General features: G+C 38.2%; 8 protein-coding genes across 9 annotated transcripts; 7 read left to right on the top strand and 1 right to left on the bottom strand.

The window, feature by feature from the left end:
- Nucleotides 1–7,769: 7,769 nt before the first annotated feature.
- On the top strand, nucleotides 7,770–15,097 carry tmem244 (transmembrane protein 244). The gene is made up of 6 exons (XM_042502925.1): nucleotides 7,770–7,880; nucleotides 12,528–12,613; nucleotides 12,746–12,822; nucleotides 14,175–14,300; nucleotides 14,611–14,655; nucleotides 14,774–15,097. The coding sequence occupies exons 1-6, from the start codon at nucleotides 7,788–7,790 to the stop codon at nucleotides 14,869–14,871; spliced, it is 525 nt and encodes a 174-aa protein (XP_042358859.1). The 5' UTR covers nucleotides 7,770–7,787; the 3' UTR covers nucleotides 14,872–15,097.
- Nucleotides 15,098–16,573: 1,476 nt separating this feature from the next.
- On the top strand, nucleotides 16,574–22,266 carry fkbp6 (FKBP prolyl isomerase 6). Its single transcript, XM_042503875.1, has 9 exons — nucleotides 16,574–16,767; nucleotides 18,179–18,296; nucleotides 18,394–18,483; nucleotides 18,551–18,753; nucleotides 19,444–19,563; nucleotides 19,662–19,859; nucleotides 20,843–20,952; nucleotides 21,345–21,430; nucleotides 21,874–22,266. The coding sequence occupies exons 1-8, from the start codon at nucleotides 16,693–16,695 to the stop codon at nucleotides 21,415–21,417; spliced, it is 987 nt and encodes a 328-aa protein (XP_042359809.1). The 5' UTR covers nucleotides 16,574–16,692; the 3' UTR covers nucleotides 21,418–21,430; nucleotides 21,874–22,266.
- Nucleotides 22,267–23,852: 1,586 nt separating this feature from the next.
- On the top strand, nucleotides 23,853–54,553 carry arhgap18 (Rho GTPase activating protein 18). 2 transcript variants are annotated; one of them, XM_042503888.1, is made up of 18 exons: nucleotides 23,853–24,013; nucleotides 38,508–38,754; nucleotides 40,200–40,338; nucleotides 42,247–42,329; nucleotides 42,805–42,957; nucleotides 44,268–44,331; nucleotides 45,752–45,870; nucleotides 47,782–47,853; nucleotides 48,002–48,095; nucleotides 48,875–48,966; nucleotides 49,667–49,744; nucleotides 49,896–50,055; nucleotides 50,148–50,230; nucleotides 50,788–50,994; nucleotides 51,820–51,954; nucleotides 53,713–53,834; nucleotides 53,925–53,980; nucleotides 54,188–54,553. In XM_042503888.1, the coding sequence occupies exons 1-18, from the start codon at nucleotides 23,979–23,981 to the stop codon at nucleotides 54,277–54,279; spliced, it is 2,031 nt and encodes a 676-aa protein (XP_042359822.1). In that variant the 5' UTR covers nucleotides 23,853–23,978; the 3' UTR covers nucleotides 54,280–54,553. The 2 variants fall into 2 exon arrangements, with proteins under 2 accessions (XP_042359822.1, XP_042359821.1); XM_042503887.1 differs by lacking the exon at nucleotides 23,853–24,013 and adding an exon at nucleotides 25,074–25,398.
- A 4,076-nt stretch (nucleotides 54,554–58,629) lies between these two features.
- Nucleotides 58,630–74,436, top strand: sel1l (SEL1L adaptor subunit of ERAD E3 ubiquitin ligase). The gene is made up of 21 exons (XM_042503506.1): nucleotides 58,630–59,172; nucleotides 59,311–59,348; nucleotides 61,103–61,298; nucleotides 63,325–63,492; nucleotides 64,615–64,720; nucleotides 65,513–65,675; nucleotides 65,790–65,843; nucleotides 66,224–66,283; nucleotides 66,375–66,456; nucleotides 67,657–67,811; nucleotides 68,915–68,971; nucleotides 69,066–69,134; nucleotides 69,522–69,599; nucleotides 69,853–69,915; nucleotides 71,070–71,157; nucleotides 71,422–71,570; nucleotides 71,689–71,854; nucleotides 72,078–72,152; nucleotides 72,313–72,485; nucleotides 73,319–73,447; nucleotides 73,612–74,436. The coding sequence occupies exons 1-21, from the start codon at nucleotides 59,088–59,090 to the stop codon at nucleotides 73,882–73,884; spliced, it is 2,427 nt and encodes an 808-aa protein (XP_042359440.1). The 5' UTR covers nucleotides 58,630–59,087; the 3' UTR covers nucleotides 73,885–74,436.
- A 3,356-nt stretch (nucleotides 74,437–77,792) lies between these two features.
- On the top strand, nucleotides 77,793–80,250 carry LOC121955407 (phospholipase B1, membrane-associated-like). Its single transcript, XM_042503351.1, has 4 exons — nucleotides 77,793–78,135; nucleotides 78,423–78,487; nucleotides 79,813–79,903; nucleotides 80,019–80,250. Exons 1-4 carry the CDS (start codon nucleotides 78,078–78,080, stop codon nucleotides 80,114–80,116), a joined length of 312 nt encoding a protein of 103 aa, XP_042359285.1. The 5' UTR covers nucleotides 77,793–78,077; the 3' UTR covers nucleotides 80,117–80,250.
- A 2,560-nt stretch (nucleotides 80,251–82,810) lies between these two features.
- On the top strand, nucleotides 82,811–88,553 carry LOC121955825 (phospholipase B1, membrane-associated-like). The gene is made up of 10 exons (XM_042503914.1): nucleotides 82,811–82,944; nucleotides 83,069–83,120; nucleotides 83,224–83,304; nucleotides 83,408–83,473; nucleotides 83,566–83,657; nucleotides 85,074–85,155; nucleotides 85,384–85,485; nucleotides 85,717–85,812; nucleotides 86,112–86,183; nucleotides 87,634–88,553. Exons 1-10 carry the CDS (start codon nucleotides 82,811–82,813, stop codon nucleotides 87,769–87,771), a joined length of 915 nt encoding a protein of 304 aa, XP_042359848.1. The 3' UTR covers nucleotides 87,772–88,553.
- A 3,974-nt stretch (nucleotides 88,554–92,527) lies between these two features.
- Nucleotides 92,528–103,407, top strand: chga (chromogranin A). Its single transcript, XM_042503349.1, has 8 exons — nucleotides 92,528–92,803; nucleotides 93,085–93,134; nucleotides 94,175–94,268; nucleotides 96,600–96,668; nucleotides 96,739–96,828; nucleotides 98,855–99,166; nucleotides 101,325–101,731; nucleotides 102,568–103,407. Exons 1-8 carry the CDS (start codon nucleotides 92,758–92,760, stop codon nucleotides 102,649–102,651), a joined length of 1,152 nt encoding a protein of 383 aa, XP_042359283.1. The 5' UTR covers nucleotides 92,528–92,757; the 3' UTR covers nucleotides 102,652–103,407.
- A 2,798-nt stretch (nucleotides 103,408–106,205) lies between these two features.
- ccn2a (cellular communication network factor 2a) lies at nucleotides 106,206–108,833 on the bottom strand. The gene is made up of 5 exons (XM_042503350.1): nucleotides 108,560–108,833; nucleotides 108,173–108,389; nucleotides 107,830–108,081; nucleotides 107,522–107,733; nucleotides 106,206–107,407 (listed from the first exon to the last, which is right to left on the bottom strand). The coding sequence occupies exons 1-5, from the start codon at nucleotides 108,620–108,622 to the stop codon at nucleotides 107,111–107,113; spliced, it is 1,041 nt and encodes a 346-aa protein (XP_042359284.1). The 5' UTR covers nucleotides 108,623–108,833; the 3' UTR covers nucleotides 106,206–107,110.
- Nucleotides 108,834–121,896: the final 13,063 nt, after the last annotated feature.

Raw genomic sequence — 121,896 nt, 5'->3', positions numbered from 1 at the left:
GTTTAAGTGTCTCGCAGCAGTGATATCGGCGCGAGTGACTCATTGTGTGTTTATGTGAGATATACATGAAATGCCAGAGGGGTAGGAGTTATCAACACACACGCAGTGCTGTTTTTGTTCAACTTTTTAGCGTTTCTGTCTCAACACACACAGAATTTAGAGGGAGGGCGGGCAAAAACGTTGCAGATGTTGGCATGTGTGTCATTTCCTGTGTTTACACGCTGGAGCTGATTCAATGAAAATACACTAGCTGGGGTGAGGTGAAGGGAATGTAAGACAGACGTTTGGGCAGTTATTTTGAACAATAAGCTATAAGCGTGTGTGCATTTCAGACAAAGTGACACCATTATTTGTTCAGATGATTGAGATTATGTTGGGGAGAAATAAAACAGCCTGAGGCCAGAGCGGTGCAGCTGAACATGTTGGCACTCATTAGGACATTGTGTTGGTCCTTTGTTGCCATCCTTGACCTTAAAGGGGCAGTTCACCCCAAAATGAAAAAAAACATATTTTTCCTTGTACCAAAAGTGCTATTTATCAATCCAGATTGTTTTGTTGTGAGTTGCAAAGTGTTGGAGATATTGGCCGTAGAAATGTCTGCGTTCTCTCCAGTATAGTGGAACTAGATGGCACTCGGCTTGTGGTGCTCAAAGCACCAAAAAAATACTTTTGAAAAACTCAACCGCAAAGTCTCTTTTGAGAAATCATGACCAGGTTACCCAAGATAATTAGACCTTGTTGTGAGCAGTTTCACAGAGGGACTATTTTCGTTCTACTAAATTACACCCACCAACCGAAGGAAGCATGCATCTGTAGCTACTATTGAGCTCGCTAACGTTACATCTCAGCTGATGAGGACAGCATTGATTTTTACAGCCTCTCGTACAGTGGTGCTGTTAAATTATGCAAGTTGCTGCTTGATTTTTGTCACTCACTGGCCAAAAAAACAATGGCAATCTATTGAGTGGCTTGTAGGTTTTGATATCCACCAGCTGTAGTGGCAGGTAGACAAAAAAGTTAATTTCCAGCCCTGAGGGGGTGGTCAGATGGGAAATCCTTGAAAATCTTGGAGTGGCACACCAAAACCAAAAGCCATAACTGAATTTCAGGAAGTCAATTATGCTGTTAAAGTATATAAACTAGTTGAAACCTATAACAACATGGAGAGTTAAGGAAGTGTATGCATATTCCTATACTATGATTTCACAGTTTACAGTTAATATTGTTATCTGATGTGCGAGTTCTTCCCAAAAGGTTTCCTAAATTTAAATCGTTATTTAGCTGCCTTCCAACATTGTTCCTTTATATTATATATAAGGCAGACATCTCTACGGCTGATATCTCCAACACTCTGCAGCTCACACCAAAACAGTCTAGACTGATACAGGTAAGAGGAAACATATGTAATTTTGTGGGGAACTGTCCCTTTAAACCATGACATTAACCACAACTTCAGCCCAAATTACATGTATAGAGTGCACCAGGAATGAACCCTAAAACCTGGAAATGAGTTTGCATTTCAGTACCTTCGTCTGAAAGTCAGTGTTTTTTTTGAATGGGGCCTTAGAGGCCTGAAATAAGGTGTGTGGTTAACACAAGTTAAAGAGACTTTAATCATTTTGTTCTGTGACATTAACTATGTCAGTAAATACGCTGCTCATTAACTGTGAACCTTTAATGTGTCTTAAAAAGGCAGTTGCTATCAAGTGGCTCAATGAGAAACTGAACTGCGTTGAACACGCTTTTACAGCCTTGTTGTGGTGGTGAAGTTCGTTTATAGCCTAAAATGAGCTTTTTGCTCCTGGTGATTACTTTTAGGACTAAAAATCCTGAAAGTGGTGTATATCTGTGGAGATTATCTTGCTAAACAAAACGTGTAAGTATCATCACCATATTTTTTCCATTATCTGCAATGATCCAATATCCAATGGAAAAATCCCATAGCCTTTTTGACGAGGGTGACGTTAGCTTTCCGGGTTGCCTTACAGAGAAATGTCATCCCCGGAGCACTCTATAACACACCGCACACTACAAATAACCCTTTGGTGTCCTCAAATATGCAAATATCTTTTGCACTCATGGAGACTTCTGGAGCCTGTAACATCATATAAACCTGCCCTCAGCCTCTTATGACTCATGAGCTAGTTGAGATTCATGTTGAGGTCGTATCCTCGGTGCAGTGGTCAGTCAGCTGCTGTATTTACATTCCATCATAGATGGAAATGAAAACACGCTGCAAAGGGACAGAGAGAAACGGAGCAGGAGGGAGACAGAGACGTGAAGAGAGTGTGGGAGAGAAAGGAGAGGAAAAACAAAGCCGTACATTGTTGACTGGTGCATTTATTGTTTACAAGCCCACTTGGGATTAAGGGATTTACAAAATGTGTTGACTTTTTTGAGTTATTGTAAGCAGCTGTGGACCAGAGTCTGAGGCTAAATAATTAAAGGGAAAATGTAATGGAGAGGACAGAGGATTTTTGGAAAGAAGTGGGTTGTGCAGACAGGGTTAGAGGAAATGGGGGGGCAAGAGGAGGTGAGAGGAGGAAGCAGAGTACAAGAGGTGACATGATGAAATAAAAAGGGTGGAGGAGAGGAGACAGGAGAGCATTTTCATCATCTTAAATGAGAATCTCTCATAGGGTCGATGTGGGGGGACCGGTGGCTGTCAGCAGGAGACATGTAAGGGTTGTTTCAGGCTCAGTGATTGAGTAATTGGTTGGAAAAGGAAGGGAAACGTAGACAAATAGAGCAGCAACAAGCGATTATTTTTCACTGAATAATCTTTTATTTTTGGAAAATGTCACTAAATAGGAAAAAAAATGGTATCACAGCACCCAAAAAATGATATATCAACTGTAATTTTCTTTTCCTGTCTTTCTTTCTTTCTTTCTTTCTTTCTTTCTTTCTTTCTTTCTTCAGAAAAATGTTGGCGTTGAACATTTCTGCAAATATTTGCACTTGTTTTTTTTTTCTTGGTTTTTTTTTTTGCATTTGTTATTATGTAGCCGCTAACATAGTTAACGTGTGGTCAGGTTAAGGCACAAAAAACAACCCAATCTTTGCTATGGTAATGAAGAGATCATGCTTCCACTTAAAGTACCCTGTTTGGAGGGGCACAGTCCCTGCAGGAAAAGCAGCGATGTTGCAGTAAAAAAAAAAAAAAAAAAGCTTATCAGGGCCACAGCAGGGTTCAACGTAATTTTTTTTCCTTTTTACAAAAATATTTAGTATAGCATGAAATAAATCTAAAGAAATCAACTTGCCCGAAGTCAATTTTTACTTGCCCCTATACAAATGTATTTCTATATGAAATAACAACAAACACTGAAGTTATCTGTCACATTTAATCTTTATTTTGCCCACATCCCCTAACATCACCCAACCATCCAACTAAACTTCTCTTTTTTAATTGAAATGCTCATTAAAGCTTCAGCTCATAAACTTTGTCTGTAGCCTCTGTAATTTTATCACGAGTGCCTGATCAATATGTGTGCCACTTAACAGAGATGAGAGGGACGCATGATGGTTCACTCTTTAGCTACTTCAAAACTATTTTTTAAATTATTTTCTACCACTTACTCTAGTTTCATATATTCAAAGTTTTTAACAAGCTTGTAGAGGCAGAGCAAGGCGCTCAGCCATCCTGCACTGTTTTCTGACTGCAGGTAGAAGCCAGTTTTGTTTGTGATAGTCAGCCGAACGGAAAACTGAATCTCTAGCTTGACAAACCGATGGCAAGTGGGCAGTCCTTAATGTTGAGCCCTGCACAGTCCCGGCTGGAAAAGTAGTGATGTCTCCATAAAAAAACACTCAAAAGCTGCTGGAAAAACAGGCACAGGTTGCTACAAAACACCCACATTTGGTGCCAAAAAGCTGCTGGAAACAGTGATGACTTGCTAAATCACAGCTGTTTTTTTTTTTTTTGTTGTTGTCGTTGGTCTCAAACAGTGGTTTCCAGCTTGGCGTCTCACCTAGGTCCATCCACTATCCCCGCCACCTCGCGATGACAGTCATCTTAAATATTATGCTACTTTGCAAACATTCATATGTTACGTATTGAAAAAACAAAACAAATGTAATGTATTCATGGTTTGCAGAAATGCATGCCAACATGAATGAATTTTGATGTGTCAAACTGCGTCTGTCCCACTGACACACACAGACACACACACAATGATAATTACAGCCTCTGTGCTTCTACATCACACATGTTGACATGTAGGTCAACGAGCCTCAGTGTTCTCATGAGCATCGCTCCCCCTCTCTGTGTGATGAATTGATTTCCAAAGAGTTTAAAAACAGATCAGGAGAAACGGTGTGTTCATTTCTCAGCCGCTGTGGATACGACAGATTGTTTAAGTTCACTCGTGTGGTGTAAACACTCCCTCTGATATCGAAATGTACTGCAACTGTCGCAATAGATATGAAAAAAAAGGCCACCAGCGTTTTATCGTCACTCTGCTCCTTGAAAAAAAGGCCTGTTGTTTGTCGTTTGAGGTTTAGTACGAGTTCAATAATTCATAAGTGCCTTGAAATCTGTGTACAATGCTTTTAAGCTTCAAACGCTCCACTGTTCTCGTTATTTCACTGCAGCTGAGCTTCAGCTGTGTTGGACTGAAACAAGGATTTAGCATCACCTTGGTGATAATGTGTTTTGAATTGTTAAATTTAGTTCACTGACCTGATACAGAGGCTTTGTTAATACCATCACAGACATATTTTGACAGGTCGCACTGATACCTGGGTAATTTCATGTTCACTCACTTACAGTACGTGCAGTTAAGGGCAAACGCCTACTGTTAAAGGAGTCGTTCAGCATTTTTGGGGGAAAATCACTTTGTTGCAGAGAGTCAGAGCCATTTCTCACCAGTGCCACATGAAAATTGGGCACTGGTGAGAAAAGGTGAGGGACTGTTTGCACATAATCTGCATTTGAATTTTCTGCATGACTATTATGCACACCTGGTCTGTGTTTCTGTGCGCCATTTTTGTAAAAAAAAAAAAAAAAAGAAGAAAAAGAAAACATGAACGAGGCCCAACGAGTTTCCTCCTGAATAGTCCTCTTTACTCAACAAAAACCTATCCTGACAGAGTGTAAGGGGTAAACTACATGATAACTAACTAATCAAACCCCAAATTTGATGCTTATGATAGCCCATGTGGTTAGTGACCGACATGTAACTAATGTTAACTAGCTGCCGTGTGATCTGGAGCCACATATTGTCCTTAATTTGGTTGTTGAGGTAGTCGTTTCAGTGTTTGTCATTCAATATTTGAGGTTGAGAAACCAAATTCATAAGACGTTCCCTGTTTTTGGTGGCAAGCTAGCCATGACCTCATGGTAAGCCATCAGTTTAAACAGAGGGTTTTATTAGTCTGTGAAAAAATAGGTTTATTTCCACAGGCGGAAATCCACCAAAATCCCCTGCACAAATGTTCTGTAGCTTCATATTTAGCATATATACACTGGAGTGTGATGCAGCTCCTCATTTAACTCAGCAAGAGAGCGAATGTCAAAAATAAAATCCAGTCTGATGAAGCTTATTTGTGATTGTCTTCATAACAGCAGTCATACGGAGCGATGAAAGACACTGTGATCCTAAATGTGGAAAATAATGGGGGATAATCAAAAGACTTTAGCATAAAAAAGAACCATACATGTAGTTTATAGTGTTCCTATTTATGAGTCAGAAGAAACATGCAGAGATATAAAAAGACAGATCTGCATGATTAGTTTTGTGTGAACTTAATAGTAATAGTTATGACGCCTACCTTGCTCTACATCCCCCCTCCCACTCCCCTGCTCTCTATCACTATGGTTACGATGATGCAGGTTACCGTGGCAGCCAAGTCAACCCCACTCTCACACAAAGGCGCACGTGCATGTGCTTCACCACACACACCGACATACGCAGGCGGTGACGCTGGAGAGTTGAATATAGAGTTTCTTCTGCTATTTTTGGAGGGAGACGGGGATTTGTTCCTGCATCACCTCTGTCTCCGTCGCTGTCTCCATTACACCATCACGTCCACTTTTCTTATCTGTCTTCATCAGCACGTGATGGATGAACAGCTTTCCCTCTCTGATCTGTTTTCAGTCAAAGTTAAATGAAATGATTTATGACGCCATTATTAGAAATCCATACATAAAAATGGTGCATCGGGAAGCATCTTATTTGTTGCTGTCAGTGCTGAGCATGTGGCTCTTTATCACCTCATGTTCTTGTGTTGGTTCTTCACTGGTGGATTAAATTCTCTCTGTGCGTGTGAGGCAACGCTGCCACCTACTGTTAATATTAAAAACTGCCAAACAAGATTTTAATTGAGTCTCTCTTTATGTTTTGTTGCAGATTTATCAGTTTCCAGGAAGAATCACAGATCAATAGAAAACAAAACGAAGAGTCACCCAGTCACAACATGTAAAGGTAATATTTAGTTGTATGTTTATTTATTGTCTGTAGCAATTAATTTGGCAACTTTTTACTGTACTTTTTTTTGGTCTACAACATGTTTGCAAATACTTTTTTTAAATTCAGATCACAATGTCCCACAGCCCAGGTTGGCACATTTAAATCATTCATTTTTTTCTGACAAATAATTCAAAACTCAAAGGTATGCATTTTACTATCATCTATGACAAAAAAGCAGAAAATTCTCATAGGAGAAGCTTAAAAAAAAGAAAAAATGATTATTCAAATAGTTGCTGATAAAATTCCCCGCTGTATACAGGCAGATTCCTCTGCCTTACACCGTCAGTTCTGTAATGTTTTCTGTTTTTTTTAAATTTTTGCACAGTTTAAAATACACAAAATAACAAAACGTATACAGTGCAGCTAGAGGCAGGAAAATGAGCAGGCTTATATGAAGCCTCCCCTTGAAAAACACCAAAATGAACACACAGAAAATAAGATTTCCATAATATGTACAGTGTAAAGTGTAAAGTCAGTGAAAAGTAAATGATTAGCAGCTGAATACTAACTATATGAATATTAGTTGTTTAAGTGAATAAAATAATCATAAACATAATCAACAACAAAAGGACTTAAGGGAAAAATATCAAAATAGCAGTGACAGAGAAACGCATATCCTCTGTAATTTTACATCAACTCGCAGTCTTAAAGAAAAGGCGATTTTCTCCATTCAGTGAATTTCATTAACAATTGCAATCCAGCCGTCCTTAAAGTGGGGGGCTTGTTTGTAGCCACTTCCCTGTGATGGCTTTCTTGCTCGCAGCCAAAATAACTTTTGTAAAAGGTTTTGGTCCTGGGTCATGAGATTGTCAGTGAATTCGCTAAAGTATAATTTGACAAAAGAAGAATCGGCTTTATTTCCAAAAATGTGTGATCTGCCATTGGCTTACCAGCCTCCAGCATTTATCAGGCCTCTGAGGACATTGTATAAATTTCAATTCTGGAGTCAAGAAAAAAAATGTTTTACTCCTGTCAGGAGAGTTGGTGGTCCTAGCCTGACCTTCCCAAATATCCCTCCAGCACCCCAAGGTTTTTTTTTGTCACTTTGGTGTTTCTGTGCCTTAAATAAGATAAAAGAAAAGTCTAAATCTGTGTCTGTAACACTTCCTAAAGTATTTAGCCTCAAAACCGACTTCCCTCTTTCAGCTCATGTGTACACACACAAACTTGAGTGTGCTAACCTTTATCCCTTTTAGGATTTACTCAGACTTCTTAGTAATCCCATTTCTTCTAATCCAACTGTCCCTCCTCCTCATGCTCTCGCACATACACAAACACATGTAGCCTGCACTCTCTCATTTAGACCAGCAGCCATTCATGTTGTTGGACTACTGCTGTCGTTGTTTTGGATTCACGCTCATAAAACGCCATGGACCCTTCTCCCTCAAGACTACACCCAGTGATACCTTGGTAAGGACGCTGTACGCTGTAGCAAAGTGTGCTGGAGTAGAGAGGATTAAGAGTGACTGTTAGGCGGCAGAGAATCAGTGCACAGCGAGATGTTTACGGGCTAATAGAGCTAATTGGCACTTGTAATCAAGTTAACTGAATGTTTTCCTAAATTTGATTTTTATTACAGCTTTAAGGACTGTCATTACAGTCATAATCAGCTCAATAATCAGCATTTAACTAAGGGGTTGATGCTCTAATGTCCCCATCAAAGCCTTGTTTGCTCGTTTCAAGCATGCTTTTCTCAACTCAATTTAAAGTCTCAAAGCTGGTTTCTGGAGCAGTTCCTGTTTTAAAGCACAGTCCTCTCTGTAGATGAAAAACAAACTGAACCAAGGTGTTTAGCTGTCTCTGAGAGTATTAGCATGAGCTCAGCTACTTTCCTGCCTCCAGACAAAACCCACCTCCTCATGGCCGTCTCAACAGGGAGAGAATAGAGTCCACGTGGATTAGGTGGGACGCTATGCGGTGAAATGTAGGCCAGTTGAAAAGAAAAAAAAACTTTATCTTTACAGCCTCGAGACAGAGTGGAATTTTCTCAATTCTTTAAAATTATGTTTTTTCCTCCTCCACTTCACCGTTGATTTTCAATATTAAAGTAAACTGGAGAAAAAGCAATAAGGAAGTACAAGAGAATGAAGCTAAGACAGCTGATGGACATTAACACCAGTAATGTCCACTGACAGAAAGACAGATACTTTAAACTAAACGGTTCAAACAGTAGAGCAAAAACAGACACAAGTGCTAACTAAAAAGTAAAAAAGTAAGCATGTGCATGCATGTAAGCGTCCGCTCATTGCAGTGAGGTGTGCAAAATGTATGTAATCATAAGTTATATGTTAAAGGATGTATTGCACTGTGCTAAACGTTATGGAGAATGTATTTATTAAAGGAACAGAGTTTAAGATTCAGGAAGATTCAGTGGCATCCAGTGGTGAAGATTGCAAATTGCAACCAGCTGAAACTTTTCCTGGTTAGAATTCTTTCAATATTCATTGTTCAGGAGGTTTTTAAAGCTCTTTTCATCTCCAGAACAAATGGAGTAGATGACTAAAACTGGTACAAAACACTGAGTAAAGCAGTTTTCATTCACAAATCAGTGTTTCTCCAGTTCTGTTTGGCATTAGCGTGCTGCTAACGTGCTCACTTTTTTCCTCTGATAGCTTCAGATCCAGACGTTAAGGGGGGGTTTTACTGGGAGACAAATAATCCACAGAGGTCTCCTCCCCAAAACAAACTAAACAAACACTAACAAGGCAGTTTTATATTGAAAAATCAGTATTTTTCCAATGCCCTTGCTGTTTAGGGGCCCCTTAATGTGGTGGCTGACACAAAAATGAGAATGGTCCTGTCAAGAGTCAGTGTTTGGTTTGTCCGTTCTGGGTTACTGTAGAAATATGGCGGTGCAACATAGCATTCTTCATAGAAGAGGACCCACTCCCTGTGTAGAAATAAATGGCTCATTCTAAAGTAACGAAAACACAACTGTACTTAATTTCAGGTAATTATAAATGAGAAAAAAAGTTTCTTATATTATATTCCATTTCTGCAGGAATGATTTCCTGTATCCAGTGCTTGCTGGGTTTGTTGAACTGACCCCACGGCATCAAAACCAACACAGACTGTTTGAACATCTGCAGCAGCTTGTTGCAGATGTTTAAGCCTCTGCAGGAGGTAGAGGCGGCTCTGGCCTTTCATTCAGAGGGCCTCTGTGTTTACAGCCTATTCCAGTCTCAACATCCTCACCCTGGTTGGGTACAGGGGTCAGAGGTTTAGTCCTGCAGAAGTCCACCAGCAGCTCCTTCGTCTTGCTTATGTTCAGCTGCAGATGATTGGAGGGATGAAAGCAGAGAGGGCCGTGCACTGCGGGGCCCTTGTGTCGGTTACTTTCATGTAGCTCTTCAGTCTTGTACCAGGACTTGGCTGGAGTTAACTGGAGAAATTACAAAACATGATCCTCACTGTGGCACGTGCCTGGTGGGAATAAGCCCAATGTAAGTAAGTAAAACTTTATTGATAGAGCACCTTTGAAACGTGGGTTACAAAAAGAAACAACAATACAGCAATAACATCACCACGGGAGAAAAATGGTGCAAAGAAAAGCAGTAATCAGCATCACAACCTAATGTAGAGTACATGAATCACACATCAAAACACTGAAAAAAGACAGGTCTTCAGCTGTGACTCAAAGGCCTCAGTAGAGTTGGGGACCTGACCCCTGGGGGGACACTGTTCCACAGCCTGGGACCCAGGACAGCAAACACACAGTCAAAGTGTGGCAGGTAAAGGACTGTAAATAAATACGTCCTGATGGCCTATGCAAACTGCAGGGGTCCAGTGCTGGTCTAATGATGATGGATGTCTTCTAATTTATATGTCCAATGCTTATCTAACGACATGCACATTTGTGCTGCTAACATTCTCTCTAAAACGATGTTAACATGCTGATATTTAGCAGGTGTTTCTACCAGGTTAGCATCTGAATTTAGCATGCAAACATCTGATATGTAACGCTAAACGCAGAGGCTGTGGGGAATTTCATTAGCGTTGCAGATGTTTAGTCATGAACCAAAGTATCAGGGGATCAGCAAAGTCGAAGTCAAGTCTTGAAGGTCTGCACAAAATCTGATGGCAGTCCAATCCACTATGCTCATCCATTCAGTGGTAGTTGAGATATTTCAGTCTGAGTCAACATGGTGTACAGATCAACCACCAAAACATGGTGAATGTGTCCTGAATTGCATACTAATTCTTTTTTGTTTTAGTTGGTATTATAGCTGCTCTTACGTAGTATGTACTGTTGTGTGCTGTATGCACACAATCAGGACCACTGCACCTTAAACTTTGACCCTTTTGCTCATATATCCGTTACCATGGCGATCAGGGAAAACATTTGCAGGGGTTGTCAGAGATGTAGATCAACCCACCGACCTCTGCTGCTGTTACTTGGGAAAACATGTAGTTTAACCCTTAAGTTTTAACTGCATACAATGTGGATTTAAACACTAAAATTTACTTAAATTAGTCTAGATATGCATTTCTTTATTACTGGTTTGTTTCTCTGTTGGTAATCTCTATGATTAGTTCATTCACTTAAACAATTAGGTGTAATATATAATACAATTAGATAACTATTCGACTCCTCCTCGTCAGCAGTCTCTGTAATGCGCTCTCATCCGTCACTGTGGCTTCTGTCAGCTGTCAATAGTCAGTGTGACGTATCTGCCGCTGAGCAGAGGATTGTGGGTCAGAGGAGCCTGCATGGCCTGCATACTGCAAAATCTGACCAGATGCAGAAGAACATCCTGGTGTGTTGTTACAGGACATAACGTCCCGGGTAAAACACAGTCCCCTGATGGCAGCACAACATTGTTGTCCATGGAGCCAATGCTGCAAGCATTTGAACGTATGCTGCATTTCTCAGAAATTAAATATCTTTGACTTCTGGGCTTTGTTCAGACAATACAAACCAAAGGACGACAGTGCCTTGGGCTTTTTTATTTTTTATAGAGTGAAAGATTAATCAGTAATTAAATAAAAATAATGGAGAGATCAGTCATTGAAGAAAATGCTTGTTAGTCGCAGCCTTTACAGTCACCGTGTATCAAAATGAACATGTAACAAAATAATTCCACATTCAGGCAAACATAGATTCCTTTGAACAGACAGGGTGGTGAAAGTCGTTTTTATCACAGCAAACGTTTGAATTGGCGCAGCAGTAAAAGCACAAGCGAAGCTAATAAAATTAACAATGACTCCATTTCATTAACGCGTACCAGTGAGCCGACATGCAGGGCCCTGGCACCAGCACACCTGACTGGAACGCAGCCCATTATTAATATAATTAGTTACACCTGTGTTTGACAAGCCGAAATGTCAGCTGTGAGGAAGAGGTCTTTTAACTCTCCTCCGACGGTGTCGTGTAACCCATTTCCTGTAAAGGCTGCAGTTAATCATCTATGAAAGGAGACTTTAGCAGGCGAGAATCTGCTGCTTTCAACTGTCATCAGCGTTAGTTTTCTGGGTCACGAGAGAGACGAGAGAGTGGAGGAGAGGATTTTTTTTGTTAGCTTTGGGAGACGCACAGTGCATAAAATAACAATGACGTTTCTCGTAAATATCTCCAAATGCAGAGCTTTCTAGTCATATTGAAATCATGACATCTCTTACTACTCAACTACTTATTTATATTCTTGTTTTCTCTGTTTTTATGTTGATTTGAGGCAAATATCCACAGATGGTCGATGAAGGACGTTTCAAAAGGCGTAGAATTTCATCCACTCATTGATTAATGGCTCTTATATACGTGATTGATTTTGGTGTTAAGCCTCGGTTGTAATTTCAGCTTTTTTTTAGCAGTCAAATGAAATAATAAAGTAAACACGGTGGAAGAAAAATACAGTCTTAGAGTGTAGATCAAATATCATTCAATATCAGTTCCTGGAATTACAGATAAGACAGTCTGGTCCTCATTCTTCCTTCAGAAAGAAAATCTTTGAACTACAAAGCAGCAGCTGCTTTCAGACACACGGCAGGTTTCATGTAAAATTAACATCCACAGGGCATTATTAATGATTATGTCTTTTTTTTCTCTCTGCGTCTCCTCAGGTTGTCCTGCAGAATCTGTTGATATGCATGGTGTCCTTCTACTCTCTCTACTACATCGTGGTCAGTGTCTGCATCGGACTGCTGAGGTACAATAACATAAGAGCAAAGTCAGCAATTTCCTCCTACAATAAAGTTCATTTTAAACACAATACATAAGAGTGAAATTAGGCTTTTGCTGTTTATAGTTTGTACTTTATCATCCTCTCGTGTGTCTTTAGGGTTCATGAGATCAACAGCTTGTTGGCTCCATTTGACTACACAACACAACCGTCATGGCAGAACCCCAAATACCTCGGTGAGAACATAACTAAGTACATTTACTCAATTTTAAGGTACTTTAACCCTTTGAAACCTGAACAAATTAGCTTGATTTCTTTCAAAAACATGGAGAGAAAATTGTGGTGCACATATTTGGCCTCATGAAAGAAACGGTGTATGGGCAAATTTTCTTTTACTTAACCAGGGGTCCAGAGTGTTTGTACCAGGATGAGAGAAAAATTATTTGCTTTAACAGTCCACAAAAATAAGCTTTATATTTGAGTAGCACTGAAAAAATGCCTGAATATCATTTGATCAAATTTAGATGAGGTTTTAGAGTAATTATAATGACTGGGTTATTCAGTTTCATATATATATATATATATATATATATATATATATATATATATATTACCTGAAAATTAGCAAGAAAAAACAAGGGAAGGAAAAAAACACAATGACCTGTGAAAAGTTCTCCAAAATTATAATAATTCTGTAACATAATTTTACATATGTAATCACGATGATTGTAACGTTTTCTGGACATTTAAAAATAATTTTCTAAATCTACTAATTTCATGCAATTTTTGGGATGTTTCTTGTTATGTTGCTCAGTTTCTCTTTTCCCCGTGTTTTCAAAAGAAATCAAAAAAATTTGGGCTCCAAAGTTTTTATACTTGCGAAAGGTGTTTGAACGAAGCACAAGAAAACTGATGTTTCAAAGGGTTAATGCATTAACTTGCGCTTTTCCTACTTTAACAAGTCAACATGTTCGATGTGATATTCTCTGAAAATCGAATGAGTGATTGTAAAGCATATTAGAAAATAAAACAATGACCCAGCTGGCAGTTTTTGGTTCTAAAAATGTTCTGAGAATAATACAGTGCAACTAATGCAAAGTTTTAGTGACGTTTTCTGCTGCAAGTTTTCTTTTAGTTCCCAGAAGGTTCTTTTTAAAATTAGGGTGGCATTCCCTATAAACATCAAATGATGCTAAAAATGTTTTTTTATTATTAACATATCACATTACATTACATTTTAATTTTAAAGAAAAGGTTTGTTTGAATGTTACTTGAAAACGTTCTCATGTAACATTGTGGGAACGTTTTATAAAAGAACATTCAATGATCTGTCTCCTCTCAACATCACCAAAACATCCTCACAATGTTGCAGTTAAAACGTTACGTCTTAGTCAGTATTTAATCGTGAAGGATAATTTTTTTGAAATGATAAACATCCTTAAAACGTTCTTTGAACATTAATTTGTTTTCTTTAAAACATTATTACAACTTGTAGGGAATACGCCAATGTTGTGGGAACGTTCCCTGCTAGCTGGGGGAGACTTTGGCCGAGTGCTGAGTGCGCTGTTTTCTGTCTTCCTCCCTCCAGTTGGTGTAATTTCCACAGAAGTGACCTATGTTTTGGGAGGGCTGGTGTTCGCCTGGATTGTAGAGGAGTGGGTTTGGGATTACGCCATAACTGTCACACTGCTGCACGTCGCCATGACTGTAGCAGGTACACACACACACACACACACACACACACACACACACACACACACACACACAAAGTGGATCTATAGAGCGGAACAGCTTATAGGATTGGAGGCCTGGTTATGTAATTGGATATGGCTGAGATGTATGGGCTCACACACACATTTCTGACAGCTGTTTGACTTAAATAAAAAGAAAAAAAAAAAAAATTAAAAAGAATGCCCAGACATCCTAAATCTGCATCTTTTTTTTAACTTCTTTCACTTGCAAATAAAGTAAATATGTGCTTGGCATACTGGTGTTTTTTTAATTTTAATTTCTATATTCTGCAGTGATGTCAGACTTCCCTTCAGCTGAGCACTGGTGGATCGCTCTGGGTGAGACTTCTCCTCCGACATCCCCTCAGATTCATGGCTTTTTAAGGACAGCTGCTTCGCCGCCAAACTGGCTCTGATTGATCTCATTGTCTTATTTATTTAATCCTTCTCTGTGCAGGTTCAGGCCTGGTAATGATGATATTCGGAGGACAGCTCATGGCCTATAAACTCTTCAGAAGCAATTTCGTGTATCCAGCTGAGCTGCAGAACTTCTAATGAAGACAATGAGGAAAGCTTTTAACTGGCTTACTGGTAAATCTCAGGTCTGGATGCGTCGCAGTGGATTCACTTTTCACAGATTGTAGAGCTACAGTAGGTTCATGTTGACATCGATATGAGTAACTACAGTATTTATATACTGTATATTCTATAAAGCAACCACGAGAAACACTTCATCTAACAGATAACTTTATTCATCAGTAATCAGATCCCTCCTTGTACAAATGGCCCAACTTTGTCTATTTTCTAAGATTTATTCTGTACAGTTTAAGTATTTTTTGTATCGTTTATTTACAAACTTCATAGTAAAATAAAAAGGTAATTAGAAGAGATACAATAATTTGTAAAAGACTGGATTTATAGCTTTAAATATAACCACGTTAAACATAATTGATGTTGTGTTAAGTCATCAAATTTTTAAATGTAATATTAGTGAACATATTTATGTTTTATATATTAGATTCGAGTGTTAAGTGTCGCAGTCTGATAAATACAGTTACCTATATTTTAATACTGGTTGTTTATATTAGTTAAAACTGGATTTACATTAAATATTTCAAGCAAAATTTTGTTGTGTGTTTGTTTTTTTATTTTTAAAAAATTTTATTGAATTTTTATGTGTATGATGGTCTTTTAACTATTATTTTGTTTGTGGATCACTTTCTAACTCTGGTTTAGAAAAACACTATAGTATAAAATGTATTATTATTATTTTACTACTACTACTACAATTAATAATAATAATAATTTTTATTATTTACGTTACTGGGTTTTAATTAGTGGTGCATTAATTAGAAATAAAAAAACTTAAATGATGTTGATAGTGAAGGTGGAGATAGCCTACTTTATATTCTGCTGGGGAGCTTAATTTTATTATATCGATTCATTAGTAAATCTGTATTTTGTACTAATTATCTAAATTTGCAAACTAGTTACAATAGTACTTAAATAAATGTAGTAGAGTGAAAAGTACAGTACTTGCGTTAATGTACTTAGTTACTTTTCACCAATAAATTGTCACACTAAGGGGGATAGCAGCAGCAATAGGATTAGGATTAGTCGTCATAAGTGGTAAAGTATTTGTACTTTGTTACAGTACTTAAGTATTTATTAGAGTATCTGTGCTTAACTTGATTTTTATTATTTCTGTCGACTTTTGCTTTTACTCCATGACATTTACACTTAGCATTTAATTCGCTTTCTATAAAATAGGGAGGGAACTGAGGAAGGATAGAGGGAATGGACAGACTAATGAAGGAATAGGAAGGAAGGAAAAACTGGATTGTGTTTATTAAATACTTTAAGTTATCAAAATACCTCATTTTTGTCGAGTAATAGATGCTACATTTTTAGGGTGCTGTATGTTACAAAGCAATAAACCTCACAACCCTCAGAATACTGACCGATTACTTTTTTTTTACAGCATTTAGTTGTACTTTTACTTTCTATTTTTAGTGCATTTAATATAGTAAAATGACCTTAGATACTAAATATAAGATTTTTTAGAAAATTAAACTTTTGCTAAAAGTAATACTCAAATAGGTGACTTTAACTTCTACCTAAGTCATTTTCTGGTAACAAATCTTTACTTTTACTCGAGTATGGCCTTCAGCTGGCCTACTTTATCCACCACTGCAAGTTTTTGGACCTGTGTTGTGACCTTTGACCCCACAGTTGAGTCTCATTTGTCATCAAGGTCACCTGACTGACTCAACTGAATGACCCAAAACCTGAGCCCCAAACAAAAGTAGACTAAATTAAGCTACTTGTTAAACTTAAATAAACCTGTGTAACTGTAGCGGTAATTGAACCGACTGAATGTCAGGAAACGGGTTAATATCGAGTATCCGGCGGATAATAAGCGCGGAGGAGCGGCTGAGGACCGTCACTCCGGTAAGTTAGCATGCTGTTAGCATGCACAGCTAACTAGCTAAGAGCTAACGTTAGCTAGCCGATATTTAGTCTCGTGACCTGTGCTCGTGACTCCATAAACAATACACGTGGTTTAAAAAACACGTGGCTGCAGCTCGGGATTTTCGGCTGAGATCATAACTCATAAGATGGTCGCCATATATTTTAAACTGGAGCTAAATTGTCATAATAGCAGTTACTTTAACTCGCTTTAATATTAGACACACTGGTATCACTCTAAATGCACTTTTCAAACTCAAGATCTAAAAAAATTATTAATTCATATTATTTTATTATTTTGATGAGTTATTTTTTTAAACCAATATCAGCTTTAATCAAAATGATCAAATATTAAGTATTTTCCTGAATTTTAATGCTTTGAATACCTTTTTTGTCATGATGTCACTTTGTTTTTAGATGGAAAAACACAAAAATTGAATTATTTTAGTTAAATTGTATTTAGATTATCACAGCCTGGGGTATGACAATGACATTTATCCATTTTTTGTGCAGTGTCAAATACACACACTTATACCACTCTGCACACAAAATGCGCTTTTAAAAATCAGGCTGTAAAAATAATATACATTAATATAATTTTCTACTTTCATTGAGTTTATTTATTTAACCAACATAAGTCCTCATCATGAATATTAAATATTCATTAATTTTCAGAATTTTAAACCCTTTAAATGTCAGGTTTTGGTCATGATGCCACTATGTTTTTTGGTAAAAACAAAAAAAAACCAAATGAATTATTTTCAATATACTACATGCCAAGTAGATTTGTTTTGATTATCACAGTCACAATTTTTATACATCTTTTGTACATTGACAAATACTCACAGTCATACCTGTCTGCACACAAAATGCTTCTCAAAATCAGGCTAAAAAAATATTTCACGTTAGTATGATTCTCTGCTGTCATTGAGTTTATTTTTGCCTAACATCAGTCCAAGTCATAAATATCAAATATTCATTAATTTTCATAATTTAACCCTAAATGCCAAGTTTTTAGTAGATTTTTGTTTATTATCGCAGCGTTGGATAGATCATTGATTTGCAGCAACATTGTTTTTGATGGTGCATCATGTGTTATCTTCAAATGTCAAATATGGTAAAGATGATGTCATTAGGTGGAAAATTGACAAATTCCAAGGCAAAAGTCCAAAATGACTTCCAGAAATAAATATTATTATTTCTTAGAAGTGATTTTACACATAGATGTTAAGTTGATTATTTATTATTGTGAATATATTTTTTGTTAATATTATTTTGTTTTATTGTCTGTGGACCTCCGTATGAGCTGAGTCCTTTAATAACATTTAACTGAAGTGAATTGATAGTGAAAACGGTTTTTGGAGTTATTTTGAGGCTTTTCTTTTCTTTGTAGAGTCCGTTTGATCATCTTCGCCAGCAGATGGATGATGTGCTGGGAGACGGAGGGATCCTGAAAGAGGTGGTTCAACCAGGAGAGGGCCCGCCTGTACCCGAAAATGCCTCCATATTGAGTATTTACAAGTTGAATTTTGTTCTAAAAACGCAGTTTTCAAAATTATTGTTATTCTGCTGTAACCTCCTCTTCTTCTTCTTCTCCTTCTCCAACAGTCCATTACTCTGGTTTCCTGGAGTATTCTGACCGGCCTTTTGAAACCACCACAAACCTGAAGTACCCCTGCATGATGAAGTTAGGGAGAGGTCAGTGACGCTTCGCACAGCTTCAAAAGAAGTTTTCTCTTCCACTGATTGATTGTCTTTGGTGCAGATGTGACGCTGGCCGGACTGGAGCTGGGTCTGCTGACTATGCAGAAAGGAGAGTTCTCTCGCTTCCTCTTCCAGCCGCAGTACGCGTACGGAGACATGGGCTGTCCTCCGCTCATTCCTGCTGCTGCCGTCGTCCTGTACGAAGTTCATATCCTGGACTTCCTCGACTCGGGACAAGTGGACAACTTCGTAGCTCTGTGTCCGGTAGGGAGGCTTCACGTGTTCTGTTGTTGTCACAGTGTGAGAAAACTGAGAGATTAGAAATAACAGAAGTCCTGTCACGCTGCTAACAGCAGGCTTTTTTTTTAAAGTATCTTTATGTCCATTATTGTTGCTTTCTTACTTTTATCCAGTGTCTAATCCAATGTCATCGCTTTGTTGACTTTATTTTTGGGTATATGTTTGAGCTAAATGGTGAATAATGTATTTTTAAAAAATAAACAGTAAAAAAAAATAAATTTTCATCCACATTAAATGCATTTTAGCTCTGGAGAATTGAGGCATTTTACTATTTTTGCTCCCAGAGGCCACATCCTTTTCTGCAGATGTGTTTTAGCTTAAAATCTATTGCACTTCTTAAAACACAGTTTTTTAATTGCCAAAAAAAGACAGCAGGATGTGAGAAAAATTCCCTTTGGAGGGTTTCTGTGTGTATTGTTGGCAGGGATGAAACTGTTAATCAGTTAACCATCGAGCGTAATTTTGAGCGGTCACATTTGTAGGTTAACTGTTCAGTTCCTGGTTAGGTGTTGAGTCAATAGAGCTCCGGACTAAAACTTTTCTTAGAAATGAATAGTTTAGTAACCAGCTGATGTGTCCGGCTGAAATAAACCCAAACAAACATCCCTAATTGTTGGCTGCTTTTGCGTTGCTTTTCACCCTCTCCGTCTTCAGGAGGAGCAGAACACGGTTCCTCTGTCTACGCTTCTTGAAGTTGTCAACACGCTCCGCAGCTTTGGCAACCGTTGCTTCAACCAGAGCCGCTACGACAACGCCAAAGATCGCTATAAACAGGTAAATCTTTGAGAGGAAGGAGAAGAGGAAACAGAGCTCCTGGTGTTCGGCTGAAGGTGAAAATGTGTTTTTTGACGGATTCTGTGTTTGGCCTTTAGGCGACGGTGCTGCTGGGAAACAGGGAGACGCTGAGCGATGCAGAGACGGAGAGGATCAAGACTGCGCTGCTTCCTCTCTATCTGAACCTGTCGCTCACTGAGCTCCGTCTCGACAGCCCCAACAAAGCCCTGAAATACGGCAACAAAGCCCTGCGGATCGACTCTGCCAACACAAAGGCTCTTTTCCGCTGCGGACAGGTCAGACGGAGCTTTTTATTGTTCGTTTTCCAAACCGTCAGATAAAAATCCTCACAGGCTCTTAGTTCAAGTGTCTGATATTGAATTTTTCGGGTCACAAGGGAGATAAAAAAAAATAGGGATGATGACAGCGCAGATGCAGTCAGACGCAATAGATGCTCAGTCGCTGGAGAATTGTATTAAGAACGAATGAATGAAGGGTTCCTCAAAAAGTCATCAATATTTTATTCATTGATCTACACTAAGGCCTTAATTTGTATTAAAATGTCTTACATTAATATTTCAAAAGTCTTAAAAATGCTCAAAAAAGGGAAGCAGGATTTTATCTAATGGTTGTTTTCTGACATTACGTTGTAAAATCTCCAGATTTCTTCATTTATTTTGTTTATAAGGACAAAATGTAAATGTGCCTGTGTTTGTTTTTTTGTTAAGTAATTTACAAAATTCCTCCTCTGACACTCGTCATGATGGGAATCTCACGCAGAGTTAAAAAAACACAAAATCGGCAAGAAAATTGGCCAACAGCTGCCAGATATTTCCCCCTTCTGTAGGTAAACCACGTAGATAATTATAATATATTTGTTTATTAATTTCCATGTGTTCCACTTTAAAAAGATTTTTTTAAATGACGTAGATAAACTTACATTTTCTTACTGGACAAAAAATATGTGATATGTTAAAACAAACATTTGGACAATTTTTCATTCAATTTTTTTGTCTGTAAAATTGGTCTTCAGTTTAATTCTGAGTCTCATTTAAAAAAAGTCTTTAATCTAAAGAAGAGCTGCCGATGATAAGGAAATAGTTGTATCACGGTCGTACATTTTTGGTTTAAAATTGTACCTTTAGACACTTTGTGAGACACAAATGCCACCGGGATCCCTGCGCCGCTCGTCGTTCGCTCCCAGGTTCCCTGTGTTGATATTTTTTCACACTCCAGACAGCAATCAGTCCATTATTCAGCCTGATGTCATCTCTGTCAGGCGTATCTGGAGCTGCACGAGTACGAGAGCGCGCAGGATTGCCTCATAGCTGCTCAAGCAAGGAAGCCGTTTGACAGCGACATCAACAACCTGCTGAGGAAAGTGGCGACGTAAGCCCAACTTTTTCTGACACATTTAGGAAGTTTAGAATAAATGCTTCAGTTGAGACACTGAGGTGCAGTCAGCACACACAGTGCATCAGTTTCAAGGTAACAGAATTGTCAGGCTTGTATTTTTATTATTATTTTTGGCCTTAAAATACATCTTCAGATATAATATAAAAACAACCAGACCGGTGTTTTTTTGTTTTGAGTTGTGTACTTTAGACTTGGGCTTTTTTTTTCATACTTTTGTACCTTCCTGAAATTTTAGCGTGACAGACGAGATATGACAATATCAGTGTGCGGCGCTAGTCTACTCAATACACACTACGCTCACGAGATGTCCCTGAGCCACAAATCCCTGAAGATATTCATGTAAATAAATGGTTTCTGTGTTTCAGATGCTATAAAGAGAGTTTGGACAAACAGAAAGACTTATACTCCAAGATGTTCAGAGGCATGAGAGGAAAGTGAAGACTTTAAAAAGGTAAGACATCCTGTCAGCAGGTCATTAATACTTATCCAATTATTTTATTTTATTTTATTTTTATTTTTTAATTTAATTTAATTTTATTGAATTTAAATGTTTTTTTTACTTCTCTTATTTTATTTTTAATTTAATTTAATGTAATTTTTATTTTATTTTATTTTTTTTAATCATTTTAACCAAACAACATTTATTTTGTTTGCAATCCACAACTACAGCTCCCATGATTCTTAGCAACACACTTGAAGTATTACTGAACCAGCAGTTTTTTGGGTGCTAAAACCACATTTGTTTTATGATGAAAACAATCAGGCTCCCAAATTTGACTTGCCCAGTACAAAAGTAGATTTTATTTGAACTGAATTTTACATGGCAGAAAAACATGGCATCACATTGAAGGTTACAGAGAAACTGACCTCATTGATAAAATGTTTGTGTTGCAGATGATGGTGTGAAGAGCAAATTTAAAGGCTCATTTTCTCTCCAGTTCTGCAAATTCTGACAGTAAAACCTTTTTGTGTTTCTGTGTATGTTACAAAAGTAATAATGTTGCACAAATTTATCATTCATTTCCATTAAAATTAATTAGAAGTTCTTTAAAATTCTTAAGGTGTTTGTTAAAAACGTTAACTCAACACTTGCGTTTTTCTGTTTGAAAATATGTTTTGCACAATCGGCTCAAATGACTAAATATTAATCTTATAATGGTTATTATGGTTCATGAATACTGTGTTCGCGGGGTGTTAAAGATTCACACGGGGTTTGATGTCTGTTGAGGTGGAATGATGAAAAAACAAAATTCAATAAAATCTTTTTCACATCTATAATATTTTGTTTTTGTTTTGGATTAATATAAAAAAAACACATTGGAAATATTTCTCATGACTTGTTCTTAAAATCAGTTCTTAATATTTATTTATGTATTTATTTTTTACATTAACTTTTATTTAAAAGATTCCCACTTTTTTTTTTGAATGACCTCAGTGGTGTAAATCGTAATCTTTACTTTTGCAAAGTTCATCTGGTGACAAAGGAATGTATAGATTGAGTATAAATGTAAAATCACTGATTTTGGCAGAGGACATTTGTTAAGACGTACTTGGAGATCATTTGTGTTTTGATTCAAGAGAGACCTAAAAAAACTAAATTTAAAGAGCTACCTGTTGTGTGTACAAAGAGCCACTAGGGGGCGTACTTGAACAATCTCTGCCTCCAGAGCAGCAACCTGCTGACCAAAATAGTTGACATATAAAACAAAGAAAGGCATGAATTGTCTAAAAAAAAGGCAGACTTCTCCCGTCTGCAGGCTCTGTTTATTTGTTGATGATGCTGTTTTTATTTTAACTTTTCCACTTCTTTGAATCCAGTTCATCAAGACTTCTTTGTTTTTCTTCTCTTTTATATCTATTCATATGAGTCAACAATATCAGAGAAGTGAATTGCACGTAATTAAACTTGGAGTTGAACAGTTTCAACTGCATTAATGTTGCATAATTTAAATTTTTGTATAGTCACAGCTGAAACTGCAAACAAGTATGGGCCATTAAGGAAAAGGAATTTTATTAATAATTTTATTAATTATGTCAGCACTTCATTATTTTATCCTTGCAGACTTTTCTGTGAAATTGTGTCTTAATTAGTGCACGAATTCTTGAGTTTTGGCCAAAAAACATGTTTTGTAAGGTCACAGTAACTTTTGACCTTTGACCCCCAAACTCTCATCAGTTCATTTTGTGCCAAATTTGAGGAAACTTTTTCTTTTCAGATATTCATAAGAATTAGACGGACGCAGGACTACAGTGACTTTTAACCTTCGACCAGTAAATTCGAATCAATTCATTGTTGAGTCCAAAAGAACATTTTTGCCAAATTTGAAAAAAATTCACAAGAACGACATGGATGCAGGGTCACAGTGATTTTGACCTTTGACCACCAAAATCTAATCAGTTCATCCTTGACTCAAAGTGAATGTTTGTGCCAAATTTGAGTGCCTCCGTCAGGGTGTTTGCAAGATTTTTCTTTCACATGTGTAAGACAGATGAGGTCACAGTGATCTTGAACTTTGACCTATGACTACCAACATAAATCAGTTCATTGTTAAGTCCAAGTGGACGTTTGTGCCAAATTTGCAGAAATTCCCTCAATACCTTCTTGAGATTTTCTGTTTATGAGAAAAGGACGGACAGACATACAACTGAAATCATTACGCCTCTGGCTATAAGATTGTTGATTTTGTATTATTTAAACACAACCGTCATAACACGCACCAAAACAGGCCACCAGACGATATTTGTCCCATCGCAGCCGAGTCAGAGGGAGAACTGGACTGGGCAGAGTAGTGGGAGGAAGAGGAGGTGGGGGAGGAGAGATGACAGGAGGATCAGAAGTGTTGAGGGGCCAGATGGAGGAGCAGAAAAATCTGATTGACCTCTCTGGTTAATCCACTTGTCACAGCGTGTGAGCGTTGTTCGCTCGTCTCCCAGCGTATGGCCAGCCGGTCGTTCTCCATTAGAGACTGTGTGAGTGGACAAGGACACAGACGGACACAATGGTCTCCAGACTTGCCGACTACCTTCATCTCAGGTAAAGAACGTGAGAGTGAGACAGCGTGTGTGTCAGCATAATCTCTTCACCATTGTTTCCGTGTGTATGTGTGTGTGGGGGGGGGTGGGTGTATGATACAAAAACTGCCATTTGTTCCACATTCGAGTATTTTACCGTTCTAAACGCTTACATTTTTAACATCTGGAAATTTGTAGAGTCACATATTAAAACTCGTATTCGCTCGTATCGCTCTGCGCACAAAATGCACTTTTCGAAATCAAGCTTTAAAAAATATTCTACATTAATATCATTTAACCAGCATCAGTCCTAATCATAAATATCAAATAATTAATTTTCAGAATTTTAACCCTTTAAATGCCAGGTTTTTGTCACAATACCATTATGTTTTTAGATGACAGAAATATATATTTTCAATATGCTTACCACAGCCTGGGCTATGTCAGTGATTTGGATTGACATTGATTTTTATACATTATTTTTTTTGCAGTGTCAAATACTCGCACACATACCACTCTGCACACAAGATGCGCTTTTCAAAATCAGACTATAAAAAATATACTAATAAAAATATATTAATATGATTTTCTACTTTAATTGAATTTTTTTTAACCAAAATCAGTCCTTGTCATATATATAAAATATTAATTATTTTTCCAGAATTTTAACCCTTTAAATACCAGGTTTTTGTCATTATGTCCCCTTGTTTTTAGATGAAATAAGAATTTTTTTCAACAAACTACATGCAAAGTTGTTTTTTGTTATTATCTCAGGCTAGGATACAGCAGTGATTTGCAGCAATATTGATTGTGACAGTGCACATAGGGGAAAGAACATGTATTTTCTATGTCAAATATGTTTTTAAAAAACAAACTGGTGGAAAATGGTAAGAAAGAGGTCAACACAATGTGCTCAGGGTTCAAAGAGTTAAGCAATGTCCCAGGAAGTAGTCAGTGCCCTCTTGGAGCAGGAGGGGGCGCCACCAGCTGTTAAACGTTGCCGTGCGGTTTCAGCCAATCCCTGAGCTGTGTGGTATCTGAGATCCAGCCCCTGTCCTGCCTCACAAACACGCACACACAAGTTTGAAGAGAAAAGAAGACGAGAGGAGTGGAGGGAGACGGAGGGAAAGAAGATGTCAGAGTTTGCAGCGCAACAGAGCAGCCATGGAGAGCACTGACAGATAGACAGACAGGGGCATAAAGAGTTAACCCTCTCAGTCAGTGAGTGGATGCGAGCTGCGTGTGGAGCAGAAGAAGGAAGAAAAGGAGGAGAAACATGAGTCGGCAGCAGCAGCAGTCCCAGGGAGTGGTTTTAACGGGTTACCACAGCAACACGGAACTGTTGCCGAAAACTGGACCGGGTGTCTCGAGCAGCTGTCCGTCAGGCCACGAGCCCACCGTGCCCAGGTGCGACACATGAGTGTGTGTGTAGCTTAAATAAAGCGCTTTGAAATGAGGGAAGCTAAAGGTGTGTGTGTGTGTGAGAGGGCAAAGGTCAAAGTGACCGTGTTGTTTTCCTCTCAGCAGGTTTGCTGAATAAAAACTCCCATTTTTTTAGTTTATTAGCTGCATGCTGTTAGAGAGATCAGCTGTAAGTTCACAACAAACCCTGTCTAGGGACTGTTCTGTATTTATCAGAGGAGGGCGGTGGCTGGGGTGTGACTGCGTCCTTTGTTTGTTTGCTTTTTAGCTCCCTGAAGGTACATACATTTTTCCCTGAGTGACTTGGGGAAAATGAATGACCCTTTCTTTATTTTTGGTGAAAAATTTAAATGAGACATGTAGAATAAAGTTATTTAAAAATAATAATAATAATTTAAAAAATAAATATCACTATTTCAAGCTCAGGTTTTGTAGTTTTTTTCTGATAAAAACATTTGTCTCACATAATTTTTTCAAGGACTGTCAGAAATTTGAAAATCCAGCTATAATTTCAGTTTTTACTGTTAATAAATACGAAATACAACCATTTCAAGTTGTATGCCCCTTTTTTAAGTCAGTTCTTAAAAATATATACTGTATCTTGACATGACTCTCTTTTTGCATGACCCCTCCCCTCTCATAAATAATGAACAGTCCCTTAACTGCAGCTTTATTATTTCCATGATGGGGCCTGCGCCTCCCTAGCTGGGCCATGGGTAATGTTTTTCCTTCACCACATTCCTAATCAGCAGGTTAACCTTGACTTTGTTATACTGGCCCAGATTTTGCAGGGCTGCCTATCAGACTTTTGTGCACCACTGTAGGTCTGATTATGATCTTTTTCCAAGAATGTTTAACGTAAAAACATTGCTCTGCCTTTAAAATCAATATTTAGTGTTGCAATGAATGAATGAATGAATGAATGTGAAGTACCTGCCGGCCTACCAGGCACAGGCCCAGGGGCCCAACAAGTCACTCAAACTGACCGAACTGCACAAACCAGGAAAACTCTCAAAGTGACCACACAAAAAAAGACTACAAGGAGACACAAAACAGCTACAAAGAGACACAAAATAATTACAAAGATATGCAAAACAGCAGTAAAGAGATGCAAAGAGACATCTATGAAAAGTGTCAAAAGAACCACAATGAGACACAAAATGACGACAAAAAGACAGAAAACAACTACAATGAGATTCACAATGACAACAAAGAGACACAAAATGACTACCACGAGATGCGGCTGCAAAGAGATTTACTGTGACTACAAAAAGAGGCACAACAACAACAACAAAAATACACAAAATGACAACAAAGAGATGCAAAGCAAGTGCTTAAAGATGAAAAAGACGACACAAAATGACCTAAGAGAGACGCAGAGCGACTACGAAGAGATTCAAAAAGACTACAAAGAGACAAAAGGCTTCACAGCAACTACAAAAAGACTCAAAAAGACTACAAAGAGACACAAAACTGTTTCAAAAACCAGCAAAACAGCCACAGACACAAAAATAATCACTGATGCTATTCTGTGTCTTTTTGAGATGATTTTGTATCTTTTTTAGATTATTTTGTGTCTTTTTTTGATAGATTTTTGTTTCTTTGTAGTCACTTTATGTCTCTCTGTGGATGAATTTTGTCTCTCTGTAGTCGTGTTGTGTCTCTTTTTGGTTGTTTTGCCTGTTTTTGTTGTTATTTTGTGTTTCTTTGCAGTTCATCATTCCTTTGTGGGCATTTTGAGTCTCTTCCTGGTCATTTAGTGTTAATTTGACATTTTGCAAGGGAAGGCCACTAACAACTCCTGGACTAAAATCTTCCATAGGTGTTTATTTATGTGGAAATGTGGTGTTTTTCATATTTACCAAAACTTTTGGCGAGCCATGAACAGCATAGAAGCTGCACTTGTTTGGTTTCTCCATTTTTTTTTTTTTTTACGACAGTCGCATCATCTGTTTGCACGATAATCTTCTTGTCAGCTTCTTACATTGAGGAAAAAAGATATTTTGAGTTGCGCTGTCACAGAGGAAACACTGAATGGGAAGTAAGCTCACATGGAAACAACTGTACAGTTACAGTGTTTTATTTATAACGGCACACACTTGTTTACTCGTGCGGGCCGAGCCGGCTGTGTGTGTCCAGTTCATGTTTAGATCGGCAAACAACTGCTGTCAACAACCGTGGTGTGGTGAAAGTAAACAAGTCAGAGCACCAAAGTCCAGCTGGTATTCAGACGTACACACCTGCCTCTGTGTGTGTGTGTGTGTGTGTGTGTGTACAGTAGATGTATGCGTGTGTGTTCCAGATGGCTCATCCAGCTAACTAGAAAAAAAAACAGCATCACGTTACAGCCTGCCTTTGTCTCACCTCCCACAGCAGAGCGTGTGTGTCCTGTCTAGGTTGACGTGAAGGCTGCGTTTTGTGGTCATTGTTTCCCCTCAGGAAATGAGAGACAGAAAGCTACCAGCCTTTTACCAGCCGTGGACATCCGACCTCGGGAGCCTTAGGTTACGTCGTGTCCTCTGGGAGTCATGCGCGTGAACGTTTAGGTGCTTTGGGAAGGAGAAGTTAAGCTTTTAGCTAAAGGGCAGCGTGGTCCTGTTGTGTTTTCCATTGTCGTTTAGGAACCAGCGCTTCCTCAAGCATCTCTGCAGTGTGACTCAGTCAGTGGGACACACATGGTTTAGATTAATTCACTGTGTGATGCAGCAGACAGCCTGACCCTGCAGAAATACAACCCTGCAGAGGAAATGGCATCTGCAGAAAGGAAGACGAGCTGTGAAGGGTTACAAGATGTCAGACAAGCATGGCCTCAGCAAAAACAGTCATCAGTTAACAAAAATTACCACTAAAGACTTTTAAACAGGAGATAACGAGTAATCTAATCGAGATGGCACGAGAGACAGAGGAAATATGGTTAAATGGAAAAAATAACAAAAACAAACTGGCAGATTCTTCAGAACTGAACGCAGATGATTTATTGAACCAGTGGGTCTTTGCTGAGACCAGCTACTGCGACAGAGGGGGAACAGAGACAGCCTCTGTTTTCCACAGAGGGCAGCTGGCACCTGTTGATCTGAATGGGAATACCACACACACACACACACACACACACACATTTCTCATCATCTTTCACCCTCTGGTGTTGGCTGCAGAACATCCTCAGCTGCCCGTTGTTAGGGCCTGGAAAAATATATTATATCACATCAGGATATGAATGTTTATATCGTCTTAGATATCGGATATTTTTTTATATCGTGACATGGAATAAATGTTGTTTTTTCCTTATTTTAAAGGTTGCATTACAGTAAAGTGATGTACTATTCTCAACTCGTGTGACCGTTTTAACTCTTGCCTTTGCCCACTTAGTCATTATATTGACATTGCTAGTGATTAATGATCAAAAATGGAATTGTGTTATTTCTACAATACTCCTACAATATTGTCACATCAAAGAGGGAATATAATATAAATGCACACTAGTTTTTTTTAGGCATTTCATTGTGGACATATTACAAATTGTCTCTGAGTAAAAATTAACATGAATAATATCTGTTAACGTAATTAACTTTTAACTGTATGGCAGTTTAGTACGGAGCGTTGTCCCTGCGTGTTGCTCTATAATGGAATCAGGTCAGAGGTAGTCGTCTGAGTTCACTTCCTCAGATCTTGACTCACATTTTACTCATCGGTGCTGAACTTGCTCTTTGTTGGGCGACACAGTTTCCTTCTATTCCTGTTTGCACCTCGCAGTGGAGGGATTTACTTTTACAAGCTGTTACACACACACACACACACACACACACACACACAGGCTTCTGTGTGTCGAAAGCTCTGAGCAGGTGATAAAAAGGTGTGCAGATAAAGGTACAAAGAGTAGAACAAACACACAGGCTGCAGCACTGTTTTCCTCTGAAGGTCGTTTTGTGCACGTATGTATGAAAGTGTGCCAGAGTGAGAATGTGTTTGTTTTGCTCACAAGGGCAGCCCGCCTGACCGCTGCGAGTGTGTGTAAAAGAAGTCATGTGTGTTAAGCTTTGAACAATTTGTTTGCATTATTGTGGGTGTTTTTCTACACTTTTAAGCTCACTCCCCAAACACAAACACATATCTCATCGCCATGACCACTTCCCTCACAGGAAGCATGCCTGTCATGCTTTTAAAGTTGATAAGTTGCTGCGTGGTCAAAAATTAGTAATAGCTGTGGAGCTTAACTTTTAACTTGGTTGTAAATATGTTTTCTACTACAGAGTCGTAGTTAAATGGAGAGCAAGGTGTGTGAGCCAATCAGATTGCTCAGAGTGATTGCTTAGGGTTGCATCTCAATCTTATGTATTCAATTAATAGCTGCACATATTTCATATTGGCTTTGGATTTTTGTGATGTAGCTGATCAGATGAACTTGAACTAATAACAAAAAAATATATTCAGTGAAAGCTAGTGTGGTGATGCTAGCAGGCATTTGTCATAAACCATTATATTTTTAACCTGATAATGGTGCTAGAGGAAAATTCAGGAGATCCCTGTCAGTCACATTTATCCTCTGGGGAACATGAATTAGGAAGTGCGCAGGACTTTGAAACCAGTTTTCATACACCCCTTTCCCACCAAAATTTCAAACACGGGCAAACCCGCTGAATATAGTCGATTGACTTTATTCCCACTGCCAAAGAATACACTGCTGCACCACAGACACTGCTTGTGCCTGTGTGTGTGGGGGGGTTGTTTTGTTGGTGTGTCCGTGCAACGTCACAGATACACAGGAGAACAGGTGAACAGTAGGCAGCAGCAGGAACAGAGGTCTTTGAAAACGTTTCAGTGGTTTCTTCTCTTTATATACCTTGTATTTATTCAGTCTGTCTTTGAAACTTGGTGCAGATGTATTTGGATCTGTGTTTGCGCTACTTAGGAGGAGACGGAGAGTAATTAGTGATGGCTTGTTATTGCATTTCACTGGTTAAGGAGCTGAAATTACCGTGTTCACCCGAATGCTGTAATCCCATCAATGCTAATTGGAGCTGGAGGGAAAAAAACAAACAAAAAAAAAAAACTCGTGCCTACCGCAGAGTCATTTGACCTCGGTGTGAATGCTGATTGGACGCATTCTCATTGCATTAAAAAGCCAGATGTTAGCGGGTGTTTTCTGTGCTGTGAGGCATAAGCTATAGAGGATAAATTGTGTAATTACAACTTCTGAGTCTATCACATGATGCCATTGGTCCCAAAAAGACTTGTTCTCATAGACTACATTGTGAAAGAGATGTCTATAAATCTAATGATGGCTGGAGGCATTCTTTTTCTGGGTTGTCCATCTGTCCATCCGTCCCGTTCATGTGAATGAGATATCTTAAGAACGCCTTGAGGGAATTTCCTCAAGTTTAGCACAAATGGGCTGTATTTAGGGCACAGAGAAAGAAGTCCTCTTAAAGGACTCTTTTCATATGTGGCAAGGTTTATAACCCTTTTAGCACGTAGATTAATTTTATTGAACTGGAAACTGGCTCAACCTCTCACCTACATTATGTTGTTAAGAGATGTTAAGCAGCACTTCAAACTAGAAAAGGTCAGTCTTATTTTACGAGGCTCTGTTGATAAATTTAATAAGACTTGGCAACTCTTTACTGATTATGTAAAAGCAAGTCAGTAAAAATCCTCCAAACTTTATGCTGCTGCTTCTAAGTGTGGTGTCAGTAATTAACATTTAAAGCAACCCTGTGTTTTTAAATCAACATTAATACTGCATATTGCATATTACATTGTTTTTGTTGAGTGGTGTATTTGAACTCCTCACATTTATGTGGCTTTTCTATAATCTATTTTCAATCTGTCCTGTTTTATAATAGAAAAAACAATAAACATATGTTTAAAAAAATGGCACAAACATTCGAGTGGATGAACTGAATAGAATTTGATGGTCAAAGGTCAAGGTCACTTTGCACTTGCATCTGTCTCATTCTTGTGGACGTGATATTTCCAGAACCTTTTGAGGAAATTTCTTTAAATTTGGCACAGATGTTAACTTGGAGTCAAGGATAAAGTGATTAGATTTTGGTGATCGAAGGTCAAAGGTCATGATCACCAAGATCTAAAAAGGGTGTCTAATTTTATTTGTGGGAGAAGACACGTTTATATAAATGGAGTGAATATTAAAAAAGTAATATTGTTTTTTAAATTTGGTTTAAAAAATGACCAATAAATCAACCTTCAAAAACTTAAATAAGATGTCAAAATTAGCCCAGTCACTGGAAAATGTGTGCAAAAGAAATGATTTTCGCAATATTATTGTGACCGAATTTGGTAGTTCTTGATTAACACTACTATTATTATGAAAGCAGCAAATCTAACTTTGATTTAAGAAAATAAATGACCCCGTGAGGCTAAACAGGCTGAACAGCATCAAGTTGATGTTCTATATTAATTAAAATGGAATTATAAGTGGAGTATTACGCGGAGGGTTCACGCTGAGCCGAGGCCACATACCACAGCAGACTTCCTGCCACACACACTGTGTGCACACCACTAAAGCCATAAAACACTGGTACATACAGACACACACACACTTTGATCTGGTTTTAACAAAGAACATAAGGTATTTTAAATACGACCTCCTCCGCTCCTTCCTTCCGCTGATCTCGCTCCAGCTCCCCTCTCCTCCTCCACATCTATTTCCTGTCCTCCTCCACCTCGACTGGGACGTGTCTTTCCTTTTTCCTTTCTTGGTACTTTGTATTTCACCACTGCTTGCTTCTCTTTTTTCCTATTTCTCTCTTTCCTTACAATGCCATCTCCTCTCCTCTCTCCACTCCTCCCAGTATGATCTAATTCCAGCTCTGGGTGACAACAAAATGTAGAAACATGCGCAGTGGTGTAAGGTCCTTACGACAGGCTCCAGAGCACGCTATTATGACAGGCCCTTGTGCACGGTAGTGACCGGTTTTGTGCTTAAACTAGCTACAATATTATTTTATTGTATCATTGGATTACCCCAAAATACATATTACCCAGAAATCCTCATTGAATTATTTTAAATTACAAAAATACCAAAAGGAAATAAGAAATAATTATTCATTTAATTGGATCATTTTGCATAGCTGGTGTATTTTCTAACATGTTTGATACATACTGACTCCTGCAAACAAAAATTATTGAGATGAGTTTGCCTTTTAACCCTTTGAAACCTGAACACATTGGCTTTGTTTCTTTCAAAAACATGGTAAGAAGGCAATGAGTAACATAACAATCATTGGCTTAAAGTTAGCAAAAAATTAGAAAAGAAGTTAGAAGAAAATTACCTGAAAAAAACCCCAAAAAGAAACAAGAAAATTAACTTAAGAAAGTGCTAAAAATATATATATATATATTAAAATATAAATATATATATAGTTTTTTTTTGCAACATAACTTTTAATACATAAAAATAAAAAATGTAAAAAATGTTTAGTCTTATCTCCCCAAAGCTAACTCTCAGGTTTTTGTTTGCAGTTTGCAGGGCAATTCTTCCTAGGTTTTCAAAAGAAATCAAATGTAGGTCCCAGAGATTTAAAGGGTTGTGAAAGGCCCTGAATGCAGCTCAGCAAAACTAATGTCGATCCAGACTCTAAAGGGTTAAATTGCATATATAGAAAATAGTACTATTTTTAAATTAATTTGAGTTTTTCTTAGATCACAAGCATATTTCTAAGTTGGGAATCTTAATTACTTACTTTGCCCAACATATTGTTGGAGGGCCTAATCTATGGGGCCCCTCACCCCAGGGGGCCCCAGTGTAACCGCCCTGCCGCACTGTCTATATTTACAGCCCTGAACATGCAGTCTGGCTCCTTTCTGTTCTTCTTTGTTTTAAAAAACAGCAAACTTACCAGCTCACTCCCCTGACCAATGTTCATTGCGTCTCTAAAGCTTCACCAGTTGGCAGATGTTTTCATTTGAGAGGAATGGCAAAAATGTTCTTGTTTTCTCATCAACTCGAGAGGATTTGTTTAACTTCGAAGCAGATTAAAACCTGGCAGACACGCACATGAACTCCCAGGATGAGTTAATCATTTACCTCCATCGAGACCCGCAGTATGAAGAACGCTTTGATAGAACCATAAATCAGAGATTGGCAGCAAACACACACACACAACACACACACAAACATATCAGCACACACAAATACTTTATCTATGTGATCACACTGATCTTAGCAGCTCTATGGCTCTTGAGTCAGTCGGTTAACAACTATGGTGAAAACATCTAAACAGCTATTAGATGGATTGCCATGCAATTTTAAACCAACATTCAGGCTCCCTAGAGAATGAATCTTAAAGGCTTTAATGTTAAAATATGGTATATGACAGTATGAGTGTCTGCGCTAACATCCCCCACCTCTCGATGACAGAGCACTACCTACTTTTGGCTTCTCAGACTAATAAACACACAATGAAAACCCCTAAAAAGGTTTACAAAAATAACATTTTCACACATATTTTCCTTATTAAACAAAAAAATACAACTGTACACCTTTGGAAATATACTTTCTCTCAGCCATGGAAGACTGACGAGGCTTAATTGCCTCATTAACTTTTCATAAAACACACTTCATTCCAATTGGACAGAAAAAAATAAAACTCATCCAAACCGTCCTGGTTACTCTTGTTAGTTATCTACTTGGTAAGTCCACTGTTCCAACAATCACCAGCTTCGGTTTGGTCAAAATAAATCCTAATTCACTAAATTAAGGAATTAAGGAAATTCACCGTTATTCTCTATGGCCTGTCTTTACTGACCACCGGCCGTTTTACAGCCCTGTAACTTCTCCCTTCGCCACTAGGTGTCGCAGTGTCTTTCATCAGCTGCCTGTTACACCCGTAGAGACCAGAGACTGAGCTCTGATGGTGCGTGCTGTGCACTACATAAAATGAGTTTAATTGAAAATAGAGAGCCTGTTTTCATGACACTATTAAAAAAAACAATAATATACCTTCCAGATTTGTAGATACCATACTATAATATAGTAATACCATCCAAGCCTAATCTCCTGAGCTTTCTTGTCAAAAATGTTTAATAATTTAATTTCATGACAAATATTTGCCAAACAATGACATCCTCTGTGTTTTATTAGCTAGTGTTAGCATGCTAACCTGTAAACTATGATAGTGCACATAGTAAACATTACACCTGCTAAACTTCAACATGCTACCATTGTCACTGCGAGGATGTTGTCATGTTAGCATAGCTGTAGAAACTGTTAAAAACATGGATGTATAAAGAGTGCAGGATACAGCATTGGAGTCGGGTCCCTGTTTATTCCTATGAAAGTTGCTCAGTGGTGCATGAAGCCAAAAACATTCAACAGTTGTGTATAAAATTACAGATAATCAGTGCTGGGCCTGTTATGTAATATGATTTTAGTTAGACGGGGACAGCGCACAATAAACATTAACATTATATAAAACGAGGAAAGATGCATTGTGGGTTTTAGCAAAGCTGCTTTTTGTAGTAGTCTTTTTGCCTGTAGTCTCTGGGCATGTAGATGGAAAAAATACATTATGATAGAATTTGGTTAAATGAAGTACAAAACATCAGTTCATAAAATTTTACAAGCACACTAGAGACTTAAGCGGTAAAGTCAGCTACTGCAGGTTTAGGGCTCCGTCAACTTGAATGGGGATAAAATTATTTACTTGTGCGGCTCTTCCCAACTTTCCAAAATGTACATTCAGTGTGATAATCAATCCTCGCAGGACTTGAAACGTGCTTTATCCTCTCATTAACAGCTGACACATCCATTGTCAGTTATTACTGTGGTAGGGCTCAACTTTTTAACATCCCGCTGACACATTTACAGCTGTGTTTGGATAAGTGAGACTAACTGGTGATGATAGTCGAGTAGATGATGATGAGTGACAGCAGTGTTGACAGCAGCCGTTTGGCTCGACTGTGATGGGACGCAGAAGCTGTAGCTGCTCGCTCCATGATCACTGCGAAACAGAGAGAGAGAGAATGTGCTGCGTCAGATGAAACTTCCTGTCACAACAAAGGGGACTTTCAGTCAGACAGCAGCAAAGAAAATAAAAAAGACACCCCAAATTAAAACAGATTTACCAGCAGCTTCACTTCATATATAAGTGGCACTTCTATTGTTATTCATATCGTGTACAACTGAAGCACAGAGGCGCTGCATTTTGACCCATTTCTTTGTTGTTACTCTTTCAGATCAGTGCTGAGCTTTGTAAATTACTTTTAGGTTTTTGCACCGAATACATGGAACAAGTTAGAAGAGGTACTGAAATTAGGCAGGGATATGTCGGTAGGTCATTTGCAGTGTATGCTAGATAATATGGTTATTGCACAGTGCTCTTTCTTTGGTTAAATCACAGACATGATAGTTTTTATTGCTTTTATTTTCAGCATTTTATTGTTTTGTGTGTCCTCCACTAACGGCAGATTCGTTTGCTATTGAACATTTGCATCTTTTTTACTGCTTCCATTGCTCTTTATAACTTTTGACAGACATCGCTGCTAGATATTTGTTTTTGTGGAATTAACCATTATTGAGATTACTATAATATGCTCTATATCTTTTTAATACAGTAATGTGAATTCAGGGCATTGCTGTAAAAGAGCTTAATGCTCAGTCAATTTTCCTTTAATAAGCAGTGGTTTGATGATGATGACGATGAAGTAGCAGCAGTACTTCTAATAGGATTAACAGCAGAAGCGATGATCTGTTTTGGAGCTCTGTGGCCACGTGTTTGTGTTGTGACACCGTTCAGAATGAGAGAATTTGATAACATTTTAAAGGGCTGTTTTAAGGCCTCACGTGCAACAATAAAGTTATGTTTTTTCACTTTGAAGTTTAAAAGTTAAAAGTAACACAAAATATAATAAATAAATCCTGGAGTTGAAAATGACCGTGGTTTTCCACCATCGTCATGTGTGCTGGAGTGTAGAATTTAATGGGGTTTTTTTTATAGCATATGATGCAAACTGTTTAGTTTAGCATTTCTTTTTAGATGGACATGCTTAAGTGATTTTTATTAAATTGAATTTCATAACAATATGAATAAAATGATATTCCTGAGAGAAGCGTTCATCGCACATGTGCTCGGAAATGTAAAAAAAAAAACTGTTTCTACAGTTCTGGCCATGATAAATGTCTTTCAATTTGCAGGATGTCTTTCAATCTGCTGGCGGGTTTTGGGGTTCAGGTGGTATTTCATATAAATATACAATACAACCAGTTGAAGTTATGTCACTTCCCAAAGCCAAAAAAACAAAACACAAAGTCCCTCCCTAGTGCTTTGACATGCCTCCCCTGTTTTACAACACTCCCTCCTCCCTCATAAATAACAAATAGCTCCTAAAGAAGCCCCGTCTGTAATTTTAATTTTGTAAATTGCAGGTTCACAATATTCATTAGGGCTGTAGCAGTAGGTAGGAAGTAGGTAGGAAGGTAAACTGCAGTTTAAAAATTGAAGGTTATCATACCATTTACATTGCTTATCAACGTTTTAGAACAACTTGCAGCAGCTGGGCTCCTTTTTTTCTGGACAGCGTGTCGGGACATTTTGCATGTATTTCTCTTAAAAAAAAAATGGTGTCAAGGCTCAGTTATAATAAAGCATGTGTTCAGCCCCCCCCCCCCCCCCCCAAAAAAAAAAAATATCCAAAGTTTACAGTCCTTTAGGGGTCATTACTATTAAAAATAATAACAATATTTGTGTAATATTGTATATCGTTATACAGTAAAACTATGGTAGTTTCTGAGACGGTAACCCCACTGTGAAAATCTCACTCAACCCTAACTCACATATATCAGAGTTAGTGAGTTGTAAAATAAAAATGAGGATTTGATCACAATTAAAAATACTGGACAATAAAAGCACCAGGAAAACATTTATAAATGACATTTAGTTGGTGTTTAGTTGGAGTCCGTCACACACAACATGACATCAGTGTGCTGCATTAGGCCGACTCAGGCGTGTCTGAGTGTAATAAATAAGACTGTAAACAATCACTATTATCACAGTGACACCTGTATGAGGTTATTCTAACCATAATTAGCACTAACAGGTTCACACTGTCTCTGCTGAACAGCGCTAGTAGACTGTAGACTGAGATGAGCTGTCTGTTTCAGAGCTGCTATTCTTAGTCCCTGCTGATGTTGTTCTCATTAACTGGCTGGTCGGGAATTCGACACACTGCTGGCTCGTCTGACTCACTGACCGTCTTGTGTCTAAAGCAATCTCTCTCTTCACACCTCTGCAAAGTAAACCTAAATCAATGAAATACTGTCTCTTGAAATAATCCTGCAATGCTGATTGATCTCAGACAATCAAACATTTTATAATCGAGGGATATTTTTATGATAGTTGCTGGTATGAGACGTATATCATAGCGTCATAGTTGAACCTTTGAAACCTGGAGGGTCATTACTCTTCTTATGCTGCTTTCAGACGCCTGTCACAAGAGTTGAAAACCTTTGAACCGTGTGCATATTGGTGCGATTTCTTTTATAAACATGGGAAGAAAAAAAAAACAAATGAACAGGAATGTTCCTCAAATTGCAAAAAATTAGTAGATTTACAGAATTACATTTTAAAATGTAGGGAAACATGTCTAGAGGGAAAAAAGTAAAAAGCTTGGGAAAAACTGTTCTTAAAATTATCAAAATGACAAAAATAAATGAAAAAAGTATATATTTTGTCATCTTTTGGAAAAAAAACAATGTCAGGCCATTTTTTTTCTTTTTTTTAACTTTTTAAAAATTTTTTAAAATTATTTATTTTTTTTACAATTTTTAGAAAACTTTTACTATTAATTTCTATTTCTTTTTTTTTTTTTTTTTTTACTAATTTCTTGCTATTTTTGGGGGGGATCATTTCTTCTTAAGTTGCTCAATGCCTTCTCATTTAAGCCAATTTGTTCAGGTTTCAAAGAGTTAACTGAGGTCTAAAGTGCATAGCTTTAAGAGAAACCGTCCGGGAGCAACAAATTCTTCTAAATCAAAATGAATATTTTTGATGGGGCACGTTGGTCGGCTTTGACGTGTTGTCAAAGATTGTGCAAACTGATTTTGTGTCTGTCTCTGTCCCCGACTGTCTCTCTCGTAGCCGCAGAACAGGCCACTACACAGTCCAGCAGAACCAGAACGCACATCATGGAGACAGATCTGGATCCTCCACCACCATCAGCAGCACAAAAACCTCCAGCACTGACCCCCCGCCGCTACTCAACCCAAGTGTTGGCGTGTGCCCTAAACCTCAGCCCCCCTCTAGCCCGAAGTCCGGCTCCAGCCCCAAACACAGTCCCAACTCCAGGTCCAGAGCGCGGCCACCGTGTCAGCGCTGCAACTCACAGGTAGGATTTGACGGCCAAACTCACCAGACTCCATTTAAATTCACAATAATTTAAGCGTGTGTAGAGCCTGCATATTTCTACATCTTATTGCGTGAATTTGACGTTTATTTTAACCAAACCAGAGTTGGTGATTGTTTGAACAATGGAAAGAGGAACAAAGCTGTTTTTTCTTAGTTTTATTTTGTTTTTGTCGACTTTGAATGAAGTGTGTTTTACTATGATAAAATTACTGTTTTTTTAATGGAGTCTGGTGACTTTGGTGACAGCGATTTTGGGGTTTGTTCTTGTTAAACAGGAGGGATTTTAGTCATTCTGTCTTTGTAGGGATCCTTTCCACAATGTTGTCAAACAGTAACAGTACAAATCTGAGCCTGTCAGTGGCAAAAACAAGCAGTATAAATGGATGTAAACTGACGGTGCACAAATGCTCGGAGTGGTTACATTGCAGCCTGTTTTTCTGCTGCAGTCTCGCTCCAAAATGGGCTTATTTCAAACACTATTGTCACGTCCATCAGAGAGACAAAAAACATGGGAAAATAGATTCCAGGTTTAAAAAAGGAAAAGTTACCCTTTAATTTTCAGCTGTAGGGTTCTTATTTTTAGGGAAATCTTGAGCCCAAATGAGGTAATTAAGTGTTTCTGCTCTGTGTTTTTCAAAGCTGTTATTAATGAAATCGCATAAACTAAACTGTGCACTGTAAATGTTCTGCTGCCTTCAGCCTCTCAATGTTTGGATTTTTGCAAGTTGCACTGCTGCTGTATATCATTTTAAATGACAGAAAAAAATCACAAAATAAAGTTACCATTCAGAGAATACAAAAGTCATTAAAGTCATTACACCTTTAAAAATAACCCAGTTTTTCATTATTAAACTATTTTATGACTCGTTGTTTTTGCCTTCCTTAAAAAATCATCCTCATATGTTGGTTATCGGCTGTTAGTGGTGGTTGGATTCACAGGCAACGACCTTTTTTTTACTGTCGCACAAGCTCAGGGTAAGAATGTCTGCTGTAAACGTCTAAATCGTAACTTAAAATTTTACAGGGGGTTTGGTTGGCAGACATTCAGATGTTGTCCCTCATATGTTTGGAATAATTTACAGCTCTGAGGGACGGCTGTACTTTCAGCGTCACAGATGATTGCTCTGAGCTCAACAACATATCGACATAATCCTACAAATTAACTCAAATGAAATGCCTTTTTAGGAAAAGCGGAGGGAGCTGGAGAAACATGCACCAATGTGTGTTTAAATTCCAGGTGTTTTATGGCCACTTTTGAGACTGACTATAAATATTGTGCTGTGATTCAATCTTTTTTTCTGTGCGTCATTTCTGAGAGATTTCCTTTTAATTCAGTACAGGAACAAGATATGAAACCCAAACGGGAACTTGAAACTAAATAGCAAAATCCTCATTTGTATATATGTGTCTTTACATGTCTCGCAGGACTCTCTGGACGAGCTGGAGATGGACGACTATTGGAAGGAGGTGGAGAATATCACTCGCTCTGGAGGAGGAGCAGGGAGGGGAGAAGGTGGTGGAGAAGGGGAAGCGCAGGAGGAGGAGCAGCAGAAAATTCCTGAGGGTAGGATACTCCGTGTCCATGGACAGACCTGCAAGAGACATAAATCTCCTCCTTTTCTTTCATCTGCTGGTGTACAGTTCTTGATTTACAGCAGGGACACGTAACCTGCTTTTATAAAATGACAAGTCTCAGCAGCACCATGCAAGTTTGAGGATTTTAGGATATTTGTAGGATTTTAGGACATTTTTTGATTTCAGGACATTTTTAGGATTTTTAGGACGTTTCTTGGACTTAAACACAGTAGGTGCTTAGCTAGGACCTCTGTCGGGGGTGCGGGGATCCTCCACTGGCATTTTTGTTTTATAAATATAGCTCTATTTTGATCCTGTTTTATTCCCTCTGGCACCTTATGTAAACTATAAGTACAAAAACAATTCCCAGTGTGAATCACTTTATTTCATCTTGAATTACAAAATGGTTTGGGGGCACCTGGCACCCGATCGGGGGCCAGATTTAAGTATAGGATTTGAATATCTATTCAGTTTCACTGCCATGGACTCATATGTTAAGATGCCCAACTTTCTTTACAGCAGAAATAAGCATGTTTACAGCTGGTACAGCTTCACCCGCTTGTCCACGTATAGTCACTTTTGGCTCCAAAACAACCAAGGTGGCAACAGCCGAAATGCCAAACTCAAAATGACGGAGGTCATAGTAGCTACATTCATTATTTTATTCAGTTTATGCACTGTGCAGCCAACACTGTGCCAACACTGTGCACACCTGGTCACCTGCAGGGAGCCGATGAGTCACCTGCAGGGCAAAGTCTAAAAAATAACTGGCGGCGTCTCAGCCGTCACTAGCATCTCTTTGGTCAAATCAGTCATCGCTACAACTGCAGTGCCACCATATACTGACAATTATGCAGTTAAATATGGAAATAAGATTAAGTGGATGATACTCACAGGAAATATAAAACACGTTACTTGTGTCTCTCATAAATTAAAGAGGAAATACTATTAAATTGTGAAGGAAATGTTTTCATTTTTTAAATTTTTGGTCCTGCTGGAAAAAGATTTGATAATAATTCCTGACAATGAGTGATACATTTGTGTTGAGGACATCTTACACAACATACAGACAAAAAAAAGCATTTTTCCTGAATCAGTTTAGAAAAGTCCCATGTTTGAACCTTGAAAAAGCTAAATTTCCGGTTTTCTTTTAAAACATCAAAAACAAGAAGTCAAACAACTAAAAACAAAACAAAAAACCCTCTAACATCTAAAAAAAGTGGCAAATCTGATATAGTTTGGCTTTGAAATGTTGATACAGATTAATTGATGAGATTAAAAGGTAAATCATTCAATTTGATGTTTAAATATATAAATATATTCCTGTGATCACTTGAAAAATGATGAGGAATCCTTAACATTAATCAGTGGATATAAACAGACAGTCTCTTTGTATATGTTGACTATTGAATGCATAATATTTAGTTTTAAAGGTAAATTAAGCAAATTTTATAGTATTCGGGGAGATCATATAAAACATCCCTCCTCAGCTCTCAGTCTCAGGCGGGCAGGTGACCCCTGCTCAGGTGAGGCTGTTACGAAACGTAAATACGAGCTGTTTATCAGAATCGCTCTGCCCGCTCAGACTTGTGCAGACACACTCTGCGTCGCCTTGCACACGAGACACGCAGCTCTTGTGTGTGTTTGTCATATTTAGTCCGTTTATGAAAAACTATTGTTCTCTAGAGCAAACACACACTTCCTGTGAAGTATTTGTGTCCAGCTCTGTGTGTGGCTCCACCTTTCCCTTTCCTGCACCTGTAGAAATGTGTCTTAAATGGAGATAAAAAGAAACTTCTGTCCTCATTTTAAAATGATTCTCCCTCAGTGTGAGTCACAGCATTGTGATAGGAAAAAAATTAAAGTCCTGTTATCTTCCTCTCATTTTCTCTTTCAGAGGGCGAGCAGGAGGAGGCGTGGCTCACAGAGGCGGGGCTTGCACGGCTGTTTGATGATTCAATAGCAGCCGACCAAGATCAGGTGTTGAATTTTTTCTTATTTTAATACTTAGACCAGGTTGAGTCACAATTATCAGATTCATATTTGCAGTCCAAATCTCTCAGTGAGCGTAAAGTCTACTGTTTAATTCTGCCATGATAGATAGATAGATAGTTAGATGATAGATAGAAAATGGCAATAACAAAAATGGATGATTACTCAGTGAATAGATTCAAACAAGCAACAAGAAATTGCATCTCACGTTTGAAAAGGAGTCGGAGGACGTATATAAACGTATTATTTCCTTCCCCTTTTCGGCTAATAAGTTAATAATAATATTAATAATAAATCTGTGAACTTCATCACTAACAAATATACATACACACAGACTCACATACATACACACACACATCCAAATACTTACATGCTGTATATACATATACATATATACACAAAACTGTATAGATATATTATATACCTATTCACTGACGCTTGAGTCTGATTGATTGACTGACAGGAAGAAGACAGCGCGGTGTTTCTGTCCACACTGACCAGATCTCAGGCGGCGGCGGTAGAACGACGGGTGACATCGCTACAGCAGACGTTGCTACGACGACGCAACAGGCAGCATGTTCCTGATGTTAGGGATATATTCAGACCTCCTGAAAAGGTTCGGAGACGCACACATACACGACACACATTTACATATTCTTTCATGTCATGTACAATATAAACTAGAAATGACAGAGTTATTACATTTACAGCTGTAAATTGTAAATTGCGTTCCATCATCAAACATTTTTCTGTGTAGCTTTAAATTTAAGACCCTTTTAGGAAATGTGCTTCATTGCTTTCTTGCTGAGACTTAATATCTCAAAGAAGAAAAGACAGAACCCCCCAACAACACAGGAGTGGGTAGATATACGTAATGATATTTATGTTATGGAAAAGATAATTCGGCCAAGTGGGTGAAATATGTAAGACGTTTACGCTCAGATTTTGTAGGAGTATTGGATAAATGACCTTAATATGTTCTTTTATTCTCACTGCTATATTTTTCTTTCAAGTCTCCTCTTGAAATATTATAGAGAACCTTTACATGTACACTTGTCACTCCCAAAGTTTAGAAAGTCTTAACAGTAGGGGACATTTCAGTCTGTCTTGTTTTTTGTTATGAACCATAAAACTGCTGTCCAGAAAAGAAGATAAGACGAAATGCAGTAATTGAATTTAAAACCCTCCTGCAGGTCATGTTTCTGTCTTAAGCCCCTCCACCAGGTGACGCAGGCAAATGCACGTGCTTCATACATTATCCCAGTGTTTGCCATGCATTGACTCATTTCATCATTTTATTGCAGAGCTCTCTCTCTGTTTAGCAGAACACAAGAAAGACAAGACTTAGCTGGCTACTCTACGGTCTGAGTGTTATATTCTTTTAAGAACTGTGTTAATTGAGATGAAAATCTGTCATAGTGAGCAGTGAAATCATGACAGATAACTGACATTAGAAAGAACTTTATACTGTTTCTCCGTCATGATCTTTTCCCTCTTTGATAGCATGAATTTACATCTCACCACAACACAACGGCATTTCCTCTTTTTTTTTTTACCACAAAGGAAGTGGTCACAACTTTGCTAAATTTGCATTTGTTGTTACTTCTCCAGTCTGGTATTCAGTAACCAGTTATTAAGTGATTTTAATCCCCCTATTATCGCTGCAAAAGTTGATTCATGTACAATATATGAGAAACATAGATTATTCACTGATTTGGGAAGAAGTGCTACTGCTACTCCGAACTGCTTTAGTCAGCAGAATAAACTGAAAGAGTCTTGCACATTTTCTCACTGAGACACAGTTTGTTGACTAATTAACAGACAAGATAATATGTAACATGAAAAATGCAGTGAGGAGGGGCGCTCTGTGTCAATGTGGTGAACATTAGACTGTCTGCTGTACATTTTCATGTCTCTGTGCTGCAGGATGAGGAGCCGAGTAAACTCAAAGGGGGAAGTGAGAATGGACAAAAAGATGTCACTTCAGCTGGTGCGTGTAACACACTCCTGACAGACTCACACACACACACACACATGTGTGTGTGTGAGTCACCATGGTGAATTATAAACTGACGCCAAAATAAACTTCTGCATAGCAACTCACACACACATCCTGGAAATAATACAATAGAAAAGATTACAATCTGACACAATTCGAAGTTGTGGAAAAGTCATAGAATTTCCCAATCACATTTTCCAGGCCTGGAAAAGTCATGGAATCGGTAAAAAGCATTGAATGTTTTGGAAAAATCATTTAATTTTGTTGTATGCAATGAAATTCTTACAGTAATCTTCCTTGGATAACCTTCCAGGTAACGCAACGCAACGCAACGCAACGCAACGCAACGCAACGCAACGCAACGCAACGCAACGCAATGCAACATTTATTTTCTGTAGCTGTCAATGTAACGTAGCTTTATTTTGCGTGTTGATGTGTGACAGCGTTTTCTTTACCATCACACGTTTTTTCATCCTCTCTCCTTTTTTTGTCGCTTTATTCATTTATGCCAGCTAGCTCAATTTATGTTTAACGCTTAGCAAGAAATTAGTAAAAAAAAAGTTAGAGAAAGGTACCTGAAAACTGGTTAAAATAAGAAAATAAAATAGAAATAAAATAATAATAATAATAATAATAAATGACCTTTGAAAAATCCATCAAAATTTCAGTTAATTTGTGACATACTTTATAATATGCAATTATGATAATTAGAAATATAGATTTCCCCTACCTTTCATTGTTTTTTCCTCAAGACATTTTTCCCCTGTCCATTTGAAAATCATTTTCTAAATCTATTAATTTCTTGCAATTTGTGCAACATTTCTTGCCAAGTTGGTCATTACCTTTTTTTACTCATGCCTTTTAAAGAAGTCACACTAATTTGCTCAGAGTTCAAAGGGTTAAATACTTGTGAAAGGCATCTGGAAGCAGAAGTGATGTCACTGAAGGGTTAAACAGAGTTCAAATCAGATATGTTTAAAAAATGCTTGGCAATTGGAGCGAAAAAAAAAATGGTTTTATTTTTCCTTGAAAAGTCCTGGAAAAGTTTTTAAATTTTCTCCATGGAGGTCTGTGGGAATGCTGAATACAACACAGCAGAATTAACTGATTTATTACAAACCTTTCAATATTGTAGACCACTTTTAATTGCAGATCACTTTTAAATAAGTGGAAAAGTCAGACTATTATTAAACATTTATTTATTCACCTACAGAGAAGTTACAGGTACAGAAAAAGGCTTCAGACTTCTCTTTCTTCCTCCTTCTGCAGCAGTGATTTCAAAACCGTAGCTACAACACATTTAATTGTCTATCTCTGCGTAAGAACCATACTTTACTTACATAAACACATCTGTACTTCATCACTTGTGTGGTCGTGTCTTTGACTTCCTTTTGTGTGTGTGTTTAAACAGAGACAGAGACAGAACTTAACGTTGAAGTGGCGTTTTCAGAGCAGGCGCTCACGTACAGGGACAACCACCAAAAGTTTAAGGTCCCCAACAGCTCTAACTCACCTGACGACAAACTACCGGTGAGTCACATACCTGCACGCACACGAGTACACAAACGCTTTGTGCACATTCACTTCCTCAGCAGTGTGTTTTTTCACAGACACCCTGAGTTGAATCTGTAGCTACAGTCAATAAACAGATTTAAACTAAATCGGCATGCAAACATATGCAAGTCCACTTTGAGTTGCTCTCTTATATTTAGCACTCTATACTGCAGGGTTATATTAGAGCTGTATTGATAACTTATTAATGCTTATGGGTCAATGATTACCAGAGATAGGAGAAGCGGAGATATGTCATCCGAAACTTAAAGGAGCAGCTCACCCTAAAATCAAAAACATATATTTTTCCTCTTACCTGCAGTTTTATTTATCAGTCTAGATTGTTTTGGTGTGAGTTGCAGAGTGATGGAGATATCGGTCGTGGAGATGTCTGCTTTCTGTCCTGTATAATAAAATTAGATGGCTACATACATACGTTTGAAAAACTCAAGAGCAATGTGTTGTTCCAGAAATCATGACCCGCTCTCAGGATAATCGCCAAATAAGGAGAGGAAACGAGGATTGGTTCCAAATTGAAATTGAAATTGGACGCCTCCGAGCTTATCAATTCCTTATATCAATGCCAGCATGTTTTTTCTAACAGTTGCAAAACCATAACTTCAAACTTCAAGTGTCTCCGCTGTTTAAAACTTGCAACAAAAAGGTCCAACGCATGGCTTCATTTTGTGAATATTGTTGACCACCACAGTGCTGCTTGTAATGTCTGTAAAATTATCATTTAAAGTACCAGTGAAAACACCAGAAGTAGGCTAAAACATCTATCTTTGCAACAGGAACCTTAATTCTCAGAAAGACATGTATTTGTCACACTGCTCACCAATGCCAGTGCTTCCCGACCAAGCAGCTTTTCCGTTCCCGAGGGTAAATATCCCATAATAGTGTAAGTGCCATGCAGGCAGTCTTAGCAGGTTTTTCTTTGACTAAGAAAACAGTAAAACAAATAAGCTTTTGCACACCTGAGTCACATGCGTACCTCTTTTCTACTCTATTTCTACAATAAATTCAGACTAAGAGATAATCCACAGTTGCATTGACACTAAAAATCTGTGTGGGTCTACTTTTTCTCCACCCATAAATTCGGTCAAGAATCAAGAAGTGAATAGATTAAGAATCGGACCGCTAAGCAGAATCTATAATGGCATTGGTGTCAATAAAATCAATCCCAGTCCCTATCCACCGCACAGAAGGAAGCGTGCATCTACTCATGGACGAGAGGATATTTTAGGGTTTGTCCCGTTTATAAGGATATTTCAAGGATTTTATGATGTTTCTAAGATTTTAGGATGTTTCTAAGATCTTAGGATGTTTCGAGGATTTTAGGATGCTTCTAGGATTTCAGAGCATTTCTAGAATTTTAGGACGTTTTGAGGATTTTGGGACATCAGGTCTTATCTCGGACCTCTGTCCAAGGGTGCGGGTGATCTTCCACTGGCACTTCTTTTGATAAACAAGCTTTATTTTGATGCTGTTTTAGGCTCACTGGCACCTGATGTACACTAAAAGTACAAAAACAATTCCCAGTGTGAATCACTTTATTTTTATTCTGAATTAGAAAATGATTCGGGGGAATCCTGTCAGGGGCCACATTTGGGCTGCGGGCCGTGAAGTTGAGTATTACTGCAGTCTGGCGTACAGGTTGTATGAGTAGTTTGAATGCTGGTCTTTAGTGCCATCTGCTGGTTGAAGCTGGGACGTGCTACGATAATAATCCCCTCTCATAAAGTTAAAGACAATTCAGGATGACACAGCCCACATTCAGCATTCAATGTTAACGTCAGAAAATAATTTGGCAGAGTGTTTACTTTTAATATTTTGTCCCACAGTCACTGACGCCACTCTGTCTCCTGTCTTTTTGTTTATCCTCCCCAGAACTTCAAGCTGCTCCGAGATAAAACAGGTCAGACCAGAATAGGAGATCTGTCTCCTCTGGATATGAAAAAGGTACATGTCAATTTTTGTTTTATGACTTGTGGTGTCGGGGTGCTGTAATGATGGAAATTTCCCCAATAAGAGATTCGAGTTGTTCCTGACACCAGTTAATATTTAATAGTATTGACTTATATGCAGTCTGTTTTTAATGATCTGTCAGGTGCGTAGACTGGTGCTTGTGGAGTCGACCGCTCTGTTTGACACTGCTGGGATAGACCTGAAGGCACACAAAGCTGTCAAAGTCAAAACTAAAGGTACACAAACACACAATCACACACACTCACTATATTAAGACAGACTTGCAGCTGTCCAGAGGAAAGAAAAAATCAAAATGAGATCTCTTCTTTGTCCGGCCCATTCCTCCTAGGCATAACTGTGCTCAGTTTAACATCATTATGAGATGTACTGATTAAATTCAACTTCTGAGAAATAGCCTCAGCCTGATCCTATTTTAAGATCCTAGAATTACCCTTTTTCTCTGTCACTTAAATAATCTTTATTTGTCTAACATAATACGCTCCCGAGATAACAATAAATATCCAAAAGAAAACTTGAACAAGTCACAACTCTGTGTATTTTATCTGTACACAGAGTTCGGAAACCTCTGAGGAGATTGATTTTTTCTTTTGCTCCTTATTTCTCCTAAGGAGGGGTTTAAGAAAAACAGATCAGAATTTAGTAACTTTAAACTAAGAAGCTGATTTATTTCTTAGAGACAGAGGAAAGACTATCATGAGCAACATTTTCCTCTGGATAGAATAACCCTGAAACAGACTTTCACCTCACACACTAAAATGGCACAAACAGACGTGCAGAGAGACACAAACTAAGACATAACAACAACAAACAAACAACAAAAAAAGAGCATTTACCTGCACACAAACTGGTAAATGTGTAAACACTGACTCACACAGAATCATTAGAATTAGCTCAAAAATAGCTCCAAGTTAACATGTGTAGTTACTGTATGATGATATTTCAGTTTCACTAAATATTTGTGTGTCTTTGTGTCTTTGTGTCTGTGTGTGTGCAGAAAGTGGTCTATTTGGTGTTCCTCTGGCCACTTTATTGGAGCAGGACCAGAAGCGGGCTTCTGGGACCAAAGTGCCATTCATACTGCAGAGGGTGAGTGCCAGCCAGTCACACTGTCCGTCTGAGACGTGCATGATTCATCAGTACAGCCATAATGAGAGGAAATATTACTGTAGTGTTTGATCAGTCAACACACAGTGCAGCCCGAATCCAAAGTAGAAAGTATATAAAGTTATGTAAATGTGTATTTGTAACCAAAGTGCTTGGTGCAATAATAATAAAATATTTATATCATTTGAATGTAGAAAAATATACCAATACATAAAACAATATATAAAACAGTGCAATACACACCTTTAGACCTACATAAACAACACAAAACAAAGTGCAGCTAGAGAATACATTTTAAAAAAAAGAAAAGAAAAACAAACCACAAAAAACAAACCACAAAATAAAATAAAATAAAATTTAAGAAAGATTGCATTGTTAAGGTGCAAAAGGTCTCCCAACATATAGTAGAAATGGCTGCCAGATTTCCTATAACCTCTCAAATGCTTGTATATATTTATTTTTTGTGATCCAATTTTTATTTAGTTTCTTTGCAGAGTATGATAATAAATTATATATACATATATATATATACATAGATATACATACATATGCGCAATGTCACTTGTCATTTGTTATAGGTATATGTGACCATTTTGAGCCCAATTTCTCTTTATGATTTAGGGACTGACTTTTCATTTTCTACTTGTGATGTTTTAGCTTTGTTTCTCTCTCTTATTCTTAGCTCATTAGTCATATTGAGGAGGAGGGATTAGACACGGAGGGGCTGCTACGGATCCCTGGAGCGGCCACAAGAGTTAAGGTGTGTGAAAGCATTTGACTGCCACCTTTGCAGACACATTGTAAAATATTTAAATTGTTTTGTTTGTAGCATAAACAGAGTCAAGAACGGCTGTTAAAGTTTAGTAGTAGTGAAACAAACTTCCTTTTGTGTGTGTCCGTCCCAAATCCAGTCACTGTGCCAGGAGCTCGAGTCCTCCTTCTATGACGGAGTGTTCCCATGGCAACAGCTGAAGCAGCACGATGCTGCGAGCCTTTTGAAGCTGTTCATCAGGGAGTTACCGCATCCACTGCTGACTGTGGAGTACCTCAACGCTTTTATTGCAGTCAACAGTATGTACAGCATCTGTTCATGAAATATTCTGCTTCATCACGACAGACTTTTTTTTGCATTTAGCATTTCTGTGTGTGTGTTTGTTTTTTAGAGCTCCCTACAAAGAAGCAGCAGTTGCAGGCTTTGAACCTGCTGGTCCTTTTGTTACCGGAGCCCAACCGGGATACTCTGAAGGTAAATGCACGCTCAGTTTGAAATGTGCTGCATGTTTGGCTTCAGTAATGGGCTGTTTGTTATTTGTAAGAGGGGAATGTGTGGTGCAAAAAGGGGGAGGCATGTCATATATTTTTTTAAGGACTGGGGAAAGTCTTTTTTTTTTTAATTGGCTTAGGGGAGGGGCATACAACTCTAAATGTTTGCACTTTGTATTTATTTTACCATCAGTTTTTAACGAAAACATTTCCTCCAAACCTGCCAAAATTATGCCACACTGTGAAATAAACTAATTCTTTTCACCTGCCTTAAAGTTTTAAGTTGCCTTTATTTGCCCACGCACTCAGTTTCACTTTAGATTATATTTCAACTACAACTTTTTACTTTCAAACATCAATGGGTTCGTTTTTAAAAATGGGTTCAAGGCTCAAGGAAGCATGGTTGTAGCTCCAGGCAAGGTTAAAAAATTTAATTAATAAAGTCACAACTCAGCCACCAAGTAAAGAACAGTCCCCAAATAAGAAACCTTTGACTACTTCTATTATAAATGTTACTTTTTTTTTTTTTTGCTCGCTCAGGCACTGGTGGAGTTTTTCCAGCGTGTGATCGACCACCAGGCCAAAAATAAAATGACCCTCAACAATGTCTCTGTCGTCATGGCGCCCAACATTTTCATGTTCAAAGGCTTCCGCTCCAAGGTTACTGAACAACAGGAGTTCTCCATGGCAACCAGCACAGCCAACATCGTCCGACTGCTGATTCGATACCAAAATCTTCTCTGGACAGTAAGAATAAAAAAACAGCCCTCTGGTTTTACTGTGTATATATATATATATATATATATATAGTGTGTATATATATATATATATATATATATATATATATATATATAATATATATATATATATATATATATATATATATACATATATATATACATCTATACTGCCATTGAAATCACCACTCTAACCCTTTGAAACCTGAACTAATTATTTTGATTTCCTGCAAAAACACAGAGAGAAGACGATGAGCAACTTAACAAGACATGGCCCCAAAAATTAGCAAGAAATTAGTAAACAATTACAAGAAAATTACCTGAAAATGGGCTAAAAAAAGAAGAAAAGACAAAAAAAGATAAAAAAAAATAAAGACATAAAAACACTGTTATACAGTCATACAGTCACAGTCATGATGAAAAAAAATATTTTTTTCTGTAACATAATTATTATAAATATATGATATATATAAATATATTATTATAACAATTAGGAATATAGTATTTGTGAAATTTTTCCTATTTTTTATTTTTAAATGTCCCCCTTTAAAACTAAAACAATTTTCTGGTCTTTTTCTTGTCACCCTTTACTAATTTCTTGCAATTTTTGGGAAAATTCTTGCCACGTCACTCACTGCCTTTTCACCCACGTTTTAGAAAGAAATCAAACCAATTTGTATCTGTGTCAACAGTGGTATATTTCAAATAAATGGAGAACAATATTTTTCAATACATCCTGATTTTCCCTTTAAATATGGAAGATCGTACAGTGTGCACAAAGGTTATCAAACCTCTTTTTGTGTGTGTGTGTGTGTGTGTGTGTGTGTGTGTCCAGATCCCCAAGTTCATTATGACTCAGGTCAGACAACAAAACATGGAAAGTCATCGGAAACAAAACAAAGAGCGAGCTGTAAGGAAGCTGCTGAAGAAGATTACCACCGACAAACCATCTGATAAAGCTGTTCCTGAGGTACGAGTTTAATTACTGTGGCTCTGTCAGTGTCTTTTTTGAGAAATCATTCTTTTTAATCCTACTTAGAATAGGAAACCGGTAACAATTTAAGTAACATATTCATTGACATGTGCAAAAATAAGGATAACAGGAAACTTGTTTTAACATGATACTCAAGTATTCAGTCCACCAAGAAACACTCCACAAAAAAAAAAGTTAAATTATTAAAGTGGGAGAAAGAATCTGAACAAGGGATTTCAGAGGAAAATTGGTTAAATATGTTTTATTATGTTTTTGTCAAATGAATATGTTTCTCTTAAAAAATATATTTTAAAAAACTACAAAGAAAAATTCTATTGAGAAACTGTTATTTAAGAATCAACAGTTGATTTTATATTATTCTAACAAGGTTTGAACAATTAATGAAAATTTTATTGAAATCATTATACAGCCAACTGCAGTTTTCAATTCACAGAAGGCGATACTTTGTTAAGGCAAAATGTGTGTCAAAATACCATTTTAATTTAATTATTGTCATGCCACAGGGATGTCCTGACTTACACATCATATTTTGCAGACTTAAACATAAACTTAAACATATTTGTTTGGTACAGATCAATACAAAAGAGTCACAACAAAAATTTCACAACATCTCTAAAATAGTAAGACACATTAAAAACCTAATTAGTCACTATTTGATACCAACCAATCATCCTTGGATTGTCATAGGAAGCACTACTTTTATATACAGTCTGTGAAAAACAGCGGCATCTAGTGGTGATGTATAGAAATGTTTTTTATATGTGGGTTGTTTTTTTTTCTGTGGTGCAACATGTGGGCATCAGGAGCAAAATACAGGACAGTCAGTACTCAGTCATAAGATACTTACCCTTCATCACACTCGTGTGAATGTTTTTCCCTCGTCAGTATATTGCTTTTAGATTTATTAAAGCAAATGAGTATGGATCCCGTTATTGTGACAAGTTAAAAAAAACAACTTTTGTTTTATAAGTTTTGTGGAGCTCTCAAAATCCTTTTTGGCAGGGTACATTTAGTATTAATTTCATGCATTTGGGTGAATTTCTTTTTATTTCAGCAATTTGTGCCTTTTCTGAATCTTAATTAATGGTACTTCCTACTTCAACTTTACATAGTTGTCTTATCTTTCTGTTTTATGCCAGATTTCTTTTATTTTCCTATTGTTTATTTTTTATTTGTGTTATTTTTTAGATTTTTTCATGTATTGATTGTGTAAGAGAGATGAAAGGGAAGAGAGAGGGGAGCAAAGGGCCCTGTGCGGATTCATTAAAGCATTTCTTGTATCAAAATAAGATGGAATCTGCCCAAATTACTTCAGTGATGAAGATTAATCTGATGGTCACCTGTGGGGATTTTTGCATTTTCCAGATTCCACTAGTTGGCACTTTCTATAGGCTTTTTTGCTCCATGTCTCTAAATAAATAAACAATCAAGGTCCTTTGGCAAAGACGCAACAATGCTGTTATTCTGCAAGAAGGCCAAGATACTGGAGTGAAGCAGCATATTGTATTACAGAGTTTAAAGAGTGCTTCACCCTGCAGACTCTGCTAAGTGCTTTGAGCTCAAACAGTGTTTGAAGTTCATTAAACAGAAGAGCAGGAATTTATCCAAGTCCACATTCTTGTTCTCTGAAGTCGCCGTCTGTCACTCTCTCATGTGAGTGTTTGTGTGTGTTGAGGACAGTGTTTCGTTGTAAAGTGTTTACAGCCAGTGCTGTGCTTGTATGTTTCTCTGTAGGAGAGCTCGCAGGGATTTATTCGAGTTCAAGCACCACAGTTCAGTAAAGTGTCCATGGCTGTTCAGCTGACTGAAGAGCTGCAGGCTGCTGACGTGTTAACACGCTTCCTCAGCCAGGACAGGTACACGTACAGTGCTTGTACAAATACAAATGCAGTATTTGTCTTGGCCAACTCTTCCTCTTATTTTTTTCTCTCTCTTTCTCCTCCTAGTTCGGTGGCGGTGAAACGAGATGAGCTGTGTCTCTATGAGATCGGTGGAAACATCAGTAAGTCCCGCTGCAGCTCAAATCTGATAAATTACAATGTTCAGAAATATGTAGCCTCTGCTGAAGACCTCGCTGCGTAGCCAACAGGCCTAACGGTGAAAAAATGTACTTCCTGCTGAAGGTCTAAAGGCCATAGATGAGTGCAGTAATCCATCACAGTTATAATAACTACATTATGTTTTTTTCTCTTTTATCTGTTCTCCTCAGAGGAGAGATGTCTAGATGGAGAAACGTATATGAAAGACCTCTTCCAGCTGAACCCGACAGCAGAATGGGTCATCAAAGCTGTGCAGCGATAAACTCAATAGCATTGAGCTGGATAATCCAAATTTTCACAACTGTGTCCTACTGAGAGGAGACGTCTCCTGGTTCTCTGTGGTTTCTGCTGGTTTTGGATGTACACAGAGTACATTGTCGCTTGTCAATTTTTGAACACATGACTTCACACATCAAGGTTCCTCTGACAACTGCCAATAAATGCAAGTAGTCCAATGGCAGTTTTAAAGGAAAAGTTATCCCCAAATCAGTAATACATATTTTTCTTCTTAGTGAATACACTCAGCAACTCACTCCAAATAAATCTAGACTGATAAATCGGGCTGCAGGGAAGAGGAAAAATGTGTGTTTGATTTTGGGGGTGAATTGTCCCTTTAAAATCTATGAGACCCTTTTGGTGCAATCTGATTTTTCAAGCACCCTGCCTTATGCTACATGTTGTAATTTTGTGCCTCAGGTACCACCAGCCTATCAGACAGTGTGCAGGCGAAAGAAAACCACTTGTTTTTAGACGTTCATCTCTGTAGCCCTGACACACCACTTTTCTTTGCTGTAGTGAAAATCCACCATTTCTCCCAGTTTGACACAGCACTTGAGTCACAACGTTGTGATTCCTAATATTATGGGATACTGTAAGTATTAACAGTTGTATACTGTGATTTATTGCCACTAATCACTTTGATGTGTCTGCAGGAATGAACTGAAATGATATAGTTTGGGAAAATTTTATCAAAACTCTATTGAATCATGAATCACTTGCATAAAATAATGCATCTAGTTCCTGTATAACTAATTCTGAGAGCATTGGCTTTTTTTTATTTATATTTTTATTAAAAGCCCTTAAAGTCACGGTCACAATATTAAATGTGAATATATCAAAGCACTTCACTGTAACCAGAAGAGGATGAACATTGAAGTGAAAGAGCGTACATTGAGGCATGGATAGGGGCTTCATAGAGAGGTGATGACGTACTGCTGTACTGTAAGTAATTAAAAAGGGAGGGGCCACTTATACCTCAACAGTGACCCCAAAACCTGTCATAAAAATGCCGTCACTGATGGCTAATCAGGACACGCAATGATGACATCACTGTTTTCATGGTACACTAATATTTCTGTACATTCGAACTTTTTAAACCTTTGATGTTTGAGTGTGTTTACTTGTGATCCATCTTCCATCATCTTCATTTAATAGTGTACAAATGTGAACAAACAGTTTTTTTTATATATAATTATATATATATATTTAGTTGCCTGTGTGTTAGCTTGCATGAAATTCATCAATTGCCTTAAGTTTTGTACCAAAGAATCGTTACGTCAAGATACGTCAGACACTAAATAATTTTAAAGTAATAAATTGATGACTGTATAAATGGCCTTCAATGATACACTCTCATATTATTGGTTTCAGAAGTTTCTGGACCTTTTTGGCTTTTGGTGTTGTTGTTTTTGGCTGCATGCTCTTCACAGTCTGGATATCAGTTGATATATTACACTGGCAAAACTTTATTAATCCAGGAATAGAAAAGCTCCATTTTATCTTCTTGGCATATAGTTGTGCTTCTCTTGGCTTCCAACAGAGTCTGTGTGGTTTCTCACAGTTTCGACAGCCGGTGGAGGATCATATCTGCACCACAGAGTCAAACGGCACGGATATTTCTCTTGTAGAAAGCTGTGGAGTACAAATAATGTGTCACTGTTTGAAATTTTCTTTTAACTGAGTCACTCCCTGCCTTGTATTATCATGTGTACTGTGAATGTTTTATTTTTTTTTCCAAATAATGTCTTATTAACTGCCTCTAAAATGACCACTAAAGCAGCCTGTAAATAAACATGCAGCCATAAATTACCTGCTGGTGCAAGTGCTTATGTGTGAAGAGAACCTAAAAGGGTCCGTGTACGTGGAAAAAAATTCGTTTTATGACTTCAAATTTGGCACAAACGTTTACTTTGACTTAAGGGTTGGTAGAATTTGGAGGTCATCATAGGTCAAAGGTTAAGATCAATGTGACCTTGCATCTGTCTCATTCTCGTGAATGCAATATCTCAAGAAGCTCTTGAGGGAGTTTCCTCAAATTTGGCACAAACGTCCACTTGGACTCAAGAATGAGGTGGTTAGAATCGGGTGGTCAAAGGTCAAGGTCATTGTGACCTCACAATATGTTATTGGCCATAACTCCTACGAATAAATCCTATGCCTATAATGACAAATTTTCTCACAAACTTTAATGTCTAATGGGATAAAATGGTGAAGTAATGACATTTTCTATCCAAAAGGACTTATTTTTGACCTTTTCAAAAGGTCAAAGGTAAATTGCACTGTGACATTGCTACAAAAACACCTCTTGTCATTGTTCAGCGTCATATCTCAGGAACAGAAGGGGAGACATTTGGTCAGATATTGAATTGGTGACTAATCTTGGATGTAAAATGTAAGTGCAACTTGATTGGTTTGCAGAGGCATACGACCCCAAGGTGGCAATTATAGTTTTTAATTTTGCTCCTGTCTGTGTGTCTTATGAATATTATCCGCTGGTTAATGTGCAGACCTTCTTAAAGTAACTCTGCTCTCTCCATCAGGGAGCTGACAGCCCAGACAAGGTCCTCCTTCACATTCACCTAATTTCTCCTGAGAATTAATGGCCCCAGTTAGTCAAAACGTCAAAGTGCTAATGGTTTTAGTAGGACTTAAGGGGCCTGAACCATTATGGGTCAGAGACAGACACCGAACGCAACAGAGCACGGTCACCTTTCTATCTGGTAGTTGATCCTGACTGCAAAAGTATCCAGTGATTGTTCACTGTTTCAGACTTTAATGCAAAACTCTTACTGTTCACCTCTAAAATCAGTAGGAAACAGAAAAACATTGTAGACAATTCACAAAGAAATGTGTAAAAAATGAACTAATGAGATGGAAGTCTTTTGTTCTTTGTCTGCTACGCTGTCTCCCATGAAACTAATAGATATTTCTGTTGTCTACCAGTTAAAAACAGTTATATAAGTAAACCCAGCAGCTGTCTCATACATATTCCAATACTTTTGTCAGCTTTTAATAGTAATTTCTTCATTTTATTCTCAAAAGCTTTCCATTAGGTGTTTATAGTGACCATGTTGTGTCATAGAGATAATTAAGTGACAGTAATACAGAATACATTTGCATATTTATTTCACATTTTAAATACATTATAATGGTGTTTATTTGTGAATATTTTTTATACTTCTAAATTTCTGATTTACTTGGTCATGGTGCTACTTATACTGTATCTAAAGCACCTGCCTCTGTGGTTATTTATTTATTTATTTACTTACTTTATTGAATAAAGGATCATTACAAAAAGACACACTGATACATAGACATGAGGACAAATCAAACAAAAAAAGAGTACACAAATAAATAAAAATATATATATATAAAATGAAGAGAAACACACCTAAAAAAGCAAGCAAACAAAAAATAAGGACGCTCACATTTCACAATGCCAGGTTACATCATATTATAATCATTTGATAAGTTAAGTGTTTTAATAGTCTTTTTGTTCTTAACCTTAGCTGACAGGGTGCTATATTGCTGAAAGTCATTAATTAAGTGCAGGAAAATTAGTTTATTGTCTGACCATTTTTTTTCTTATAACTATTACATTTTGAAAAATAGTAAAAAAAAAAAACTAAAAAAAAACTCATGATATACAATTTGTTATTTTCAATTGTATCTTGCCTATAGTATAACATTACACCAACTCTATTATTTCAACATATATGTTAAGTTTCTTTTTAAGAAGGCTTGCACCATCAATCCAAAACATTATTTATTTATTTATTTTTGCTGGGGTTATCAATTCATCAAAACATTACAAGCAAGTGAAATGGTCAGACTTAGTATAAAACAACAAACAAACACACAAATCAGCAAAAACAAGGAATTCAATGAAAATCCCAACTCACAAAAGTCCCATTTAAAATCAATATTCAGCTTGAATTTTTATAAAACACTAAAGGCTGCTTCCTTAAGCTTTTTATATCTACAGTATTTAAATTCCAAATTTAAATCCATAAGAATGAATCTTAAAAAAAAATCTAGATAGATAGATAGATATACTTTATTGATCTCAAAACTGAGAAACTGGGAATGGGACAATAATGGGACAGTAATAGAATTCATTGTGTTTCTAATGTAATTCACTGCGGTTATGATGTTACTGAAACCGTGTCCGCCGTCTTCATAACGTGTTTTGATGTCGTGGACAAACCCATCAACTAGAAACATAATTGTGTACGCAGCTGATTCGCTGGGACGGCCTCGGCGCTCTCTGATTGGCTACTGTAGAACTAAACGCGCTGTGATTGGTTGCATTGCGAGAACAGGAAGTGTCGCTCAATAGTAGGGGCTTAACATTGGCAGCTAAGTAGTGTCTGGTTAATATAAATCATAAAGGATAAAGCTTTCTGCGTGTCGCGGATAAACTCGGATGTTATGAGTTACTCGGCAACTGTTTTCCAGACTGAGGATAAACGTATTTAGTGGATATTTCGTTGTTTGTTTGTTTTTTTGTGCGGCTATCTAACGTTAGCTTGTTAGCTAGCTGGCGTTAAACGTCATTTAGGCAATACTCTGCTAGCGTAGCTTTGCACTGGAATTTGTTTGCGTGTTTGGCAGCTTTAGTTGCTAAAATCGACCGAGTTTTTACCCAGAGACGACACGTTTCTGCTTTGCTAGGCGTGTGCGAGTTTATTTATGCCACATGTAGCGTGACTCAACGGTAACTGAATGTTTGGTGATAGAAATAGCAGCAGCTACAGCTAGCAGATTGTTAGCCTGTCAACATCAACAACAATGGGCTGCAAAAGATATTTAAAGACAAGAACCTTTTATTTTTTGACTATCCTGCTGATTGTCTTCGTCAAAGGAATAATAGCCGGTAAGTTGGATAGGTAACTGCGTGGACAGACGTGTCTACGTTTCTGTAACTGTTGTAGGCAGCTGTTTATATTTAGCAAACAGCTTTGACCATCTTAAGTTTACTCTGTGTTTACTCCTGACGTTTTTATACTTTCAGACGAAGAGCAACACGGGAATGACGGTCCAGAGTTAAAGGTAAGTCATGAGTTTATTTGCTGTGGCTCCTTAACTTAGCAAATTAACCCCTTAACATAAAAGATAACAAATGTAACAATACATTTTTAGACATTTGATACATTGCCCTGCAACTTATTCATGCAAACATTATTAGAATAGTCACTTTGAAACACTAAACACTCAAGCTGGACTTAAAATAAAAATTATTTAGTCAGCAATAAGGTCAGTGATATGAAGAAAATATGAAAAGGTACATGGAAATTACCAGAAAATGCGTTTGAAAATAATTAAAAAGAGTATATTTAAATCTAATATGTTATCCCTACCCTTTTCCCCTAGACCTTTTCCTCTAAATCTACTAACTTATTGCAATTTGTTGAATATTTCTGACCAAATTACTCATTACCTTTTTTTCCCATGTTTGTTGTGGAAAGTTTACCACTTTTCTCAGGGTTCAAAGGTTCAAATACTTGAGAAAGCCATTTGAACGCAGCAGAAGGAAAATGATGTTGCTCCAGGTTTCAAAGGGTTAAACCCCATGAATAAATATCTTGATTAATGTTAGAAGTGTAGATGTGACGGAGATCATACTTCTGTAAAAGATAAGCTGGAATGTTATTTATCTAGAGGGAAATTGCTGTGCAGAAGTTGCATACAAAGTTTGAGGTGTGCAGATACAAAGCATGCAAAAATTGCTAACATTATTAAGTAGAAAAGCAATGCACAGTAAATATAAAATACCATATACATCAAATTTAAAACATGATATAAATTAGATAACAGTAAGGTGGAAATTCTGAAACTATCCCACAGTAAGGTTCAAAATATAAAACTAGCTAACAATAATGTGCAAAAATACAAACAATAAGGTGCAAATAGATGCAACCAATGTATCCAATGTAAACAAAGACACAGACAGGTTACCAGTAAGAGTAGGAATCATCAGATCATGATTTTTTTTCCTCCACTGTAGTTGATTGTATAATGATAAGTAACTATGGTTCCTTATGCTTTTGGTTTTGTTATTATTGCTTGGGTCATTTATTAGATAGTATTTCTATAGGATAGGGATCACTGTTAAGTTTACAGATCATCTGTATCAAAAATATTCTGTAAAATAGCCATCCACTGATTTTTCCTAATGCACTTGTATTTTTGCACTTGTACACTTGTAGCTTTTTTTTAACACTTGATTTTTGTTTTAACAAAAATGTTTTAAATGAATAGAGAAGAAAAGTACATCACAAAACAGACAAACAAATAAAAGGAAACAAAAAGGACAAAAATATTCATCCCTATAACATAACCAGTGGCACAGTCTCTCATTTTGGTGTTGACATGTAAACATTATCCATTCTCTCGACACCGCTCCGCTTCAGCTCTTATCCTGTGAGTTGACATTTCCATATCATATAATTCATTCACTATTGTCAGCTTTTCATCTTGTGTTGGTGGTTCAGCTTTTTAACACCTCTTGGTGATGGCCTTTTTTGCAAGCTGCAAACAGAATTTTCAGTATTGTCTGTCTTCTGTTAACACAATGTCACATTACCAACGTACAGAATTATACTTGATCCAGGTATATTATGGCCTTGGATTTTTTCTAAATGCATGGCTATGACCCACATTTACTGCCCTACATTTTCTCCAACATGGTTGCCCAATAGGGAAGTATTTGCCTTTAATCTGAAGTTTAATAGAAACCTGAATATATTCAATGTATTCAACCTATTTTGATATGCAATACAATAACTTCCTTTTTTTGTCTTCAGTCTTACCATGACCCAGACTCTGAAGAGGAAGACGTTCGTCTGGCGTCGGAAATTGCAGCTGGTGCTTCTGTGACATCTGGTCATGAAGCCTCACCGCCAGAAGAAGTGAAAAATCTACCTGGGGACGGACTGGAGGGAGAGGAGAAGGAGGACCTGCCCGAGCAGCCTCCTCCAGTCGAGGAGAAACCTAAAGAGGGTAAGGACTGACATTTTTTTTTAGCTCAAACAGTTATACTGTAATACAGTAATACTGGAAAAACTCCATGCCGTTCAGCCAGAAAAAAAAGAACAGCAGCAGAATAACTGGTTATTACACCCTCAGGTGCTTTAAATCCTTTAACATGTCTTACTGTTGATGTAGATCTATTGAATATTATGAGCTGAATTTTGAGCTTCTCTGTTGTAACTCCTGAACACACGCTCTGCTTTTTCTGGCCATGGTTTGTTTTCTTGTCTTACGTATACGTATGCATCTCCGAATGTCTGTGTGAGACAGCGAGCATAAGCTGGCATACTCTCTGTGACTGGTAGCAGACTGACTTTTGAGTCGAGAGTTTTTGCCTGTCCAATTAAAGCCAGGAAAGGATGGACGAGTGGAATAGCTTTGAGACGTTGCACAAGAAACTGTGGCTTCAGGCAACTCAGCAGTGAGGATTTAAAGTTTATACCACCTTAAGATAAGCAGTTCAGGGTTCCCATGCAGTGTGGAAATATATGGAGTTTGATTTCAGTAGAATATGGAAAAACTATTTGTGTTTCCAGACTATTGGCCCTATTATGTTTGCTATAATATGGAATTCAGAATCTCAAGAAAATAAATTGATCATGCAAACAGAGTGTGTTTTTTTTAATGGTGTTTCGAGCAGGCGGCCAGTGCAGCAAAAATATTTACTGCTGTGTGAGAGAATGCAGGCCGGTGTGAGGTTGATGCCGTAGAAAGCAAGAGATGAAGTATGGCGTGCGAGTGAACGCACACTCCCATGTGGAGCTGCCTCTACGCCGTACGTCACAGCCTCCAAAACAGCTCTGCCCCGAGTGCCGTATAACTGAACCCAACCCAGACATCCACAGCCAAATTAGTGTGAGACAAAATGTGCCGGTGTCTTTAAATTGCAGTACAAATAACCAAATATTAAGCTTGTCTGAACATTTATGATTTATGCAACAATGTAGTTTTTTCTGCTTAAGGAAACCTTGACAGCTGTGTTTATAATCATTTGCCTGGACACAGTGAATAAAAACGGCTGCACAGACGATGTGAAAATGAAATGATTTGACTTTGACCTTTAAGGGAACATATTGTGTAAGCAGCATCTGTTAGTTTACTTCGTCTTTGACAGTGGAGTGTAGTCCAGTTTTCTGCATTTGACTTTATGTCTCTTTTCTAGTTCCATGGTAATTGGACACACTCACCCCCTGTGATATTGCTGGTGTTGAAGAGGTTAAAATAACAAAATCTGAATAAAACTGCAACGGTGCAGCTTGAATAAAATGCCGTGCATTGAACTTGTCTGGTGTTAATAGATTTTTTTATGATCGACAGTTTTGAGTTACTGGGCTGTCTTGCAGACCAGTTTTAGGGCATGGGAGCTTTGTTGAGAATTTTTCAGGGTTAATAGAAGCTTCAAAGGTGTATGAGAGATGACAGGATGTTTTTTTGAAGTATCAGTTTTCAAGTGTTGCATCTAAAACATGAAAACCAGCCACTTTAGCATGCAGGTCTCAGTAGCTCCTCAGTGCCCTCAGGCTTTCTCCTTATATTAAGTCAGTTTTTGGGAATGAAGACTGTTTTGTTTTATTTCGTGAGCTTTAATGAGTATTGACACGTTAAACCTGTTTTCAGTTCTGCTGACTCTGAGCAAAGACGAGTGTGGTTTCTGTAGCGGCAGATAGGATAAACGGTAAACCCCTTGAGAAATCAACAGCGCCTTGCACCTGTGGCTCCTGTTGCAGACAGTTGCATCATTTTACTAGGGGATTGTTAGTTTCTCTTCTGCTGTCATGTTGCATAAGTTTAATATTGAGCTTGTATGAAGATGGACATTTATGATGTTTATTAACAAGAACAGACTTTGTTTAATATGAAGTTTTAAATCTGTGGTTGTAAAAATAGGAGATCACAAGGGATATGTTAACATATGTTCAGTGTTATCACACTGTATCCAGTTGTTTTTACTTAGTTTCGTTCTGCTATTACAATTATGTTTTCTTTATAAATACAGTTCCTGTGGTGAATGGAGGTACAGCCCACGGAGAGCCCTGCATCTTCCCGTTCCTCTTCCAGGGGAAGGAGTACTCGGACTGTACCACTGATGGACGGGGGGACGGACGGCTGTGGTGCGCTACAACCTATGATTATGACCAGGAGAAGAAGTGGGGTTTCTGTGAGAGTAAGTCTTCCACTTAATATCTTGGTTCTTGTGAGGTGAACACTATAGATGGGACAATACATGATTTTTTTGCGGATTGAAATAAAAAACACAATAAATTTGTTGTGGTAAATTTCCATTATTGGGATAATCATGAATATTGTGTCCAACAGCATCCAAAGACACTGCTGCAGTGAAAAAGACTCAAAAAAGTTTTAAACACACCAACCTCAAAAAAAGCAAAAGTTCTCAATCAATTATTGACATATTTCATTCATATTCAAATATATAATGTCGTTTCAAATAGTTTCAAAGCCTGGCTTTTTAAGATTGTTTCTTTATTTTTCACTGAAAGGGGTACTCACAAAAAAGATGTGTCCTTTCTATGATGCAATAAAAATATTTTTTAATAATAATAACATTTTTCTTTAACATATTGTAAGGTTAAGCGTTTCCAGTATGTTTTAGATCCATTTTAAGAGTTTTAAACATATTTTGATGATTTTTGGGATAACATTGTCAATTGCAACTCTGTCAGACAACTCCTGTTTAAAACGTTTATTTCAACAGCAGGACATATTGAGTTTGGGGTTAGACTCCGGCCTCATCGCTCCCTGCAGATATGTTAAAATGAGATCATTTGGGAGTGATCCAGCAATAGCTGCACTGATAAGGCAGAGGGAGAGCTGGGGAAATTTTGCAGCTGAAGTAGACTGCCAAATTGAAAGGTTGTTCTTTGTAAATGCCATATTTCCCCCTCAGGGATCAATAAAGCTTTTCTGATTCTGATGGATAGTGAAGTATGATGTGTGTGTATGAATCAGTGCAGCCCGAGTAGACTGCCTGAACTATCTTGCAGGCTACATTTATTCAGCACTCCCCCCCAAAAAATGGGACAGTGTGACTATTTTACATCCAAATTAAAGAGATTTCTATGGAATTTGTTTACTGATCATTATTTCCTCATCAAAATAAAAGCCTTTGAAAAGCTCAACAGCTACTGACCCTGACGATGAAAACCGCCTTTAGAGCACATTATGGTTTTATTTCCAGAATTGCAGACTCCACTGTGCTGCCAAAGTTTATAAATCTTTTTTCCTTTCGTCTGCGTGGTCTCATTGGCTTCTCCTCTTTTTCCTTTAGCGGAGGAGCAGGCACAGCAGAGACTGCAGGCAGAGGAGGCTGAGGAGCAATATCAGACTGTGCTGCGCATGCTTAATGCCACCACCAGGAGGACCCAGAAGAAAGAGTGAGCTTCTACCCTCTGATTTATTCCATTGGTGTCTAGTTTTACTTATTTATTTGTTTACTTGTCAGGAATGATGCAAAAAGATGTTATAAGAGATAATAAATGTAATACCTATAGGATTTCTAGCAAAGGCTTATTTGTAACCCTTGTCCCTGGTTAGGCTTTTTGCTTAAAAAGTGCAAAAGTTATACATATCATCATTACTATGATGATGTTAAATTGACCACATAATAAATAGTGATATTCTTATACATGTAACTTGATCATATTATTATACTACCAACCTGCTTTTGAATGCTCCTTTTTTAAAGACATCTGTATTTTTTTAAGATTCATTTGGATTTATTTGTAACAAAATGCTGTCATTTTGTTCAGGGACAAAAGAAATTATCTTCATCTAAACACTGACGATGGCTGATCTTAGCTCTATTGTTTTTCAAACATCAGAGCTGCTGAGATTTCATGTTTCTTTTAAAATGCAGCTAATTTAAATATTCCTGCAACCAATCCAGTCTTGTATGTATTATTATTATAAATTTATCACATGGCCTAAAGCTTCTAATTTCCAAAAGAGACAACATCAACTAATTTGATCATAAATTTCATTTTGGAATGGCTAAATCTGTTTTATTTGTGCTTTACTGCTGTGCGACTCTGCTCAGGACATCCTTATTTGCTTTGGCTGTCCTGTCAGTTCTCTCTGTTATGTAAATATAATTTTAATCATGCCCATATCAACATGTCAATCTGACTTCCCTCATGCCACCCCTGCTTACCCAACCGCTCTCTCAGATTATACGAAAAGCTGCAGAAAGTAGCAGAGAAAGGCCATCAGAAAGCCATGGAGAAGGTGGCGTACGCCATGCTGTTTGGAGACTACATGAACCAGAACGTCACTAAGGCCAAAGAAATGTTTGAGAAGCTCGCCATGGAGGGCTCGCCGAAAGCACAGACGGTACAGATCCCATCCAAAACGCTAATGTGTCACTTGGTAGAGAAAAGCCGTTGGCAGTCTTATCAAAAAGGCTGAATATTTGTGTAACTCTGCGCTTTGTTTGCTTTCAAACAGGCTCTCGGCTTTCTGTATGCAGCAGGACTTGGAGTTAACTCGAGTCAGGCTAAGGTACTAGTTCTTCAATGACTTAAGTTATTTTTTTATTTTAAAATGTATTTATTTTTTATATACTTTTTAAAAAATACTCTAATCCTCTATTTTTTCCAAGATGTGAGGCTCCGTCATGACAGATAACCAAGATTTTTTTTTAAAAAGTAGAAAAAAGAAACAAAAGTATCAATAGATACTTTAAAACAAATGCATCAAACACTAAAAAGGTTACAATATTATTATTGTAGAATATATTTAATTTATACTGAGACATTATATATTACTTTAAATGCACTTTTTGTAAGTTACTTTGGTTAAGGCGTCTGAAAAATTTGTGTTGTATAATTTCTGTTTCTTTTCCAACAATTGTTCACATATCCACATTCTGTGTTCGTCAGGCCTTGGTTTACTACACCTTCGGCGCACTGGGTGGAAACTTGGTTGCTCATATGATTCTGGTGAGTTGATTTATCTATCAGTAGAGCAATGACATAGTTATGGTATTTCTTGAGTATAAAAACAATAACATGTCCTCGTATTGTTTATCAGGGTTACAGATACTGGGGAGGTGTTGGCGTTCCCCAGAGCTGCGAATCAGCGCTAACTCACTACAGGCTCGTGGCAAATCAGGGTGAGAATTTACTGCAGTTTTTAAAATATAATATTCAGATGTGATGTTTGTGTTTTTAGTGGGCAAATAACATGGGGGTATCCAGAAAGCAGGTTGTGTGAAAACTCTGAGTATGTTAATCCTGAGATGAGGGAAACTCTGTGTTATCTGTTCCAGAAAGAGAGTCAAGTCAAACTCTGTCGCCATGGTAACTGACTCAGTCACCATGGTAACTGACTCAGTCACCATGGTAACTGACTCTGTGAACATAACCTGCTCGCTGGCAGGTTTTCTATAAGAAACACAGAGTTTCTACTTGTCTTAATTAAATTTAAAAAGCATCCAAAAAACTAAAATACCACCATACAATAAAAGACAGTAAACAAAATCAATAATCAGATATCAGTTAGTTAAATAAAAGTACCATCCCCACCTTTGTGTGCACCATAATCTAATGCGTGGTTATCATAGTAATTCTCAGTGCCATGGAGAAAGTGTCGTGTCCATGGTGTGTGCTTTGTATCAATATCAAATGTTAATTTACTCAGCAGGATATTAGACGAGAGGACATATATGTGTTAAAACAGCATCTGTATGGGATTTAAATGACTATATGTTAAAATCGCTACTGAATGAATATTAACTTTGTTTAACGTCAAATATGAATAAAACCAAAGTGAGGTCAGCCTACAATCATGGCACAAAATCAAAATTGATTCGATCCACCACTTTTTCACCTGTATGCTATGATTTTAATAAAGTGCGGTTAATGTTAAGTCAGTGGACACGTGCATTTAAACTTACAAATAGACACAAATGACATGGGCAGCCCCATGCTGCTTTTCTCTCCTTAGCTGCTGCAGCTGTGTTACTTTTTTTTCTAAATATGGACTCATATTCGCCGTAGGCAGCATCAGGACCTCTAGTTCCAATGGGGTAAAGTAGCTTGGTTTCTTTTTTTCAACAGTTGCCATGGTGAATCGCGGTATCGGAGCTCCTGCTGAACTCAGGGTGAACATACTCAGAGTTGATTTAACTAATTCAGATCAGCTGTTGTGGAACCGAATAATCAGAGTTTCACATCTCAGAGTAAATCAGCTCAGAGTTCAGGGTTAGGTTCAGAGTTTGTTGACGCTCCTTTCTGGAATAATCCACCTGATCAAATTCCTTCTCCTCCACCTGCTTTTTCTCCACTCCTCTGTCCACCACCACCGCCTCCAGTGGCCAGTGATGTGTCTCTGACGGGGGGCTCAGCGGTGCAGAGGATCAGGCTGCTGGATGAGGTGGAGAATCCGGGATCTACCAGCGGGATGTTGGAGGAGGACTTGATCCAGTACTATCAGTTTCTGGCTGAGAAAGGAGACGTACAAGCTCAGGTAAACTAGTGTCATCATCAATTAGTGTCCTTTGTTTAATGCAATATCTGAACCAATCGGTTATAATTTGATGATGATAAAACCTCTGGGGGCAGTGGCCAATATTTTGAAAGATCCGGTGTAGCCAGCGTATATTTGGGCCAAGACATATTTTCCGTGTGCTGCTCATTGTTTACAGTGTGATTAACAACTTGAGACAGGTCCAGAAAACATTTTAGCTAATCTTTATAAACAGATATTTGCATATGAATGCAGATCAGTTTAAAAAAAGATAACAAATAGCTAAATCGTAATCAGACTGATCAGAGTTGATGGGTTCTTAGATTGCATTTCGGCCAACGAGTTCATCTCTTTTGCTCTCCACATGGGCTGTTGACCTGAAGGCAACCAAAACCTGCTCAAACATGATCCGTCAAGACTGCTATGACTAATAAATGAAAATCAGAGCCATTTCAATACCAAAGTTTTGTATTGATGCCTAAAGGTTCTGCGTACATGTGCAAATGCAGATTTATAGAGATTAAGCTCAAAGCTGCAACAATTTTATATTCATTTTAACATGAGGTGATATTACCCTTCCATTAATAGGTTTGGTATCTTTTAAATTGGTTCTGGTGCCTAAACGGTGCCTGAGGTAGTATGTTTTTTTTTATTGTAAAGGAAAATTTGAACTTGAAATGTCACTATATATTTTTTCTAACAGTTTAATGTGCAATTAAATATATAAATATGAAACTGAAACTGAAATATGAAAACTCATGTAAAGTCTCATAAAAACCAAACCCTGCTACAATAATTTAACACTAAATAACATTACAGTGCTAATAACAGTAAAATAAGAGTTGGGATCGTTTATTGTCTCTGTAACTAAGCAGACAGACATTTCTCTATTATCTGTTTAGAAGAGCTTGAGATTGCTACTACAGTGAGAATAACTGGTCCACCTTAACAGTCCAGTCCTTAAGTGATTTTGCCCCCCAGCCTCACTTTTCATACAGTACATAAAGCTGAATGAGTGCGTCAGATGTATATGGTATCAATATTTGTTTATTCTACTACTTATGTGTTATTGATGTTAAGTGGGTTCTTCTTTCCTCTGATAGGTGGGATTAGGTCAGCTACACCTGCATGGAGGACGTGGAGTAGAACAGAATCATCAGGTGACTTTAAAAAAAGAATAAAAAATTAAGTACTGTATTGTTATGATTGTAATTTGCACCGGTAAATGTATTTACAATACTTCCTATCCAACAGAGGGCGTATGACTACTTCACCCAGGCTGCAAATGCAGGGAACACACACGCTATGGCTTTCCTCGGCAAGGTGGGTCAAACACCTGTGTGTGTGTCTCTCTGTCATGGAAAAGATGGACACTAATGTATTTGTTTGTAACTAGACGGTTTTATTACTTCTTTTTACACTGACAAGCCTGCTGGACATTTCACACAAACTATTAAAAGTAATAGTAGTACATATTTAAATTAGTACTATTCACCCATCTGTTCCACTTATCTGTTTGCAAACATTATAAATATGTTGCCCATAACCTGTGAGAAATTTGGAGAAGCTGCGGGTTGGCGAGAAGAGAAATGGTCTAAATTGAATAAAAAAAACATTTTGGCATCACTGCTTCAACAGAGGGCGGTGCAGTGCATTTATATTTGAGGCGGTGCATCAGGTTTTTGATCTGTCAATCCTTGTGTCCTTCAGATGTACTCAGAAGGCAGCGAGTATCTCCCTCAGAACAACGAGACAGCCCTGCAGTACTTCAAGAAGGCCTCTGACTTGGTAAGAACGCAGCTGCAGACTGATGTTGTTATCTTTATTTGAAGTGAATTTCCCCTTTAGTCTTTATATAAGTGTTTATTGTTACAGTTATACTTAAAAAAGCAACACTTCAATTGAGGAACAGCTTTCTTTTACTCTGCGCACTTCTATCTCTTAGCTGATGTGTTATTCTGTTGTCTTGCAATGCCATTAATTGCTGTGATACTGTCCTTTTAATCTAGTATTTTCTTTTTTTCATTTTTTATTAATTCAGGGGAATCCAGTGGGACAGAGTGGTCTTGGCATGGCCTACCTGTATGGAAGAGGTGTGCCTGTGGTAAGATACCTTAACCCATTGCGCTCCTTTTTAAAATCATCTCTGAGTTAAAAGGTTTCATATTCTGCTCATTTTCAGGTTCATACTTGAATTTGGGATTTCTACAAGAAAACGTGTACATGTTCTAATGATCAAAGATCTCATTATTTTTCTGTCAGCCTGAATAGATTTATTCACCTCCTGTCTGAAATGCCTTATTTTAACATCTGTCCCTTTAAGCCACCCTTCCAAAAAAACCCAGTCTGCTCTGATTGGTCTGTGTCTTCCACTTCTGCACTCTCAGCGTCTCTGCACCGTCATTGCAGCTGGAAAATGACCGTAATGATACTGTAGCAGCAGTTTCTACCTTTTATATAGTAGAGTTGTGACATTACAGCTTCACAGACGTCCTGACAGCTTGTTTAAAGGCAGTTTCTGAAAAAAATACTGTGCATTTCTCTGTGGACTGAGTGTTGTGAGACTTTGACAGATTTTTTTTTTTTTGCCCTCACTCAGACTCATTCTTATTTGCAGCTTACTCTGTGTTGCTAACATGGCAGATTGAGTTTTGGGGAATGGTAATAATGTGAAATTTAAAAAAAGATCCTGTTACAGTCCAGAGTTATTATAGTTTTGTTTTTTTCATTAGTTTTTTTTCCTTTTATAATGATTGTTTTCAGTTCACTTTCATTTCAGTTAGTTTCTCGGTGGGTTTGCTTGTAACAGTTGAGTTTTTTAAAATTAGTTTTATTGTTTGATATAATTCAGGGGGGGGGTGTCTTGGGGGCAACATTTTAAAAGTTCAGAATCGGTATTACAACAAACAAAACAATGTGAAAGCAATTGACTCACAGTCAGTAAACATATGCACCAGTGCCTCCTCGTGTTGACCAAATTGACAAAGACTAAAACAAAAGACATTTAACTTATACATTTTTATCTTATTGTAGTTATTTATGTAGGTAAAAAATATCATCTCAGTTAGCTTTCTTTTTTCCACTAAAGTCTAGTTTTTTTTTTTACACAGTTTAAGTTCATATGTTTTTTCTTTTTTAGTTTTAGGGAATTATGATAACCTTGGTGCAGTCATTTTGTATATGAGGTTAAAAGCAAGAGTGTCTTTTATGCTGAAATCAAAGCAGCCTTTTGAAAGCTGTGTGCTTTTGCTTCTTCAGAACTATGAGCTGGCACTGAAATACTTCCAGAAGGCAGCAGAGCAGGGCTGGGTGGACGGACAACTCCAGCTGGGCACCATGTATTACAGTGAGTGTTTAGGACTGAGTCTGTGCGTCTGTATGTGCTTGTGGTACACAATGTGTCACGGCCTCCTCCTGTCAGAGCGTCTCCTTTTTCCTTGTTGGCTCTTCGGTAAATATTGCTTCTGCATCTGAAGATTTGATCTTTTACCAGCCCTTAATCCCTCTTTCTCTTCGTGTCCTTCATTTCATTTTAATTTCTGTAGACTAGAATTCTCTTTTTTCCTCAATTTCATTCACAGTTTTTCTTTCTCTTTCTGTCGTTCCTCAGATGGCATTGGTGTGAAACGAGATTACAAGCAGGCACTGAAATTCTTCAACCTGGCCTCACAGGCGGGTCACATCCTGGCGTTCTACAACCTGGCCCAGATGCATGCTACTGGTACCGGTGTGATGCGCTCCTGCCACACTGCTGTGGAGGTAAGGCGCTCTAGAGCTGCTGCTCCGTTCTCTGGTGATAGTGACAACGTTGTACGCCACGGTTACATAGATCCAGTGTTATGATGTGTCAAACCGTGTGTCTGTGTCTCTGTTTCAGCTTTTCAAGAACGTGTGTGAACGTGGTCGCTGGTCAGAACGTCTCATGACGGCCTACGGCAGCTTTAAGGAGGGTGAGACGGACGCTGCGCTGGTCCAGTATCTGCTGCTGGCTGAGCAGGGCTACGAGGTAGCCCAGAGCAACGTGGCCTTCATTCTGGACCAGAGTAAGAAAAACCGTGATATCAGTATCATGAAAGGAAGGAAAGAAAGCGTGTTTTTTTAATTAATATTGTATTTAATTTCTATCACAGATGTTATTGGAAAAGAAAATGACAAATGTCTGTTTTGTAATGCAAATTTCCCAAAAGTTTTGAAAAAGCACCAACTTTGGGAAAAGTAACACTCTAACCTTTGAGTATTTGTACTTGCCTGGATTGTGACAAACAGAAGGAGCGAAGATCTTCAGTGAGAATGAGACCTATCCTCGCGCTTTACTCCACTGGACAAGAGCTGCAGCACAAGGTGAGTCCATCACACACTGTCCCTCATTCATTTTCATCCGTGCTAGATTCATTTTTATTTATTTATTTTTTTTTATCAGGAATCCATCTATAAATGGTTAACATAAAAAAGTCTTCTCAAACCTACAATAAAAGTTGATGTATATAATTCTAATTCCCAGGTTACACTGTGGCGAGGATAAAACTAGGGGACTACCACTTCTACGGCTACGGGACAGATGTGGACTATGAGACGGCTGTCATTCACTACAGACTGGCGTCAGAGCAGCAGCACAGCGCGCAGGCCATGTTTAACCTGGGATACATGCACGAGAAGGGTCTGGGCATCAAACAGGTGGGCGCAGAGTTTCAGATGAGACTCTGAAACATCAGCCTGCTCTGAGGTTTTCATGTGTCCACTAAGGCTCAGTTCTATTTCTTATTTATATCACTACCTCTCGTTTTCGAGTGACCCTGTGCCTCGTTGGAACAGAGTTACAAAGACATAGTGGTTAAAATCTTCTCTTGTGAAGTGGAACAAACCTTCAGGAACCTGATATGTCGATGATTTTGTTTACCTAAACAGATGCAACTATGGCAACAACAGTATTATCACAGGGACACATATCTGATAGATAGAAAAGCATGAATCCTTTCAGTTTTTTTCACAACTGAAGTTTCAGTTCATCTGTCTGAGTAACAAGTCATGAAATTAAAAAAGATCTCTGTTTCATTACCAGGTAACTAACAGTACTTAAATTAAATTTCCAGTGTCCTATACAGTCAAATGGGCAGGGGATGCTACATGGAAAAATGTCAAAAGGTGTGACTGTGATACACAAATAAGGCTGTACTTAAGGTGTAGACTCTAACCTGACGTGCACCTCTCCAGATATAGAACTACACGTTGCGACGACACAGATCTTATGCATGAAAACAGCCAAAATGATCAAAACTTTAAAGCATGTAAAACGCCCCCAACAGTCCTTAGGGGTTAATATTGTTGCTATTAAGCCATGGGAAATGTGTGTGTAGGGGTGTTTTGAATCATTGAAACATTACAGCACTTCACATAAACACCACCACACAAGTGTAAATGATCAGAACGACGTAGGCCACACACGACTAAAAATCCCCCTTTTAGTGGCGTTGATTTAGCAGTTTTATGTTTTTCATGTGGTTCTGCAGGACATCCATTTAGCCAAGCGTTTCTACGACATGGCTGCTGAAGCCAGTCCCGATGCCCAGGTCCCAGTCTTCCTGGCTCTGTGCAAGCTGGGCCTGATTTACACTCTGCAGTACCTGCAGGATCTTAATGTGAGTACTGCATCTTCAATTCGTAGGCTGGAGCTGTGACAATTTGGCTTTGAAAGAAAAGCCCAGAATAATAATTCAGCTGAGTTAAAAGCTTTATCAGAGGGAACTCAAATGAATCATGTGTATCTTTGTCCTCCCTCCTCTCCACGTTTTGCTCCTGTCAGTTAAAGGAGCTGATTTCTCAGGTGGACCTGGACCAGCTCTTGGGCCCGGAGTGGGACCTCTACCTCATGACCGTCATCGCCCTGCTGTTAGGCACCGTCATCGCCTACAGGCAGCGCCAACACCAAATCATAGTTCCCCCTCGCCCTCCTGTCCCCACCCCGGCGCCCCCTCCCAGACCGCCTCAGGAACAAACGCAAGCCCCGGCCGAGCCCCAGGGTCAGGGAGAAACACAAGCCCAAGGCGCGGCCCAGGAGGAAGAGGAGCAGCAGTGAGAAGAAGCCAGACGGAGCGAGGGCAGCGAAAGACAGACAGGAGGCTCTGCCAGCCCGCCCCACAGAGCAGCCGGCGCTCACCAGCTGAATACCTGCTAGTTTGAGCACCTCTCTGGCTCCTCATGCTAAAAGAAGATGGCTGCTGAGCTGTGCAGTCTCACAACTCCCTTTCTCCATTAAAAAAAAAAAAAAAAATGTTGGTCCTGTGCTGAAGACAGACAGTGTGGGCATTTGTAGACAATGGCGCAGAGTGTTGAGAGGAAAACACAGACTTGGGACTTGCTAGTCTGTGACTCAGGATACTGCCAGAAGCACCTGTGTCCTCAGAGTGGAAATAGCCTTGTGTTTGCCAGATCAAATGCATTTTTTTTGGACTTGACTAATCAACATAGTCAACATAGTTGGACTTTAATATGTGCATTAGTTTCTTCTCACTTTCCCTTTTTGAGAAAATCACACAGTGGAACTGCCTCAATCCTAATTTAGTGCAGTATTTAGAAAAAAAAAAAAGAAACAGGCAGGAAAATGAGAATTAAAGTAATTGTTTTGCGAGCCCTGGTCTAAAGAAAGTCATGTTTTGCACGTTTTCTTTGATCAATTTGCAGACTTTAATTTCAGGCACTTTTTTTTTCAGATTCTTGAGTGTACAAACTTTTGCATTAATCAGTTTTTTGTTTAGCCAATATGTTGGGTCAGTTCCTTTTTCAAAACCGCAGTTCACTGAGAAAGATTCATCAAACATTAGTAACAGTGCTGAAATGTACCAAAGCCATGTCGTGTCATTAGTACAAGAACAAGAAATCTGTTCACTTCAATCGATAGAAAAGCTGTACTGGATAGAGGTGGGCGTTACCAAAATTTGGTATTAATTTGATAAAAAGTAATACAGAATCACTAATATTAGGCATGCTGTTTTAGAATTTTTTGGCTACCAACAGTCGACCTTTCTTAACTGATCATTAACCGTCAACCGACAAGTGTGGGAGGGGGCTGAACACGACTGTTCTTTGGTTTGTTTTTTACTATTTAAAATGGGTAAAATCCTGATTGAAGCGCTGATGCAGTGTACTGTTTCGATCAGGGCCTCCTCGCCCCACTGTGTCTCTCTCTTTAAAGAAAACTACTGTTTTGGGAGTGTGACCATGGTGACGTCCAGACTCCAACAGCACACACTGTGACAGGGCTAACTGATGGCATCACACGGCTAATTTCAAAACTGAGTAGAGCCATTTCAGTGTCTGTGAGGTTGTTGGGATCGTTTAACTGCTTGGTGTTGGATGTTAACCGGTGCTACTGTGTTAGCTTGAGCTAACCAGGCACTGTGCGCTGTCTCATTGTCTTCCCCTGTAGTTTCAGTAGATTATATTTGATATATATTTTTACCTGATTGTAATAGTGTTTCAAAATTCTTATAGATGGTTAACAGTTAATCCTTCGAGTCCTCGATCTACATCAGTTTTCTTGTGCTGTGTGTGGACACCTTCACAAGCATTTAAACCTTTGAAGTCTGAGCAACTTGGTTTGACTTCTTTCAAAAAAATGGGGAAAAAGGCACTGAGCAACTTGGCAAGAAATGTCACACAAATTATAAGAAATTAGTGTACGTGGATTAAAAACTGGCCCTTGGAAAAAAAGTATTAGCATTGGGAAAACAAGCAAAAAAAGAATTAGGTTTAAATTGAATTTTCTTTTCTTCAGGTAATTTTATTAATTTTTTGCAAATCTTGGGGTCATTTCTTGTTAAGTTGCTCATTGCTTCGTTATGTTTTTTTTTTTTTTTTTAAAAAAACATTATTTTTGCCTTTTGTACTTTTTACGCCTTCTTATGTTTTTGAAAGGAAGCAGGCCAGTTTGCTCAGGTTTTCAAGGGTTTAATTCAAAATTAATAATTAACATCTCTAATTGATATCGGTGCCAAAACGTTTTATTGTTAAAAGCATGTGTTAGGAGGTAAATAATCAATCTGCTCAAGTACAAAGCTTAAAATTACCAATCAAAAATGAAGCATTAAGCGATGCAGAAGATCCTAGATGTTCCTCCCCTGAGTCTCTTTAAAAAGACACTAAAAGAGAACTTTGTCTTAATGTCCTCCTTCCTTCTTTTCTGTTGCAGCTCTAATTTCACTTTCTTGTGTTTTTTCCCTCTTTCGTTATGTCATCACTGCGATTAAGTGTATTTAACTAGTCGGGGTGCGCTGAGCATCTGGATGTAGTTTGAATGCACACAACACAACAGCAGCAGTGCAGGAGCAGAGAGTGCATGCACTAGATGTGTTCACGACAATGCAACGTGTTTTGCAGAGATGGTTTTACTCTTGATATACAGATGGGCACAGTGGAGTAGACTAATCCCTTTTTGGGCATCGATCATATTGACACGAGTCAAAATGAAGAACTGTAGAATTTCTTTGGTATCGACCTTCCCACACGGGATAGATAATTTAATTTTGAGCACACAGCCTGATGTTTGTCACATTTTTAACATGGCAGGCAGGCTTTGAAAAAGAAGAGAAGCTGCTCAAGTCAAAATCTCTAAGCTGACACTGAATCCTTATCCGGGATGCAGATCCTGTTTGAAAATTCATACTGACACGTCTGTCACTCTCCAGGCATAAATCAGAAGTGCACAGACTTTTAGAAAAAACGATGATACATAGAGTCCAGTGAAGGGAGGCAGAGAAGAGTTTTTGAAGAGATACTTTATGTTGGTGCGATATTTTTTCTTCAACAGGCTTTGATTTCATCCTAGTGGTTAGTAGATCAATAGTTCCTCTCATCCCCCTTTTTTTGGTTATTAAGCTTTGAGTTCGCTGAGGCAAAAACTGGAGCAGCCTTAAAGATAGAAGCGCCTCACAATCTACATTGTTTCTACATTAGAGGAAGAGGATGAGTTTTTGTGTGTGTGTGTGTGTGTGTGTGTGTGTGTGTGTGTGTGTGTGTGTTGTAACACAACTTCAGCTGTTGTGAGAATTTCCACCCCCTCACCAAAAGTCCAAGTTGGATCTCTGCCTACACTTTTCAGCTCAGACGGACCCGAATCTGAGAAATGAAGCCATGGTGAGGCCGTACAGTATTTATCAAAACAAAATTAGAAACTTCTGATTTTGCCACATGCAGTTTTTTTTTTTTTTTTAGTTTTTTTTTAATTTCTAAAGTCCATTTGTTCAGTTCCACAGTTTGTGCTTGTTGTTAGTTGTTAATTATTGCATGAATTCAAAAACGATGAGAAATGATTCCAAACCTGCATTTACACATCGATCCCCACACAAGTCACTATTTGTCTAAAATAAAACACTGGTCAAGATTGTCGAGAAGACTGCATTTTTACCATCGCAGATTCAAATTTATAAAGAAATTAATAAATGATATACAGATATTTAATGAATGTTTTCTTTGTTGTTTGAATGTTAATCAGATATTATTTGTAAGTCACAGTCCTTGTGTCGTTTGAATCTCCTGAAAAAAATGTGGGAAATGTACGTTTCTGCAAACTAAACGTGATGTTACATTTGCACGTTGTTATGTAGCAGTTGTGTCGAAACTTTGATCAGTGATGTGGTTGACATTGGGTGAAGAATACCCACTTTGGGGGCCCAATCTCTGCTGGAAAACCTGCAATGTCTGTAAAAAAAAACCAAAAAACATAGCTCTTATGGCGTTATTCAGTCAGGAAAAGCAACAATATCTCGGTTAAACACAACAATTCTCGTACCATTATGCCCACTAGGAAAAAACGACAGTTTGCTAAAAGTCATCCACGTTTTGTGTCTAAAAAGTCGCTGGAAACCCAACAATGAATCACTAAATCACGGCTGGTTTTATTTTTTGTTGGTCTTGTACTGTGGTCTGCAGTGTCAAGCCCCCTCGCTGTCCCCTCCAGCTCCCAGTGACAGTGAGCTCATACACCACGTCACTGTAGAAATGTTGATACGAAACGTATGAAATGTATCCATGGTTGGCAGAAATGTACAATACCAACATTTTCTTGTGGCGCCTGGACTGTGAAAACCTGTGAAATCTTGTTTTTGTTGTGAGGTTTTGTTTTGCTGACATTGATTGAACGGCTGTCACTGGACCTGCAGGTTGTCACTCAGCTTTACAGGGTGGGAGAGACAAAGAGACAGTGCTGTAAAGCCGAGCATCGCATTGTGCAGTCTGTAGGGGTGACCCATTGACTGGCCCATACGCACTACTATGGAGTGGCTTTGGATCGCCGTGGCAACATGTATGCTCACGTCCCGCTCTGTCAAAGGTAAGTGCTAGAACAAGCAGGAGGGCAGAGCACACGTGAGGCTGTGTGCCTATATTTATTGTTACAGCTGCCTCTGAAACGGGGCCTTTTTTTAGACAGATTGTTTATAACGTTACAAAGAAACATTTAAAAAAAAGTAAAGATTGTTTCTGAAAGACTATTTTTGTGCTGTAAATGATTGTCAAAGGGAAACTATTTGTGTAATTGATGTGTTAAGAAGCTTTTTGGGCAATTTGTTGGAGTTTTAAATGGACATTTGGAATTTGGAAATAATTCTTCTTTTTAAGGCAACGACTGGTGGTGGGAGTATGAGGAGGGGATACGACACTACAGCCAGGAGGCCCTCAACAAGGTACTGTGTGCACCTGGTTTCAGCACTGAACATGAAAACGCTGTCACTGATAGATACTGTATACAGTAAAAAATTGTCATGGCAGAATATTATTTCTATGCTGATTCTCAGCAGTGTAATGTAGCACACTAGTGTTTTTGGAGGGGTATCTGTACTTTAATTGAGTTTTATATATCAGTAAACTTTCACTTTTACTCCACTACATTTCACCATGACTTTTTAGTTACTTAATACAAAACAGAGAAGGAAGGGAGGGTAGAAGAGACGCACTAACAGACTGTATGAAGTGTGACTTAGGCTCCGTTTTTAAGGTGCTTTATATTACGAGGAAATAAACTTCACAGTTCTCAACATTCTGATAGTATTTTTATTATTACCAGCATTGGCTTGTACTTTTATTACTTTTATGTTCAGTACTAAAGGACATTTAATATCATAAAATTACATCTGGTAATGGAGTGCAGTAAATGTCTGACACTTTGACCCTTTCACACCAGGAGTGAGATCAGCTTTCATGTATGGGAAAAAAACATAATGAGCAATTTGGCAAGTACAGCCTCACAAATTTCAAAAAGAAAAAGAAAGACCAAGGACCTGAAAATTAGCTCTGTGGGAATAATTAGAAAATAACAATTTTAAAGAAAAAAAATATGAAAAAAATATATTTACGATTATATAATTACATATTTAAAATGATGTTACAGAAAAAGATATATGTATATGGTTTTAGTACTTTATTTGTTTGTTTTTCATGTATTTATTTAATTTTTCAGGTAATTGTGCCTTTTTTTTTTTTTTAATTTGGGGCCATTACCTCATTTTACATGTTTTTGAAAGCCAGTTTGCTCAGGTTTCAAGGGATTAAGACTTTTGCTTTAGTAATATTCTTACAGATGACTTGAACTTCTGCTAAAGTCATTTTTTAGGTAATAAATCTGTACTTTTACTTCATCCACCACTGCTGAATTTAAATTTTCTTAAACAGGCAGAGAGGCTTTGATATACACATTTATTAAAAGGACACAAATGGAGAAAATGTAAACGACAACAACAGTAAAATGAGTATTTAACAACAGATAACCTACTTTTACCCTAAGAGACTGGTTCCCATAGGATTACCACAGCAGGTGGACCAGCAGGCATGCAGAGTATGTGCACAACAAGCACAGCAAGGGTCAATGCATGAAGAGATAATGTAGTTGCACAAGGTACCACAGACACAGACACTGTATAGGACACATTCATCAATATGTTTCTGAAAATCATGGATTTATAAGGTTTGCCCGTGAAAGTGATGTGCTCTCTCTCTCTTGTTTCTTTCTCAGGAGTTTCCAGAGAAAACTCGGCCGGTGAGCTTCAAACATCCCTTGTTCCAGTGCCCAGACATGAGTCCTTCTCGCACTGTCCCGTCCTCAGGTCTGCCAAGGTCACATCCAAATCAGTCTCCAAAAATTAATCTGTTATCCCAGACTTTTGATACATTACTTCTCTTTTTCTGCATCTCTGTCTCTCCTTCACCCTTTTGGTCCAGTTGAATATGTGAAAGCAGCAGATATCAAAGTCATCGCTGCCTTGGGGGACTCACTGACAGTAGGTGTTATTTGTTCTTTTCTTCAGCTGCAGTGCTAATATAGTATTAGTAATATAATATGCAATTACAATCACATTGACAAAATGCTGCAGTGACACAGCCAGATTACTGTTCTCAGTATGCTTCTTTTGTTTTTTTAGGCCAAAAATGTGAATTGTTTAACCGTTTGAAACCTGCGTAAGTTGGCTTTATTTCTTTAAAAACCATGGGAAGAAATGACCCCCAAAACAGCAAGAAATTAGTTTTTTTAAAAAGTACAAGAATATTACCAGAAAATTCGCAAATAAAAAAAAAAGATTTAAAAAAAAAAAAAGAAAAAAATCACCAAGGAAATGAATTGGAAAAAAAGTGCTAAAAAATAATAATCATGTAATGTAATTATCAATATATAATTATAACAATTATAAATGTAGCTCTCTGGACATTTTTCCTTAGCTAAGTTTACATTTTCTAAATCTACTTAATTTTTGTAATTCTTGAGACATGTCTTACCCAGTCGCTCACTGCCTTTTTCTCATGTTTTGAAAAGAAATCACACCAATGTGCTCTGGGTTCAAAGATTTAATTATTTGTGAAAGGCCCCTGAATGCTGCACAAGAAAAGTGATGCCCAAAATCTAAAATACACATTTCTACTCTTACCTGTTGTGCTATTTATCAGTCCAGATTGTTTTTGTTGTGAGCTGCCGAGTGTCTATAGATATCAGCCACAGAGATGTCTGCCTCCAATACAACTGAAAAACTTAACAGCAACACCTCTTTGGAGAAATCATGACCCGGTTACTCAAGATAACGCACAGACCTTGTTGTGAGCAGTTTCATGTAGGAACTATTTTCTTTCTACAAGACTAAACCCTCAAACTGTATCACAGTACAAAAGGAAAAACAATGCATATTTTAGGGTGAACTGTTCCTTTAAATGTCAATGTACATGTACGAAATGTTTACAAATGCACAAAATATTTTCAAAATGCAGCCAACAATGAGAGAAATGGAATGGGTGTCAAACACAATTAAGATTTCTGATGTTTTGACGTTTTGTTTTTACTTTTCAGACGGCCATAGGTGCTAACGCCACCACTGTCCTCGGGATTCCTATTGAGTTTCGTCACGTGTCGTGGAGGTAATTAAATTATGTGTGAAAACTGTAATGGGTCTTTTGAAGGGATAATAACCTGCTGTAGACGTCCTGCACTTGGACAGCACATGATATAATTAATAGAAGTGTGCATAAATTCATTACATTTAATTGAAAAATGACAAATGACAAATGACATTTGTGTTTTTAAGTAAGAGGTTGAATTTTCTCCATTCATCAGACACTTTAAAAGCTTTTTTTTCCCTTTTTTTTGCAGTTTTAGTTTGTAGATGACACTATTAAGTTATCATTAATTATAAAGAATTGCTTTTGGTACAAATAACATTTTTGACGTTTCTTTATCTTGCAGCATCGGAGGCTACGGGTCATTTCAGGATGTCATTACACTGGCAAGTAAGATGTTGGAATCACTGATGATATCTCGGCTCTGTCGTCACTTTACTGTGTTTCATATGATTCATGAAATCAGGGTGTCTGCAGGTCCTTTAAAAAGTCTGAAAATGTCTTTATCATTTTTACAATAATATAATAGGCCTTAAGAGTCATTAAATAGTCTCAAATTTGAATATGTGAAGTCGTTATTGCCACAAACATGTTATCCAATTTAATTTATTCATATTTTAAATGCTTTTTTGTCAAAATGAGTCAAACTCTTCTGCCTAAAATCCACTTGTCTGATTTTACAATATTTTTTTTTACCCACCACTCTTATTGCTTTATTGTCTTTTTACTTTATACTTACTCAATGGTGGAATATAACTTAGGTCATTTACTCAAGTACTAAGTACTAATTTGAAGTATTTGTACTTTACTATACAGTATTTTCTTTTCATGTCACTTAAAGTCCACAACATTTCAGATGGAAATCTTGTACTCTTTACTTCACTGCATTTATCTGAATACTTTAGTTACTTTACAGTTGAAAATTTGTGCATAAAAAGGAGAGTTTATAAAATATGTTTTGTTTTAAATTACCAGTTTAAACAAGTAGATCTGCAATGATTAGTTGATTACTAAATCAGTCAATTGATATAAAATTAATTGCCAACTATTTTGATAAACATTTAAGTATTTTTCTTTTTTAAAATATTTTCTTTAAATTAGTTTTTTTGGTGTTTTCTTTCTTTTTCTTTAATATTTTCTTTAAATTTCTATATTGATTTATTTTTATTTTTTTAGAGTTTTGGGTGTTTTCTTTTTTGTTAAAGAAATATTTTTTAATTTTGTATGTGTTTTTTTTCAATTTTTAAAAAAATATTTTTGACTTTTTTTTTTTTTTACAACGTGGTGTAAGTGCTTTTACTGAAGTAAAGGACCTGAAGATTACAGATTCCATCACTGCACTTTCATGTTCGCAAAATTTGATGATGTAACTCACTCCGATAACCACATTCCTACAGAAAATGTTCCTTGTAATGGGACTACACACACACACACACACACACACACACATATATATATATATATGTTTTACCTTCCTTTATACTTACATGGCTGAAAAGCAGCCTTGAATTTGGTCAAAAAACATTACATTTAAGTGTCTGATCCCCGTAGACTCCTTAATAAACCTTTGGTCAGCTAAAGAAAAGACAAAATCAATCACAAAACATCATCTTTACATATTTATTTTGCACATGTGCTTTTCAGACATCATCAAGCTGTTCAATCCCAAACTGCTCGGCGCCGCTCCCGGCAAGACGGTACACGGCATGCAGGCTCATATCAGCGAAACGGGCTTCAACCTGGCTGTGACTGGACACAACACTTTGTAATGACTCATCAGTGTGACCCAAACTGTTTTCAGTCTGCACAATGTGCGCTTTGAATCACCTGTTTTCATTGTTATTAATTATTTATTACGGTGCATAGACATATTTTGTTTTGTTTTTTAGCAATCTTCCCGGCCAGACGAGACATTTGATCGACACGCTGAGAGGTTATGAGGTAGAGTGATGGCCGTTTTTCTCTGAGATGTAACAACAGGGGGATGATGGAGTTAACAAAGCTAAAATGTAGACTGTGACCCCTCTGTTGTCTCTTCCTTTAGGGTTTGAACTTCGAGGAGGACTGGAAGCTTTTGACCATTCTCATGGGCATGAATGACATCTGCGATTACTGCAAAGACAAGGTCTGTCTTTCTTCTCTGAAATGAGTTTTATTAAATAAAAACAGCTTTTTACAGAATCACAAATATGTCATTAATCTCTGCAGAGTCTCCATGTTCTCTCTAGGCTCTGTTTTCGGTGGATAACTTCATTCACTATATCACCGTCTCCTTGGAAATGCTCATGAATGAGGTAAAGTGAAAGAAAACGGAAACAAGACATATTTGGTCTCAGTACGGTGCTGGAGTTCAGCCGGGCATCTTCTCTGCGTTGTTGTGCTTCAGGTTCCTCGTATGATCGTTAATGTCGTGCAGATCCTGCCCATGCACACTCTGAGGGAGGTGCAGAAGCCCACCCCAGGGTGCCTGCTCCAAAGGTGAGCCACTAACCTTTACACGAGCCTATAAGTCCTCCCTCACTGAAAAAATGTATTTTATTTTACTTTATGATGTTTGACCTTTACTCTGCAGACTTTGACACCAGAAGGCTGTTTTCACATAAATCCAGTTTCTCTGTGCTCACCTATAATCTGAGATTAAGATGTGCTGGTAGCATTTTGGTGACGCTGCAATGACTTTGAAAGCCTGTCACGGTCTTTGCTGTGTCTCAATTTGCACTTATTTGTACTTGCACTTACTATTTTGGGTGCACACGTGCATAAACATTGACAATGTGACAAAATGTCGTGCACTATGAGTATCAAAATTGTGCGCTAAAAGTACACAGGAGTCAAAAAGTTGAGTGTGGAACGCTGGAAACATAACACCATCCGTGATCACCATCTGGGCTACGTAGCAAAAAGGAAGGGACCACAAACTTGTAAAAGCGGCAGCCAAGGAAGCTGCTGTGGTTACGGTTGCTCCGGTGAACAAGCAAACAATCAGGCAGATGTTTTTTACAGGCAACAGCTGCTGTCTGTTAGCGGCAATGCTCTGTTCAGTTGCAATTTTTCATTAAAAAGAAGAAGTAGCAGCGATTGTCATTTCTGGTACGTGCACAACAGCCTTTTTGATTTGAAACAACAGTATCCCGTCTAAATTCACACACTACTGTCATAAGTACATAGAGTACACAGTTTACAATTTTGATTTGTCTAACGGAAGTATTTGAAATGAGACACAGCATGTTTGTCCTATAATTAAGGCTTTATATATTATACACTTATATAATATATACATATTATATTACTTTATATAATTAACGCAAGATTAAGGAGTATCTTTACACGCAGTAAAACATGGTCTGAATGGGGATCTTTAAGGAAGTTAAATCGTGCAGCAGAAGTATAAACTACTGTAAGTGTACTTTACGTGTGGTCCAGTCATTTTAAGGCTATTTTGTAATGTTAAATACTAAAAATGAATCACAGGAATTTTCCAGATACCATTTTTTTTATTCATTTCGAACCAGATTTCTCAAGTTCATACTTTGATTGGTTGACCATTTTTAATAGAGTTCTACTGGTGTTTTCTTTCTTTTTATTTTAGGTTTTTTTTTATATATGTATATTTTTTTATTTTTGAGTTTTGTGGTATTTCTTTGTCAAATAAAAAATAATTATAATTATATATTGTATATATAAAATATAACAAACATGATCTCTCAAGATGACCTTGAGGGAAATTCCCTGAATTTCGCACAAACATCCTCTTGGACTTAAGAATAAACTGAATAAAATTTGGTGGTCAAAGGTCAAGATCACTGTGACCTCACATAACATGTTTTTGGCATTTTTTTTCCCCTTTATGCTATCTCCCCAAATGCTCCTTTTGTCTTTTTTACTCTGATTTAGATCTTTCTGCTCGTGCCTGATAGAGCCAGAAGCCAGGTCTCCTGAGCTTCAGGAGCTGGTGGAAGTCAATCGGGAGTTCCAGGTATGAAATCTACATCTTATGCACAATGGAAAACAGCATTTTTAATCAGTATCAACCATCCTGCAAAGTGGCAGCTCACTTTATTTTGAAAATTCATACATAATCAAGCACGATAACGTACAAAGTGGTTCATGGACCCAAAACAATGCATGTTAGGAGCTTACTTTGACTAATTTGTATGATTGCTGTTAGAATAAATTGTTCTTTTTGTGTTGCTTTCGTCCACAGAAAAGACTGGAGTCGCTGCTGTTTAGTGATCGTTTCTTCAGGGACGACTTCGCCGTTGTTCTTCAGCCCTTCCTGCAACACGCTGACCCTCCCCGCCTGCCGGTAATCCATCCTCACTCCAAAGGCCACGGCAGTATCACGGTGTCAGAGGTGTCTGCTGTCAGCAGATGAATCAGTGTGAAACGTTGCACAGTAATGATTTAATCATCAAGATCCCGTGTGTGACAGCTGCTCGTTAACACGAGGCTGAAAGTGAGAGCGAAGTCTCGTTCCACCGTCAACACGCTCCGTCAGTAAACCTACACCGGTGTGTGTTTTTGTTTCTCCGAGCAGAACGGGAAGATCGATATGACCTTCTTCACTCACGACTGCTTCCACTTCACCATAAAGGGGCACGAGGAGCTGGCCAAAGGACTGTGGAACAATATGGTGAACAATGAGTTACGCTGCTTGTTTTTAATGGCTCAGGAGGTCAAAGGTCAACAGTCACTCCCAGTTTCCATTCAGAAGAAACTATTAAGTGAAGAAATGTCATGAAAGGATAAAATATAATGAGTAATCTAATAGAAAAAAGCTTTAGATCACAAGGACACAGCTTTTTCAATCAGATTTTTTAAAGGAAGCACTATTACTACAACTACTACAAAAACTACAAACTATTTCTAGATACAGATTTTTTTTTTTTCCACCATTGAATTCCTTCTCGTCTTTCCGTCTTCTGCTCGCAGTTTCAGCCTGAGGGAGGAAAGATGATTGTGAGCAGCTTCTCTGACCCCATCAGTCTCATCTGTCCACCCATGGTAAGACAGGTCTCTATATAACAACAGTGTAACTTCACCAGAGCAGCATTTATTACCTGTGTCTTTAACCTGAAAGTTCCCTGATTTAAATAAATGAATGAATAAATTAAACAGCTAAAGTAAACAGAAAAAAATGACCTTCACTCTTAATGATGTCTTTTATTGAGGAAAAACACACCAGAACCAGCTGAAAGGATTTTACAGAGGATGTTGTTAGTGTCAGTAATTTTGTACCTTTGAGGGGATGAATTCATTTTTACTAATTTTTGCATTAAATGAAAATTATCCTGCAAAGGTTTCGATCTTTTGGATTCAAAATCTGTCACAGTTAAGATTTTATAGCCACTTCGGTTGTTATCAGTCCATGTAATGGCCATTGTCAGTGGTGATAAGCATCAGAGAGCTAACGTTTTTCACACATATTTATTTCCCATTAAATACAGCCCGCAGAGCTTAAATACATGTAATGATTCCACAAACCCAACACATTTCGTAAAGGACGCTGTCTTTTAGCCTGCTTGTGCTAAGAAAAGAGCTGTTCAGATGCAAACATCTGTGACATCTATTTTCTCACATATTTATTTTCCTCTAAATGAACCCAACAGAGGTTAAAAAAATATATATTTACTTATTCCCACACCCCAAAAGTGTGCTAAAAATCAAAGCAAATCTCTGTGTGTGGTCGCTGCTTCAAAGTGGCTTCTAAGTGGTCGTTGTTTTTTTGTTGTTGTTTTTTTCACAGTTGAGAAATTGTTTGTAATGTGAATCCTGGACAAACAAGTTAGTCATCAATCCAGAGACGGCACAGTGGACTTTAAGTCCCATGTGAAATTAACTTTTATGCACCACTGTTTTCTTTTTGTGAACCTAAAGGCATTATTTTTGGACCTAAATCTTAGGAAAGTGAACCCTAATAAAAAACATAAGAAACTGGTGACAAATTTAGACCTTCTTCATGGCAGATATTTTGAGATGCCATATTAGAAAAATAATTCCAGTTGAGGAGGTGTTGACATTGTGCGTACTGGCTCAGTGGCTTACTGGGACACTTAATGGAACGAGCCATTGTTAATATTATCAATTTCACCTTATATGACAACTTAAACTGTCTGCTGTGAAAAAGGTCCATCCAATGGGCTGATAGCATCTCGACTGGTTGTTTTGGGGCTGTTTTGCTAATCCAACTGCAGGTAGACATTATTTTGACATCTTTCTTTTTGGTAAGATCGAAGGGAAAATTCTACAATAAAAAAAATGTAAATGAAATATGTGTAGCACGTTAATTTATATACAGTTGTGAAATGAACAGACTTTTTTGGATGATTAATATCAAATCTGTGTCGTGCTTTGGGAAGTGTTCCCCAGTGATGTGCAGTATAATCATTTATATGCTTTTCTGTGCACAACGTCAAGCGATAATAACATCTCATATTCTGTGGCTCATCTGTAGGAACACCCGTATATCTTCACCCGACCGATTGCAGCCAGGTCAGCTCAGCCCCCGCTGCCGTCTGGCGCTCTGTCACAGGCAGCCGTCCTCCTGCTGCTCCTGCTCCTCGTGGGTTTGGCATGTCTCGGACTTTTGTAGCTTTCACTCTTCTGGACTGTTTTATAACTATGCCACTGCTACACTACTGCAAAGGTGAGACAGCATCACCTGCCAAGGTGAGTCTGTAAGCCACTGTTTGCAACTTTGCATGTCTGTGGCCTCAAATAGCAGCATGCAGGAAATCACTGCAGTTTTAAGCCCTGAAAGATAATGTGACGGTAAATCCTGCAACCTAAATATTTCATTTTTAGAGGCAAGTCGGGGACAGAGGTAGTAGTTGGTCAGAAGATTTCTCTGATGTTATTGGGCTGGGAGATATGGAGAAAAGCAAACATCACTGTATTTTTGACCAAATACCTCGAACAATACGTAAGGGTCGAATGTTGGTGCTTTTACAAAAATATTTACACAACAAAACGTCTAATAATTAATTAATCATCAGTAATGAGGATTTAGTGACTAAGTAGGTAAAGGTGAATAATAGAACATCTAGAGCAGTCTGGTAGGTTCAGAAAATGATATCACTTTACTGTAAAGCAGCCTTTAAAACCAGGAAAAGACAACACTTGCAATATTACAAAATCAAAAAATCCAAATCAAAGAAGATATCTAGTCATATATAATGCTGATATATTACCCAGCCCTAAAATGAAACCATTGCTGCTTTTAGCAGAAAGTTTTCTTGCTTTAAAAAATTTGAATTAGACCTAACTAACTGTGGGTTTGGGGCGATCTTCCTTGTTTCTCCCATATTTGTGATTAGAACAATAAACTGTTTGTGTAATTTTAAAGAAAAGTCTTGCCAAGAGCTCCTTTAACTATTGGCCTTACTGTAGTACCTAATATCAATGCAGAGTTTGTAACAAGCATGAAGTAACAATTTTGTGACATTTATACATTCATACATAAATCATTAAACTAATCAGACTTTGCCAAAAAATGAAGTGAATGACTGTTAAGTTTTTTAGTTAAGAATCCTGAACCCTGATGCAGCGTTCGCATGAGATCAGGCAGACGGCTGATGGACAACATTTTATAGACCGCACACGAAAAACGTGCATTGAATGGCAAGAAGGTAAAACAAAACATGCATGACAATATGCTGCAATTGTGATGCTGTATTGTTAAAAAAGAAATCGAATAAGATATATAAAATAAAATTATGGGTTTTTTATGTACGTTTTCAAGTTACGTCCAGTATTTGTCCGTTTTGCCTTGTGTAAAGGGGCAGCGTAGCATCCAGTTGTATTGTATTAATTTTGTCATAAAAGTTAAAATATTTTAATTCTCAATGACCCTGCAGTCTACTGTAACCAGCAGAAGAAGTGCAACTATAGTATTTATTTTATTATTTAAAAAAAAGCTAATTTAATTTCCATGTTTATTTAATTATTCTGTTTCACCAGTACTTGTTTTAAGACAGATAATTTAAGATAATTTAAGAGGTCATGGTAAGTCAGTGTTGGAGGAAATATTCAGATCTTGTACACTGAAAAAAAATTGTTTAAACTTAATTTGATATGTGTTTCCGCCGACCACAACCTGAACCAAACCAGAACCGAGAGAGGCATTACTGTCAGGAAAGCACTATTCGATGGGGGAACACATTTTGCACTGCCAGCCTTCACTAGTTTCACCATCTTGCTCTCATCTGCTGAAATGATATCCAAGTTGTCATCTACCATCTGCCTGATTTCATGAGAATGAAGCATTAACTATTGCAAAAAATGTCTGCATTGCAACTTTTCTGGTTTTACAAAGTCCATCATGTTTAGTTTGGTTGATCTGACAATGAAAATGTAGGATTTTTTTCCAGACAGAATTACAAATCACAGCATTAAAAATTGATTTACCTGGGAGGTTGCAGAAGCTTAAATTCTCATTTCCAGCAAAAAGCAGAATTGCTTGCGCAGGCGGCACACAGAGGAGCTCAATTAGAGCGCCCTGATCAGCTCTCTGAAATGATTCAGAGATGGAAACGGATTTGTCGCCCGCAGTAAACGTAACCAGAAAGCTGTGAGTTTTTAAAAGCAGAGACAATTTAGTCACACATCTGCTCCTCAGATCTCCAGGCTGCTGCTGGCCCACTTTCACGTCCCTGTAGCTGCATCATGAACGTACTGAACAAAAACTACAAATATTGCACTTGCTGCTGGATAGTGAGTGAGAGGAGGAGGAGTTGCTGTTTTTTTGCACAAAAATGATCACCATAACAACATAAGTAGGTGGTATATGATCGTCTACTGTAGATTAGTTCTCTGTTTATTTGCTTTCGACTGATGCATGTACAGTACAGTACATATGGACTGTTTAATTAGTATAATTACTCAGGCAGGTGGAGGCTATATTCAGCGCAGCTTATTTGCTCAGAAATGTTAATTTAGCTCTTGAATGGAAATGAAAACCAGGCAGTGTTTACTCTGCATGGTAGGGTTGAGTTGAATGGGATGACTTTCTAAAACGCCTTTCTAGGTAAACATGTCTTTTGGACGATGACTTTGAATGGGTGAGATGCATTTTAATGAATTTATTTATTTCGTAAAACCTCATCCATTATGTTGTTAAATTTTCAACTTTGGGATCTAAAATCTATATTTCATGTGTCCCTGTTCTCCACCATCTCTCTTGGATGTTGCAGCGAGCTGAATTTCAATCAGTCCTCGTAGCGGGATTTCATAATGACCTTATTATTATTGCATTCAAAGAAAAACCCTCTTCATGTTTAAACAAAGCTGTTGCCGGTTTGTGCGGGACAAATATGGGACTGACGCAGATTGGCCTTTATTGTCTCTCTGAAAGCATAATGAGATCTTTGGGATCTCGGTGGACGGTGCCGGAGGAAATTTGAAACAGCAAACAGTCGAGCCTGGAAAGCTCTTTGTCTGTCGGGTTTTTAATGAATGTGTCAGTAACAAAAGAGAAAATTACCTCATAGGCTCGTGTACATCTGGGACTCGAAGCTTATGAGGTAAAAGAGAGCAAACAGTTTTAGGATGTTCCACAGGTTGGTTGTATTTCCATTAAGTCTTACAAAACACAAATACCTTTATGTAATGGCACTGAAACATAAAACTCAATTATTTTAACTTATTGATGTATAATGAACTCATATGCTTAAATAATATAAAATATCACACAGTTACACATCTCTGTTATACAGAAAAGAGCCTTTTAGATGGAAACATCTACAGGTTTTGTGCTTCAACAATCAAAAGGATCAGTCTGACCGCTCGGTGTTATGTCACTATCAGATTTCTGACGCATACATCCCGTCTTTCTCTCTCTCTTTATTACAGTGATTCATGTTTCAAACATGTCATTATATTTTCCACTGATCTATTGACTGATCCCCGGTAGATATCCTCTTCCGTTCTAGATTCGACTTCTTTATAAAACTACTAAAATATTGTAATATAATTTAAAGATATAAAGTCTATGATCAAAATGTTAAATATACCAATAAGAGTACACTCTAACAAAAACTTATATGGTTAAAAAAAAATCAAGCAAAGTTTTGCATCAGCGTCTAATGAAATCACGTGAATCGAGCGCACTACATTGAGTTTACAGTAATTAGCTTCTCCTCTACAATCAAAGGCATTTTTAAGAAGCGCTTACTTAATAACTGATAGCAAAACACAAGTTTTGGTTCTAATTTAATGGCATTGTAGACCGCGTAAATAATAGACGTAGCTGCCGTGATGTCTCCCGTTGGTCTGTGGACTCCCATTTTGAAGCCGCGATTTTTGCATTTTGACCGTTGCCATCTTGGATTTTTGGAGCCAGAAGTGACCATATTTGGACAAAAGTTTGGAGCTGTGGAGGATCGAGGGATGGATCTGACTCAAAGGGTGAGTATTTCTATTTAATTTCTCTTTATGTTGATGTCCTATTTGTAGTATTTTCATTTTCTGTTCTTTTTGTGTCTAGTTAGTTTGACATCAAAAAGAGGATTTTGCTAATGATGAAGGTAGAAGAACCGTGAGCTCTGTTATGTTAACATGTTTGAGAAAATACAAATATGACTGAATGTTTTGCAACCAGTACAATACAGATTTACTGAAATTTACTCAAGTTGCTAAAACTTTGAAAGATTAATTTAGTTAAACTTGCCATTTTAAAGTTGCAACAACTTTTAAGTCAACTTGTCAAATTTTAAGATGTATGATAAATGGTGTAATTTTGCATTAAAAAAAAATGCCTTACAAACTTGCATCTTTTCTTTAAAAATCAGTGATAAAATAAATACAAAATAAAGCCACTGCAGGTTGTATGCCCCTCCCCGAATCCAAAGGAAAAACATTCTGCTGATGGCAAACTGGTCAGGCATTTTTGCATTTAAACATGTTAACAAAACAGAACTCACACATCTCCTAATATTAAAAATCCTCCTTTTGATGATCAAGTGAAGTCAGACTAACTTGATTTACTGAAGTTGCTAACAGTTAGAAAGAACAAGATAATTCCACTTGTCATTTTTAAGTTACAGCAACTTCACAAAGTAAAACCGGCTATATTTGGGAGTAGACTTGACAATTAAATACAAAATAAACACAAAATAAGATCAGTAGTTGTATTTACTTCTCTTTTTTAAGCCATCGGTTTCCAAGATTATTTTAAGTAAGATCAGCTTGCCAGATTTTACAGCGTACTTCCTCAGCTATGAGGTAAACCTGTCCACGCCCTGACAACCAGCGAGGTATGATCAGGTACAATAGCAATAGTTTGCCCCGTGCATGATGATGTCACTTCCTTTTTTGCCCCCACCGTCCTATAAAAGCGGGCGCTGTTGCGGCGAGGTGTCGGTGGAGAGACCGGAGAGGACGGAGGCTGCCGGGTCACCGTTGCTGCTCCCGCTGCGGGAAATTTAGCTCTCCAGAAATACCGAAAGGCGTCCAAGTTTAGTTCAGGATGCGTCCGTAAACCCACCGACTGTCCTCAAAGGAGTAAAAAAAATCACACCTTTAGGTACAAGCTGCGCTATTTTTCTATTCCTGGAGAGCTTAATGCGCCTCGTTTCCAAACATGATCGGGAGAGGACTGTTCGTTTTGACATTTCTGTCCAGCTGCGGTAAGGACGTGCTCGCTGAAGTTGAGTGACATCATGCTGTAGATAGACACAGTTTGTTGAGAGAAAAAGCTGCATTAAGAGCTGGCGGGTTCAGCACCAAGGACAGCGACACACACCGCGTTTAATTGCGGCGGAAGATGGAGTGATTCACCTGCACCTTTGGCACATTTAGTCCCCTGTTACCGACACTGTGTTTTAGTAACAGGGAGAATAACATTAGAGCTTTAGGGAATATCAGAATAATCACAGTAATTCATCTTTTCTTTCTTTTTTTCCTGCAGTTCTGTCATTGCCAGTGACTTCAAGTCAGCTGGAGAATGAGGACGTAAAGGTAAAGATTTTGTGATTTTTTTTTAGCAGACTTTGCGATGTACTTTGCACTAATATGACTACTATTGCATGTAAACCATTAGAGTCCTCCTTTTGCAACATTTCATAGGCAAGCATTTATTAGAAATACTTAATCTAATCATTTTTAACTCACTTAACCCTTTGAGACCTGGATCGACATCACTTTTTCTTGTGCAGCATTCAGACACCTTTTGCAAACTAAAACATGGAGGGTAACGGCAGCGAGCAATCTGGCAAGAAATGTCACACAGACTGCAAGAAATCAATAAATTTTGAAAAAAAAAGACCAGATTTTTTTATTTAAAAAAGCACAAATGTCCAGAAACTATCTTCGAATTATTTTAATTACATATTTAAAATTAAGTTACAAAAAAAATCTTTTTTTTCTCCAATTTTCAGGTTTTTTTTTTTTTTTGGTTTTTTTGAGGGGTGTGTGGGGGATTTCTTGTTTCTTGTTATTTTGTTTTGTTTTGTTTTGTTTTTTTTTTTTTACCTTTCTTTCTTTCTTTCTTTCTTTCTTTCTTTGATTTCTCATCTTGATGAGACGGAGAGAGAGAAGGAGGGGTAGTTTCTAGAATAGGGTTTGCAGAGATGATATGTGGTCAATGTGTGAAAGAGAAATTGGAGTTGTGATATTAGACTGGGTATCATTCAAAGATCTGGCAGCTAGAAAAGAGAAAAAAAGAGTGGACAAATCATCAGGCATGTGGGATTGGCTTGACATTGAAAGCACAATATGAGCTGAAATGATTTTGATCTCTCATCTGAGAGTTTCACATCTTTGAATTAGTGGGTGAGTTAGCACAAAAGCTGCATTCAGAGAGCAGCAGATGAATTTTAATTTATAAAACTGCTGTGTAAATTTATTCCCTCATACCAAGTGAAAAGTGGAAGAGTGTTTTTATCAGAACATCGCTCAGCCTGATTGTAGTAGCCTCCTACCAGAGCTGACAATTAAAACAATGAACTTCTTTGATGCTGTGATCATATCAGTGATGTTTGCGCTGTGTGTGTCTGCAGGTGATGAAATGCATTGTGGAGACGTTGGCAGATGTGCTCTCGTGGCCCCACCCCATGCCTGTCAGTCAGGAGTGTTTGGTCACACTGAAGACAGGTGAGCCCCACCCAAAAGACGACCGATAAAATGTAGTCTTGCAGTATTTTTTGATCAAATGCCATAATTCCCGTAATGTTAATGTAATTTTGGGAATATTAATACCTTCACATATATAATTTTTCAAAGTTTATTTAAATAATGTTTATTTTTACATGGACGAGAAAGGTGACATGGTTTTCTAAATGTTGAGTGTTTTTGGCCATTTTTGGTCATGGGACTCACCTAAAACGGTTCAATACAAAATTGTATCACAATGAGACCCAGAAAAGACAACATCCAAGGTATATCACAATGATGAGATAACCAAAATTCCAGCCAATATTAAGTCTCATATCACAGCATTCTTAATAATCAGTACACTGCAATGTGTCTTTCCAGAAATCATGACCCGGTTACTCAAAATAATGCACAGACCTTGTTGTGAGCAGTTTCATGTAGGAACTATTTTCTTTCAACCAAACTGCATCCACCAACCGTATCACTGCGCAGAAGGAAGAGTGCATCTACACATGAAGAAGAAGCTGCTCACAACAAGGTCTGTGAATTATCTTGAGTCACCGGGTCATGATTTCTGGAGAGAGACATTGCTGTTGAACTTTTCAAATGTATTTATTGATGCTTTGAGCACCACAAGCTGAGTGCCATCTAGTACCATTATATTTGAGAAAAGGCAGACAACTCTACGGAGGGTATCTCCAACACTCTGCAGCTCGCACCAAAACAATCTAGACTGATAAATGGCACTAAAGTAAGAGGAAAAAAATATCATTTTAGAGTGATTTATCTCTTTAATGTCCGCAACATCTTAAATTAACTACTGAAATACGGTGAAGTATCTGCATATTTGAGGGAGGACAATGTTTCAGGTTACTGTTTTATATTCAGATCCTTTGTAAAGTTTAATCTTAGAGTGTATATAGGAAGTACAATGATTGTTGATTATGTAATATGAATTCTTTTTAAAATTCTGCACCCTGCAAGGATTTTGTATTTGGTCAAGACTTTTTTAAAGCTACCTCAACAGATCTAAAAAAAAATAAAAAATTGGTCTATATATTTATATACTGACCATATTCATCATTAATATCAACACCATCCCATAAATGAGAACCTTTCCTAAAGCTCTTAGTGGAGCACCGCCGCCTCTCTGGGAGAACCAATAAGACCCCTCCTTTTTATCGAGAGCACTATAAAAAGAGGTTAATGGATTGATGCAATGGCTTCTGGGTAAAAACCCGGCGGGGTCACTAGCACTGAGTAAAGACAATTTGGTTACATAGCCGGTGTATTACCTTGAAGCTGTCCTCCTTGTACAAAAATCAATCAGAGCGTTACTCACCGAGTACTGAGAGCGGGAAACTAAACACCACCAGAGGGAGGGAGGGAGAGGAGAGGGGGAGGAAAAGGGAGTCAGAGTCAGGGAGAGAGAAAAAAGAAAGATCACAGAGTGAAATCAGAGCGCTGTACAGTGGTCGTCTCTTTGTGCTGGCTGCGTACAGTATGCAGTGGCGCTTGTGGGTCAGCAGAAAGTCCGGCCGCTCACTGCTGCTGCAATTCACTCGGAGAGTCTCTGTGGGCCAAATGATTAATTGTGCTCTTGCTTTGAAAGCAGTAAATTTCAGGGCAATTAACTCTGACGAACCACTGAAGTGAAATTGCTGAGTCCTGTGAAAAAGTGAAGGGGAAAGACTTATACCTGTGTTTTACCTCCTGTTTGTTCTTTTCTTTCCTGAGTGAGGTATTTAACCCTTTTGAAAACCTGAATTAACCTCACTTTTCTTGTATCTAAACCCTCAAAATCTGGGCAAATTGGCTTGCTTTCTTTTGAAAACATAGGGGGAAAAAAAGGCAATGAGCAATTTAACAAGAACTTTTCCATAAATTACAAGAAATCAGTAGCTATGGAAAATATATATTTTTACAGATAGAGACACTTGTCCAAAACACTTTATCTATTATTGTTACAGAACTGAGGTCATGTTTGATTTTTTAAAAATCTTTTTTTGTTTAATTTTGAGGTAAATTGTGTGTACTTTTTACATTTTTTGTTTATTTTTTCAGGTCATTTCCTTATTTATTTATTTATTTATTTATTTATTAACTTTTTCTTAATTTATTTTTTATCTTAATTTATTTTCTTCTAATTTTTAAGGATTTTTTTGTTCTTTTTTACTTTTTTCTGTTTTTTGGGTGATTTCTTTAGTTGCTCATCATCCTTTTTTCCATGTTTTTAAAAGAAATCAAGCCAATTTGCTCGAATTTCAAAGGATTAACTACTCATCTGCCTGCGTTTCAATATGTGTTTCTATCTTTATATGTGTTACGCAGATGACAGGCTTGTTTCTATCCTTCGCCATCACAACTTTCTGAAGGAGCTGCAGGAGATTGCTGTTCAAGGTGAGTCACTTCCATATGAAGTCAAGATATGGCATCAAGAGAAAGCTTGACTAACTCAGTCCAATTTTAGGTGGTCAGGAGCGAGTTCAGCTGCAGAGAGATGCTGGTGCACCTGAATCAACGACACAAACTCCTCGACTGACCTCGGATGATATTGCTGGTAAGACCCTCAGATTTGTACCTTTCTGAACTGTCATGCTGTTTATTTCTTATCACAGATCAGTCGCTTCCATTCTCAGGAATATTTCTAATCGAGATTTTAAAATGCGCCGGCTGTCAAAATGATGTATCACTTCCATTACTTCTCATCGTAAGATGTCAGCAAACATAGCTGACAAACAGAGGAGATGTGCTGAGGTGAAATTAAACTCTGCTGATGCTCTCTGTGGATGCACACGAGGTCCTTCCACCTGACAGCACACCTGGCTTTTAGAAGTCAGTGCCAGACTCCCTGTAAAGCACACAGTGGACGAGTAGCAATGCAAGAACAAGCACAGCATACTGACAAAAAAATCTGCCAAATAAGGTTTACCATCCCTCTGTATGTGCTCTAAAAGAGAGCATTAAAGTAAAAGTGCTTATTTTTGCCACTGACATGCTCAGATTATTTTAAGAGTCTGACAGCATTATGGGAAGGATCTCCTAAAGAGATAGACTTTTTGTGAAAAAAAAAAAAAAAAGTAAGATCCTTTATGTTTTACCAGAAACAGCCCTGAAATCGGTATCACCAAACCCACCAGACTCCTTTTAAATAGACAGCAATTTTAGTGTGTAAAGAAGCTGCATATTTTCACATCCAACCGAGTGAATTAAGGGTTTAATTCAACCAAATTAGAGTTGGTGATTGTTGGAATGGTGGAAAAACAAACCAAGGTGGCTTTCGCAAGTTTTCTTTTTTATCTGTTGACTTTGAATAAAGCATTTTTTACAATGATTAAGTTACTTTTTTGTGATGCACGCACGCACGCACGCACGCACGCGCGCACACACACACACACACACACACACACACACACACACACACACACACATACATACACATACACACAAACACACATATCGATATCCTTACGTACATAGAGCACACTTACACCTACATAACACATGTGCATATACACAAACATACATATGCATACACACATATAATTAATTACTTAATTAAATGATAAAATTCTAATTATTTGAATGGACTGGTGGGTTTGATGATTGAGCAATTTTGGGGCTGTTTCTGGTTAAACAAAAATGATCTTACCCTTTAACAAAAAGGTCTATATCTGCATGGATTCTTTTAGCAATCTTGTCATACAGAGAGTAATATTATATAGTCTTGTCAGACATTTATAACAAAAATATGAGCCTGTTAATGGCAAAAACAAACACTTTTAGTGGACGCATATTGCTGCCTGTTGTGTCGTCGCAGCTGGCTACAGCTCTAAATTTTTAAATTTATTTGATGTGCAGAAAGCTACAAAGCAACTCTTCAGCATGGTGGTAAATGCTTTGTTTTGAAAGGATGTTGCCTTATGTGGGCATTCACATAAATCCAAACAGTAATAATAGCTTTGCCTGCTATTATGAGTTAGGGTGCAACTAACAGTGATTTCTATTGTATATTAATCTGATTACTTTCTCAAGAAATCAATAGTGTTCTTTTAAAATATTGAAGATGTGTGTGGAAAAAAGGGGGCCATTAAAATTTCCCAGAGCCTAAGATGGGGTCTTTATGTGTTGTCACTAATAACGATTCAAAACAGAGTTAAATGTTAAACATTTACATTTTAGCAGCTGTAACCATCAAACATTTGATTTTAAAAATTGACATAAAATTCTATAAATTAATTGGATAACCAGTTAAATGTCTCAGTTGTAATATTAGCACCACCGTCCTGTTAAATTTTGAATAAGTAAAAGCAGAAAAATATGGTCAATGAGTTATCCTTAAGGGGATTTAGTGAAAAATTACAAAGTCCGACTCATTTAAGCATCATGTGATGCATGATTTTATTATTGTCATGCAAACCCTGACACACTGACCTGGCCTATTAAGCAAAAGCACACAAATTTGACAGTTACGACACAAAATTACCCCCACACTAAACTGTTGTGCTTTTGTGTAAGCACTTTGAACATCACGGGAAAATCAATGTCCTCTAGTAAATTAAATCCCTGCCCCTCCCTGTTTACAGATCGATCCATGTTGGAGGCTTTAGGAGGCCCTGGTGAACGATCCATCCTGTCCCCAAAGAGAAGGACAGGAAACAGAGACGGAGAGGGGGAAAAAGATGAGAGCCTGGGAGACGGAGAGTCACAGGAGGACAGTGACATTGTTGACGAGGTGCAAGTGAAGAGGGAAAATGATGAGATCCCAGGAAGTCATGCCTCTGAGTCTGTGGATGAGTGGAGGAAGGGCGAGGCTGAAAAGAGAGAGGAAGAGGACGAAGGGTATGGACAGAAGAGAGCAAAATCAGAAGAGGAACATATGATCAAGGATAAGAAGGGTTAGTTATTTTTTTATGTGTGCCTGTATTTAATATGTAGTTCATCTTCATGACATTTAAAGAAAATACAAAAAGAGAAAACAAAAAACAAAAAGATGACAGGAGACATGCATACTCCGATTTAAAACTTGACATTTTAAGAAATAGCCTGAATTATATCCAAGCAAATTCAAATAGCAAAATCTTAAAGGGACAGTTGACCCCCAAAATAATAAAAACATTTTTCCCCTTACTTGTAATACTATTGATCCAAATATTTTTGATGTGAGATGTTGAGTGTTGAAACATTGTCCATAGAGATGTCTTCCTTCCCTCTAATATAACAGCACTAGGCTTGTGGTGCTTAAAACACCAAAAAAATACATTAAAAAACTCAACAGCAATATATCTTTCTGGAAAACATGACCCCGTTACTTAACATAATACACAGACTTTATTGTGAGCAGTTTCATGAAGGAACTATTTCCTTTGACTACAAATTGCAACTGTATCACAGTACAGAAGGAACAAGGACAAGAGGCTCGTGCTCATTTCAACGCGCGACTGAAACAGATTTTTTAGTGCTGCTTGATCTCAGCTTTTGATGCTGTAGATATCAGAGTCATGACTGAAAGGCTAAGACAGTCTGTGGGCCTCTGTGGGAGTGACCTGGATTGCTTTTTACTCTTAAGTTTCCAATGGGAGTTTCTCTGTTTCACTTGGTTCCTCCCGGTCTGATACTGCTGCTTTATCCTGTGGTGTACCTCAGGGCTCCGTCTTAGGTCCTTTATTATTTGCTTTATATATGCTTCCAATTCCATGTAGTGAATTGGTAAAAAAATGGTAGAAGTAAATGTAATCAATATCCTGCCACTGTTAAAGAAATGTTAAATATGTCTCAAAAATGGGCTGGGCTGGGAGGGGGATTGAGAAATGCCCAGTCACCCAATCGTGCCCCCTCTCGATCCACAGCACCTCCATACCCCCCTTACAAAGTAGTCGGCTGGTGAGAGGACAGTTACGGGGCAGCAACAGTTATGGGGTAGCGACATGTAGAATTTTAATACTTTATACTCAAATGTCAAGAGTTGGACCTTAATCAATCAACAACATGACTATCCATACATATTGCTTTTCAACTGAAAAAACTGGTTTGGTTTGGTTTGGTTTTTTTTTTTTTTTTTTTTTTTAACACTTTTTGAATTCTACTTATATAAAAGATGCCATACCAAATAAGTTAATTATTATTATTATGAATCATATTACTTGGCTGAGCACGTTAGCAGGCTCAGCAGTGGTGCTGGGTGAGCAAGCAGTAGATGCACACTTCCTTCCGCATGCCAATACAGTTTTTGGGTGTAATTTGGTAGATAGAAAATATTTCCCACATGAAACTGCTAACAACAAGGTTTGTGGATTATTTTGAGTAACTGGGGTCATGATTTCTGGAAAGAGACTTTGTTGTTGAGTTTTTCAACTATATTTTTCTGCCGCTTTGAGCTCCAAAGGACAAGTGCCGTCTAGTTCCATTATATCAGAGAGAAGGCAGACATCTCTACACTGATATCTCCACAATTCGGGTTGAACTGTCCCTTTAAGATTGGGAGAGTGCATTGCTTTTCAGATGAAACCGCCTGCCACCACAGGACTGGTTGATTGATGGAAGTGCTTCCATCTACATGATGAAATCAGCCCCCCGACAGGGGAGCGCGGCCAACATGGCTGGCATACTGACAGCGCAGCAACAGAAATGATTAAAAGTCTCCATGTCCTAGAATTCAAATGAGCTGGTGTGCACGGTTACAGCTGGAGTCATTCACCGTAATCTCCATCCTTAGATCAAGACTGCAATCAAGATTTGATCTTATCTCCACACATTTCAACAGATTAGCAGAGAAATTATTTTTTTCTGCGCTAAAATGGCAAAATACAATGAAATACCTTTTGTATAAAAGAGACCCTCCGCCAAGTCATCCGATAGCTCCAGCCATGCTGTTAATTCCCATAAAGCACAGCTAGCAGCACAGGGGCAGAGCTGCCAGCTGGCAAGAAATATTTCATTACAAGAAGTGGAAACTTGCTGATGGTGGAGATTATTCTGACGGTGGTCTGGTCGAGGTGTTTCAGTAAGAAAACAGGACAAATCTCATTCTTTTTTCTTTATTTTTCACACTCCCAGGTGCTGAACCCAGACACAAATCAAAAGAGAAGAAGTTTGACAGAGAAGATGATGGGGACAAAGACAAGAGAAGTCCATTTTTCTCACACAGGCCTAAGCCAAAAGACGCACAGGAGGAAGAGGAGGAAGAGGAGGATGAAGGGGAGATAAAGAGAGAGAGTAGGGAGAGCCCAAAGCATTGGACCAAGAGGGGAAAGGTGCTGCCAATAAAGAAGAAAGCGACGCAGCAACTCAGCAGTCAGCATGAAGTGCCACATCATTCAAAAGAGGACACTGAGGAAGAAGAGAAGAAGAAGAGAAATACGCAGAGGAGTCCGGAGGAGAAGGAGCTGCAGATGATCGCTAGAAGGGGGCCCGAGGAGAGGAGGGGATTGGAGGAAGAGGGGAGCGGCAGCCGGAAGTCAGAGGTGAGATTTTCATCCCTTTATCTCCCAACAAGTGTTGTCACTTTGTGAGAATAGTACTGCATTGGGGAAACGACTTTAATCACAGTTAGATGGGAAAAATGACACTTTTATGTCTGTACGCCAAATATGAAGCAAGGAAATTGTCTTGCACACAGCCTCTCATAAAACTGCGAAATGTTGTACTTTCAATTCATATTTTGTATCCATTAAACAAACTACAAATAGAATGTTAATAAGTTAGCTTTTGCTGCAGTGGTAGGGGGATTTTGGACAGAGACAGGGTAGCTTTTTCCCCGCTTTCAGCCTTTACATTGTACTAAACCAATTAGCTGCTGGCTTTAAGCATCATAGTTAGCATAAAGATAAGAGAGTGGTGTCTATTTTCTCCTCTAACTCTCGCCAAGTTATTGCATGAATGTACAAATGCATTTCCCAAGTTTTTATACTGTTCCCTTAAATAATGTATGAAACTATTTTATTTTCCATACAACAAACTTAACTTGTAGGCCTACTTCTTGTTGTGCCGAATTGTGGTATTTATTAACTCAAGCACAAAAACTGACAGCTTGAATCCCATAAAGATAGAAAATTGTGCAGCTGCTGCTTGGTAACACATTGTACCATTTAGACGGTGCTGGTCTGAATGGCCTGAAACTGTTACATATTTGTCCTAACAATGAGGCTAAATTAGGCAATTCTGGTCATAATGGGGCCTCGCTAACGGCCAAACATTAATGCATGATAGCTGCATGTGTCCAGATATTTTTAGAGCACATACATATGTCATTATTTGTGAGTATTTTTCCCCATTTGCTGTTTTCTCATTATATTTTCAGGAGCCAGAGATTGAAAGCCTGGCAGCCATCGAGTCAGAGCTTGAAAACGTTGCCCAGAAACTCCACGAGATGCGGCGAGGCTGAGAGAGAGAGGGAGAGAGAGAGATTGGTTAAAAAAGAAAAAAAAAAAATTGACACCGCAACCTCCTCTGCCTCCTCGTCCTCCTCCGCTTTACCAGCTGCCTGGTTTCCACAGTTAGAGCATTTGAATATGTGACAAGATTTTATCTTTTGCTATTTTTTCCGGAGGACTTGCGCCACACTGCTGCAGCCTCCCTTGTGACATCTTGTCCCTCACGTAGATTAGCATACAGTAGATGCACACTGCAGCTAGACATGCATACTAAAAACATATAATATTCAGAACAGACAGCAAGGCTCCTAAAGGAAAACTCTCTGTCAGTGAAGGGTGACAGCTTGTTTTCCTTCATTCTCTCTGACAATCATCTCTCTCTCTTTTTCTGCAAAACGCCTGCTTTTCAAATTATTTTACTGCAGATTAATTCATGTGAAGGGCAGATGCAGTTACAGCGAAGCGAGGTTGTACAGTAACGGCATGTAAACATGTACAAAGCTCTTTCTGGGATGCTTACTTACTTATGGAGAGGAAGACGTAGATGCTTACTTATTATAGATAGTTGACTCGAATCAAGCCAAGGCAATAAGTGAACATTTTTAGCAGATTAATGAACTATAATTAATTTATGTAAGAAAACCAATAAATTAAAAAGTTTAACTGGAGATCTCTGTTTTGGTAAATCCTTTTAATTCATCCAAAATTAAATGAATATTTGCATAAGAGAATTAATGCAATAAACTCAGCATACTAACAAATTTACAACCGTGTAGGCATCTTAATGGACTATTTAACTGCTACAATTGATGGTTGTTGGGGTTTTTTTGCATCACTTTTATCACAATAATGAAATATTAGTAAATCAGGTGAATTACCAGAGTTAAAAATCATTCAATACTGTATAAAATATTTATATGTTGTTTATATTTTTACTCTCATAGCCCTCACTGTACCTGTCTTCTCACTGTAAAGAGACATTGATTCATATTGTAGTCTGGAGTCTTGGTTTGTGTTTGTGGGCGAAGAAGCCGAGAACATGAATCATCCCTCTGACACACAAGCTGTTTTTACAGTATATGCAAGACAATACACTTTAACCCTTAGTTCTGGCATCAACATTGCATGATTCATTGGCTGCTACTATTAGGAAAAATGAGCCATAGTGAATCATGCAGTGCGGTATTAGCAGTATTTGTATTTGGACAGTGAGGTGTTGAGCAGAAGTTAAAAAATAGGATTGAAAGGAAGTAAGAGTAGAGCGTGGGTAGAGGAGAGACTGAAAATGCAAAAGAAGTTCTGTTTCCTCTGGCAGCTGAAAACTGAAACTGTTAACAAGATCCGTGTCTATGCACAGTATGTGCTCTCCACTACCGGTCTTCAAGGAGTAGTTTGGATCTTTTGAAGTGGGTTGTATGATGTTTTATCCACAGTCAGTGTGTTACATACAGCTGGTCGCCCCCAGTTTGGAGAAGCAGGCAGGAGTTTGACACAGGCGCTGAACAATGTACTGCTGTGCATGTAAGTAGCAGCAAAATATATTTTAGCTACCAAAAACAAAAACTGATACTGGCTCAAACATCTGCAATATTTATAATGTTTTCCTCATCACATGCATCAAGCCAGAGTCCACTGACAAATTGATTGAACATTGATGAACACATGCTGCTGATCCACCGCTGCCTCGATCAGTTGGTTTGTGTTATTGTGCAACAAACAATTTTTTAAAAAAAAGATTTTTAGGTGGCTAGAGTAGTTTTGCTGCTGACCTCGTCCACAGCAGTACATTGCTCAACTTGCATGTCCAAACTCCAGCTGCTTCTTTAAGCTGGGGTCATATCCACAGACTTTATCTAATACACTGACTATGAATAGGTATTTTTACAAAAACATTAAAAAAACAAACTGAACTATCCCTTTAAAAACCTGAATACCAAGAGAAAAATGCATGGTAAGCTAAGACTTCCTAAAAATCACAACTTCTTGAAGGTGATTTTGAATAACAAATCCATCAGAGAATTTGACACGACATAAAAATGGTTGATTTAAATTTAAAGTTGAGAAAAATCAATATCACAGTCATGTTTCATGTTATAGTTTATTGCTGGATAATTGGACACAACAGCTACTGATGTCAGTGCACAAAAATGCCCCTACAGTGTCTCAGATGTAACCACACAAGTACAGAATACCAACAATAGTTGTTACATGAATCATATTTAGATCTTTCTGCAGCAAACCATTACACCGTTTGACCTACTATTAGAACTGTAGATCAGGATAAAGGTTCATTAAGGCTGTGAAGTTCTCCTTCTCGTTGGATTTATGAGGATGGCCTCCAAAACAAAATGTTCATGACAAACAAAATAAAAAGGGCACCAGATGGCGACATTAGACCGCCTCAGTCGGCTTTTCCAGAGGGGAGTGCCTTCAGCAGGGGAGATTCAAAAGACCACTGTAGTCACTTTGGGACATTTTCTTTTTTTTTTTGTTCTTTTGAACCTTGGTTTATTCATTTGGAGGCCCATTTTTGCCGCTGTGATGAAAGAAGTTCCTGTAAGTCATAGTAATGAGAAACTTTATTGAAATAATGAGTTAGTGTCTCACAATAATGAAAAACCTTTTTTAAAATAATGACTTACTAATCTCAAAATCATGACAGAATGATGAGCTAGTGTCTAAAAAACAATGACATTATATCTTTTCTCATAATTTTGAGATATTAAAAAACTATTTTTAGAAACTAAGTCATTATTTGGAGAATGTTTCTCATTTTTTTGAGATTCTTTTTTCAGGAACGTTTCTTATCATATGACTCACAGGATCTATTTTCCTCACATAGGCGGAAATGGGCTTCCATAATTTATTTCCATCTTGTCTTATGTAAAACTTATATAAAATGCTTTGCAGCAATGCATAATATACATTTAAAATATCCTTTTTTCAGCTCAGCTAAAAAATGAATAGGGAGCAATTAAGTAAACACCCACCAGTTGTGTGCATTATTTATGTTGTTTGCTCATACATTTTTTAAGCTTCTTTGTTTAATAAGGAAGGCATTACAGTAAATGATGTTACATAACCCTGAGTGGAAAGTGCAAGAACAAACCAACATATGTGACTCCTGTGGTGGGGATGAAATTAATCAATCTTTATTCTTTAGCCTATTACAAAGACAACTTCCTTCTTATTGGCTTATTTTATTAACCTTAGCTGCAGGCTTGTAGTGACTAAACATGGTTGATTTCCTGCTCTCTGGTTCTTTTAGAGTGATATTTCTAATATTTACTAATTACTGCTTGTACTCTATTGGATGACAAAAGTTTAATATAAACAAGTTAAGTTATGGAGATGACTAACATGTGAGTCCCATGCTTGTTAAATATGCTCAGTTTGAGGTGCTGGTTAATAATAGATCTTATAGTTCATGGACCAAAACAGAACTAAAGACACCAAATGTTTGTATAAAAAAATATAACATTTTATTTCCAGCTACAAAGTGAAACATGTAACATTTTTGTCACACTTCTCAATAAAATAGTAAAAAATACTGTCAACAAAAAATACACTATTGATACATTTTTGAAGCACAGAACAAATTTGGCTTTTAAATTAACTTAAACTGTACAAATATATACATCATTTACACATCAACAATACAAAAAAAAGGAATGAAATTACAATTCTTCCAGTCTTTTCTTCTATTTTTGTACAAAATAGACACTTTGTTCCTATAGACACTTCTTCCTTCTGACCTGAATCAGTAATAGTCATCACGTCTTTTTTTTTTTCTTCTCAGTGCCGTGGCGAAGCCCACTGTGTTCCTTATCTAACCTCAAACTCAGCACGCTGCTCGCTTTCTCATCCACATGCTGGGCGGAAACTCTGACCTTTCCTCTACTCTGTGAGCAACACCGTAGACACAGAGACAAGGCCGACATTCAGGCCTGCGCTAACAGACACAAACACACACACGCTCACACACACACACAAGGACACATTCAGACCTGTTTGGACAGGGGAACACTGGCCCGCTGTGGTCTGCGTGCTCCTTCTACAGCTGCTTGGAGTTTCCAGGTCTGGTCTGGGCTTGGAGGGAGGGGGGAGTTATTAGACACCTCGTTTAAGGAGGACGTCAAGGTTTAGATAGGGTATAAAAATGCATACAGTAAAATGGACGGGTCTGTAAAGGGGATTTCTAGGGGGAATGGGCGGCAACCTGACAGTAGGTTTGTCAAAAATAGAAGTTATAGTGCAGGAATCTCTCGGGGCTGCTATGCAACCCCCAGTCTGAGTCTATGTGGCTGATGTGCGCCAGCCGTACAAAACACACAGACACTTACACGAGTGTCTGGACTACTTTTACAATGAGACACAAATAAAAAAAAAAAACATATATACTGAGCTGCAAAATGAGATGGAGTTCTGTTTGTTTTTCAAGTCATAAGCTGCGATCGTTCATTCAGTGGCTCACGCCATGTCTCCCATCATCTTCTTGTAATACATGGACTCGAAGATGTCGTTCTCCCCGGGGCAGTTGTGGTGGCAGGCGCAGGACTTGATGAACATCATGTGCTTCTTCATGACCTGTCCGTCGGGGCATTTGAACTCCATGGGCAGGGTGGTGGTTCTGTGGGGGGTGCAGCAGCGGCCGTCCAGGCAGACGCCGCAGAACTTTGGCCTGTAGGACTTGGTGGTGGTGCAGCCGGAGATCTCAAACTTCATGGGCTTGGAGACTCTGGGAGTACGGATGCACTTTTTGCCTTTCTGTTGGAGGAAAATCAGAAGAAAAACAACTTCAGTGAGCATTCTTTGGCTTTCTAAGTTATGATAGTTTATCTTAAGAGGTCACGAAAGTGGTGCAGTTGAACAAAAACTCACCCTGATGCTTTGCTCCAGCTGGGACTCGCATGGGCGCACCATACACAACCGGGTCTGTTTCTCCAGGCGGCATTCGCGGTTATCATTGGTGACCCTGGTGGAGATCCCAAGGCCGCAAGTCTTTGAGCAGGCGCTCCATTCAGTAGTCTGAACCAGGCAGTTCTCCCTCATCATGGAGGGATCTGGGCCATAGGTCTCTTCCTCTCTGTAGGCTGTAAACACAGGATCAAACACCGGATTAGAGACACCATTCTGATTACATCTTTGTATAAAGAAACTACGGTGTCATTGGTGTAAAAATAACTTACCGGCCAAAGCTGAGCCCATGAAGCTGTGTCTGTTGGGAGAATCGCACTCCCACTCCTCGCAGCACTTCCCTGGCACCTTGACACGTCTCGGCATGGGGCAGTCTGGGCTTGGCAGCCTGATGTCCATGGAGCAAAGGGGGACGCAGCCCACAGCTCCATCCAGACAGGTACACTGGTACTTGCAGCTGCTCTGGAAAGTCTCCCCACTTTTGTACATCATGCCTCCGAACACACAAGTGGCTCCCTCTCGAGCTGTTGGTGAAGAGACGAGGAAAAGCTCATGATTCGGTTCATACAAAAGACAGTTAATGATCTCCAAAAAGAGTGATTTTCAGCTGCTCACCTGTGCACACCCCGATGCGTCTGTTAATGGGGGCTCCGAAGTCACAGTAGAGACCTTTGTGTGGGTCGCAGAGGTCTTTCTCAGTGCACAGCTCCCCCATCTGCTTGGCGCACACCCTGCAGCAGCCGCAGCCGTCCAGGACCAGGCTAACTCCTGGGGGGCACTGAGGGGGAGTGGAAGGGCACGAACACTGGTTGCTGCACTCCTGACCTGCAGCCTGAGCACAAACACACGCTTAGTTAAACATCATCTCCAAAAAGTGCATTATCGACAGCACATGGGGAGCACAATATCTAGATCTTATGTAAGGCATTGCCTTTGCATTAAAAAACTGAGCTCTTAAGCCGAACAGCAGTAAAAAGTATTTTTTGTCCTTTTTTGACTTACCATGTGCGAGAGCATGATGCACAGGAAAGGCAGCACAATCATTTTCTTCATTCCAGCAGACATCTTTTCTTTCTTGTGGAAATAGATTTTCCTTAAGTGTTGTTGAGAAAGTCTTCCTTTAGTCTCAGAGTATGAGCTTGAGAAACCGTTTTCTGATCAAGTTGATCTCTTGTCTCGTTCGTCTCGTAGCGTTTCTCCGCTGCTCCGGTCACAGTCTGTCCTTTCTTTCTTTCTTGGTGAAAGCTAGAGTTTAGCTTCGGTAGAGAAGTTGATCTGAGTTCTGACTGCGGAGCTCACCTCCCTTTATACTCCCTGGCCCTCGCAGCACGTCACTGGGGGCTGAATGGAGAGCCAGCCCTGGACAAACATGGACATACTTGGCATTCTTTCCTTGCTTCCTGACCCCCACTCCAGACATCCCACATTCCTGCTGTCTGAAGGCAAGGCTCTGCTGCTCGGGCCAAACAACACTGTCTCTCTCTCAGAGCGGGCTTTCATCTGGAATGGGAGGTTAAGTCTGGTTAGAGGCCTGGGACCCCACACTGGGAATTCCTGAAGCCTGACTTCACAAACAGACAGCCGGTACCTATAAATATTAATCTCAAAAAAAGAAAAAAAAAAACTTCAGCACGGTTAAAAAGTGAGGGCACAAAGAGCTTTAAAAAGAACAGGTAGAGACTCGTAAAAATGCATCAACATGCCACGATTAAATAAACGGACTGATGTTTAATGTGTGGTTAAGACTTTAAACCCACAACAGCATTCCTCAGCTTCGGCTTCAAAGCTGCACAGACAGCCTGTACTTTAGTAAATTAACGCGAGCTTTTGGGGAAAGGAAGTTCATTTGAGTCATTAACTCGTGTCGGTTATCTAACAAGGTGCTCGCTCCTGCACACACACTTGGCAGCTGCTGGAAGCTTCTTGTTACCGTCTTCTGTACTCGTGTGGTTTCATCTGGGACACTGCAGGGGCATTTTTGTGCACTGACATCAGCTGCTGAACTGCAGCTTTAAGCAAAACACATTATTAGTACATTATGATCTGTGATGCATGAGTGAGGCATTTTGTTCACAAACACTTCCTTCAGTGCTGTTGTGTGATACACATGATGAGGCAGTTTATTTTTCCATGATTCCCCTGTGACTTAAAATATGTAAACCAGATACAGACAGAAGTAGTTTTACCCTACACTAACGTAACAGTACCAAAATGTTAAATACTTAATTATAAGTAAAAGTCCTGCATTTAGACAAAAAATCATTCGTAAAATATTGGTCTTTGTGACAAATATATTCTTTAAATTTTTCATAGATTATTAATGCTGTTATGTCAAAGCATAAGTAATGTTTTACCATTGTGGTGAGGTGTATTTAGTTGTAACTACAGTGTATAGTACAGTGAAATAGTTTGGCCCTAAGTTTTCCAACCTAGGGGTCGAGATCCCTCCAAAGGTTCACTAGATCAGTCTAAGGCGTCGTGGGATGATTAATGAAGTAGGAATTTGTATTCTTTTTTGGACTTTTTTCTGATCTTTGCCTTCTTGGGACATATTAGATTGTTGTACCTCCTTGAGCTGTGAACAGTTATTTTAATGTCACCATCTGAGAAGTTTAGAGGTAAAAATTCTCTTTAGAGGAATTTCTAACAGCATGGGGACATCTCATACGTGACGATGAGCCAAAAAGTTTAACAGCCTCTGATTTAATCATTAACAATGTGTTTAATTTTATATACTTAGATTTTGATGTAAATCCTTAATCTGAAAAGCAAATGTAGTGTATGAAAAAACACAATATTTCCCTCTGAAATATAACGGAAACTAAGTAGCATTTAAATATCCAATCTGTGTAAAGGTTTTATTGAAAACATTTTTATGTGGACAAATCATTTTCAAAAAGTAATACACGTGCAGAGCTTTTTGAAAAAATATTGCTTTTCTGAGAAAAAAATCTCTATATACATTTATTTATATATGAAATAGTTGTTAATTATAATTTACTGCTTTGTAAGATGAATGACGTTTTCTTCCAACAAGGCTTGTTAGCTAATAGTAAAACGATGTTGGTATCCCATAGTATCTCGGTGTCGTCAGTGATTACGCGTCTGTGTAGTTGCCAGACAATGTGGAAAAAAAAACCACAGAAAAATGTCAGAGTTTGATGATGAGCACCAGAGTCAGCTACAGGAGTTTCACTTTTCCTCTTGTCCGTCAAGTTAGAGTTTAGGGGGTCGAAGCACTGTTGGACTGTCCCCTAAACAGCTTTTCTGCCCGTGAACTGTCAGTTCAATGTCTGCCCTGTTAAAACACAAGCTAACACAGTAGCAGCGGCTTACATTCAAGCCGTTAAATATACGCCACAAAGACTTGACATCTGCCGTTAAAGCTGTTATCAATAACCCCTTTAATTACAATACTTGAGTAAATGTACTTGGTTACTTTCCCACTGCAAACTAGGACCGACGGGTCCAACCTTCATGATCACAATAGTCCTTTGTAACTGATGTGTGATAATAGCATCAGGTAATGCCCATTTCATCCAGATTCCCTTATTCCTCATTCAAAGTCTTATGAAACTCCAGTTTAGTTGATATTCAGACTCACAAATTTGGCAGTTGGTTAATAGAAAATGTGCTTTGTATATGTCTTTCATTTGTTTCTGCTTTCCAGCTAGACAAAATGGTTCCCATTTCCTGAGTTACCTGAGCTGAATGAGCTGCCCTGCCAAGCTATGCAGGTATTTAGGGGACAAAGACTTGTGTTCTCAGTTAATGGCACTGACCATAATGGATGTTTGTTGATTTGAGCATTTGGCTGCTTTTCTTACATCCCCAAAAAAAGCTTTTTAAATTCTTCTTAGAGGATTCTGTTGAAAACAAAGGCTGGGGATTTAATTTCACATTTGACTGGGCGTTTTGACTTTCGAGGAGGGTCTTAGTCAGGACAAATCACGATTAAAAACCCTGAGTCGACTTTAGTGAAAGTGCGGTACAGCCCACGAAGGCAGATATTACGGGAACAAAGGCTACATGTTCTCTGGCTTCTCACCTGCCTAATGAGGTTTAGTCTGTGACGAACTTGAAAAGGCCAGGTGTGCCCTGTCCCTGGCCAGGCTTATTTTACTACATCAAACCCCAGAGTGGAGGATTGCAGGAAAGAGGCTAGACAGAGGTTTGTGTATTTTTTTGAAAAAGGGGATCACACACCAGGCGAGACTCTTATGAAAGGCGGCCCTGCTCCTTCTCTAGCCAGCGAATCGGAAATGAAAAACTCCCAGAGAAACCTGGAGCTGCAGGAATGTGAGTGAGAAGCCAGCAGACAGGGCTGTTACTACAGAGGAAGCTTTGCCATATAAGGGCGCCTGCTCTCTTCCTAATATGGATATGTTCTTTCTCTGTGCTGGCTCAGTACAGTAGGGACTCCTATTTGACCATCTGAGTGAGGAAAAACACAGACATGAGTGAAAGTGTGATGTCCGTCAAAACAGACCAGTGGGTGTGTGTGTGAGAGAGAGAGTGTGTGTGTGTGTCAGTCCAGTCATCACAACCTCAGGGCCCAAACTTCAACTGCATGATATCTAAAGGAAACAGCTTGATGGAGGAACGTGCAGCCGTGCTGCAAAACAACACTCAGACTTGGCTGATATTTTTATCTTACGTGCAGACGTGCACACAGGGGCACACTTTGAGGCAATAGGCCCCTGGGCACAGATTTGCAGAGACCCCCCTCCCTCGCCTTTGTGGTAGTTAGGTGTTTTCTTGTGGTTGTTTGGGTCTTTTTGAGGTTGCTTTGGTTTTTTTTGTTGTTGCTCTGTGTCTGTTTAAAGGTAATTTGCATCTCCTTGTTTTTGTTTTGTGTCTCCTTGTGGTTATTTTTTGTCTCTTTGAGGTACTTTTGTGAGCCCTTGTTGTTGTTTTGTGTCTTTTTGTAGTCATTTGTGTCTCTTTTAGGTTATTTTGTGTCTCCTTATAGTTATTTTGTGTATTTCTGTCATCATTTGGATCTCTGTGAGGTAATCTTGTGTGTTACTGAGGTGTTTTTTTCATCTTATTTGTTTTGTGCCTCTTTGGGGTACTTTTGTGTCCTTGTGGTTTTTAGCTCTCTTTGAGATATTTGCACTTGTTTTGTGTCTCTTTCTTGGTGTTTTGTCTCCTTGTGGTTGTTTGGCGTCTTTTTTGTAGTCGTTGGGGTCTCTGAGGTCATTTTGTGTCTTATTAAGGTAATTTTTGGGGGGTTTGTTTGTGCACCTTTGAGGTAATTTTGTGTGTTCTTTTAGTTTTTTGTGGGATCTCTGTTTTTGTTTGGCTTTATGCATTTGTTTTTTTTTGTTGCTTTCTAGTTATTTTTTGTCTCCTTGTGGTTGTTTTGTGTACTTTTGTAGTCAGTTGGATCTCTTTTTAGGTAATTTTGTGCCTTATAGAGGTGATGTGGTTGTTTTTGGTCCTTTTGCATTGCTTTCTTGTCATTGTGTGTCTCCTTGTGGTTGTTTTGTATTTCTTTGTGATAATTTTGAGTTGCTTCCTGGTTGGTGAATGTTAATTTGGCATTTGACATTTTGCAAGTGAAGGCCAGGGGGCCCCCCTGACACTCTTGACCCCTGGGCCTGTGCTCAGTCGGCCCTTTCAGTAATCTATCCATGTCTGAGAGTAATGCTGCTCAATCTGGTTGTTTATTAGTCTTATTTAGTCTTTTGAATGGTTTTAAGGGATATTGTACAAATATAAAGTGAAATCCTATTGTTATTTTTAAGCTTTGGTTCATTTTTCTAATATTTTTTTTCACAGTCTCATGTCAGACCAAATAATAGTACTGAAGGAATATCTGAGAGGTATACTATGAAGAAAACAAAGTGAATAGTTCAACAAAAAAACAAATTATGTTGATTCCTGATTGTTTTGTCCTGCACAGTGGCTGTTATCTTGCATGTCTAACTTGGGAAACTGATATTTTTCTGGGTGTTGTTATTCTGCAGGTTGTTTTTGCCATCAGACTGAATGTTCACCGAGCTCTGTCTGTCAGCATCAGAGTTTCCTGTGCTGAATATCAGCAGGCTCAGTGGCCACGTGCTTCGCTGTTCGGTAGAACTGGATGTGTGGATGGGCTGACTGCGGCGGCCAAAGGAAACATATGTCTCTGTGTGTGGTAGGCCCAGATATGTCAAGGCTAAGTATAGACCGAGATATTTGTCTAAGAGAATAGCCGTGGGTTTAAATCAGTAATGGAACTGTGCCGGTGATACAATGTCAGGGGAGTCTGTTCAGCTTTGTGCTTGTTGGCTTTGGTGTAGTTGGACATACCTGCGTGCAAGCTGTCTGACTTTAAGTCTTCTAAACTTTCACATGTTGAAAAAACATAGTATTGTTGTTTGTAAAAACCAGTGCATACAAATTCTAAGTATGCTGATGATGATTCACTGGTACTGTTGCAGTTACAATGAAATAACATTAATGAGATTTAAAAGTAAAAGTCAAAACGTGAAGCTTTAGATGTAATTTAATTTAGTTATTTACTTCATATGAAGCTGGTGCATCTTTTGTTGTAATGTACCAGTGGACGGTAATAAAATCTCCAGCTAATAAAGTACCAATAAAACCATCACAACATACCAGTCCTCCAACCCTTAGACCACATAGGTGGTTTGTCTCTACCCTCTAATACGACCCACAGGAATCTTTCCTAAAATAGTGCCCCTAACAATTTTAAACTCATGGTTAACATTATAAAATGGACCCAGTTTGGTCAGATTGTTTAAGTAAAGATCATGGTTTGGATTAAAATAAGCATGTTTGTTAAATAACAAGTTACATACTTTTAAGTTAATCCTAACACATTTGTGATATAAGTGATAAAAGTTAAGTATGCCACATACTGATGCAAGGTTAGTACCTGCATGTACGCTTGTTGACATCCCAGCATTGGTTGCCATGTACATGTACAACATAATTCCACCATGTCCTTGTGTTGGCATCATGCTAGCTGCATCTAAGATTGTCAATAGCAGATGCAGAAGGATACTTGTAGTGCAATATGTAGATGCTGAAGTCCACTGCAAAGCAGCAATATCTTATGACTTGGGAAGAGAACATGTTGGTTGTTCAGAAACCAAAAAAAAACCCCAAAACATTAAGACAAAGTTACAACTAAAATTATAGACAGTGATGAGATAAAATAATTCCTGTTCATCCCTCAGTCAAATGATGGCTCCCTAAATTGGCAACCAGTCATCAAAACTTTGCACACTTCTTTTCTGGAAGTATGTCAGAGACTGTCATTTAAATTGATGTGTGGTGCCAACATTAGTCTTGAAAAGTTTGATCAGAAAGATAAAAGAGTAAATGCTGGCTATGGAAGAGGATTTTTTCCCTTTACTTTAAAGTCAAAACTTAAATCAATCTTTCACATGTGGCCCCAATCCCCTTGTGTAGTTGGCAAATCAGCTGATTGATGTGAAAAATATTAAACTAACAGTAATAATTTGTTTCTGGCATTAGTCAAGGCAGCACTGCAGTAACAGGACCAAGAGTTGACTTACTGTATACAGTGACACTGAAAACTGGAATCAGTCTCTGGAATAACGCTGACACCAGTACAATTAACAATAATAACGTTTTGCTGATGTATTATTTCACAATTTATTAGTCTTCCCATTAAAAATGCACCCTCAGCACCTCCACCCTCACCAAGAGAATAAACAGTGGGAGCGGCGCTCCTGGTTTAGCTCTGTACTGATTTAAGATCATGTGACTCGTGTAGTTATGCCAGGTCAAGGCCTGCCTTCTATCCTCGTCTGGATTTACGCACAGTGCTGCCTGCCGCTTATAGCCTCATTACTTCACTGCTTGTTTCATAGCTACTGTGTGACATCACACTCTTGTCAGCTGGGGAGTTTCCAACTTTGGTGTGTGTGGAGATGACAGACTCAGTGTCTCAACAGACTACATTTTTATATGCCCACATCAGGCTCTGGTGACGACACTGTCCTCATTTAGTCTCCCTCCAGCATGGAAAGTGGACACTATTTCTAGTTTTCTTCGAAACCTCACATGTGTGCAGTTCCATCACACCAGGGTTCATGATGTCATACCTGATGCTGACGTCACAGAGGAGGCTTTTCTTAGCTGTTTCCATGGTTCCCACAGTGCTCGTATTCAGCGCAGCTGCAGTCATACCTTCCTGGCAGTTTTAAAGCTGGAAGATAAACATCAAAAGTAAAGAAGGCCAGTCAGTCGCACTGAACACTGTGCACTGACTGAGGCTGCATTTCTGTTCCACACCGGGCCAGATATAGACTTTAATTTCACAGTTACACTTTTAGTGCATTTAGTATTTCTAGAAGCATCTGTCTTTGATTTTGCTTTTTGTACTTTGCACTTTATGCCTGTTTGGAAAAAAAGTGCAGATATATTTATCCAGGCTGTTCTCATGCCCCAGAATTAGTATTTAACCTACATAATTGGGAAGGCTGCCATCAAGTGACCACTAATCAGGACGTATGGGGTGGGACGGCGGTGGACGGGTTAAACAAACACGCTTTCCTCCTCGAGAATAGTGATCATGCCCCTCGTGAGTCCAAATTTTAGGGCATTTTGTCATCATGTTTCTTTTCTTAAACCTACATAGCTTTATGTTAAGTACATAACATGTAGAAGCCCAACAATGTCTCATTTCCTAAACTTAATCTACATAACTTTACATTAAGTATGTAACTTTACGTTAAATACCTAACATGTCAATGCTAGTCCATATTTCTTCTCCTAAACCCAACCTTCATGACTTTACATGCAAACCTAACCCACATGACTTTACAACAAGTCTTATCCCAACTCATCACATGGACTTCCATGTTTACATATTATGCTCTAAAATTTCAATGTGACACAATCCAGCAGCATATCATACAGCCATGAGAGGTGGCTTTTGGCATCAGGACATTATGCTTAAATCACTGGAAAGTGGTAATATTTCAATACTTTGGAATTTGAACGGTCTGGACTTTATGTGCCTAAACCTAAACTTTGTAACTCTACTTTTCCTAAATCTAATCTATGAAACCTTCCATAGCTAAACCTAAGTTGCGTAACTTTCCTGGCCTTAATGTAACATATGTAATTTTGCCTTAAGTACGAATCTTTACATTTGGTACATAACATGACAATGCCCAACCATGTTTCTTTTCCTAAACTTAACCTGCATAACTTTACTTTACTCTACACCTAATCTGCATAACTTTAAGTTAAGTATATAACTTAACAGTATATTCCTGGCTTGAGGACACCAGACCATGTCTCTTGTCCTAAACCTTACCTACGTAACTTAACTCGTGTAACCGATGTAACTTTGTGTTAAGTACATAAATTTATGTTAAGTTGGAAACATGACAATGCCATATGTTGGGCACTAATTCATCAGATATCATACAAACTGTTGTATAAGGATATTTTGATTTATCCAAAACATGCTGCAGTATTTAATGGACTTTATATGTACACTTAATATAATAATACAGTACAAAAGCCCTGCAATAAAACCCATATTTGTTCATTCAAATGTAGGGCATTTTTGAGGCTAGAATTGGCAGCAACATGCGTGCATGCATGTGTATGTATATGTACAGCATATGTATATGTACTGTATCTGCATGTATATTCTGGCTAACCCAGACTGTTTTTCCCAAACTGGGTCCATATTTGAAGCTTTGGTTGTCCTATCTGCACTCAGCTGTCCATTAAACTAAATTCCATTAGTGGTAGCTGGCAGGCTATTCGAGGAATGTTCCCTGGCTTTAGCCTTCAAACCAACCATCTATATACCACTGTGTAAACTGAACATGAAACCAAGATCTCAAAATGATTTTCCTGCCTGTATATTTCTGCCTCTTTGAACTCTTGGGCTACGTGCCTGTGGAGAAGTTGAAAACAACATGAGGGGAACAGGAGAGAAAATACTGTTATTTTGTAATTCATTGACATTTTAGGCATTTTAGTTGGCTTTCGAAGAGCGCGGTGGAAAAATAACCGCATATAGTTGTATTTGCCTTACACACAGCCACATTTAAGGAATACGGGCCAAGGGAACAGCCCTGACAAGACAGTAGAATACGTGCATAACATCACTGTGTCATCTGCAATATGGGTTTCATCAGTGAAGCAAAGCCTAATAAAGACGCACTGGGAAAGTAAATCGCTGCTTTCTTTTACAATTCTGAGACAGTCTGCAAAAACACTCTTAGGGAAAACTTTAAATGGATCGGACACTCATCTGTTGAAATTTAACAATGTTGAATAGACAGGTCAATCACTTAGAGATGAAAGACTTGGAAAGTGATGGAAACTTTTTGAAGCCTGCCTATGAGGAGACAAGCAGTGGAAACTACTAATGGATCCGGAGCCTGGGATGATTTGTTGAGATTTAACAATGGGGTTGGTGGGCAGATGAACTGTCAAGATGGAAACTGTGTCTATTTAAAGCCTCGAGTGGTGGAAAATGTTCAGACTGGAAACATGCATGAGACTGAATCTTTTTCAGGCACGGCCCACATGAAATAGTTGGGTTTAGGATTACTTGGGGTAATGGGTTGAGGTATAATATATTGACCGTTAGATGCCAGAGGGGCATAGTTGGAAGGTGAATTGCATTTTTTGGTCAAATTTTTCTCATAAATCACTTAGTTAGAGACATCTAGGGGAATGCATTTGCCAGTCTTTGTTAACAAGGGAGAAGATATTGCTTTCATCTACCTCAGGCAAAGAATTTTTGACTGGCTGTAGCTCACAGGTGGAAACTAGCGCTTGATATAGTGCATGGGAACATTTGTACGGATATAACAAGGGGATATTAATGGGTGGATAAAATGTCAAAGGCAGAAAGTGAGAGTGGAAAGTGCCTTTTTAAAACCTGTGTCCTGGAAAGTGTTTAGACTAGAGACACAGATGAGAATTTGGGCTGTTATTCTTTCAACAAACAGCCGAAACTCATCTCAGCTGTGGATTTACTGCCACACACATGGATGCGGAAGTCAGCTGGTCTGTACTTAAACACAGCTCCGTGTGGGTCCAGGATGGCCGCTGTTCTGTTTCAGTGACCTTTCTGCCAGAGGTCAAGGGAGTTTCTAATCTTAGACATAATGCCTGGCACACTCAGACCTCACCAGGAGCTTCCTTGAAGTTACAATGACCCACAATGGTCAGATGAAAGCAGGCCAAGTCTTGGGGTCATATAGTCCTTATGACCCTGAAGAGATGGTCTGCCCTTTACAGGTGCTACTTTCTAAATATAGCGTGGGTCCTGCCACACACAGTGCTACAGCTACAATAGAAGCATTTAACTGGAGCACATTGAGAATGACTAAGCTTGTCAGTTTGTTGGAGGTCTGTTTGTTTAATGTAATAGTACTACTTCACCCCCCAGTATAATCAGTTGTATAGCAATAACTCATTTTGTGGTACGCTGCATTATTGAGAAAAAGGTTGGTTTTCTCACATTCCTCTGGTGGGCGAAAAATAAAAAGAGAACGGATTCAAACTAACAAATCACCAATTTGTTTGTGCTGCTGTGTGGCTTTGGTTTGGATTCAGCAAAGCCACACAAAACACCAAACAAACAACTGATCAAGGTAGTGTTAGACAAACAGCTCCCGTGTTCAGTGAGGTAAAATTACTGTTTTCTTTTCAATGGAGTCTGGTTTTAAAGAAAGCATAGATACGTTTCACTTTTAGTTCAGTTCCCCTCCTGAAAAAGCTGTCTGATTGGGAAGTAATGAACATACGACTGGCTGAATGAGACTTGGATTATACTGCACGTTTTAATGTAGTCTTGCTCTTTTTAAATGCAACCCCCTTCCACTTCAATTCAGCAAGAATTTCTTAGTTTTTGGATTCTTTGTTCACTAGAGACATGCTAGACAAACAATTTTTTCTTTACAAATTCAAAGTAACACAGGGCGAGTAATTACTATACAATTGAACATTTGAGTAGTGAAGTGTTCCTTTAAGTATGAAGCTAGAGCTGAAAGGTGATTAGCTGAGCTTAACATTAAGACTGGAAGTGGGGGGAATCTGATGATGATGATGATAAGCCTCTGGGTTGCAAGAGCAAATATTTCGAGTTGATCTGGTGTAGCCTGTAGATATCCAGGCTAAGACTTCCTCTTCTCTGTACTAGTCATTTTGGTTAAACTCTGTAATACTTATCTGCATATAAATGCTGATAAATACATTTTAAAAAAACTTCTCCTCCACACAGACTGTTTATCTTTGGCTTGAACATGAATGGTCAATATTATTGGGACTACAAACAGAAACCAGAACACTTCCGATGCAACATCTTGTCACTTACAGATTCTACACACACATGCAGAATTCCTTCATAGAGATTATAAAAAAATGTTAAAATGCTGAAATTACTGTTTATTTAATTGGAGTCTGGTGACTTTGGCAAGTGTGATTTCAAGGCTTTTTTCTGGTTAAACATAAAAGATCTTACTCATTAACAAAAAGATCTACCTCTATAGGGATCCCTTCCATAATGTTATCAGACACTTAGAATTACAATCTGAGCCTGTCAGTGGCAAAAAAAGTAGTTTTAGTGGACATGAACGGCTGCCCTGAGTAGTTACATTGTGGCTTATTTCGTAGCAGTTGGATGTAGCCCTCTTGCTCAATGCTTTCAGCCCATTGCTAATCACAGGGTAAAACTTGTACCCCTTTCCCAGCAAAATTAGTGTGTGCACACGGGTTTTTCAAACACAGGTAATCCTGCTTAATATAGGCGATAAACTGCTTTCCTATTGCCTGTGAACACACCGTTGCAGCACACGCGTCTGCTTTTCTTGTCAGCTTGTGTGTGTGTGTGTGTTGGTTGTTTTTTTTGTTGGTGTGTCGGTGCGACGTCACAGACAGGCAGGAGAACGCTTTAACAGCAGACAGCACTAAGAAGAGGTCTGTGGAAACTCTTAGTAGTTTGTTCTCTTTATATATATCTTACTTATTCAATCTTGCTTTCAAACTCTGTGCAGATTAATTTGGGTTGATGTTTTAATGCTGCTTAGGTGGAGACAGACAGTAATTAGTGTCTGTGCATCATTGCATTTCACCAGTTGAGGAGCTGAAATTACCACATTGACCCGGTTGTTGTGTTTATACCATTTGGAGCCAGAGGTACTTAAAACCTGTGTCTACTGCAGAATCATTTGACCCAGTTGTGAGCATTAAAAATCCAGATGTTTGTGGGTGTTAGCAGTTGTTTTGTGCAGTGCTTTGGGGGATGGAGGTGAAACGACACAGTGCTGAGTACATGTGACATGTTACACTGTTTTGCCCTAACTAGCCATTTTTTGTGGATGCATCTGTAGCAGTGAGCCTCTGAAGCTCCCAAATCAATCAATGCTTATTTCATTTTCAAAGTGACTTTTATCATCCAGTTACAACTGGGAAAATAACCTCTGCAGGTTTTCAGTGTTCTCAAATTTACTCACCTTATGGTTCCCTGAGCCAGACCACATCCTAACTTTTTTCAGTATTTGAATTTGAAAAAAAAATCCATGTTGTGAAGTGTTTGAATTGAAAGTCTTGTGGCTTACACAGAGCAGGCCGTGAATGTAAATACATATTCTGTAGCTTTCTGAGGCCACCGCTTCCCTGCAGGAATGTCAGCTTCCCCCTATTAGCTTGGCACACGACTGCATACCTCAGCTAATTAGCTTCCTGTAAAAGCCTTGAATAAAAACATCGGCTTTAATCACACGCTGCTGCTTTGTCTCATTGACTGCCAAGGTAAATGTTACTTCAAGCTGAGAAAAAACGGACATTTTGCTTTGTGGGTTTCTGCTTCCCAGACAGGTGTTTCAAGCTGTGATGTGCAGCGATCCAGGTCAAGACATCACCTTAACATTCCTCAACATCAAATAAACTCAGATGTTTTTCTATCATTATACTTTTTAAAGGCTCTCATTTAAATTCATCTGAGGTTGCCTGAGATGTCAAGCTGGTCTTGGAAGTGTGTGTTTACTGTCTGTTTTACTGGATGGTTATTTACTGGATGCCAGTGGGAGAACTGTGCTCTCATACAGTTTCATATAAAGACTAGTGGCTGCTTTTACAGTTTGTTGGTTTACTGTCAGAAACAGAGTGTTCCTGCTTCAGTGCTTGTTGACTAGTTTCTGATTATTTAGCAACTGCCTGCCAGTAACACAAATCTCAATTTATTGCAGCTCAATCAAACATACAAATTCTTTACAAGCTGTTTACCAGATTTTAGCTGTTTATTTACCTCATTAATATCCACAACCCCTCACAAAGTTGTTTATTCAAAGGGGAAAAGGCCTCATGAATTGCATTTAGAT

Source organism: Plectropomus leopardus, chromosome 16 (genome assembly GCF_008729295.1).
Source record: "Plectropomus leopardus isolate mb chromosome 16, YSFRI_Pleo_2.0, whole genome shotgun sequence".
NCBI lineage: Eukaryota > Metazoa > Chordata > Actinopteri > Perciformes > Serranidae > Plectropomus > Plectropomus leopardus.
This window is presented reverse-complemented; position numbering and strand designations above follow the sequence as displayed.

Excerpts from the sequence above, each read along its gene's own strand:
- ccn2a (XM_042503350.1), bottom strand. The coding sequence starts at position 108,622 with ATGTCTGCTGGAATGAAGAAAATGATTGTGCTGCCTTTCCTGTGCATC. Across the intron at positions 107,734-107,829 it reads CATGGGCTCAGCTTTGGCCG|CCTACAGAGAGGAAGAGACC; the intron begins GTAAGTTATTTT and ends CTGTGTTTACAG. Across the intron at positions 107,408-107,521 it reads AGCTGGAGCAAAGCATCAGG|AAAGGCAAAAAGTGCATCCG; the intron begins GTGAGTTTTTGT and ends TTCCTCCAACAG.
- LOC121955407 (XM_042503351.1), top strand. The coding sequence starts at position 78,078 with ATGGAGTGGCTTTGGATCGCCGTGGCAACATGTATGCTCACGTCCCGC. Across the intron at positions 78,136-78,422 it reads CACGTCCCGCTCTGTCAAAG|GCAACGACTGGTGGTGGGAG; the intron begins GTAAGTGCTAGA and ends CTTCTTTTTAAG. Across the intron at positions 78,488-79,812 it reads GCCAGGAGGCCCTCAACAAG|GAGTTTCCAGAGAAAACTCG; the intron begins GTACTGTGTGCA and ends TTTCTTTCTCAG.
- chga (XM_042503349.1), top strand. The coding sequence starts at position 92,758 with ATGATCGGGAGAGGACTGTTCGTTTTGACATTTCTGTCCAGCTGCG. Across the intron at positions 96,669-96,738 it reads GCAGGAGATTGCTGTTCAAG|GTGGTCAGGAGCGAGTTCAG; the intron begins GTGAGTCACTTC and ends GTCCAATTTTAG. Across the intron at positions 96,829-98,854 it reads GACCTCGGATGATATTGCTG|ATCGATCCATGTTGGAGGCT; the intron begins GTAAGACCCTCA and ends CCCTGTTTACAG.
- LOC121955825 (XM_042503914.1), top strand. The coding sequence starts at position 82,811 with ATGTGCTTTTCAGACATCATCAAGCTGTTCAATCCCAAACTGCTCGGC. Across the intron at positions 83,658-85,073 it reads CCAGGGTGCCTGCTCCAAAG|ATCTTTCTGCTCGTGCCTGA; the intron begins GTGAGCCACTAA and ends ACTCTGATTTAG. Across the intron at positions 85,486-85,716 it reads CTGACCCTCCCCGCCTGCCG|AACGGGAAGATCGATATGAC; the intron begins GTAATCCATCCT and ends TTCTCCGAGCAG.
- sel1l (XM_042503506.1), top strand. The coding sequence starts at position 59,088 with ATGGGCTGCAAAAGATATTTAAAGACAAGAACCTTTTATTTTTTGACT. Across the intron at positions 66,284-66,374 it reads TGGTTGCTCATATGATTCTG|GGTTACAGATACTGGGGAGG; the intron begins GTGAGTTGATTT and ends ATTGTTTATCAG. Across the intron at positions 67,812-68,914 it reads AAGGAGACGTACAAGCTCAG|GTGGGATTAGGTCAGCTACA; the intron begins GTAAACTAGTGT and ends TTCCTCTGATAG.
- fkbp6 (XM_042503875.1), top strand. The coding sequence starts at position 16,693 with ATGTCAGGAAACGGGTTAATATCGAGTATCCGGCGGATAATAAGCGCG. Across the intron at positions 18,484-18,550 it reads CATGATGAAGTTAGGGAGAG|ATGTGACGCTGGCCGGACTG; the intron begins GTCAGTGACGCT and ends TCTTTGGTGCAG. Across the intron at positions 19,860-20,842 it reads CTCTTTTCCGCTGCGGACAG|GCGTATCTGGAGCTGCACGA; the intron begins GTCAGACGGAGC and ends CATCTCTGTCAG.
- arhgap18 (XM_042503887.1), top strand. The coding sequence starts at position 25,268 with ATGAGTCGGCAGCAGCAGCAGTCCCAGGGAGTGGTTTTAACGGGTTAC. Across the intron at positions 48,096-48,874 it reads TGTCAAAGTCAAAACTAAAG|AAAGTGGTCTATTTGGTGTT; the intron begins GTACACAAACAC and ends GTGTGTGTGCAG. Across the intron at positions 53,981-54,187 it reads TGAGATCGGTGGAAACATCA|AGGAGAGATGTCTAGATGGA; the intron begins GTAAGTCCCGCT and ends TGTTCTCCTCAG.
- tmem244 (XM_042502925.1), top strand. The coding sequence starts at position 7,788 with ATGTTGTTGGACTACTGCTGTCGTTGTTTTGGATTCACGCTCATAAAA. Across the intron at positions 12,614-12,745 it reads GTCTGCATCGGACTGCTGAG|GGTTCATGAGATCAACAGCT; the intron begins GTACAATAACAT and ends GTGTGTCTTTAG. Across the intron at positions 14,656-14,773 it reads GCACTGGTGGATCGCTCTGG|GTTCAGGCCTGGTAATGATG; the intron begins GTGAGACTTCTC and ends TTCTCTGTGCAG.